General features: G+C 54.1%; 2 protein-coding genes across 2 annotated transcripts; both read right to left on the bottom strand.

The window, feature by feature from the left end:
• Positions 1-55,060: 55,060 nt before the first annotated feature.
• On the bottom strand, positions 55,061-84,679 carry LOC140741525 (uncharacterized). Its single transcript, XM_073071819.1, has 10 exons — positions 84,200-84,679; positions 82,690-82,776; positions 80,810-80,935; positions 80,013-80,105; positions 76,890-76,967; positions 75,131-75,197; positions 71,467-71,635; positions 66,168-66,236; positions 59,734-59,760; positions 55,061-58,505 (listed from the first exon to the last, which is right to left on the bottom strand). The coding sequence occupies exons 3-10, from the start codon at positions 80,925-80,927 to the stop codon at positions 58,020-58,022; spliced, it is 1,107 nt and encodes a 368-aa protein (XP_072927920.1). The 5' UTR covers positions 80,928-80,935; positions 82,690-82,776; positions 84,200-84,679; the 3' UTR covers positions 55,061-58,019.
• On the bottom strand, positions 84,646-115,924 carry LOC140741408 (uncharacterized). Its single transcript, XM_073071574.1, has 6 exons — positions 115,854-115,924; positions 99,427-100,067; positions 96,849-96,973; positions 95,311-95,410; positions 88,129-88,452; positions 84,646-84,662 (listed from the first exon to the last, which is right to left on the bottom strand). Exons 2-6 carry the CDS (start codon positions 99,929-99,931, stop codon positions 84,646-84,648), a joined length of 1,071 nt encoding a protein of 356 aa, XP_072927675.1. The 5' UTR covers positions 99,932-100,067; positions 115,854-115,924.
• Positions 115,925-144,179: the final 28,255 nt, after the last annotated feature.

Genomic DNA, 144,179 nt, shown 5'->3' with positions numbered 1-144,179 from the left:
AATGTCACTGTGTGTGGATGGACAAGGTCACTGTATGTGGATGGACAAGGTCACTGTGTGTGGATGGACAAGGTCACTGTGTGCGGATGGACAAGGTCACTGTGTGTGGGAATGGACAAGGTCACTGTGTGTGGATGAACAAGGTCACTGTGTGTGGATGACCGAGGTCACTGTGTGTGGATGGACAAGGTCACTGTGTGCGGATGGACAAGGTCACTGTGTGTGGATGACCGAGGTCACTGTGTGTGGATGGACAATGTCACTGTGTGTGGATGGACAAGGTCACTGTGTGTGGATGGAGAAGGTCACTGTGTGAGGATGGACAAGGTCACTGTGTGTGGATGACCGAGGTCACTGTGTGTGGATGGACAAGGTCACTGTGTGTGGATGACCGAGGTCACTGTGTGTGGATGGACAAGGTCACTGTGTGTGGATGACCGAGGTCACTGTGTGTGGATGGACGAGGTCACTGTGTGTGGATGGACAAGGTCACTGTGTGTGGATGGACAAGGTCACTGTGTGTGGACGGAGAAGGTCACTGTGTGTGGATGAACAAGGTCACTGTGTGTGGATGGACAATGTCACTGTGTGTGGATGGACAAGGTCACTGTGTGTGGACGGAGAAGGTCACTGTGTGTGGATGAACAAGGTCACTGTGTGTGGATGGACAATGTCACTGTGTGTGGATGGACAAGGTCACTGTGTGTGGACGGAGAAGGTCACTGTGTGTGGATGGACAAAGTCACTGTGTGTGGATGGACAAGGTCACTGTGTGTGGATGACCGAGGTCACTGTGTGTGGATGACCGAGGTCACTGTGTGTGGACGGAGAAGGTCACTGTGTGTGGATGAACAAGGTCACTGTGTGTGGATGGACAATGTCACTGTGTGTGGATGGACAAGGTCACTGTGTGTGGACGGAGAAGGTCACTGTGTGTGGATGAACAAGGTCACTGTGTGTGGATGGACAATGTCACTGTGTGTGGATGGACAAGGTCACTGTGTGTGGACGGAGAAGGTCACTGTGTGTGGATGGACAAAGTCACTGTGTGTGGATGGACAAGGTCACTGTGTGTGGATGACCGAGGTCACTGTGTGTGGATGGACAAGGTCACTGTGTGTGGATGAACAAGGTCACTGTGTGCGGATGGACAAGGTCACTGTGTGCAGATGGACAATATCACTGTGTGTGGATGGACGAGGTCACTGTGTGTGGATGGACAAGGTCACTGTGTGTGGATGGACAATGTCACTGTGTGTGGATGAACGAGGTCACTGTGTGTGGATGGACAAGGTCACTGTGTGTGGATGGACCAGGTCACTGTGTGTGGATGGACAAGGTCACTGTGTGCAGATGGACAATATCACTGTGTGTGGATGGACGAGGTCACTGTGTGTGGATGGACAAGGTCACTGTGTGTGGATGGACAATGTCACTGTGTGTGGATGAACGAGGTCACTGTGTGTGGATGGACAAGGTCACTGTGTGCAGATGGACAATATCACTGTGTGTGGATGGACGAGGTCACTGTGTGTGGATGGACAAGGTCACTGTGTGTGGATGGACAATGTCACTGTGTGTGGATGAACGAGGTCACTGTGTGTGGATGGACAAGGTCACTGTGTGTGGATGGACAAGGTCACTGTGTGTGGATGACCGAGGTCACTGTGTGTGGATGGACAAGGTCACTGTGTGTGGATGAACAAGGTCACTGTGTGCGGATGGACAAGGTCACTGTGTGCAGATGGACAATATCACTGTGTGTGGATGGACGAGGTCACTGTGTGTGGATGGACAAGGTCACTGTGTGTGGATGGACAATGTCACTGTGTGTGGATGAACGAGGTCACTGTGTGTGGATGGACAAGGTCACTGTGTGTGGATGAACGAGGTCACTGTGTGTGGATGAACAAGGTCACTGTGTGCGGATGGACAAGGTCACTGTGTGCAGATGGACAATATCACTGTGTGTGGATGGACGAGGTCACTGTGTGTGGATGGACAAGGTCACTGTGTGTGGATGGACAATGTCACTGTGTGTGGATGAACGAGGTCACTGTGTGTGGATGGACAAGGTCACTGTGTGTGGATGGAGAAGGTCACTGTGTGTGGATGGACAAGGTCACTGTGTGTGGATGGACAATGTCACTGTGTGTGGATGGACAATATCACTGTGTGTGGATGGACAAGGTCACTGTGTGTGGATGACCGAGGTCACTGTGTGTGGATGGACAAGGTCACTGTGTGTGGATGACCGAGGTCACTGTGTGTGGATGGACAAGGTCACTGTGTGCAGATGGACAAGGTCACTGTGTGTGGATGACCGAGGTCACTGTGTGTGGATGACCGAGGTCACTGTGTTGGATGGAGAAGGTCACTGTATGTGGATGGACAAGGTCACTGTGTGTGGATGACCGAGGTCACTGTGCGTGGATGGACAATGTCACTGTGTGTGGATGAACAAGGTCACTGTGTGTGGATGACCGAGGTCACTGTGCGTGGATGGACAATGTCACTGTGTGTGGATGAACAAGGTCACTGTGTGTGGATGACCGAGGTCACTGTGTGTGGATGGACAAGGTCACTGTGTGTTGATTGACAAGGTCACTGTGTGTGGATGGACAAGGTCACTGTGTGTTGATTGACAAGGTCACTGTGTGCGGATGGACAAGGTCACTGTGTGTGGATGGACGAGGTCAGTGTGTGTGGATGGACAATGTCACTGTGTGTGGATGGACGAGGTCAGTGTGTGTGGATGGACAAGGTCACTGTGTGTGGATGACCGAGGTCACTGTGTGTGGATGGACAAGGTCACTGTGTGTGGATGACCGAGGTCACTGTGTGTGGATGGACAGGGTCACTGTGTGTGGATGGACGAGGTCAGTGTGTGTGGATGGACAAGGTCTCTGTGTGTGGATGGACAAGGTCACTGTGTGTGGATGGACAAGGTCACTGTGTGTGGATGGACAATATCACTGTGTGTGGATGACCGAGGTCACTGTGTGTGGATGACCGAGGTCACTGTGTGTGGATGGACAAGGTCACTGTGTGTGGATGACCGAGGTCACTGTGTGTGGATGGACAAGGTCACTGTGTGTGGATGGACAAGGTCACTGTGTGTGGATGACCGAGGTCACTGTGTGTGGATGACCGAGGTCACTGTGTGTGGATGGACAAGGTCACTCTGTGTGGATGACCGAGGTCACTGTGTGTGGATGGACAAGGTCACTCTGTGTGGATGACCGAGGTCACTGTGTGTGGATGGACAATATCACTGTGTGTAGATGAACAAGGTCACTCTGTGTGGATGACCGAGGTCACTGAGTGTGGATGGACAAGGTCACTGTGTGTGGATGGACAGGGTCACTGTATGTGGATGGACAATGTCACTGTGTGTGGATGGACGAGGTCACTGTGTGTGGATGACCGAGGTCACTGTGTGTGGATGGACAAGGTCACTGTGTGTGGATGGACAAGGTCACTGTGTGTGGATGGACAAGGTCACTGTATGTGGATGACCGAGGTCACTGTGTGTGGATGGACAAGGTCACTGTGTGTGGATGACTGAGGTCACTGTGTGTGGATGGACAAGGTCACTGTGTGTGGATGACCGAGGTCACAGTGTTTGGATGGACAAGGTCACTGTGTGTGGATGACCGAGGTCACTGTATGTGGATGGACAAGGTCACTGTGCGTGGATGACCGAGGTCACTGTGTGTGGATGGACAAGGTCACTGTGTGTGGATGGACAAGTTCACTGTGTGTGGATGACGGAGGTCACTGTGTGTGGATGGACAATGTCACTGTGTGTGGATGGACAATGTCACTGTGTGTGGATGACGGAGGTCACTGTGTGTGGATGAACAAGGTCACTGTGTGTGGATGGACAATGTCACTGTGTGTGGATGGACAAGGTCACTGTGTGTGGATGGACAAGGTCACTGTGTGTGGATGGACAATATCACTGTGTGTGGATGGACAAGGTCACTGTGTGTGGATGGACAAGGTCACTGTGTGTGGATGGACAATGTCACTGTGTGTGGATGACCGAGGTCACTGTGTGTGGATGAACAAGGTCACTGTGTGTGGATGGACAATATCACTGTGTGTGGATGGACAATGTCACTGTGTGTGGATGACCGAGGTCACTGTGTGTGGATGGACAAGGTCACTGTGTGTGGATGGTCAAGGTCACTGTGTGTGGATGGACAATGTCACTGTGTGTGGATGGACAAGGTCACTGTGTGTGGATGGACAAGGTCACTGTGTGTGGATGGACAATGTCACTGTGTGCGGATGGACAAGGTCACTGTGTGTGGATGACCGAGGTCACTGTGTGTGGATGGACAAGGTCACTGTGTGTGGATGGACAAGGTCACTGTGTGTGGATGAACAAGGTCACTGTGTGTGGATGACCGAGGTCACTGTGTGTGGATGAACAAGGTCACTGTGTGTGGATGACCGAGGTCACTGTGTGTGGATGACCGAGGTCACTGTGTGTGGATGGACAAGGTCACTGTGTGTGGATGGACAAGGTCACTGTGTGTGGATGACCGAGGTCACTGTGTGTGGATGGACAATGTCACTGTGTGTGGATGACCGAGGTCACTGTGTGTGGATGGACAAGGTCACTGTGTGTGGATGGACAAGGTCACTGTGTGTGGATGGACAAGGTCACAGTGTGTGGATGACCGAGGTCACTGTGTGTGGATGGACAAGGTCACTGTGTGTGGATGACCGAGGTCACTGTGTGTGGATGGACAATATCACTGTGTGTGGATGAACAAGGTCACTGTGTGTGGATGACCGAGGTCACTGTGTGTGGATGACCGAGGTCACTGTGTGTGGATGGACAAGGTCATTGTGTGTGGATGAACAAGGTCACTGTGTGTGGATGAACAAGGTCACTGTGTGTGGATGACCGAGGTCACTGTGTGTGGATGACCGAGGTCAGTGTGTGTGGATGGACAAGGTCACTGTGTGTGGATGGACAAGGTCACTGTGTGTGGATGACCGAGGTCACTGTGTGTGGATGGACAATGTCACTGTGTGTGGATGACCGAGGTCACTGTGTGTGGATGGACAAGGTCACTGTGTGTGGATGGACAAGGTCACTGTGTGTGGATGACCGAGGTCACTGTGTGTGGATGGACAAGGTCACTGTGTGTGGATGAACAAGGTCACTGTGTGTGGATGAACAAGGTCACTGTGTGTGGATGACCGAGGTCACTGTGTGTGGATGACCGAGGTCACTGTGTGTGGATGACCGAGGTCACTGTGTGTGGATGGACAAGGTCACTGTGTGTGGATGGACAAGGTCACTGTGTGTGGATGACCGAGGTCACTGTGTGTGGATGGACAAGGTCACTGTGTGTGGATGAACAAGGTCACTGTGTGTGGATGACCGAGGTCACTGTGTGTGGATGGACAATGTCACTGTGTGTGGATGGACAAGGTCACTGTGTGTGGATGACCGAGGTCACTGTGTGTGGATGGACAAGGTCACTGTGTGTGGATGAACAAGGTCACTGTGTATGGATGACCGAGGTCACTGTGTGTGGATGGACAAGGTCACTGTGTGTGGATGAACAAGGTCACTGTGTGTGGATGGACAAGGTCACTGTGTGTGGATGGACAAGGTCACTGTGTGTGGATGACCGAGGTCACTGTGTATGGATGACCGAGGTCACTGTGTGTGGATGGACAAGGTCACTGTGTGTGGATGAACAAGGTCACTGTGTGTGGATGAACGAGGTCACTGTGTGTGGATGAACAAGGTCACTGTGTGTGGATGACCGAGGTCACTGTGTGTGGATGGACAAGGTCACTGTTTGTGGATGGACAAGGTCACTGTGTGTGGATGACCGAGGTCACTGTGTGTGGATGGACAATATCACTGTGTGTGGATGGACAAGGTCACTGTGTGTGGATGGACAATGTCACTGTGTGTGGATGGACAAGGTCACTGTGTGTGGATGGACAATGTCACTGTGTGTGGATGACCGAGGTCACTGTGTGTGGATGACCGAGGTCACTGTGTGTGGATGGACAAGGTCATTGTGTGTGGATGAACAAGGTCACTGTGTGTGGATGAACAAGGTCACTGTGTGTGGATGACCGAGGTCACTGTGTGTGGATGACCGAGGTCAGTGTGTGTGGATGGACAAGGTCACTGTGTGTGGATGGACAAGGTCACTGTGTGTGGATGACCGAGGTCACTGTGTGCGGATGGACAATGTCACTGTGTGTGGATGACCGAGGTCACTGTGTGTGGATGGACAAGGTCACTGTGTGTGGATGGACAAGGTCACTGTGTGTGGATGACCGAGGTCACTGTGTGTGGATGGACAAGGTCACTGTGTGTGGATGAACAAGGTCACTGTGTGTGGATGAACAAGGTCACTGTGTGTGGATGACCGAGGTCACTGTGTGTGGATGGACAATGTCACTGTGTGTGGATGGACAAGGTTACTGTGTGTGGATGACCGAGGTCACTGTGTGTGGATGACCGAGGTCACTGTGTGTGGATGGACAAGGTCACTGTGTGTGGATGACCGAGGTCACTGTGTGTGGATGGACAAGGTCACTGTGTGTGGATGACCGAGGTCACTGTGTGTGGATGGACAAGGTCAGTGTGTGTGGATGACCGAGGTCACTGTGTGTGGATGACCGAGTTCACTGTGTGTGGATGAACAAGGTCACTGTGTGTGGATGGACAAGGTCACTGTGTGTGGATGACCGAGGTCACTGTGTGTGGATGGACAAGGTCACTGTGTGTGGATGGACAAGGTCACTGTGTGTGGATGAACAAGGTCACTGTGTGTGGATGACCGAGGTCACTGTGTGTGGATGGACAAGGTCACTGTGTGTGGATGGACAAGGTCACTGTGTGTGGATGAACAAGGTCACTGTGTGTGGATGACCGAGGTCACTGTGTGTGGATGACCGAGGTCACTGTGTGTGGATGGACAAGGTCACTGTGTGTGGATGAACAAGGTCACTGTGTGTGGATGACCGAGGTCAGTGTGTATGGATGACCGAGGTCACTGTGTGTGGATGGACAAGGTCACTGTGTGTGGATGGACAAGGTCACTGTGTGTGGATGACCGAGGTCACTGTGTGTGGATGAACAAGGTCACTGTGTGTGGATGACCGAGGTCACAGTGTGTGGATGACCGAGGTCACTGTGTGTGGATGGACAAGGTCACTGTGTGTGGATGGACAAGGTCACTGTGTGTGGATGACCGAGGTCACTGTGTGTGGATGACCGAGGTCACTGTGTGTGGATGGACAAGGTCACTGTGTGTGGATGGACAAGGTCACTCTGTGTGGATGGACAAGGTCACTGTGTGTGGATGACCGAGGTCACTGTGTGTGGATGACCGAGGTCACAGTGTGTGGATGACCGAGGTCACTGTGTGTGGATGGACAAGGTCACTGTGTGTGGATGGACAAGGTCACTGTGTGTGGATGGACAATATCACTGTGTGTGGATGGACAAGGTCACTGTGTGTGGATGACCGAGGTCACTGTGTGTGGATGGACAAGGTCACTGTGTGTGGATGGACAAGGCCAATGTGTGTGGATGGACAAGGTCACTCTATGTGGATGACCGAGGTCACTGTGTGTGGATGAACAAGGTCACTGTGTGTGGATGGACAATATCACTGTGTGTGGATGGACAAGGTCACTGTGTGTGGATGACCGAGGTCACTGTGTGTGGATGACCGAGGTCACTGTGTGTGGATGGACAATGTCACTGTGTGTGGATGACCGAGGTCACTGTGTGTGGATGACCGAGGTCACTGTGTGTGGATGGACAATGTCACTGTGTGTGGATCGACAAGGTCACTGTGTGTGGATGAACAAGGTCACTGTGTGTGGATGGACAAGGTCACTGTGTGTGGATGAACAATGTCACTGTGTGTGGATGACCGAGGTCACTGTGTGTGGATGGACAATGTTACTGCGTGTGGATGGACAAGGTCACTGTGTGTGGATGAACAAGGTCACTGTGTGTGGATGACCGAGGTCAGTGTGTGGGTGGACAATGTCACTGTGTGTGGATGGACAGGGTCACTGTGTGTGGATGGACAATGTCACTGTGTGTGGATGGACAAGGTCACTGTGTGTGGATGACCGAGGTCACTGTGTGTGGATGGACAAGGTCACTGTGTGTGGATGACCGAGGTCACTGTGTGTGGATGGACAGGGTCACTGTGTGTGGATGGACAAGGTCACTGTGTGTGGATGGACAAGGTCACTCTGTGTGGATGGACAAGGTCACTGTGTGTGGATGACCGAGGTCACTGTGTGTGGATGACCGAGGTCACAGTGTGTGGATGACCGAGGTCACTGTGTGTGGATGGACAAGGTCACTGTGTGTGGATGGACAAGGTCACTGTGTGTGGATGACCGAGGTCACTGTGTGTGGATGGACAAGGTCACTGTGTGTGGATGGACAAGGTCACTGTGTGTGGATGACCGAGGTCACTGTGTGTGGATGGAGAAGTTCACTGTGTGTGGATGACCGAGGTCACTGTGTGTGGATGGACAATGTCACTGTGTGTGGATGGACAAGGTCACTGTATGTGGATGGACAATGTCACAGTGTGTGGATGAACAAGGTCACTGTGTGTGGATGGACAAGGTCACTGTGTGTGGATGGACAAGGTCACTGTGTGTGGATGAACAGGGTCACTGTGTGTGGATGACCGAGGTCACTGTGTGTGGATGGACAAGGTCACTGTGTGTGGATGAACAATGTCACTGTGTGTGGATGACCGAGGTCACTGTGTGTGGATGGACAATGTCACTGTGTGTGGATGGACAAGGTCACTGTGTGTGGATGACCGAGGTCACTGTGTGTGGATGGACAAGGTCACTGTGTGTGGATGAACAGGGTCACTGTGTGTGGATGACCGAGGTCACTGTGTGTGGATGGACAAGGTCACTGTGTGTGGATGAACAATGTCACTGTGTGTGGATGGACAATGTCACTGTGTGTGGATGGACAAGGTCACTGTGTGTGGATGGAGAAGGTCACTGTGTGTGGATGGACAAGGTCACTGTGTGTGGATGACCGAGGTCACTGTGTGTGGATGGACAAGGTCACTGTGTGTGGATGGACAAGGTCACTGTGTGTGGATGACCGAGGTCACTGTGTGTGGATGGACAAGGTCACTGTGTGTGGATGGACAAGGTCACTGTGTGTGGATGACCGAGGTCACTGTGTGTGGATGGACAAGGTCACTGTGTGTGGATGGACAATGTCACTGTGTGTGGATGGACATGGTCACTGTGTGTGGATGAACAATGTCACTGTGTGTGGATGAACAAGGTCACTGTGTGTGGATGGACAAGGTCACTGTGTGTGGATGGACAATGTCACTGTGTGTGGATGACCGAGGTCACTGTGTGTGGATGGACAAGGTCACTGTGCGTGGATGGACGAGGTCACTGTGTGTGGATGACCGAGGTCACTGTGTGTGGATGGACAAGGTCACTGTGTGTGGATGGACAAGGTCACTGTGTGTGGATGAACAAGGTCACTGTGTGTGGATGACCGAGGTCACTGTGTGTGGATGACCGAGGTCACTGTGTGTGGATGGACAAGGTCACTGTGTGTGGATGGACAATGTCACTGTGTGTGGATGGACAATATCACTGTGTGTGGATGGACAAGGTCACTGTGTGTGGATGACCGAGGTCACTGTGTGTGGATGGACAAGGTCACTGTGTGTGGATGACCGAGGTCACTGTGTGTGGATGGACAAGGTCACTGTGTGCAGATGGACAAGGTCACTGTGTGTGGATGACCGAGGTCACTGTGTGTGGATGACCGAGGTCACTGTGTTGGATGGAGAAGGTCACTGTATGTGGATGGACAAGGTCACTGTGTGTGGATGACCGAGGTCACTGTGCGTGGATGGACAATGTCACTGTGTGTGGATGAACAAGGTCACTGTGTGTGGATGACCGAGGTCACTGTGCGTGGATGGACAATGTCACTGTGTGTGGATGAACAAGGTCACTGTGTGTGGATGACCGAGGTCACTGTGTGTGGATGGACAAGGTCACTGTGTGTTGATTGACAAGGTCACTGTGTGTGGATGGACAAGGTCACTGTGTGTTGATTGACAAGGTCACTGTGTGCGGATGGACAAGGTCACTGTGTGTGGATGGACGAGGTCAGTGTGTGTGGATGGACAATGTCACTGTGTGTGGATGGACGAGGTCAGTGTGTGTGGATGGACAAGGTCACTGTGTGTGGATGACCGAGGTCACTGTGTGTGGATGGACAAGGTCACTGTGTGTGGATGACCGAGGTCACTGTGTGTGGATGGACAGGGTCACTGTGTGTGGATGGACGAGGTCAGTGTGTGTGGATGGACAAGGTCTCTGTGTGTGGATGGACAAGGTCACTGTGTGTGGATGGACAAGGTCACTGTGTGTGGATGGACAATATCACTGTGTGTGGATGACCGAGGTCACTGTGTGTGGATGACCGAGGTCACTGTGTGTGGATGGACAAGGTCACTGTGTGTGGATGACCGAGGTCACTGTGTGTGGATGGACAAGGTCACTGTGTGTGGATGGACAAGGTCACTGTGTGTGGATGACCGAGGTCACTGTGTGTGGATGACCGAGGTCACTGTGTGTGGATGGACAAGGTCACTCTGTGTGGATGACCGAGGTCACTGTGTGTGGATGGACAAGGTCACTCTGTGTGGATGACCGAGGTCACTGTGTGTGGATGGACAATATCACTGTGTGTAGATGAACAAGGTCACTCTGTGTGGATGACCGAGGTCACTGAGTGTGGATGGACAAGGTCACTGTGTGTGGATGGACAGGGTCACTGTATGTGGATGGACAATGTCACTGTGTGTGGATGGACGAGGTCACTGTGTGTGGATGACCGAGGTCACTGTGTGTGGATGGACAAGGTCACTGTGTGTGGATGGACAAGGTCACTGTGTGTGGATGGACAAGGTCACTGTATGTGGATGACCGAGGTCACTGTGTGTGGATGGACAAGGTCACTGTGTGTGGATGACTGAGGTCACTGTGTGTGGATGGACAAGGTCACTGTGTGTGGATGACCGAGGTCACAGTGTTTGGATGGACAAGGTCACTGTGTGTGGATGACCGAGGTCACTGTATGTGGATGGACAAGGTCACTGTGCGTGGATGACCGAGGTCACTGTGTGTGGATGGACAAGGTCACTGTGTGTGGATGGACAAGTTCACTGTGTGTGGATGACGGAGGTCACTGTGTGTGGATGGACAATGTCACTGTGTGTGGATGGACAATGTCACTGTGTGTGGATGACGGAGGTCACTGTGTGTGGATGAACAAGGTCACTGTGTGTGGATGGACAATGTCACTGTGTGTGGATGGACAAGGTCACTGTGTGTGGATGGACAAGGTCACTGTGTGTGGATGGACAATATCACTGTGTGTGGATGGACAAGGTCACTGTGTGTGGATGGACAAGGTCACTGTGTGTGGATGGACAATGTCACTGTGTGTGGATGACCGAGGTCACTGTGTGTGGATGAACAAGGTCACTGTGTGTGGATGGACAATATCACTGTGTGTGGATGGACAATGTCACTGTGTGTGGATGACCGAGGTCACTGTGTGTGGATGGACAAGGTCACTGTGTGTGGATGGTCAAGGTCACTGTGTGTGGATGGACAATGTCACTGTGTGTGGATGGACAAGGTCACTGTGTGTGGATGGACAAGGTCACTGTGTGTGGATGGACAATGTCACTGTGTGCGGATGGACAAGGTCACTGTGTGTGGATGACCGAGGTCACTGTGTGTGGATGGACAAGGTCACTGTGTGTGGATGGACAAGGTCACTGTGTGTGGATGAACAAGGTCACTGTGTGTGGATGACCGAGGTCACTGTGTGTGGATGAACAAGGTCACTGTGTGTGGATGACCGAGGTCACTGTGTGTGGATGACCGAGGTCACTGTGTGTGGATGGACAAGGTCACTGTGTGTGGATGGACAAGGTCACTGTGTGTGGATGACCGAGGTCACTGTGTGTGGATGGACAATGTCACTGTGTGTGGATGACCGAGGTCACTGTGTGTGGATGGACAAGGTCACTGTGTGTGGATGGACAAGGTCACTGTGTGTGGATGGACAAGGTCACAGTGTGTGGATGACCGAGGTCACTGTGTGTGGATGGACAAGGTCACTGTGTGTGGATGACCGAGGTCACTGTGTGTGGATGGACAATATCACTGTGTGTGGATGAACAAGGTCACTGTGTGTGGATGACCGAGGTCACTGTGTGTGGATGACCGAGGTCACTGTGTGTGGATGGACAAGGTCATTGTGTGTGGATGAACAAGGTCACTGTGTGTGGATGAACAAGGTCACTGTGTGTGGATGACCGAGGTCACTGTGTGTGGATGACCGAGGTCAGTGTGTGTGGATGGACAAGGTCACTGTGTGTGGATGGACAAGGTCACTGTGTGTGGATGACCGAGGTCACTGTGTGTGGATGGACAATGTCACTGTGTGTGGATGACCGAGGTCACTGTGTGTGGATGGACAAGGTCACTGTGTGTGGATGGACAAGGTCACTGTGTGTGGATGACCGAGGTCACTGTGTGTGGATGGACAAGGTCACTGTGTGTGGATGAACAAGGTCACTGTGTGTGGATGAACAAGGTCACTGTGTGTGGATGACCGAGGTCACTGTGTGTGGATGACCGAGGTCACTGTGTGTGGATGACCGAGGTCACTGTGTGTGGATGGACAAGGTCACTGTGTGTGGATGGACAAGGTCACTGTGTGTGGATGACCGAGGTCACTGTGTGTGGATGGACAAGGTCACTGTGTGTGGATGAACAAGGTCACTGTGTGTGGATGACCGAGGTCACTGTGTGTGGATGGACAATGTCACTGTGTGTGGATGGACAAGGTCACTGTGTGTGGATGACCGAGGTCACTGTGTGTGGATGGACAAGGTCACTGTGTGTGGATGAACAAGGTCACTGTGTATGGATGACCGAGGTCACTGTGTGTGGATGGACAAGGTCACTGTGTGTGGATGAACAAGGTCACTGTGTGTGGATGGACAAGGTCACTGTGTGTGGATGGACAAGGTCACTGTGTGTGGATGACCGAGGTCACTGTGTATGGATGACCGAGGTCACTGTGTGTGGATGGACAAGGTCACTGTGTGTGGATGAACAAGGTCACTGTGTGTGGATGAACGAGGTCACTGTGTGTGGATGAACAAGGTCACTGTGTGTGGATGACCGAGGTCACTGTGTGTGGATGGACAAGGTCACTGTTTGTGGATGGACAAGGTCACTGTGTGTGGATGACCGAGGTCACTGTGTGTGGATGGACAATATCACTGTGTGTGGATGGACAAGGTCACTGTGTGTGGATGGACAATGTCACTGTGTGTGGATGGACAAGGTCACTGTGTGTGGATGGACAATGTCACTGTGTGTGGATGACCGAGGTCACTGTGTGTGGATGACCGAGGTCACTGTGTGTGGATGGACAAGGTCATTGTGTGTGGATGAACAAGGTCACTGTGTGTGGATGAACAAGGTCACTGTGTGTGGATGACCGAGGTCACTGTGTGTGGATGACCGAGGTCAGTGTGTGTGGATGGACAAGGTCACTGTGTGTGGATGGACAAGGTCACTGTGTGTGGATGACCGAGGTCACTGTGTGCGGATGGACAATGTCACTGTGTGTGGATGACCGAGGTCACTGTGTGTGGATGGACAAGGTCACTGTGTGTGGATGGACAAGGTCACTGTGTGTGGATGACCGAGGTCACTGTGTGTGGATGGACAAGGTCACTGTGTGTGGATGAACAAGGTCACTGTGTGTGGATGAACAAGGTCACTGTGTGTGGATGACCGAGGTCACTGTGTGTGGATGGACAATGTCACTGTGTGTGGATGGACAAGGTTACTGTGTGTGGATGACCGAGGTCACTGTGTGTGGATGACCGAGGTCACTGTGTGTGGATGGACAAGGTCACTGTGTGTGGATGACCGAGGTCACTGTGTGTGGATGGACAAGGTCACTGTGTGTGGATGACCGAGGTCACTGTGTGTGGATGGACAAGGTCAGTGTGTGTGGATGACCGAGGTCACTGTGTGTGGATGACCGAGTTCACTGTGTGTGGATGAACAAGGTCACTGTGTGTGGATGGACAAGGTCACTGTGTGTGGATGACCGAGGTCACTGTGTGTGGATGGACAAGGTCACTGTGTGTGGATGGACAAGGTCACTGTGTGTGGATGAACAAGGTCACTGTGTGTGGATGACCGAGGTCACTGTGTGTGGATGGACAAGGTCACTGTGTGTGGATGGACAAGGTCACTGTGTGTGGATGAACAAGGTCACTGTGTGTGGATGACCGAGGTCACTGTGTGTGGATGACCGAGGTCACTGTGTGTGGATGGACAAGGTCACTGTGTGTGGATGAACAAGGTCACTGTGTGTGGATGACCGAGGTCAGTGTGTATGGATGACCGAGGTCACTGTGTGTGGATGGACAAGGTCACTGTGTGTGGATGGACAAGGTCACTGTGTGTGGATGACCGAGGTCACTGTGTGTGGATGAACAAGGTCACTGTGTGTGGATGACCGAGGTCACAGTGTGTGGATGACCGAGGTCACTGTGTGTGGATGGACAAGGTCACTGTGTGTGGATGGACAAGGTCACTGTGTGTGGATGACCGAGGTCACTGTGTGTGGATGACCGAGGTCACTGTGTGTGGATGGACAAGGTCACTGTGTGTGGATGGACAAGGTCACTCTGTGTGGATGGACAAGGTCACTGTGTGTGGATGACCGAGGTCACTGTGTGTGGATGACCGAGGTCACAGTGTGTGGATGACCGAGGTCACTGTGTGTGGATGGACAAGGTCACTGTGTGTGGATGGACAAGGTCACTGTGTGTGGATGGACAATATCACTGTGTGTGGATGGACAAGGTCACTGTGTGTGGATGACCGAGGTCACTGTGTGTGGATGGACAAGGTCACTGTGTGTGGATGGACAAGGCCAATGTGTGTGGATGGACAAGGTCACTCTATGTGGATGACCGAGGTCACTGTGTGTGGATGAACAAGGTCACTGTGTGTGGATGGACAATATCACTGTGTGTGGATGGACAAGGTCACTGTGTGTGGATGACCGAGGTCACTGTGTGTGGATGACCGAGGTCACTGTGTGTGGATGGACAATGTCACTGTGTGTGGATGACCGAGGTCACTGTGTGTGGATGACCGAGGTCACTGTGTGTGGATGGACAATGTCACTGTGTGTGGATCGACAAGGTCACTGTGTGTGGATGAACAAGGTCACTGTGTGTGGATGGACAAGGTCACTGTGTGTGGATGAACAATGTCACTGTGTGTGGATGACCGAGGTCACTGTGTGTGGATGGACAATGTTACTGCGTGTGGATGGACAAGGTCACTGTGTGTGGATGAACAAGGTCACTGTGTGTGGATGACCGAGGTCAGTGTGTGGGTGGACAATGTCACTGTGTGTGGATGGACAGGGTCACTGTGTGTGGATGGACAATGTCACTGTGTGTGGATGGACAAGGTCACTGTGTGTGGATGACCGAGGTCACTGTGTGTGGATGGACAAGGTCACTGTGTGTGGATGACCGAGGTCACTGTGTGTGGATGGACAGGGTCACTGTGTGTGGATGGACAAGGTCACTGTGTGTGGATGGACAAGGTCACTCTGTGTGGATGGACAAGGTCACTGTGTGTGGATGACCGAGGTCACTGTGTGTGGATGACCGAGGTCACAGTGTGTGGATGACCGAGGTCACTGTGTGTGGATGGACAAGGTCACTGTGTGTGGATGGACAAGGTCACTGTGTGTGGATGACCGAGGTCACTGTGTGTGGATGGACAAGGTCACTGTGTGTGGATGGACAAGGTCACTGTGTGTGGATGACCGAGGTCACTGTGTGTGGATGGAGAAGTTCACTGTGTGTGGATGACCGAGGTCACTGTGTGTGGATGGACAATGTCACTGTGTGTGGATGGACAAGGTCACTGTATGTGGATGGACAATGTCACAGTGTGTGGATGAACAAGGTCACTGTGTGTGGATGGACAAGGTCACTGTGTGTGGATGGACAAGGTCACTGTGTGTGGATGAACAGGGTCACTGTGTGTGGATGACCGAGGTCACTGTGTGTGGATGGACAAGGTCACTGTGTGTGGATGAACAATGTCACTGTGTGTGGATGACCGAGGTCACTGTGTGTGGATGGACAATGTCACTGTGTGTGGATGGACAAGGTCACTGTGTGTGGATGACCGAGGTCACTGTGTGTGGATGGACAAGGTCACTGTGTGTGGATGAACAGGGTCACTGTGTGTGGATGACCGAGGTCACTGTGTGTGGATGGACAAGGTCACTGTGTGTGGATGAACAATGTCACTGTGTGTGGATGGACAATGTCACTGTGTGTGGATGGACAAGGTCACTGTGTGTGGATGGAGAAGGTCACTGTGTGTGGATGGACAAGGTCACTGTGTGTGGATGACCGAGGTCACTGTGTGTGGATGGACAAGGTCACTGTGTGTGGATGGACAAGGTCACTGTGTGTGGATGACCGAGGTCACTGTGTGTGGATGGACAAGGTCACTGTGTGTGGATGGACAAGGTCACTGTGTGTGGATGACCGAGGTCACTGTGTGTGGATGGACAAGGTCACTGTGTGTGGATGGACAATGTCACTGTGTGTGGATGGACATGGTCACTGTGTGTGGATGAACAATGTCACTGTGTGTGGATGAACAAGGTCACTGTGTGTGGATGGACAAGGTCACTGTGTGTGGATGGACAATGTCACTGTGTGTGGATGACCGAGGTCACTGTGTGTGGATGGACAAGGTCACTGTGCGTGGATGGACGAGGTCACTGTGTGTGGATGACCGAGGTCACTGTGTGTGGATGGACAAGGTCACTGTGTGTGGATGGACAAGGTCACTGTGTGTGGATGAACAAGGTCACTGTGTGTGGATGACCGAGGTCACTGTGTGTGGATGACCGAGGTCACTGTGTGTGGATGGACAAGGTCACTGTGTGTGGATGGACAAGGTCACTGTGTGTGGATGACCGAGGTCACTGTGTGTGGATGGACAAGGTCACTGTGTGTGGATGGACAATGTCACTGTGTGTGGATGGACATGGTCACTGTGTGTGGATGAACAATGTCACTGTGTGTGGATGAACAAGGTCACTGTGTGTGGATGGACAAGGTCACTGTGTGTGGATGGACAATGTCACTGTGTGTGGATGACCGAGGTCACTGTGTGTGGATGGACAAGGTCACTGTGCGTGGATGGACGAGGTCACTGTGCGTGGATGGACGAGGTCACTGTATGTGGATGGACAGGTTCACTGTGTGTGGATGACCGAGGTCACTGTGTGTGGATGAACAAGGTCACTGTGTGTGGATGAACAAGGTCACTGTGTATGGATGACCGAGGTCACAGTGTGTGGATGGACAATGTCACTGTGTGTGGATGGACAAGGTCACTGTGTGTGGATGGACCAGGTCACTGTGTGCGGATGAACAAGGTCACTGTGTGCGGATGGACAAGGTCACAGTGTGTGGATGACCGAGGTCACTGTGTGTGGATGGACAAGGTCACTGTGTGTGGATGACCGAGGTCACTGTGTGTGGATGGACAAGGTCACTGTGTGTGGATGGACAAGGTCACTCTGTGTGGATGGACAAGGTCACTGTGTGTGGATGACCGAGGTCACTGTGTGTGGATGACCGAGGTCACAGTGTGTGGATGACCGAGGTCACTGTGTGTGGATGGACAAGGTCACTGTGTGTGGATGACCGAGGTCACTGTGTGTGGATGGACAAGGTCACTGTGTGTGGATGGACAATGTCACTGTGTGTGGATGGACAACGTCACAGTGTGTGGATGACCGAGGTCACTGTGTGTGGATGACCGAGGTCACTGTGTGTGGATGGAGAAGGTCACTGTGTGTGGATGACCGACGTCACTGTGTGTGGATGTACAAGGTCACTGTGTGTGGATGGACAATGTCACTGTGTGTGGATGGACAACGTCACTGTGTGTGGATGACCGAGGTCACTGTGTGTGGATGACCGAGGTCACTGTGTGTGGATGACCGAGGTCACTGTGTGTGGATGGACAAGGTCACTGTGTGTGGATGGACAAGGTCACTGTGTGTGGATGACCGAGGTCACTGTGTGTGGATGACCGAGGTCACTGTGTGTGGATGACCGAGGTCACTGTGTGTGGATGGACAAGGTCAATGTGTGTGGATGGACAATGTCACTGTGTGTGGATGGACAAGGTCACTGTGTGTGGATGGACAATGTCACTGTGTGTGGATGGAGAAGGTCACTGTGTGTGGATGGACAAGGTCACTGTGTGTGGATGGACAAGGTCACTGTGTGTGGATGACCGAGGTCACTGTGTGTGGATGACCGAGGTCACTGTGTGTGGATGGACAAGGTCACTGTGTGTGGATGGACAAGGTCACTCTGTGTGGATGGACAAGGTCACTGTGTGTGGATGGACAAGGTCACTGTGTGTGGATGACCGAGGTCACAGTGTGTGGATGACCGAGGTCACTGTGTGTGGATGGACAAGGTCACTGTGTGTGGATGGACAAGGTCACTGTGTGTGGATGGACAATATCACTGTGTGTGGATGGACAAGGTCACTGTGTGTGGATGACCGAGGTCACTGTGTGTGGATGGACAAGGTCACTGTGTGTGGATGGACAAGGCCAATGTGTGTGGATGGACAAGGTCACTCTATGTGGATGACCGAGGTCACTGTGTGTGGATGAACAAGGTCACTGTGTGTGGATGGACAATATCACTGTGTGTGGATGGACAAGGTCACTGTGTGTGGATGACCGAGGTCACTGTGTGTGGATGACCGAGGTCACTGTGTGTGGATGGACAATGTCACTGTGTGTGGATCGACAAGGTCACTGTGTGTGGATGAACAAGGTCACTGTGTGTGGATGGACAAGGTCACTGTGTGTGGATGAACAATGTCACTGTGTGTGGATGACCGAGGTCACTGCGTGTGGATGGACAATGTTACTGCGTGTGGATGGACAAGGTAACTGTGTGTGGATGAACAAGGTCACTGTGTGTGGATGACCGAGGTCAGTGTGTGGGTGGACAATGTCACTGTGTGTGGATGGACAGGGTCACTGTGTGTGGATGGACAATGTCACTGTGTGTGGATGGACAAGGTCACTGTGTGTGGATGACCGAGGTCACTGTGTGTGGATGGACAAGGTCACTGTGTGTGGATGGACAGGGTCACTGTGTGTGGATGGACAATGTCACTGTGTGTGGATGACCGAGGTCACTGTGTGTGGATGGACAGGGTCACTGTGTGTGGATGGACAAGGTCACTGTGTGTGGATGGACAAGGTCACTCTGTGTGGATGGACAAGGTCACTGTGTGTGGATGACCGAGGTCACTGTGTGTGGATGACCGAGGTCACAGTGTGTGGATGACCGAGGTCACTGTGTGTGGATGGACAAGGTCACTGTGTGTGGATGGACAAGGTCACTGTGTGTGGATGACCGAGGTCACTGTGTGTGGATGGACAAGGTCACTGTGTGTGGATGGACAAGGTCACTGTGTGTGGATGACCGAGGTCACTGTGTGTGGATGGAGAAGGTCACTGTGTGTGGATGACCGAGGTCACTGTGTGTGGATGGACAATGTCACTGTGTGTGGATGGACAAGGTCACTGTATGTGGATGGACAATGTCACAGTGTGTGGATGAACAAGGTCACTGTGTGTGGATGGACAAGGTCACTGTGTGTGGATGGACAAGGTCACTGTGTGTGGATGAACAGGGTCACTGTGTGTGGATGACCGAGGTCACTGTGTGTGGATGGACAAGGTCACTGTGTGTGGATGAACAATGTCACTGTGTGTGGATGACCGAGGTCACTGTGTGTGGATGGACAATGTCACTGTGTGTGGATGGACAAGGTCACTGTGTGTGGATGACCGAGGTCACTGTGTGTGGATGGACAAGGTCACTGTGTGTGGATGAACAGGGTCACTGTGTGTGGATGACCGAGGTCACTGTGTGTGGATGGACAATGTCACTGTGAGTGGATGAACAATGTCACTGTGTGTGGATGGACAATGTCACTGTGTGTGGATGGACAAGGTCACTGTGTGTGGATGGAGAAGGTCACTGTGTGTGGATGGACAAGGTCACTGTGTGTGGATGACCGAGGTCACTGTGTGTGGATGGACAAGGTCACTGTGTGTGGATGGACAAGGTCACTGTGTGTGGATGACCGAGGTCACTGTGTGTGGATGGACAAGGTCACTGTGTGTGGATGGACAAGGTCACTGTGTGTGGATGGACAAGGTCACTGTGTGTGGATGACCGAGGTCACTGTGTGTGGATGGACAAGGTCACTGTGTGTGGATGGACAATGTCACTGTGTGTGGATGGACATGGTCACTGTGTGTGGAAGAACAATGTCACTGTGTGTGGATGAACAAGGTCACTGTGTGTGGATGGACAAGGTCACTGTGTGTGGATGGACAATGTCACTGTGTGTGGATGACCGAGGTCACTGTGTGTGGATGGACAAGGTCACTGTGCGTGGATGGACGAGGTCACTGTGCGTGGATGGACGAGGTCACTGTATGTGGATGGACAGGTTCACTGTGTGTGGATGACCGAGGTCACTGTGTGTGGATGAACAAGGTCACTGTGTGTGGATGAACAAGGTCACTGTGTATGGATGACCGAGGTCACAGTGTGTGGATGGACAATGTCACTGTGTGTGGATGGACAAGGTCACTGTGTGTGGATGGACCAGGTCACTGTGTGCGGATGAACAAGGTCACTGTGTGCGGATGGACAAGGTCACAGTGTGTGGATGACCGAGGTCACTGTGTGTGGATGGACAAGGTCACTGTGTGTGGATGACCGAGGTCACTGTGTGTGGATGGACAAGGTCACTGTGTGTGGATGGACAAGGTCACTCTGTGTGGATGGACAAGGTCACTGTGTGTGGATGACCGAGGTCACTGTGTGTGGATGACCGAGGTCACAGTGTGTGGATGACCGAGGTCACTGTGTGTGGATGGACAAGGTCACTGTGTGTGGATGGACAATGTCACTGTGTGTGGATGGACAACGTCACAGTGTGTGGATGACCGAGGTCACTGTGTGTGGATGGAGAAGGTCACTGTGTGTGGATGACCGACGTCACTGTGTGTGGATGTACAAGGTCACTGTGTGTGGATGGACAATGTCACTGTGTGTGGATGGACAACGTCACTGTGTGTGGATGACCGAGGTCACTGTGTGTGGATGACCGAGGTCACTGTGTGTGGATGGACAAGGTCACTGTGTGTGGATGGACAAGGTCACTGTGTGTGGATGACCGAGGTCACTGTGTGTGGATGACCGAGGTCACTGTGTGTGGATGACCGAGGTCACTGTGTGTGGATGGACAAGGTCACTGTGTGTGGATGACCGAGGTCACTGTGTGTGGATGGACAAGGTCACTGTGTGTGGATGGACAAGGTCACTGTGTGTGGATGACCGAGGTCACTGTGTGTGGATGGACAATGTCACTGTGTGTGGATGGACAAGGTCACTGTGTGTGGATGGACAATGTCACTGTGTGTGGATGGAGAAGGTCACTGTGTGTGGATGGACAAGCTCACTGTGTGTGGATGGACAAGGTCACTGTGTGTGGATGACCGAGGTCACAGTGTGTGGATGACCGAGGTCACTGTGTGTGGATGGAGAAGGTCACTGTGTGTGGATGGACAAGGTCACTGTGTGTGGATGGACAAGGTCATTGTGCGTGGATGGACAAGGTCACTGTGTGTGGATGGACAAGGTCACTGTGTGTGGATGGACAAGGTCACTGTGTGTGGATGACCGAGGTCACTGTGTGTGGATGGAGAAGGTCACTGTGTGTGGATGGACAAGGTCACTGTGTGTGGATGGACAAGGTCACTGTGTGTGGATGACCGAGGTCACAGTGTGTGGATGACCGAGGTCACTGTGTGTGGATGGACAAGGTCACTGTGTGTGGATGGACAAGGTCACTGTGTGTGGATAGACAATGTCACTGTGTGTGGATGGACAAGGTCACTGTGTGTGGATGACCGAGGTCACTGTGTGTGGATGACCGAGGTCACTGTGTGTGGATGGACAATGTCACTGTGTGTGGATGGACAAGGTCACTGTGTGTGGATGACCGAGGTCACTGTTTGTGGATGACCGAGGTCACTGTGTGTGGATGAACAAGGTCACTGTGTGTGGATGACCGAGGTCACTGTGTGTGGATGGACAAGGTCACTGTGTGTGGATGAACGAGGTCACTGTGTGTGGATGACCGAGGTCACTGTGTGTGGATGGACAAGGTCACTGTGTGTGGATGAACGAGGTCACTGTGTGTGGATGACCGAGGTCACTGTGTGTGGATGGACAATGTCACTGTGTGTGGATGGACAAGGTCACTGTGTGTGGATGACCGAGGTCACTGTGTGTGGATGTACAAGGTCACTGTGTGTGGATGGACAAGGTCACTGTGTGTGGATGGACAAGGTCACTGTGTGTGGATGGACGAGGTCACTGTGCGTGGATGGACCAGGTCACTGTGTGTGGATGGACAAGGTCACTGTGTGTGGATGGACAAGGTCACTGTGCGTGGATGGACGAGGTCACTGTGCGTGGATGGACGAGGTCACTGTGCGTGGATGGACCAGGTCACTGTGTGTGGATGGACGAGGTCACTGTGCGTGGAAGGACGAGGTCACTGTGCGTGGAAGGACGAGGTCACTGTGTGTGGATGGACAAGGTCACTGTGTGTGGATGGACCAGGTCACTGTGTGTGGATGGACCAGGTCACTGTGTGTGGATGGACCAGGTCACTGTGTGTGTATGGACGAGGTCACTGTGCGTGGATGGACCAGGTCACTGTGCGTGGATGGACCAGGTCACTGTGTGTGGATGTACAAGGTCACTGTGTGTGGATGGACCAGGTCACAGTGTGTGGATGTACAATGTCACTGTGTGCGGATGGACAACGTCACTGAGTGTGGATGGACCAGGTCACTGTATGTGGATGGACAAGGTCACTGTATGTGGATGGACAAGGTCACTGTGTGTGGATGACCGAGGTCACTGTGTGTGGATGTACAATGTCACTGTGTGTGGATGTACAATGTCACTGTGTGTGGATGACCGAGGTCACTGTGTGTGGATGGACAAGGTCACTGTGTGTGGATGACCGAGGTCACTGTGTGTGGATGCAGAAGGTCACTGTGTGTGGATGTACAATGTCACTGTGTGTGGATGTACAATGTCACTGTGTGTGGATGGACAAGGTCACTGTGTGTGGATGGACAAGGTGACTGTGTGTGGATGTACAAGGTCACTGTATGTGGATGGACAAGGTCACTGTATGTGGATGGACAAGGTCACTGTGTGTGGATGGACAATGTCACAGTGTGTGGATGGACAATGTCACTGTATGTGGATGGACAAGGTCATTGTGTGTGGATGGACAAGGTCACTGTATGTGGATGGACAAGGTCACTGTGTGTGGATGGACAAGGTCACTGTGTGTGGATGAACAAGGTCACTGTGTGTGGATGGACAAAGTCACTGTGTGTGGATGGACCAGGTCACTGTGTGTGGATGTACAATGTCACTGTGTGTGGATGACCGAGGTCACTGTGTGTGGATGGACAAGGTCACTGTGTGTGGATGACCGAGGTCACTGTGTGTGGATGCAGAAGGTCACTGTGTGTGGATGGACAAGGTCACTGTGTGTGGATGTACAATGTCACTGTGTGTGGATGGACAAGGTCACTGTGTGTGGATGGACAAGGTGACTGTGTGTGGATGTACAAGGTCACTGTGTGTGGATGGACAAGGTCACTGTATGTGGATGGACAAGGTCACTGTGTGTGGATGGACAATGTCACAGTGTGTGGATGGACAATGTCACTGTATGTGGATGGACAAGGTCACTGTGTGTGGATGGACAAGGCCACTGTATGTGGATGGACAAGGTCACTGTGTGTGGATGGACAAGGTCACTGTGTGTGGATGAACAAGGTCACTGTGTGTGGATGGACAAGGTCACTGTGTGTGGATGGACAAGGTCACTGTGTGCGGATGACCGAGGTCACTGTGTGTGGATGGACAAGGTCACTGTGTGTTGATGACCGAGGTCACTGTGTGTGGATGAACAAGGTCACTGTGTGTGGATGAACAAGGTCACTGTGTGTGGATGGACAAGGTCACTGTGTGTGGATGGACAAGGTCACTGTGTGTGGATGACCGAGGTCACTGTGTGTGGATGGACAAGGTCACTGTGTGTGGATGGACAAGGTCACTGTGTGTGGATGACCGAGGTCACTGTGTGTGGAAGGACAAGGTCACTGTGTGTGGATGGACAAGGTCACTGTGTGTGGATGGACAATGTCACTGTGTGTGGATGGACAAGGTCACTGTGTGTGGATGGACAAGGTCACTGTGTGTGGATGGACAATGTCACTGTGTGTGGATGGACAAGGTCACTGTGTGTGGATGGACAATGTCACTGTATGGGGATGGACATGGTCACTGTGTGTGGATGGACAAGGTCACTGTGTGTGGATGGACAAGGTAACTGTGTGTGTATGGACAAGGTCACTGTGTGTGGATGAACAATGTCACTGTGTGTGGATGACCGATGTCACTGTGTGTGGATGGACAATGTTACTGCGTGTGGATGGACAATGTCACTGTGTGTGGATGGACAAGGTCACTGTGTGTGGATGAACAAGGTCACTCTGTGTGGATGGACAAGGTCACTGTGTGTGGATGGACAATGTCACTGTGTGTGGATGACCGAGGTCACTGTGTGTGGATGGACAAGGTCACTGTGTGTGGATGGACGAGGTCACTGTGCGTGGATGGACGAGGTCACTGTATGTGGATGGACAGGTTCACTGTGTATGGATGACCGAGGTCACTGTGTGTGGATGAACAAGGTCACTGTGTGTGGATGAACAAGGTCACTGTGTATGGATGACCGAGGTCACAGTGTGTGGATGGACAATGTCACTGTGTGTGGATGGACAAGGTCACTGTGTGTGGATGACCGAGGTCACTGTGTGTGGATGGACAAGGTCACTGTGTGTGGATGACCGAGGTCACTGTGTGTGGATGGACAAGGTCACTGTGTGTGGATGGACAAGGTCACTGTGTGTGGATGGACAAGGTCACTCTGTGTGGATGGACATGGTCACTGTGTGTGGATGACCGAGGTCACTGTGTGTGGATGACCGAGGTCACAGTGTGTGGATGACCGAGGTCACTGTGTGTGGATGGACAAGGTCACTGTGTGTGGATGGAGAAGGTCACTGTGTGTGGATGGACAATGTCACTGTGTGTGGATGAACAAGGTCACTGTGTGTGGATGACCGAGGTCACTGTGTGTGGATGACCGAGGTCACTGTGTGTGGATGGACAAGGTCACTGTGTGTGGATGGACAATGTCACTGTGAGTGGATGGACAAGGTCACTGTGTGTGGATGGAGAAGGTCACTGTGTGTGGATGACCGAGGTCACTGTGTGTGGATGTACAAGGTCACTGTGTGTGGATGGAGAAGGTCACTGTGTGTGGATGACCGAGGTCAATGTGTGTGGATGTACAAGGTCACTGTGTGTGGATGGACAATGTCACTGTGTGTGGATGGACAAGGTCACTGTGTGTGGATGGACAATGTCACTGTGTGTGGATGGACAAGGTCACTCTGTGTGGATGGACAAGGTCACTGTGTGTGGATGACCGAGGTCACTGTGTGTGGATGACCGAGGTCACAGTGTGTGGATGACCGAGGTCACTGTGTGTGGATGGACAAGGTCACTGTGTGTGGATGGAGAAGGTCACTGTGTGTGGATGGACAATGTCACTGTGTGTGGATGAACAAGGTCACTGTGTGTGGATGACCGAGGTCACAGTGTGTGGATGACCGAGGTCACTGTGTGTGGATGGACAAGGTCACTGTGTGTGGATGGACAATGTCACTGTGTGTGGATGGACAAGGTCACTGTGTGTGGATGGAGAAGGTCACTGTGTGTGGATGACCGAGGTCACTGTGTGTGGATGTACAAGGTCACTGTGTGTGGATGGAGAAGGTCACTGTGTGTGGATGACCGAGGTCACTGTGTGTGGATGTACAAGGTCACTGTGTGTGGATGGACAATGTCACTGTGTGTGGATGACCGAGGTCACTGTGTGTGGATGACCGAGGTCACTGTGTGTGGATGGACAATGTCACTGTGTGTGGATGGACAAGGTCACTGTGTGTGGATGGACAATGTCACTGTGTGTGGATGGAGAAGGTCACTGTGTGTGGATGGACAAGATCACTGTGTGTGGATGACCGAGGTCACAGTGTGTGGATGACCGAGGTCACTGTGTGTGGATGGAGAAGGTCACTGTGTGTGGATGGACAAGGTCACTGTGCGTGGATGGACAAGGTCACTGTGTGTGGATGGACAAGGTCACTGTGCGTGGATGGACAAGGTCACTGTGTGTGGATGACCGAGGTCACTGTGTGTGGATGGAGAAGGTCACTGTGTGTGGATGGACAAGGTCACTGTGTGTGGATGGACAAGGTCACTGTGTGTGGATGACCGAGGTCACAGTGTGTGGATGACCGAGGTCACTGTGTGTGGATGGACAAGGTCACTGTGTGTGGATGGACAATGTCACTGTGTGTGGATGGACAAGGTCACTGTGTGTGGATGACCGAGGTCACTGTGTGTGGATGACCGAGGTCACTGTGTGTGGATGGACAATGTCACTGTGTGTGGATGGACAAGGTCACTGTGTGTGGATGACCGAGGTCACTGTGTGTGGATGAACAAGGTCACTGTGTGTGGATGACCGAGGTCACTGTGTGTGGATGAACAAGGTCACTGTGTGTGGATGACCGAGGTCACTGTGTGTGGATGGACAATGTCACTGTGTGTGGATGGACAAGGTCACTGTGTGTGGATGACCGAGGTCACTGTGTGTGGATGTACAAGGTCACTGTGTGTGGATGGACGAGGTCACTGTGCGTGGATGGACCAGGTCACTGTGTGTGGATGGACCAGGTCACTGTGTGTGGATGGACAAGGTCACTGTGTGTGGATGGACGAGGTCACTGTGCGTGGATGGACGAGGTCACTGTGCGTGGATGGAACAGGTCACTGTGTGTGGATGGACAAGGTCACTGTGTGTGGATGGACGAGGTCACTGTGCGTGGATGGACGAGGTCACTGTGCGTGGATGGACCAGGTCACTGTGTGTGGATGGACGAGGTCACTGTGCGTGGATGGACCAGGTCACTGTGTGTGGATGTACAAGGTCACTGTGTGTGGATGGACCAGGTCACTGTGTGTGGATGGACAATGTCACTGTGTGTGGATGTACAATGTCACTGTGTGCGGATGGACAACGTCACTGTGTGTGGATGGACCAGGTCACTGTGTGTGGATGGACAGGGTCACTGTATGTGGATGGACAAGGTCACTGTGTGTGGATGACCGAGGTCACTGTGTGTGGATGGACCAGGTCACTGTGTGTGGATGTACAATGTCACTGTGTGTGGATGGACAAGGTCACTGTGTGTGGATGGACCAGGTCACTGTGTGTGGATGTACAATGTCACTGTGTGTGGATGACCGAGGTCACTGTGTGTGGATGGACAAGGTCACTGTGTGTGGATGTACAATGTCACTGTGTGTGGATGGACAAGGTCACTGTGTGTGGATGGACAAGGTGACTGTGTGTGGATGTACAAGGTGACTGTGTGTGGATGGACAAGGTCACTGTGTGTGGATGGACAAGGTCACTGTGTGTGGATGGACAAGGTCACTGTGTGTGGATGGACAAGGTCACTGTATATGGATGGACAAGGTCACTGTGTGTGGATGGACAATGTCACAGTGTGTGGATGGACAATGTCACTGTATGGGGATGGACAAGGTCACTGTGTGTGGATGGACAAGGTCACTGTGTGTGGATGGACAAGGTCACTGTGTGTGGATGGACAATGTCACTGTATGGGGATGGACAAGGTCACTGTGGGTGGATGGACCAGGTCACTGTGTGTGGATGGACAAGGTCACTGTATGTGGATGGACAAGGTCACTGTGTGTGGATGGACAAGGTCACTGTGTGTGGATGAACAAGGTCACTGTGTGTGGATGGACAAGGTCACTGTGTGTGGATGACCGAGGTCACTGTGTGTGGAGGAACAAGGTCACTGTGTGTGGATGAACAAGGTCACTGTGTGTGGGTGGAGAATGTCACTGTGTGTGGATGACCGAGGTCACTGTGTGTGGATGGACAAGGTCACTGTGTGTGGATGACCGAGGTCACTGTGTGTGGATGGACAATGTCACTGTGTGTGGATGGACAACGTCACTGTGTGTGGATGACCGAGGCCACTGTGTGTGGATGGACAAGGTCACTGTGTGTGGCTGGACAAGGTCACTGTGTGTGGATGGACAACGTCACTGTGTGTGGATGACCGAGGTCACTGTGTGTGGATGGACAAGGTCACTGTGTGTGGATGACCGAGGTCACTGTGTGTGGATGGACAAGGTCACTGTGTGTGGATGGACAATGTCACTGTGTGTGGATGGACAAGGTCACTGTGTGTGGTTGGACAATATCACTGTGTGTGGATGGACAATATCACTGTGTGTGGATGGACAATGTCACTGTGTGTGGATGGACAAGGTCACTGTGTGTGGATGGACGAGGTCACTGTGCGTGGATGGACGAGGTCACTGTGCGTGGATGGAACAGGTCACTGTGTGTGGATGGACAAGGTCACTGTGTGTGGATGGACGAGGTCACTGTGCGTGGATGGACGAGGTCACTGTGCGTGGATGGACCAGGTCACTGTGTGTGGATGGACGAGGTCACTGTGCGTGGATGGACCAGGTCACTGTGTGTGGATGTACAAGGTCACTGTGTGTGGATGGACCAGGTCACTGTGTGTGGATGGACAATGTCACTGTGTGTGGATGTACAATGTCACTGTGTGCGGATGGACAACGTCACTGTGTGTGGATGGACCAGGTCACTGTGTGTGGATGGACAGGGTCACTGTATGTGGATGGACAAGGTCACTGTGTGTGGATGACCGAGGTCACTGTGTGTGGATGGACCAGGTCACTGTGTGTGGATGTACAATGTCACTGTGTGTGGATGGACAAGGTCACTGTGTGTGGATGGACCAGGTCACTGTGTGTGGATGTACAATGTCACTGTGTGTGGATGACCGAGGTCACTGTGTGTGGATGGACAAGGTCACTGTGTGTGGATGTACAATGTCACTGTGTGTGGATGGACAAGGTCACTATGTGTGGATGGACAAGGTGACTGTGTGTGGATGTACAAGGTGACTGTGTGTGGATGGACAAGGTCACTGTGTGTGGATGGACAAGGTCACTGTGTGTGGATGGACAAGGTCACTGTGTGTGGATGGACAATGTCACTGTATGTGGATGGACAAGGTCACTGTGTGTGGATGGACAAGGTCACTGTGTGTGGATGGACAAGGTCACTGTATATGGATGGACAAGGTCACTGTGTGTGGATGGACAATGTCACAGTGTGTGGATGGACAATGTCACTGTATGGGGATGGACAAGGTCACTGTGTGTGGATGGACAAGGTCACTGTATGTGGATGGACAAGGTCACTGTGTGTGGATGGACAAGGTCACTGTGTGTGGATGAACAAGGTCACTGTGTGTGGATGGACAAGGTCACTGTGTGTGGATGACCGAGGTCACTGTGTGTGGAGGAACAAGGTCACTGTGTGTGGATGAACAAGGTCACTGTGTGTGGGTGGAGAATGTCACTGTGTGTGGATGACCGAGGTCACTGTGTGTGGATGGACAAGGTCACTGTGTGTGGATGACCGAGGTCACTGTGTGTGGATGGACAATGTCACTGTGTGTGGATGGACAACGTCACTGTGTGTGGATGACCGAGGTCACTGTGTGTGGATGGACAAGGTCACTGTGTGTGGCTGGACAAGGTCACTGTGTGTGGATGGACAACGTCACTGTGTGTGGATGACCGAGGTCACTGTGTGTGGATGGACAAGGTCACTGTGTGTGGATGACCGAGGTCACTGTGTGTGGATGGACAAGGTCACTGTGTGTGGATGGACAATGTCACTGTGTGTGGATGGACAAGGTCACTGTGTGTGGTTGGACAATATCACTGTGTGTGGATGGACAATATCACTGTGTGTGGATGGACAATGTCACTGTGTGTGTATGGACAAGGTCACTGTGTGTGGATGGACAATGTCACTGTGTGTGGATGGACATGGTCACTGTGTGTGGATGGACAAGGTCACTGTGTGTGGATGGACAAGGTCACTGTGTGTGGATGGACAATGTCACTGTGTGTGGATGAACAAGGTCACTGTGTGTGGATGGACAAGGTCACTGTGTGTGGATGGACAAGGACACTGTGTGTGGATGGACAATATCACTGTGTGTGGATGGACAAGGTCACTGTGTGTGGATGACCAAGGTCACTGTATGTGGATGGACAAGGTCACTGTGTGTGGATGGAGAAGGTCACTGTGTGTGGATGACCGAGGTCACTGTGTGTGGATGGACAAGGTCACTGTGTGTGGATGGACAATATCACTGTGTGTGGATGGACAAGGTCACTGTGTGTGGATGGACAAGGTCACTGTGTGTGGATGGACAATATCACTGTGTGTGGATGGACAAGGTCACTGTGTGTGGATGACCAAGGTCACTGTGTGTGGATGGACAAGGTCACTGTGTGTGGATGGACAATGTCACTGTGTGTGGATGGACAAGGTCACTGTTTTTGGATGGACAATATCACTGTGTGTGGATGACCGAGGTCACTGTGTGTGGATGGACAATATCACTGTGTGTGGATGACCGAGGTCACTGTGTGTGGATGGACAAGGTCACTGTGTGTGGATGAACAAGGTCACTGTGTATGGATGACCGAGGTCACTGTGTGTGGATGGACAAGGTCACTGTGTGTGGATGAACAAGGTCACTGTGTGTGGATGACCGAGGTCACTGTGTATGGATGACCGAGGTCACTGTGTGTGGATGGACAAGGTCACTGTGTGTGGATGGACAAGGTCACTGTGTGTGGATGACCGAGGTCACTGTGTGTGGATGGACAAGGTCACTGTGTGTGGATGAACAAGGTCACTGTGTATGGATGACCGAGGTCACTGTGTGTGGATGGACAAGGTCACTGTGTGTGGATGAACAAGGTCACTGTGTGTGGATGACCGAGGTCACTGTGTATGGATGACCGAGGTCACTGTGTGTGGATGGACAAGGTCACTGTGTGTGGATGGACAAGGTCACTGTGTGTGGATGAACAAGGTCACTGTGTGTGGATGACCGAGGTCACTGTGTGTGGATGAACAAGGTCACTGTGTGTGGATGACCGAGGTCACTGTGTGTGGATGACCGAGGTCACTGTGTGTGGATGGACAAGGTCACTGTGTGTGGATGGACAATGTCACTGTGTGTGGATGACCGAGGTCACTGTGTGTGGATGGACAAGGTCACTGTGTGTGGATGACCGAGGTCACTGTGTGTGGATGGACAAGGTCACTGTGTGTGGATGGACAAGGTCACTGTGTGTGGATGACCGAGGTCACTGTGTGTGGATGGACAAGGTCACTGTGTGTGGATGACCGAGGTCACTGTGTGTGGATGGACAATATCACTGTGTGTGGATGAACAAGGTCACTGTGTGTGGATGACCGAGGTCACTGTGTGTGGATGATCGAGGTCACTGTGTGTGGATGGACAAGGTCATTGTGTGTAGATGAACAAGGTCACTGTGTGTGGATGAACAAGGTCACTGTGTGTGGATGACCGAGGTCACTGTGTGTGGATGACCGAGGTCAGTGTGTGTGGATGGACAAGGTCACTGTGTGTGGATGGACAAGGTCACTGTGTGTGGATGACCGAGGTCACTGTGTGTGGATGGACAATGTCACTGTGTGTGGATGACCGAGGTCACTGTGTGTGGATGGACAAGGTCACTGTGTGTGGATGGACAAGGTCACTGTGTGTGGATGACCGAGGTCACTGTGTGTGGATGGACAAGGTCACTGTGTGTGGATGAACAAGGTCACTGTGTGTGGATGAACAAGGTCACTGTGTGTGGATGACCGAGGTCACTGTGTGTGGATGACCGAGGTCACTGTGTGTGGATGGACAAGGTCACTGTGTGTGGATGACCGAGGTCACTGTGTGTGGATGGACAATGTCACTGTGTGTGGATGGACAAGGTCACTGTGTGTGGATGGACAAGGTCACTGTGTGTGGATGACCGAGGTCACTGTGTGTGGATGGACAAGGTCACTGTGTGTGGATGAACAAGGTCACTGTTTATGGATGACCGAGGTCACTGTGTGTGGATGGACAAGGTCACTGTGTGTGGATGAACAAGGTCACTGTGTGTGGATGACCGAGGTCACTGTGTATGGATGACCGAGGTCACTGTGTGTGGATGGACAAGGTCACTGTGTGTGGATGGACAAGGTCACTGTGTGTGGATGGACAAGGTCACTGTGTGTGGATGACCGAGGTCACTGTGTGTGGATGAACAAGGTCACTGTGTGTGGATGACCGAGGTCACAGTGTGTGGATGACCGAGGTCACTGTGTGTGGATGGACAAGGTCACTGTGTGTGGATGGACAAGGTCACTGTGTGTGGATGACCGAGGTCACTGTGTGTGGATGAACGAGGTCACTGTGTGTGGATGGACAAGGTCACTGTGTGTGGATGGACAAGGTCACTCTGTGTGGATGGACAAGGTCACTGTGTGTGGATGACCGAGGTCACTGTGTGTGGATGACCGAGGTCACAGTGTGTGGATGACCGAGGTCACTGTGTGTGGATGGACAAGGTCACTGTGTGTGGATGGACAAGGTCACTGTGTGTGGATGGACAATATCACTGTGTGTGGATGGACAAGGTCACTGTGTGTGGATGACCGAGGTCACTGTGTGTGGATGGACCAGGTCACTGTGTGTGGATGGACAAGGCCAATGTGTGTGGATGGACAAGGTCACTCTATGTGGATGACCGAGGTCACTGTGTGTGGATGAACAAGGTCACTGTGTGTGGATGGACAATATCACTGTGTGTGGATGGACAAGGTCACTGTGTGTGGATGACCGAGGTCACTGTGTGTGGATGACCGAGGTCACTGTGTGTGGATGAACAATGTCACTGTGTGTGGATGACCGAGGTCACTGTGTGTGGATGGACAATGTTACTGCGTATGGATGGACAAGGTCACTGTGTGTGGATGAACAAGGTCACTGTGTGTGGATGACCGAGTTCAGTGTGTGGGTGGACAATGTCACTGTGTGTGGATGGACAGGGTCACTGTGTGTGGATGGACAATGTCACTGTGTGTGGATGGACAAGGTCACTGTGTGTGGATGACCGAGGTCACTGTGTGTGGATGGACAAGGTCACTGTGTGTGGATGACCGAGGTCACTGTGTGTGGATGGACAGGGTCACTGTGTGTGGATGGACAAGGTCACTGTGTGTGGATGGACAAGGTCACTCTGTGTGGATGGACAAGGTCACTGTGTGTGGATGACCGAGGTCACTGTGTGTGGATGACCGAGGTCACAGTGTGTGGATGACCGAGGTCACTGTGTGTGGATGGACAAGGTCACTGTGTGTGGATGGACAAGGTCACTGTGTGTGGATGACCGAGGTCACTGTGTGTGGATGGACAAGGTCACTGTGTGTGGATGGACAAGGTCACTGTGTGTGGATGACCGAGGTCACTGTGTGTGGATGGAGAAGGTCACTGTGTGTGGATGACCGAGGTCACTGTGTGTGGATGGACAATGTCACTGTGTGTGGATGGACAAGGTCACTGTATGTGGATGGACAATGTCACAGTGTGTGGATGAACAAGGTCACTGTGTGTGGATGGACAAGGTCACTGTGTGTGGATGGACAAGGTCACTGTGTGTGGATGAACAGGGTCACTGTGTGTGGATGACCGAGGTCACTGTGTGTGGATGGACAAGGTCACTGTGTGTGGATGAACAATGTCACTGTGTGTGGATGACCGAGGTCACTGTGTGTGGATGGACAATGTCACTGTGTGTGGATGGACAAGGTCACTGTGTGTGGATGACCGAGGTCACTGTGTGTGGATGGACAAGGTCACTGTGTGTGGATGAACAGGGTCACTGTGTGTGGATGACCGAGGTCACTGTGTGTGGATGGACAAGGTCACTGTGTGTGGATGAAGAATGTCACTGTGTGTGGATGGACAATGTCACTGTGTGTGGATGGACAAGGTCACTGTGTGTGGATGGAGAAGGTCACTGTGTGTGGATGGACAAGGTCACTGTGTGTGGATGACCGAGGTCACTGTGTGTGGATGGACAAGGTCACTGTGTGTGGATGGACAAGGTCACTGTGTGTGGATGGACAAGGTCACTGTGTGTGGATGACCGAGGTCACTGTGTGTGGATGGACAAGGTCACTGTGTGTGGATGGACAAGGTCACTGTGTGTGGATGACCGAGGTCACTGTGTGTGGATGGACAAGGTCACTGTGTGTGGATGGACAATGTCACTGTGTGTGGATGGACATGGTCACTGTGTGTGGATGAACAATGTCACTGTGTGTGGATGAACAAGGTCACTGTGTGTGGATGGACAAGGTCACTGTGTGTGGATGGACAATGTCACTGTGTGTGGATGACCGAGGTCACTGTGTGTGGATGGACAACGTCACTGTGTGTGGATGGACGAGGTCACAGTGCGTGGATGGACGAGGTCACTGTATGTGGATGGACAGGTTCACTGTGTGTGGATGACCGAGGTCACTGTGTGTGGATGAACAAGGTCACTGTGTGTGGATGAACAAGGTCACTGTGTATGGATGACCGAGGTCACAGTGTGTGGATGGACAATGTCACTGTGTGTGGATGGACAAGGTCACTGTGTGTGGATGGACCAGGTCACTGTGTGTGGATGAACAAGGTCACTGTGTGTGGATGGACAAGGTCACTGTGTGTGGATGGACAAGGTCACTGTGTGTGGATGAACAAGGTCACTGTGTGTGGATGGACAAGGTCACTGTGTGTGGATGGACAAGGTCACTGTGTGTGGATGGACAAGGTCACTGTGTGCGGATGGACAAGGTCACAGTGTGTGGATGACCGAGGTCACTGTGTGTGGATGGACAAGGTCACTGTGTGTGGATGACCGAGGTCACTGTGTGTGGATGGACAAGGTCACTGTGTGTGGATGGACAAGGTCACTCTGTGTGGATGGACAAGGTCACTGTGTGTGGATGACCGAGGTCACTGTGTGTGGATGACCGAGGTCACAGTGTGTGGATGACCGAGGTCACTGTGTGTGGATGGACAAGGTCACTGTGTGTGGATGACCGAGGTCACTGTGTGTGGATGGACAAGGTCACTGTGTGTGGATTGACAATGTCACTGTGTGTGGATGGACAACGTCACAGTGTGTGGATGACCGAGGTCACTGTGTGTGGATGACCGAGGTCACTGTGTGTGGATGGAGAAGGTCACTGTGTGTGGATGACCGACGTCACTGTGTGTGGATGTACAAGGTCACAGTGTGTGGATGGACAATGTCACTGTGTGTGGATGGACAACGTCACTGTGTGTGGATGACCGAGGTCACTGTGTGTGGATGACCGAGGTCACTGTGTGTGGATGACCGAGGTCACTGTGTGTGGATGGACAAGGTCACTGTGTGTGGATGACCGAGGTCACTGTGTGTGGATGACCGAGGTCACTGTGTGTGGATGGACAAGGTCACTGTGTGTGGATGACCGAGGTCACTGTGTGTGGATGGACAAGGTCACTGTGTGTGGATGACCGAGGTCACTGTGTGTGGATGACCGAGGTCACTGTGTGTGGATGGACAATGTCACTGTGTGTGGATGGACAAGGTCACTGTGTGTGGATGGACAATGTCACTGTGTGTGGATGGAGAAGGTCACTGTGTGTGGATGGACAAGGTCACTGTGTGTGGATGGACAAGGTCACTGTGTGTGGATGACCGAGGTCACAGTGTGTGGATGACCGAGGTCACTGTGTGTGGATGGAGAAGGTCACTGTGTGTGGATGGACAAGGTCACTGTGTGTGGATGGACCAGGTCACTGTGTGTGGATGGACAAGGTCACTGTGCGTGGATGGACAAGGTCACTGTGTGTGGATGACCGAGGTCACTGTGTGTGGATGGAGAAGGTCACTGTGTGTGGATGGACAAGGTCACTGTGTGTGGATGGACAAGGTCACTGTGTGTGGATGACCGAGGTCACACTGTGTGGATGACCGAGGTCACTGTGTGTGGATGGACAAGGTCACTGTGTGTGGATGGACAAGGTCACTGTGTGTGGATAGACAATGTCACTGTGTGTGGATGGACAAGGTCACTGTGTGTGGATGACCGAGGTCACTGTGTGTGGATGACCGAGGTCACTGTGTGTGGATGACCGAGGTCACTGTGTGTGGATGGACAATGTCACTGTGTGTGGATGGACAAGGTCACTGTGTGTGGATGACCGAGGTCACTGTTTGTGGATGACCGAAGTCACTGTGTGTGGATGAACAAGGTCACTGTGTGTGGATGACCGAGGTCACTGTGTGTGGATGGACAATGTCACTGTGTGTGGATGGACAAGGTCACTGTGTGTGGATGACCGAGGTCACTGTGTGTGGATGTACAAGGTCACTGTGTGTGGATGGACAAGGTCACTGTGTGTGGATGGACAAGGTCACTGTGTGTGGATGGACGAGGTCACTGTGCGTGGATGGACCAGGTCACTGTGTGTGGATGGACCAGGTCACTGTGTGTGGATGGACAAGGTCACTGTGTGTGGATGGACGAGGTCACTGTGCGTGGATGGACGAGGTCACTGTGCGTGGATGGACCAGGTCACTGTGTGTGGATGGACAAGGTCACTGTGTGTGGATGGACGAGGTCACTGTGCGTGGAAGGACGAGGTCACTGTGCGTGGATGGACCAGGTCACTGTGTGTGGATGGACAAGGTCACTGTGTGTGGATGGACGAGGTCACTGTGCGTGGATGGACCAGGTCACTGTGTGTGGATGGACCAGGTCACTGTGTGTGGATGGACAAGGTCACTGTGTGTGGATGGACGAGGTCACTGTGCGTGGATGGACCAGGTCACTGTGTGTGGATGTACAAGGTCACTGTGTGTGGATGGACCAGGTCACAGTGTGTGGATGTACAATGTCACTGTGTGCGGATGGACAACGTCACTGAGTGTGGATGGACCAGGTCACTGTGTGTGGATGGACAAGGTCACTGTATGTGGATGGACAAGGTCACTGTGTGTGGATGACCGAGGTCACTGTGTGTGGATGGACCAGGTCACTGTGTGTGGATGTACAATGTCACTGTGTGTGGATGACCGAGGTCACTGTGTGTGGATGGACAAGGTCACTGTGTGTGGATGACCGAGGTCACTGTGTGTGGATGCAGAAGGTCACTGTGTGTGGATGGACAAGGTCACTGTGTGTGGATGTACAATGTCACTGTGTGTGGATGGACAAGGTCACTGTGTGTGGATGGACAAGGTGACTGTGTGTGGATGTACAAGGTCACTGTGTGTGGATGGACAAGGTCACTGTATGTGGATGGACAAGGTCACTGTGTGTGGATGGACAATGTCACAGTGTGTGGATGGACAATGTCACTGTATGTGGATGGACAAGGTCACTGTGTGTGGATGGACAAGGTCACTGTATGTGGATGGACAAGGTCACTGTGTGTGGATGGACAAGGTCACTGTGTGTGGATGAACAAGGTCACTGTGTGTGGATGGACAAGGTCACTGTGTGTGGATGGACCAGGTCACTGTGTGTGGATGTACAATGTCACTGTGTGTGGATGACCGAGGTCACTGTGTGTGGATGGACAAGGTCACTGTGTGTGGATGACCGAGGTCACTGTGTGTGGATGCAGAAGGTCACTGTGTGTGGATGGACAAGGTCACTGTGTGTGGATGTACAATGTCACTGTGTGTGGATGAACAATGTCACTGTGTGTGGATGACCGAGGTCACTGTGTGTGGATGGACAAGGTGACTGTGTGTGGATGTACAAGGTCACTGTGTGTGGATGGACAAGGTCACTGTATGTGGATGTACAATGTCACTGTGTGTGGATGACCGAGGTCACTGTGTGTGGATGACCGAGGTCACTGTGTGTGGATGGACAAGGTGACTGTGTGTGGATGTACAAGGTCACTGTGTGTGGATGAACAAGGTCACTGTGTGTGGATGGACAAGGTCACTGTGTGTGGATGGACCAGGTCACTGTGTGTGGATGTACAATGTCACTGTGTGTGGATGACCGAGGTCACTGTGTGTGGATGGACAAGGTCACTGTGTGTGGATGACCGAGGTCACTGTGTGTGGATGCAGAAGGTCACTGTGTGTGGATGGACAAGGTCACTGTGTGTGGATGTACAATGTCACTCTGTGTGGATGAACAATGTCACTGTGTGTGGATGACCGAGGTCACTGTGTGTGGATGGACAAGGTGACTGTGTGTGGATGTACAAGGTCACTGTGTGTGGATGGACAAGGTCACTGTATGTGGATGGACAAGGTCACTGTGTGTGGATGGACAATGTCACAGTGTGTGGATGGACAATGTCACTGTATGTGGATGGACAAGGTCACTGTGTGTGGATGGACAAGGTCACTGTGTGTGGATGGACAAGGTCACTGTGTGTGGATGGACAAGGTCACTGTGTGTGGATGACCGAGGTCACTGTGTGTGGAAGGACAAGGTCACTGTGTGTGGATGGACAAGGTCACTGTGTGTGGATGGACAATGTCACTGTGTGTGGATGGACAAGGTCACTGTGTGTGGATGGACAAGGTCACTGTGTGTGGATGGACAATGTCACTGTGTGTGGATGGACAAGGTCACTGTGTGTGGATGGACAATGTCACTGTGTGTGGATGGACAAGGTCACTGTGTGTGTATGGACAAGGTTACTGTGTGTGGATGAACAATGTCACTGTGTGTGGATGACCGAGGTCACTGTGTGTGGATGGACAATGTTACTGCGTGTGGATGGACAATGTCACTGTGTGTGGATGGACAAGGTCACTGTGTGTGGATGAACAAGGTCACTCTGTGTGGATGGACAAGGTCACTGTGTGTGGATGGACAATGTCACTGTGTGTGGATGACCGAGGTCACTGTGTGTGGATGGACAAGGTCACTGTGTGTGGATGGACGAGGTCACTGTGCGTGGATGGACGAGGTCACTGTATGTGGATGGACAGGTTCACTGTGTATGGATGACCGAGGTCACTGTGTGTGGATGAACAAGGTCACTGTGTGTGGATGAACAAGGTCACTGTGTATGGATGACCGAGGTCACAGTGTGTGGATGGACAATGTCACTGTGTGTGGATGGACAAGGTCACTGTGTGTGGATGACCGAGGTCACTGTGTGTGGATGGACAAGGTCACTGTGTGTGGATGACCGAGGTCACTGTGTGTGGATGGACAAGGTCACTGTGTGTGGATGGACAAGGTCACTGTGTGTGGATGGACAAGGTCACACTGTGTGGATGGACAAGGTCACTGTGTGTGGATGACCGAGGTCACTGTGTGTGGATGACCGAGGTCACAGTGTGTGGATGACCGAGGTCACTGTGTGTGGATGGACAAGGTCACTGTGTGTGGATGGAGAAGGTCACTGTGTGTGGATGGACAATGTCACTGTGTGTGGATGAACAAGGTCACTGTGTGTGGATGACCGAGGTCACTGTGTGTGGATGACCGAGGTCACTGTGTGTGGATGGACAAGGTCACTGTGTGTGGATGGACAATGTCACTGTTTGTGGATGGACAAGGTCACTGTGTGTGGATGGAGAAGGTCACTGTGTGTGGATGACCGAGGTCACTGTGTGTGGATGTACAAGGTCACTGTGTGTGGATGGAGAAGGTCACTGTGTGTGGATGACCGAGGTCACTGTGTGTGGATGTACAAGGTCACTGTGTGTGGATGACCGAGGTCACTGTGTGTGGATGACCGAGGTCACTGTGTGTGGATGGACAATGTCACTGTGTGTGGATGGACAAGGTCACTGTGTGTGGATGGACAATGTCACTGTGTGTGGATGGACAAGGTCACTCTGTGTGGATGGACAAGGTCACTGTGTGTGGATGACCGAGGTCACTGTGTGTGGATGACCGAGGTCACAGTGTGTGGATGACCGAGGTCACTGTGTGTGGATGGACAAGGTCACTGTGTGTGGATGGAGAAGGTCACTGTGTGTGGAAGGACAATGTCACTGTGTGTGGATGAACAAGGTCACTGTGTGTGGATGACCGAGGTCACTGTGTGTGGATGACCGAGGTCACTGTGTGTGGATGGACAAGGTCACTGTGTGTGGATGGACAATGTCACTGTGTGTGGATGGACAAGGTCACTGTGTGTGGATGGAGAAGGTCACTGTGTGTGGATGACCGAGGTCACTGTGTGTGGATGTACAAGGTCACTGTGTGTGGATGGAGAAGGTCACTGTGTGTGGATGACCGAGGTCACTGTGTGTGGATGTACAAGGTCACTGTGTGTGGATGGACAATGTCACTGTGTGTGGATGACCGAGGTCACTGTGTGTGGATGACCGAGGTCACTGTGTGTGGATGGACAATGTCACTGTGTGTGGATGGACAAGGTCACTGTGTGTGGATGGACAATGTCACTGTGTGTGGATGGAGAAGGTCACTGTGTGTGGATGGACAAGGTCACTGTGTGTGGATGACCGAGGTCACAGTGTGTGGATGACCGAGGTCACTGTGTGTGGATGGAGAAGGTCACTGTGTGTGGATGGACAAGGTCACTGTGCGTGGATGGACAAGGTCACTGTGTGTGGATGGACAAGGTCACTGTGCGTGGATGGACAAGGTCACTGTGTGTGGATGACCGAGGTCACTGTGTGTGGATGGAGAAGGTCACTGTGTGTGGATGGACAAGGTCACTGTGTGTGGATGGACAAGGTCACTGTGTGTGGATGACCGAGGTCACAGTGTGTGGATGACCGAGGTCACTGTGTGTGGATGGACAAGGTCACTGTGTGTGGATGGACAATGTCACTGTGTGTGGATGGACAAGGTCACTGTGTGTGGATGACCGAGGTCACTGTGTGTGGATGACCGAGGTCACTGTGTGTGGATGGACAATGTCACTGTGTGTGGATGGACAAGGTCACTGTGTGTGGATGACCGAGGTCACTGTGTGTGGATGACCGAGGTCACTGTGTGTGGATGACCGAGGTCACTGTGTGTGGATGAACAAGGTCACTGTGTGTGGATGACCGAGGTCACTGTGTGTGGATGACCGAGGTCACTGTGTGTGGATGGACAAGGTGACTGTGTGTGGATGGACAAGGTCACTGTGTGCGGATGGACAAGGTCACTGTGTGTGGATGGACAAGGTCACTGTGTGTGGATGGACAATGTCACTGTGTGTGGATGGACAAGGTCACTGTGTGTGGATGACCGAGGTCACTGTGTGTGGATGTACAAGGTCACTGTGTGTGGATGGACGAGGTCACTGTGCGTGGATGGACCAGGTCACTGTGTGTGGATGGACCAGGTCACTGTGTGTGGATGGACAAGGTCACTGTGTGTGGATGGACGAGGTCACTGTGCGTGGATGGACGAGGTCACTGTGCGTGGATGGACCAGGTCACTGTGTGTGGATGGACAAGGTCACTGTGTGTGGATGGACGAGGTCACTGTGCGTGGATGGACGAGGTCACTGTGCGTGGATGGACCAGGTCACTGTGTGTGGATGGACGAGGTCACTGTGCGTGGATGGACCAGGTCACTGTGTGTGGATGTACAAGGTCACTGTGTGTGGATGGACCAGGTCACTGTGTGTGGATGGACAATGTCACTGTGTGTGGATGTACAATGTCACTGTGTGCGGATGGACAACGTCACTGTGTGTGGATGGACCAGGTCACTGTGTGTGGATGGACAGGGTCACTGTATGTGGATGGACAAGGTCACTGTGTGTGGATGACCGAGGTCACTGTGTGTGGATGGACCAGGTCACTGTGTGTGGATGTACAATGTCACTGTGTGTGGATGGACAAGGTCACTGTGTGTGGATGGACCAGGTCACTGTGTGTGGATGTACAATGTCACTGTGTGTGGATGACCGAGGTCACTGTGTGTGGATGGACAAGGTCACTGTGTGTGGATGTACAATGTCACTGTGTGTGGATGGACAAGGTCACTGTGTGTGGATGGACAAGGTGACTGTGTGTGGATGTACAAGGTGACTGTGTGTGGATGGACAAGGTCACTGTGTGTGGATGGACAAGGTCACTGTGTGTGGATGGACAATGTCACTGTATGTGGATGGACAAGGTCACTGTGTGTGGATGGACAAGGTCACTGTGTGTGGATGGACAAGGTCACTGTATGTGGATGGACAAGGTCACTGTGTGTGGATGGACAATGTCACAGTGTGTGGATGGACAATGTCACTGTATGGGGATGGACAAGGTCACTGTGTGTGGATGGACAAGGTCACTGTATGTGGATGGACAAGGTCACTGTGTGTGGATGGACAAGGTCACTGTGTGTGGATGAACAAGGTCACTGTGTGTGGATGGACAAGGTCACTGTGTGTGGATGACCGAGGTCACTGTGTGTGGAGGAACAAGGTCACTGTGTGTGGATGAACAAGGTCACTGTGTGTGGGTGGAGAATGTCACTGTGTGTGGATGACCGAGGTCACTGTGTGTGGATGGACAAGGTCACTGTGTGTGGATGACCGAGGTCACTGTGTGTGGATGGACAATGTCACTGTGTGTGGATGGACAACGTCACTGTGTGTGGATGACCGAGGTCACTGTGTGTGGATGGACAAGGTCACTGTGTGTGGCTGGACAAGGTCACTGTGTGTGGATGACCGAGGTCACTGTGTGTGGATGGACAAGGTCACTGTGTGTGGATGGACAATGTCACTGTGTGTGGATGGACAAGGTCACTGTGTGTGGTTGGACAATATCACTGTGTGTGGATGGACAATATCACTGTGTGTGGATGGACAATGTCACTGTGTGTGTATGGACAAGGTCACTGTGTGTGGATGGACAATGTCACTGTGTGTGGATGGACATGGTCACTGTGTGTGGATGGACAAGGTCACTGTGTGTGGATGGACAAGGTCACTGTGTGTGGATGGACAATGTCACTGTGTGTGGATGAACAAGGTCACTGTGTGTGGATGGACAAGGTCACTGTGTGTGGATGGACAAGGTCACTGTGTGTGGATGGACAATATCACTGTGTGTGGATGGACAAGGTCACTGTGTGTGGATGACCAAGGTCACTGTATGTGGATGGACAAGGTCACTGTGTGTGGATGGAGAAGGTCACTGTGTGTGGATGACCGAGGTCACTGTGTGTGGATGGACAAGGTCACTGTGTGTGGATGGACAATATCACTGTGTGTGGATGGACAAGGTCACTGTGTGTGGATGGACAATATCACTGTGTGTGGATGGACAAGGTCACTGTGTGTGGATGACCAAGGTCACTGTGTGTGGATGGACAAGGTCACTGTGTGTGGATGGACAATGTCACTGTGTGTGGATGGACAAGGTCACTGTTTTTGGATGGACAATATCACTGTGTGTGGATGACCGAGGTCACTGTGTGTGGATGGACAATATCACTGTGTGTGGATGACCGAGGTCACTGTGTGTGGATGAACAAGGTCACTGTGCGTGGCTGGACAAGGTCACTGTGTGTGGATGACCGAGGTCACTGTGTGTGGATGACCGAGGTCACTGTGTGTGGATGACCGAGGTCACTGTGTGTGGATGGACAAGGTCACTGTGTGTGGATGGACAAGGTCAGTGTGTGTGGATGACCGAGGTCACTGTGTGTGGATGGACAATGTCACTGTGTGTGGATGGACAATGTCACTGTGTGTGGATGGACAATGTCACTGTGTGTGGATGGACGAGGTCACTGTGTGTGGATGGACAATGTCACTGTGTGTCGATGGACAAGGTCTCTGTGTGTGGATGGACAAGGTCACTGTGTGTGGATGGACAATGTCACTGTGTGTGGATGGACAAGGTCACTGTGTGTGGATGGACAAGGTCACTGTGTGTGGATGACCGTGGTCACTATGTGTGGATGAACAAGGTCACTGTGTGTGGATGGACAAGGTCACTGTGTGTGGATGGACAATGTCACTGTGTGTGGATGGACAAGGTCTCTGTGTGTGGATGGACAAGGTCACTGTGTGTGGATGGACAATGTCACTGTGTGTGGATGGACAAGGTCACTGTGTGTGGATGTACAAGGACACTGTGTGTGGATGGACAAGGTCACTGTGTGTGGATGAACAATGTCACTGTGTGTGGATGGACAATGTCACTGTGTGTGGATGGACAAGGTCTCTGTGTGTGGATGGACAATGTCACTGTGTGTGGATGGACAAGGTCACTGTGTGTGGATGGACAAGGTCACTGTGTGTGGATGACCGAGGTCACTATGTGTGGATGAACAAGGTCACTGTGTGTGGATGGACAATGTCACTGTGTGTGGATAGACAAGGTCACTGTGTGTGGATGGACAATGTCACTGTGTGTGGATGACCGAGGTCACTGTGTGTGGATGGACAAGGTCAGTGTGTGTGGATGGACAAGGTCACTGTGTGTTGATGGACAATGTCACTGTGTGTGGATGACCGAGGTCACTGTGTGTGGATGGACAAGGTCACTGTGTGTGGATGGACAAGGTCACTGTGTGTGGATGACCGAGGTCACTGTGTGTGGATGACCGAGGTCACTGTGTGTGGATGGACAAGGTCACTGTGTGTGGATGGACAAGGTCACTGTGTGTGGATGACCGAGGTCACTGTGTGTGGATGGACAAGGTCACTGTGTGTGGATGACCGAGGTCACTGTGTGTGGATGGACAAGGTCACTGTGTGTGGATGACCGAGGTCACTGTGTGTGGATGGACAAGGTCAGTGTGTGTGGATGACCGAGGTCACTGTGTGTGGATGACCGAGTTCACTGTGTGTGGATGAACAAGGTCACTGTGTGTGGATGACCGAGGTCACTGTGTGTGGATGACCGAGGTCACTGTGTGTGGATGAACAAGGTCACTGTGTGTGGATGGACAAGGTCACTGTGTGTGGATGGACAAGGTCAGTGTGTGTGGATGACCGAGGTCACTGTGTGTGGATGGACAAGGTCACTGTGTGTGGATGGACAATGTCACTGTGTGTGGATGACCGAGGTCACTGTGTGTGGATGGACAAGGTCACTGTGTGTGGATGACCGAGGTCACTGTGTGTGGATGGACAAGGTCACTGTGTGTGGATGACCGAGGTCACTGTGAGTGGATGGACAAGGTCACTGTGTGTGGATGGACAAGGTCACTGTGTGTGGATGACCGAGGTCACTGTGTGTGGATGGCCGAGGTCACTGTGTTTGGATGGACAAGGTCACTGTGTGTGGATGGACAAGGTCACTGTGTGTGGATGGACAATATCACTGCGTGTGGATGGACAAGTTCACTGTGTGTGGATGGACAAGGTCACTGTGTGTGGATGGACAATATCACTGTGTGTGGATGGACAAGGTCACTGTGTGTGGATGGACAATGTCACTGTGTGTGGATGGACAAGGTCACTGTGTGTGGATGGACAAGGTCACTGTGTGTGGATGACCGAGGTCACTGTGTGTGGATGGACGAGGTCACTGTGTGTGGATGGACAAGGTCACTGTGTGTGGATGGACAAGGTCACTGTGTGTGGATGGACAATATCACTGTGTGTGGATGGACAAGGTCACTGTGTGTGGATGAACAAGGTCACTGTGTGTGGATGACCGAGGTCACTGTGTGTGGGTGGACCAGGTCACTGTGTGTGGATGGACAAGTTCACTGTGTCTGGATGGACAATATCACTGTGTGTGGATGGACAAGTTCACTGTGTGTGGATGACCGAAGTCACTGTGTGTGGATGGACAAGGTCACTGTGTGTGGATGACCAAGGTCACTGTGTGTGGATGGACAATATCACTGTGTGTGGATGACCGAGGTCACTGTGTGTGGATGACCGAGGTCACTGTGTGTGGATGGACAAGGTCACTGTGTGTGGATGGACAATATCACTGTGTGTGGATGACCGAGGTCACTGTGTGTGGATGGACATGGTCACTGTGTGTGGATGACCGAGGTCACTGTGTGTGGATGGACAATATCACTGTGTGTGGATGGACAAGGTCACTGTGTGTGGATGGACATGGTCACTGTGTGTGGATGACCGAGGTCACTGTGTGTGGATGGACAAGGTCACTGTGTGTGGATGACCGAGGTCACTGTGTGTGGATGGACAAGGTCACTGTGTGTGGATGGACAAGGTCACTGTGTGTGGATGGACGAGGTCACTGTGTGTGGATGACCGAGGTCACTGTGTGTGAATGGACAATGTCACTGTGTGTGGATGACCGAGGTCACTGTGTGTGGATGGACAAGGTCACTGTGTGTGGATGGACAAGGTCACTGTGTGTGGATGACCGAGGTCACTGTGTGTGGATGACCGAGGTCACTGTGTGTGGATGGACAAGGTCACTGTGTGTGGATGACCGAGGTCACTGTGTGTGGATGGACAAGGTCACTGTGTGTGGATGGACAATGTCACTGTGTGTGGATGGACAAGGTCACTGTGTGTGGATGACCGAGGTCACTGTGTGTGGATGAACAAGGTCACTGTGTGTGGATGGAGAAGGTCACTGTGTGTGGATGGACAATGTCACTGTGTGTGGATGGACAAGGTCACGATGTGTGGATGGACAAGGTCACTGTGCGTGGATGGACAAGGTCACTGTGTGTGGATGAACAAGGTCACTGTGTGTGGATGGAGAAGGTCACTGTGTGTGGATGGACAAGGTCACTGTGTGTGGATGAACAAGGTCACTGTGTGTGGATGGACAAGGTCACTGTGTGTGGATGGACAAGGTCACGATGTGTGGATGGACAAGGTCACTGTGCGTGGATGGACAAGGTCACTGTGTGTGGATGGACAAGGTCACGATGTGTGGATGGACAAGGTCACTGTGTGTGGATGGACAAGGTCACGATGTGTGGATGGACAAGGTCACTGTGCGTGGATGGACAATGTCACTGTGTGTGGATGACCAAGGTCACTGTGTGTGGATGACCGAGGTCACTGTGTGTGGATGAACAAGGTCACTGTGTGTGGATGGACAAGGTCACTGTGTGTGGATGGACAAGGTCACGATGTGTGGATGGACAAGGTCACTGTGCGTGGATGGACAAGGTCACTGTGTGTGGATGGACAAGGTCACGATGTGTGGATGGACAAGGTCACTGTGTGTGGATGGACAAGGTCACGATGTGTGGATGGACAAGGTCACTGTGTTTGGATGGACAAGGTCACTGTGTGTGGATGGACAATGTCACTGTGTGTGGATGACCGAGGTCACTGTGTGTGGATGGACAAGGTCACTGTGTGTGGATGACCAAGGTCACTGTGTGTGGATGGACAAGGTCACTGTGTGCGGATGAACAAGGTCACTGTGTGTGGATGGACAAGGTCACTGTGTGTGGATGTCCTATGTCACTGTGTGTGGATGGACAAGGTCACTGTGTGTGGATGGACAAGGTCACTGTGTGTGGATGACCGAGGTCACTGTGTGTGGATGGACAAGGTCACTGTGTGTGTATGGACAATATCACTGTGTGTGGATGACCGAGGTCACTGTGTGTGGATGACCGAGGTCACTGTGTGTGGATGGACATGGTCACTGTGTGTGGATGACCGAGGTCACTGTGTGTGGATGGACAAGGTCACTGTGTGTGAATGGACATGGTCACTGTGTGTGGATGACCGAGGTCACTGTGTGTGGATGGACAAGGTCACTGTGTGTGGATGACCGAGGTCACTGTGTGTGGATGGACAAGGTCACTGTGTGTGGATGGACAAGGTCACTGTGTGTGGATGGACGAGGTCACTGTGTGTGGATGACCGAGGTCACTGTGTGTGAATGGACAATGTCACTGTGTGTGGATGACCGAGGTCACTGTGTGTGGATGGACAAGGTCACTGTGTGTGGATGGACAAGGTCACTGTGTGTGGATGGACAAGTTCACTGTGTGTGGATGGACAATATCACTGTGTGTGGATGGACAAGTTCAGTGTGTGTGGATGACCGAGGTCACTGTGTGTGGATGGACAAGGTCACTGTGTGTGGATGACCAAGGTCACTGTGTGTGGATGGACAATATCACTGTGTGTGGATGACCGAGGTCACTGTGTGTGGATGACCGAGGTCACTGTGTGTGGATGGACAAGGTCACTGTGTGTGGATGGACAAGGTCACTGTGTGTGGATGACCGAGGTCACTGTGTGTGGATGGACATGGTCACTGTGTGTGGATGGACAAGGTCACTGTGTGTGGATGGACAATATCACTGTGTGTGGATGACCGAGGTCACTGTGTGTGGATGGACATGGTCACTGTGTGTGGATGACCGAGGTCACTGTGTGTGGATGGACAATATCACTGTGTGTGGATGGACAAGGTCACTTTGTGTGGATGGACATGGTCACTGTGTGTGGATGACCGAGGTCACTGTGTGTGGATGGACAAGGTCACTGTGTGTGGATGGACGAGGTCACTGTGTGTGGATGACCGAGGTCACTGTGTGTGAATGGACAATGTCACTGTGTGTGGATGACCGAGGTCACTGTGTGTGGATGGACAAGGTCACTGTGTGTGGATGGACAAGGTCACTGTGTGTGGATGACCGAGGTCACTGTGTGTGAATGGACAATGTCACTGTGTGTGGATGACCGAGGTCACTGTGTGTGGATGGACAAGGTCACTGTGTGTGGATGACCGAGGTCACTGTGTGTGGATGACCGAGGTCACTGTGTGTGGATGGACAAGGTCACTGTGTGTGGATGACCGAGGTCACTGTGTGTGGATGGACAAGGTCACTGTGTGTGGATGGACAATGTCACTGTGTGTGGATGGACAAGGTCACTGTGTGTGGATGACCGAGGTCACTGTGTGTGGATGAACAAGGTCACTGTGTGTGGATGGAGAAGGTCACTGTGTGTGGATGGACAATGTCACTGTGTGTGGATGGACAAGGTCACGATGTGTGGATGGACAAGGTCACTGTGCGTGGATGGACAAGGTCACTGTGTGTGGATGAACAAGGTCACTGTGTGTGGATGGAGAAGGTCACTGTGTGTGGATGGACAAGGTCACTGTGTGTGGATGAACAAGGTCACTGTGTGTGGATGGACAAGGTCACTGTGTGTGGATGGACAAGGTCACGATGTGTGGATGGACAAGGTCACTGTGCGTGGATGGACAAGGTCACTGTGTGTGGATGGACAAGGTCACGATGTGTGGATGGACAAGGTCACTGTGTGTGGATGGACAAGGTCACGATGTGTGGATGGACAAGGTCACTGTGTGTGGATGGACAAGGTCACTGTGTGTGGATGGACAAGGTCACGATGTGTGGATGGACAAGGTCACTGTGCGTGGATGGACAAGGTCACTGTGTGTGGATGGACAAGGTCACGATGTGTGGATGGACAAGGTCACTGTGTGTGGATGGACAAGGTCACGATGTGTGGATGGACAAGGTCACTGTGTTTGGATGGACAAGGTCACTGTGTGTGGATGAACAAGGTCACTGTGTGCGGATGGACAAGGTCACTGTGTGTGGATGACCGAGGTCACTGTGTGTGGATGACTGAGGTCACTGTGTGTGGATGGACAAGGTCACTGTGTGTGGATGACCAAGGTCACTGTGTGTGGATGGACAAGGTCACTGTGTGCGGATGAACAAGGTCACTGTGTGCGGATGAACAAGGTCACTGTGTGTGGATGGACAAGGTCACTGTGTGTGGATGTCCAAGGTCACTGTGTGTGGATGGACAAGGTCACTGTGTGTGGATGGACAAGGTCACTGTGTGTGGATGACCGAGGTCACTGTGTGTGGATGACCGAGGTCACTGTGTGTGGATGGACAAGGTCACTGTGCGTGTATGGACAATATCACTGTGTGTGGATGACCGAGGTCACTGTGTGTGGATGACCGAGGTCACTGTGTGTGGATGGACATGGTCACTGTGTGTGGATGACCGAGGTCACTGTGTGTGGATGGACAATATCACTGTGTGTGGATGACCGAGCTCACTGTGTGTGGATGGACAAGGTCACTGTGTGTGGATGGACATGGTCACTGTGTGTGGATGACCGAGGTCACTGTGTGTGGATGGACAAGGTCACTGTGTGTGGATGACCGAGGTCACTGTGTGTGGATGGACAAGGTCACTGTGTGTGGATGGACAAGGTCACTGTGTGTGGATGGACGAGGTCACTGTGTGTGGATGGACAAGGTCACTGTGTGTGGATGGACAAGGTCACTGTGTGTGGATGACCGAGGTCACTGTGTGTGGATGACCGAGGTCACTGTGTGTGGATGGACAAGGTCACTGTGTGTGGATGGACAAGGTCACGATGTGTGGATGGACAAGGTCACTGTGCGTGGATGGACAAGGTCACTGTGTGTGGATGGACAAGGTCACGATGTGTGGATGGACAAGGTCACTGTGTGTGGATGGACAAGGTCACTGTGTGTGGATGGACAAGGTCACGATGTGTGGATGGACAAGGTCACTGTGCGTGGATGGACAAGGTCACTGTGTGTGGATGGACAAGGTCACGATGTGTGGATGGACAAGGTCACTGTGTTTGGATGGACAATGTCACTGTGTGTGGATGACCGAGGTCACTGTGTGTGGATGGACAAGGTCACTGTGTGTGGATGACCAAGGTCACTGTGTGTGGATGGACAAGGTCACTGTGTGCGGATGAACAAGGTCACTGTGTGTGGATGGACAAGGTCACTGTGTGTGGATGGACATGGTCACTGTGTGTGGATGACCGAGGTCACTGTGTGTGGATGGACAAGGTCACTGTGTGTGGATGACCGAGGTCACTGTGTGTGGATGGACAAGGTCACTGTGTGTGGATGGACAAGGTCACTGTGTGTGGATGGACGAGGTCACTGTGTGTGGATGGACAAGGTCACTGTGTGTGGATGGACAAGGTCACTGTGTGTGGATGACCGAGGTCACTGTGTGTGGATGACCGAGGTCACTGTGTGTGGATGGACAAGGTCACTGTGTGTGGATGGACAAGGTCACGATGTGTGGATGGACAAGGTCACTGTGCGTGGATGGACAAGGTCACTGTGTGTGGATGGACAAGGTCACGATGTGTGGATGGACAAGGTCACTGTGTGTGGATGGACAAGGTCACTGTGTGTGGATGGACAAGGTCACGATGTGTGGATGGACAAGGTCACTGTGCGTGGATGGACAAGGTCACTGTGTGTGGATGGACAAGGTCACGATGTGTGGATGGACAAGGTCACTGTGTTTGGATGGACAATGTCACTGTGTGTGGATGACCGAGGTCACTGTGTGTGGATGGACAAGGTCACTGTGTGTGGATGACCAAGGTCACTGTGTGTGGATGGACAAGGTCACTGTGTGCGGATGAACAAGGTCACTGTGTGTGGATGGACAAGGTCACTGTGTGTGGTTGGACAATATCACTGTGTGTGGATGACCGAGGTCACTGTGTGTGGATGGACAAGGTCACTGTGTGTGGATGACCGAGGTCACTGTGTGTGGATGGACAAGGTCAGTGTGTGTGGATGACTGAGGTCACTGTGTGTGGATGGACAAGGTCACTGTGTGTGGATGGACAAAGTCACTGTGTGTGGATGAACAAGGTCATTTTGCGGATGGACAAGGTCACCGTGTACGGTCTCCACTGTGGAATACACTGTTAGTATGCTGGGAGTTTGACTCTGTCATAGAGCAGAAGTATATGCAGTTGCTCTTACCAAGGAGAAGGTTCTAGGGAAACTGAAAGGTCTGAAGTTAGATAAGTCACCTGGACCAGATGGTTTACACCCCAGGGTTTCTGAAAGGGGTGTCTGAAGAGATTGCGGAGGTGTTAGCGATGATCTTTGAAGAATGACTAGTTCCTGGCGTGGATCCGGAGGAGTGGAAAACTGCAAATGTCACTCCACTCCTCGAGAAGGGAGGGAGGCAGAAGAAGGGAATTTGTAGGCCAGTTAGTCTGACCTCACAGTGGTTGGGAAGATGTTGGATTCAATGGTTCAGGATGAGGTTTTGGGATTACTTGGCAACACCTGACAAAATAGGCCAAAGTCAGTACGGTTTCCTCAAGGGAAAATCTTGCTCAACAAGTCTGTGAAATTCTTTGAAGAAATAACAAGCATTGTTATTTTGGATGAGTGGGTCACTGGGGTAGGAGGGGTTACTGAATTGCTGGGCATTGCTTGGTGTGTTGGCGTGTGGCCTAGTGGGGCAAGGACTAGTAAGACTAGTAAGTGTCAGACTAGTGATCTGAAGGTCGCTGGTTTGAGCCTCGGCTGAGGCAGTGTGTTTGTGTCCTTGAGCGAGGCACTTAACAACACATTGCTCTGCGACGACACCGGTGCCAAGCTGCTTGGGTCCTAGTGCCCTTCCCTTGGACAACATCGGTGGCGTGGAGAGGGGGAAGGCTTGCAGCTTGGGGCAACTGCCGGTCTCCCATACAACCCTGCCCAGGCCTGCGCCCTGGAAAAACTTTCCAAGGTGCAAAACCGTGGTCTCTCGAGACCGACGGATGCCACCACCAGCACCACTTGGTGTGAGGAGCTGTCTGGAGGGGGGGGGGGGGTAACTGGGGAGAGGGGCATTGGTGGAGGGAGGGTGTTGTTAGAGGAGGCGGGGGAGGGTGGTAGATTTACCGGATAGAGGACTCCTGGCAGAGCAGATGCCGACTGCAGACTAGACCACCCACGGTGTTTAAGGAGAGCTAATCTTCCCCACAGATAGCTGGGCAACTTTTCTCCACGTGCGACGGAGACCATACTGACACACGGAACGACGGTGTGTTACTCTCCCTGGGCAGCAAGGCCGATCACAAAAACCCTCCGACGGGTGATCGGGACGGCTCAGCACATCACTGGGACTCAACGACCGGACCTGGAGACAATCTCCGGCTCTCGACGCTGGCAACGTCATTAAAGACCCATCCCATCCCGGACATGATCGGGAAGAAGATCATCTGGGTCTCTCTTCCCGCCATCACGGACATTTACACCACACGCTGCATCCACAAAGGAAACAGCATTGTGAAGGACCCCACGCACCCCTCACACAAACTCTTCTCCCTCCTGCCGTCTGGGAAAAGGCTCCGAAGCATTCGGGCTCTCACGACCAGACTGTGTAACAGTTTCTTCCCCCAAGCTATCAGACTCCTCAATACCCAGAGCCTGGACTGACACCTTACTGCTCTATCGTCCTGTTTATTATTTATTGTAATGCCTGCACTGTTTTGTGCACTTTATGCAGTCCTGGGTAGGTCTGTAGTCTAGTGTAGCTTTTTCTGTGTTGTTTTTTACGTAGTTCAGTCTAGTTTTTGTACTGTGTCATGTAACACCATGGTCCTGAGAAACGTTGTCTCATTTTTACTGTGTACTGTACCGGCAGTTATGGTCGAAATGACAATAAAAGTGACTTGACTTGACACTGTCTGTTCAATCCCCTGCCATCTGGTCTGAGACGCAGAAACCTCTCTGTGCGAGTGAGAAACAGCTTCTTCCCGGGGGGGGCTGCTGTGCAGCTGAATAATACCACACCCCGGCTTGCCGATGGCCTCGGAGTGTTACGGACTGTCAAAGTCACTCGTTGCGTGTCAGTGTGGGGATGGTTTATTTTAGTGAAGCCGGACCGCGTGCGTCGCAAATATCTGTTCTGCATGGAGCAGCTCCACAATCTTCGACGAAACGACAATTCAAAGGGTCGGAGGTCGCGCTCTCCGCGGATGGACCCAGTTCGAGCGGTCGGTCGCTCTCCTCGATGCCGACGGGAGGATGATTTCCAAATTCTGGGATTTATGTGATTGTTGGTGCGGACTGTAGTTTATATCGCCCTCCATCAGCTTACCGTGTTTTTCCTTCTTGCTGGTTGGGGTCTTGTCTTTGCGGGCGATATTTTAGTTTTTGTGTGAGGGGGGTGGAGGTCGAGGTTTGCGAGTTTTGGGGTTTCTTCTTTTTCGTGAGGCGAGGGCGGGCGTTGGGTTTATTTTTTTTCAATGACCTCTGTGGTTTCCCTGTAGTTCATGACTATCCGGACAAGACGAATCTGAGAGCTGTACTCTGCGTACGGACGTTCTTAATGAAATGACCCTTTGAACCTTTATTCTGTTTTTGAATGAGGCTGTGAGTTAAATATCTTTGTTTCATTTCAAGTTGAACATTTTTATTAAATCTTCATGACTATCCGGAGAAGACGAATCTGAGAGTTGTACTCTGCGTACGTACGTTCTTAATGAAATGACTCTTTGAACCTTTATTCTGTTTTGAATGAGGCTGTGAGTTAAATATCTTGGTTTCATTTCAAGTTGAACATTTTTATTAAATCTTCATGACTATCCGGAGAAGACGAATCTGAGAGTTATATTCTGCATACGTACGTTCTTAATGAAATGACCCTTTGAACCTTTATTCTGTTTTGAATGAGGCTGTGAGTTAAATATCTTTGTTTCATTTCAAGTTGAACATTTTTATTAAATCTTCATGACTATCCAGAGAAGACGAATCTGAGAGTTATATTCTGCGTACGTACGTTCTTAATGAAATGACCCTTTGAACCTTTATTCTGTTTTGAATGAGGCTGTGAGTTAAATATCTTTGTTTCATTTCAAGTTGAACATTTTTATTAGATCTTCGAAATACAGTCTATAAAGTGACGTAGAACCAGTATTAATCATCTGGATACATTCATTAATCTTTTTAAAACAAAGTAGTTCTGTCTGAAGTATTCACAACAATATAGAAATATCAGATAATTATTTATCATAACTTGCAATGAAGGGAGTATTTTTTTAAAAAATGGGTTGAGGGCAAATTTAAACCAGACTGAAAGTCAGTTAATAAATAGTGGTGAACGCGAGCTGGATTTTAACTTTTGAGAGAAGTTTGGATCGGTAGATGGATGGGAGGGGTGTGGTCCCAGTGCAGGTTGATGGGAGCAGGCTGTTTCAATGGATTCGGCATGGACTAGATGGGCCGAAGGGCCTGTTTCTAGGCCGAGCTTCTCTGTGTGAGATGTGTCAAAGACCTGGACCTCTGGGACTTTCCAAAGTTCACAAATGATTCTCCGTTCGCTTCCCACCCACATCCCTGACACTTTTGACTATGAGACAGAGAGCAGAGATACACCATTCAGCCCATCGAGCCTGCTCCGCCATTCCCCCTCTGGCTAAGAAACTTCTCCTCATCCCTGTTCTCAGGCTCCATCTGTGTCCTCTGGTCCTAGACTCCACCACTATAGGAAACATCCTCTCCACATCCACTCTATCTGTGTCCTCTGGTCCTAGACTCCCCCACTACAGTAAACATCCTCTCCACATCCACTCTATCTGTGCCCTCTGGTCCTAGACTCCTCCACTATAGGAAACATCCTCTCCACACCCACTCTATCTGTGCCCTCTGGTCCTAGACTCCCCCACTATAGGAAACATCCTCTCCACATCCACTCTATCTGTGTCCTCTGGTCCTAGACTCCCCCACTATAGGAAACATACTCTCCACATCCACTCTATCTGTGTCCTCTGGTCCTAGACTCCCCCACTATAGGAAACATCCTCTCCACATCCACTCTATCTGTGTCCTCTGGTCCTAGACTTCCCCACTATAGGAAACATCCTCTCCACATCCACTCTATCTGTGTCCTCTGGTCCTAGACTCTCCCACTATAGGAAACATCCTCTCCACATCCACTCTATCTAGGCTTTTAATTATTAGATCGGTCTCAATGAGATTCCCCCTCCCATTCTTCTAAACTCCAGCGAGTACAGGCCCCGAGTCATCAAATGCTCCCCCACGCATTAACCCTTTCATTCCCAGGACCATCCACATGCCCTCCCTCCCCCACCTCTGGGCCCCTCTCCAATGCCAGCGCATCATCCTTTACACGCTTCACGCGCTCTCAATCTCTTCATCCACTTTCACTTCCCTGGTCCTGACCGCTTCACTATCACCAGGGATGTCCAGTTCCCGGACACTTCCGTTCCCCGTCAGGAAGGCTTCTTTCTGGATGAAAAGACCCGACCAGTTCCCCTCCACCGCCCCCTAATCCTCCCCCTCCCATCTGGCGGAACTGATCCTCACCCTCAACAATTTCCCCTTCGTCTCCTCCCACTTCCTCCGACCTCCAAGTTGCAGCCAATGTAACACAGTGCTGCGCGTTCTAACCCTCACCGGTAACGCTCCCCAACTTCCTTCGCTACACCGACGGCCGGACTGGTGGGGCATCCTGCCGCCACACCGAGCTCGTCGACTTGGTCAACTTTGCCTCCAACTTCTACCCTGCCCTCAAGTTCACTCGCCCCACTCCCCTCACCACGCTCTCCCCCCTTTCCCAATCTCTCAGTCTCCACCTCTGTCGACCAACGTCTCCTAATAACCTACCGACCCTCACAGCTAACCGTATAATGATTACAGCACGGAAACAGGCCGTTTCGGCCCCTCTAGTCCGTACCGAATGCTTACTCTCACCTAGTCCCACCGACCTGCACTCAGCCCATAACCCTCCATTCCTTTCCTGTCCGTATACCTATCCAATTTTACTTTAAATGACAATACCGAACCTGCCTCTACCACTTCTACTGGAAGCTCGTTCCACACAGCCACCACTCTCTGAGTAAAGAAGTTCCCCCTCGTGTTACCCCTAAACTTTTGCCCCTGAACTCTCAACTCATGTCCTCGTTTGAATCTCCCCTATTCTCAATGGAAAAAGCCTATCCACGTCAACCCTATCTATCCCCCTCATAATTTTAAATACCTCTATCAAGTCCCCCCTCAATCTTCTACGCTCCAAAGAATAAAGACCTAACTTGTTCAACCTTTCTCTGTAACTTAGCTGCTGAAACCCAGGTAACATTCTAGTAAATCTCCTCTGTACTCTCTCTATTTTGTTGACATTTTTCCTATAATTCGGTGACCAGAACTGTACACAACACTCCAAATTCAGCCTCACCGATGCCTTGTACAATTTTAAGATCACATCCCAACTCCTATACTCAATGCTCTGATTTATAAAGGCCAGCGTACCACAAGCTTTCTTCACCACCCCATCCACATGAGATTCCACCTTCAGGGAACTATGCACCATTATTCCCAGATCACTCTGTTCTACTGCATTCCTCAATATCCTACTATTTAACTCGGTCTATAGACTTCTTCCCGCCCTGTTTCCGGTAAAAATTCCTTCCTCTCTGCCACATCTGTTCTGCAGACGAGGCGTCCCATCCTCAGACGTCTGCCCAGCACAGGGGAGTCTGACGAGCTGCCGTTGGTAGCCGCCTACGCTCCAGTAGGGCTGGCGGGCCTGACGAGAAGAAGAAATGGAAGAACCCTCCGCCCTGGGAGAAGTACCGCACCCTTGCCCGCTACACCTCCTCCCTCAGCACCGTTCAGGGGCTTGTCATGACCACGGGAGGAGAGGGGTCCTGACGGAAGGTCCCGGCTCAGGGACGACCGACTGCTCATCCCCCTCCTTGGAAGCCGCCCGACCCGCCGAGTCCTTCCGGCGTTCCGTCGCCCCGGTTCCGAACGGAAACCGCTCCGGGCACTGCGCACGTCCCCTGGGGCGGGAACGAAGACGTCCCACCCCCCACCGCTGATCCTCAGACACACCTTTTCCTCGGCACCAAGTCCGTCCGAGACGCTGAACAGGTGAAATTCGGGGTGGGAATTGAATCGTCGCCTCCCTGGGCCAGACCCACAGGTAACATTCCCGCTGATTTTATTTCCCCTCCTCCCCCCCGGAACGAACATCTGCACTCTAGGCAGGAGGGTTTCCTTCTTTCAAAAAAAATACAACGCAGCCCGAAATCTGCGCGGCTCTCGGATAAGATATTATATACAGGAAAGTTCCAGCGGCGCGGCAACGGAAGCTGCGTGCGCAGGGGCGTTTCGGTCAGGGCGCGGCGGCGAGGCTCGGAGGGAGCTGGCGCTGCCCGTCGGCCCCGTCGCCTCCTCGGGGCCTCAGGAGGGTCTCGTTCACCAGATTGATGATGGGCTGGGCCGTGTTCTCGTGCTCCGACTCCGCAAACACGTGACACACGTTCTCCGACGCGCTGCCCTGCTTTTGGGCCACGAACGCGAAGATCCTGAGAGTTAAAAAAAAACAAAACGATCTCATTTCCGCCCGAGGTGCCAACGTGGGCGACGGAGAAATACGCGTGGGGAGGGAGGTGGCGGTGGCCTGCTGGTGGGGGGGAGGGGGTGTGGCAGTAGGGAGATGGAGTCGAGATGGGGGAAGCAGAAGGAAAGGTGGAAGGGCGGGCAGAAGAGAGATAGACGGGGAAGATGGAGGAGGTGGAGGAGGGAGGAGATGGAAGGGAGATGGGGTGGAGGGGACAGATGGGGGTAGAAAGGGACAGGGGAGAGAGAGGGGGAGAGGGGAGAGAGAGGGGGAGAGGGGAGAGAGTGGGGACTGGGGAGAGGGGGGGGACGGGGAGAGAGAGGGGGAGAGAGAGACGGGGAGAGAGGGGGAACTGGGAGAGAGGGTGAGGGGGAAGTGGGGAGAGAGAGATGGGGGAGAGAGACGGGGAGAGAGGGGGAACTGGGAGAGAGGGTGAGGGGGGGGACGGGGAGAGCAAGGACGGGGGAGAGAGACGGGGAGAGAGAGAGACTGGGAGAGAGACGGGGAGGGAGAGACAGGAAGGGAGAGACGGGGAGAGAGAGACGACGAGAGAGGGGGAACTGGGAGAGAGAGACGGGGAGAGACAGAGACAGGGAGAGAGGGGGATCTGGGAGAGAATTTGAGGGGGGGACGGGGTGAGGGGGAACGGAGAAGCAGGGGGGACAGGGAAGCAGTGGGAGACTGGGGCGAGAGATGGGGGGGACAGGGAGAGAATGAGACAGGGAGAGAGAGACGGGGAGAGAGAGACGGGGAGAGAGAGATGGGGAGAGAGAGACGGGGAGAGAGAGAGATGGGGAGAGAGAGAAGGGGGAGAGAGACGGGGGAGAGAGAGATGGGGAGAGAGAGACGGGGAGAGAGAGAAGGGGAGAGAGAGACGGGGAGAGAGAGACGGGGAGAGAGAGAGAGAGACGGGGAGAGGGGGGAACTGGGAGAGAGGGTGAGGGGACGGGGAGAGAGACGGGGATAGGGAGAGAGAATGTGTGAATGTGGGAGTTGAGGCGAGACGATGGGTATACAGGGGTTTGGGAGAGATGAAGTTGAGGTGAAGTGATGGGTCCAGGGGAATTGGAATTGGGGGATAGTTGAAGTGGGAGTTCGGGGGAGGCGACGGGAACAGGTGAGTTGGGGGGGGGGGCGTGGATACTGCGGGGGAATTACGGGAACATCCGCTCCCACTACGAACAGGTCCTCACCTTGACGGCTCGTTGTCCTTCCGCCACCTGGAACAAGAAGGAAGGAGTCACATTGACATCGCCTGCACCCCACACCCCCGCTCAGCTCTCCCCCCCGCAGCCTCGATGAGACGGCCAGGTCCCCCGTCACAGGGCAGAGCGCGGCCGCACACGGAGCTGGGGCTGGGTCTAATCACTCTCCGTCTGGACCTGACCAGGCTGCAGTGGCCTGACTAGTAAATCAGTCCCACTACTGGGGAAGTCCAGGACATAGCAAATATTGAAAGGCCTGGATAGAGTGGATGTGGAGAGGATGTTTCCTATCGTGGGGGAGTCTAGGACCAGAGGACACAGATAGAGTGGATGTGGAGAGGATGTTTCCTATCGTGGGGGAGTCTAGGACGAGAGGACACAGATAGAGTGGATGTGGAGAGGATGTTTCCTATCGTGGGGGAGTCTAGGACCAGAGGTCACAGATAGAGTGGATGTGGAGAGGATGTTTCCTATCGTGGGGGAGTCTAGGACCAGAGGACACAGATAGAGTGGATGTGGAGAGGATGTTTCCTATAGTGGGGGAGTCTAGGACCAGAGGACACAGATAGACTGGATGTGGAGAGGATGTTTCCTATAGTGGGGGAGTCTCGGACCAGAGGACACAGATAGAGTGGATGTGGAGAGGATGTTTCCTATAGTGGGGGAGTCTAAAACCAGAGGACACAGATAGAGTGGATGTGGAGAGGATGTTTCCTATAGTGGGGGAGTCTAGGACCAGAGGACACAGATAGAGTGGATGTGGAGAGGATGTTTCCTATAGTGGGGGAGTCTAGGACCAGAGGACACAGACAGAGTGGGTGTGGAGAGGATGTTTCCTATAGTGGGGGAGTCTAGGACCAGAGGACACAGATAGAGTGGATGTGGAGAGGATGTTTCCTATAGTCGGGGAGTCTAGGACCAGAGGACACAGATAGAGTGGATGTGGAGAGGATGTTTCCTATAGTCGGGGAGTCTAGGACCAGAGGACACAGATAGAGTGGATGTGGAGAGGATGTTTCCTATAGTGGGGGAGTCTAGGACCAGAGGACACAGATAGAGTGGATGTGGAGAGGATGTTTCCTATAGTGGGGGAGTCTAGGACCAGAGGACACAGATAGAGTGGATGTGGAGAGGATGTTTCCTATAGTGGGAGAGTCTAGGACCAGAGGACACAGATAGAGTGGATGTGGAGAGGATGTTTCCTATAGTCGGGGAGTCTAGGACCAGAGGACACAGATAGAGTGGATGTGGAGAGGATGTTTCCTATAGTGGGGGAGTCTAAAACCAGAGGACACAGACAGAGTGGATGTGGAGAGGATGTTTCCTATAGTGGGGGAGTCTAGGACCAGAGGACACAGATAGAGTGGATGTGGAGAGGATGTTTCCTATAGTGGGGGAGTCTAGGACCAGAGGACACAGACAGAGTGGGTGTGGAGAGGATGTTTCCTATAGTGGGGGAGTCTAGGACCAGAGGACACAGATAGAGTGGATGCGGAGAGGATGTTTCCTATCGTGGGGGAGTCTAGGACCAGAGGACACATATAGAGTGGATGTTGAGAGGATGGTTCCTATAGTGGGGGAGTCTAAGACCAGAGGACACAGATAGAGTGGATGTGGAGAGGATGTTTCCTATAGTGGGGGAGTCTAGGACCAGAGGACACAGACAGAGTGGGTGTGGAGAGGATGTTTCCTATAGTGGGGGAGTCTAGGACCAGAGGACACAGATAGAGTGGATGTGGAAAGGATGTTTCCTATAGTGGGGGAGTCCAGGACCAGAGGACACAGATAGACTGGATGTGGAGAGGATATTTCCTATAGTGGGGGAGTCTAGGACCAGAGGACACAGATAGAGTGGATGTGGAGAGGATGTTTCCTATAGTGGGGGAGTCTCGGACCAGAGGACACATATAGAGTGGATGTTGAGAGGATGGTTCCTATAGTGGGGGAGTCTAAGACCAGAGGACACAGATAGAGTGGATGTGGAGAGGATGTTTCCTATAGTGGGGGAGTCTAAAACCAGAGGACACAGATAGAGTGGATGTGGAGAGGATGTTTCCTATAGTGGGGGAGTCTAGGACCAGAGGACACAGATAGAGTGGATGTGGAGAGGATGTTTCCTATAGTGGGGGAGTCTAGGACCAGAGGACACAGATAGAGTGGATGTGGAGAGGATGTTTCCTATAGTGGGGGAGTCTAGGACCAGAGGACACAGATAGAGTGGATGTGGAGAGGATGTTTCCTATAGTGGGGGAGTCTAGGACCAGAGGACACAGATAGAGTGGATGTGGAGAGGATGTTTCCTATAGTGGGGGAGTCTAGGACCAGAGGGACACAGATAGAGTGGATGTGGAGAGGATGTTTCCTATAGTGGGGGAGTCCAGGACCAGAGGACACAGATAGAGTGGATGTGGAGAGGATGTTTCCCATAGTGGGGGAGTCCAGGACCAGAGGACACAGATAGAGTGGATGTGGAGAGGATGTTTCCTATAGTCGGGGAGTCTAGGACCAGAGGACACAGATAGAGTGGATGTCGAGAGGATGTTTCCTATAGTCGGGGAGTCTAGGACCAGAGGACACAGATAGAGTGGATGTGGAGAGGATGTTTCCTATAGTGGGGGAGTCTAGGACCAGAGGACACAGATAGAGTGGATGTGGAGAGGATGTTTCCTATAGTGGGGGAGTCTAGGACCAGAGGACACAGATAGAGTGGATGTGGAGAGGATGTTTCCTATAGTGGGAGAGTCTAGGACCAGAGGACACAGATAGAGTGGATGTGGAGAGGATGTTTCCTATAGTCGGGAGTCTAGGACCAGAGGACACAGATAGAGTGGATGTGGAGAGGATGTTTCCTATAGTGGGGGAGTCTAAAACCAGAGGACACAGACAGAGTGGATGTGGAGAGGATGTTTCCTATAGTGGGGGAGTCTAGGACCAGAGGACACAGATAGAGTGGATGTGGAGAGGATGTTTCCTATAGTGGGGGAGTCTAGGACCAGAGGACACAGACAGAGTGGGTGTGGAGAGGATGTTTCCTATAGTGGGGGAGTCTAGGACCAGAGGACACAGATAGAGTGGATGCGGAGAGGATGTTTCCTATCGTGGGGGAGTCTAGGACCAGAGGACACATATAGAGTGGATGTTGAGAGGATGGTTCCTATAGTGGGGGAGTCTAAGACCAGAGGACACAGATAGAGTGGATGTGGAGAGGATGTTTCCTATAGTGGGGGAGTCTAGGACCAGAGGACACAGACAGAGTGGGTGTGGAGAGGATGTTTCCTATAGTGGGGGAGTCTAGGACCAGAGGACACAGATAGAGTGGATGTGGAGAGGATGTTTCCTATAGTGGGGGAGTCTAGGACCAGAGGACACAGATAGAGTGGATGTGGAGAGGATGTTTCCTATAGTGGGAGAGTCTAGGACCAGAGGACACAGATAGAGTGGATGTGGAGAGGATGTTTCCTATAGTCGGGGAGTCTAGGACCAGAGGACACAGATAGAGTGGATGTGGAGAGGATGTTTCCTATAGTGGGGGAGTCTAAAACCAGAGGACACAGACAGAGTGGATGTGGAGAGGATGTTTCCTATAGTGGGGGAGTCTAGGACCAGAGGACACAGATAGAGTGGATGTGGAGAGGATGTTTCCTATAGTGGGGGAGTCTAGGACCAGAGGACACAGACAGAGTGGGTGTGGAGAGGATGTTTCCTATAGTGGGGGAGTCTAGGACCAGAGGACACAGATAGAGTGGATGCGGAGAGGATGTTTCCTATCGTGGGGGAGTCTAGGACCAGAGGACACATATAGAGTGGATGTTGAGAGGATGGTTCCTATAGTGGGGGAGTCTAAGACCAGAGGGCACAGATAGAGTGGATGTGGAGAGGATGTTTCCTATAGTGGGGGAGTCTAGGACCAGAGGACACAGACAGAGTGGGTGTGGAGAGGATGTTTCCTATAGTGGGGGAGTCTAGGACCAGAGGACACAGATAGAGTGGATGTGGAAAGGATGTTTCCTATAGTGGGGGAGTCCAGGACCAGAGGACACAGATAGACTGGATGTGGAGAGGATATTTCCTATAGTGGGGGAGTCTAGGACCAGAGGACACAGATAGAGTGGATGTGGAGAGGATGTTTCCTATAGTGGGGGAGTCTCGGACCAGAGGACACATATAGAGTGGATGTTGAGAGGATGGTTCCTATAGTGGGGGAGTCTAAGACCAGAGGACACAGATAGAGTGGATGTGGAGAGGATGTTTCCTATAGTGGGGGAGTCTAAAACCAGAGGACACAGATAGAGTGGATGTGGAGAGGATGTTTCCTATAGGGGGAGTCTAGGCCCAGGACCAGATAGAGTGGATGTGGAGAGGATGTTTCCTACTCGTGGGGGAGGTCTAGGACCAGAGGACACAGTAGAGTGGATGTGGAGAGGATGTTTCCTATAGTGGGGGAGTCTAGGGACCAGAGGGACACAGATAGAGTGGATGTGGAGAGGATGTTTCCTATAGTGGGGGGAGTCTAGGACCAGAGGACACAGATAGAGTGGATGTGGAGAGGATGTTTCCTAGTGGGGGAGTGCTAGGACCAGAGGACACAGATAGAGTGGATGTGGGAGAGGGCTGTTCCTATAGTGGGGGAGTCTAGGACCAGAGAGCACAGATAGAGTGGCAGTGGGAGAGGGATGTTTCCTAGTGGGGGAGTCTAGGACCAGAGAGCACAGATGAGTGGATGGGAGAGGATGTTTCCTATAGTGGGGGGAGTCTAGGACCAGAGGACACAGATAGAGTGGATGTGGAGAGGATGTTTCCTATAGTGGGGGAGTCTAGGACCAGAGGACACAGATAGAGTGGATGTGGAGAGGATGTTTCCTATAGTGGGGGAGTCTCGGACCAGAGGACCACAGATAGAGTGGATGTGGAGAGGATGTTTCCTATAGTGGGGGGAGTCTAGGACCAGAGGACACAGATAGAGTGGATGTGGAGAGGATGATTCCTATAGTGGGGAGTCCAGGACCAGAGGACACAGATAGAGTGGATGTGGAGAGGATGTTTCCTATGTGGGGGAGTCTAGGACCAGAGGACACAGATTAGAGTGGAGGTGGAGAGGATGTTTCCTAAGTGGGGAGTCCAGGACCAGAGGACACAGATAGAGTGGATGTGGAGAGGATGTTTCCCATAGTGGGGGGAGTCCAGGACCAGAGGACACAGATAGAGTGGATGTGGAGAGGATGTTTCCCATAGTGGGGGAGTCCAGGACCAGAGGAGCACAGATAGAGTGGATGTGGAGAGGATGTTTCCCATGAGGGGGAGTCCAGGACCAGAGGACACAGATAGAGTGGATGTGGAGAGGATGTTTCCCATAGTGTGGGGGAGTCCAGGACCAGAGGGCACAGATAGAGTGGATGTGGAGAGGATGTTTCCCATAGTGGGGGAGTCCAGGACCAGAGGGCACAGATAGAGTGGGATGTGGAGAGGATGTTTCCCATAGTGGAGGGAGTCCAGGACCAGAGGGCACAGATAGAGTGGATGTGGAGAGGATGTGTTCCCATAGTGGGGAGTCCAGGACCGAGGACACAGATAGAGTGGATGTGGAGAGGATGATTTCCCATAGTGGGGGAGTCAGGACCAGAGGGCACAGATAGAGTGGATGTGGAGGAGGATGTTTCCCATAGTGGGGGAGTCTAGGACCAGAGGACCCAGATAGAGTGGATGTGGAGAGGAGGTTTCCCATAGTGGGGGAGTCTAGGACCAGAGGACACAGATAGAGTGGATGTGGAGAGGAGGTTTTCCCATAGTGGGGGAGTCTAGGACCAGAGGACACAGATAGAGTGGATGTGGAGAGGAGGTTTCCTATAGTGGGGGAGTCTAGGACGGAGGACCAGAGTAGGGGTGGAGTGGGAGGAGGGTGTCCTATAGTGGGGAGTCTAGGACAGAGGCACAGATAGAGTGGATGTTGGAGAGGATGTTTCCTATAGTGGGGGAGTCTAGGACCAGAGAGCACAGATAGAGTGATGTGGAGAGGATGTTTCCTATAGTGGGGGAGCCTAGGACCAGAGGACACAGATAGAGTGGATGCTCGCCAAGGATCTCTGTCCCGGGGCCGTTAGAAGTGGCCAGACCCAAACCCTCCCCATCGCCTCCTTTCGCAGCCGAGCTGCGGGTGGGATCGCCCATGGCAGAGTTATACTGATGGGATGGGAGGCAGGTTTCTTCCAATGTACCCCAGCACCCGTGACAGTATTAAACCCATTTCCCAATCAGGGCTCCGCGGACCACCTTGCTTAATGGCCTTGGGGTCCATTAGAGGCTGGAGAAAGGGGCCGGGAGCCCCTGCTGCCAGTTTGGAAGGCGGGGGTGGCTCCTGAGGGGACCCTCCGTCCGGCCCCCACCCCGCCGCGCGTCGCTGCAGTATCTCATAGACCGCCCGTTACCGCCGCTGCAGAGGGTCCAGGCCGCAGTGTTTGATGGAGCTGGCTTGATAGTGGCGTCTGAAGAACAGCCTGCGGAGGAAGAGGAGGGGAAGGCTCAGTCTCCACGCGTGGGAACGCAGGCCGCTGGGGCGCGGCGCAGGCCCTTCGGCCCTTGCATCCTGCTGGCCCCCTTTAACCTTGCTCCGAGGTCAACCAAAGCGGGTGGAGGGGCAGGGATAGGTCTCCACCGAAGGAGGTGAGGGGCGCCCCTTTCCCTCCACCGGCCTGCAGGTCACCCTTGGGTCACCTGCGTACGCGTCCCCCCCACCCCCTCCCCCCCGATCAGGGACACGTGAAGAGCGGCCGTTGCAAGTTCTGCGACCAGCAACGGAGGACAGACCATCTCTGCCGAGTGTTGATAATGACTGGGGGGTGGGGGGGTGGGGGGTCACCCGTCTTGTAGACACTGCCCCAGAAGAAGGCGATGGCAAACCGCTCCTACAGAAAAATGGCCAAGAACAATCACAGTCAAGGGAAGACCCGTGATCGTCGACGCCATACGACAAGGCGTATAACCTTCTGATCCTCACTGACCCCCCAGATCCCTCTGATCCTCACTCAGACCCCCCAGATCCCTCCGATCCTCACTCAAACCCCCAGATCCCTCTGATCCTCACTGACCCCCAGATCCCTCTGATCCTCACTCAGACCCCCAGCTCCTCTGATCCTCACTCGGACCCCCAGATCCCTCTGATCCTCACTCGACCCCCATATCCCTCTGATCCTCACTGACCCCCAGATCCCTCTGATCCTCACTGTCCCGGATCCTCTGATCCTCACTCGGACCCCCGGATCCCTCTGATCCTCACTCGGACCCCCGGATCCCTCTGATCCTCACTCGGACCCCCCAGATCCCTCTGATCCTCACTCGGACCCCCAGATCCCTCTGATCCTCACTCGGACCCCGGATCCCTCTGATCCTCACTGACCCCCGGATCCTCTGATCCTCACTCAGACCCCCGGATCCCTCTGATCCTCACTCGGACCCCCGGATCCCTCTGATCCTCACTGACCCCCAGATCCCTCTGATCCTCACTCAGACCCCCAGATCCCTCTGATTCCTCACTCAGACCCCCAGATCCCTCTGATCCTCACTGACCCCCAGATCTCTCTGATCCTCACTGACCCCCAGATCTCTCTGATCCTCACTCAGACCCCCAGATCCCTCTGATCCTCACTCAGACCCCCCAGATCCCTCTGATCCCTCACTCGGACCCCCAGATCCCTCTGATCCTCACTCGGACCCCCGGATCCCTCTGATCCTCACTCGGACCCCCGGATCCCTCTGATCCTCACTCGGACCCCCGGATCCCTCTGATCCTCACTGACCCCCGGATCCCTCTGATCCTCACTCCAGACCCCCAGATCCCTCTGATCCTCACTCAGACCCCCAGATCCCTCTGATCCTCACTCAGACCCCCAGATCCCTCTGATCCTCACTGACCCCCGGATCCCTCTGATCCTCACTCGGACCCCCGGATCCCTCTGATCCTCACAGACCCCCAGATCCCTCTGATCCTCACTCAGACCCCCGATCCCTCTGATCCTCACTCAGACCCCCGGATCCCTCTGATCCTCACTCGGACCCCCAGATCCCTCTGATCCTCACTCGACCCCCAGATCCCTCTGATCCTCATCAGACCCCCAGATCCCTCTGATCCTCACTGACCCCCAGATCCCTCTGATCCTCACTGACCCCCCGATCCCTCTGATCCTCCTGACCCCGGATCCCTCTGATCCTCACTGACCCCCGGATCCCTCTGATCCTCACTGACCCCCAGATCCCTCTGATCCTCACTCAGACCCCCAGATCCCTCTGATCCTCACTCAGACCCCCGGATCCCTCTGATCCTCACTCAGCCCCCCAGATCCCTCTGATCCTCACTCAGACCCCAGATCCCTCTGATCCTCACTCAGACCCCCGGATCCCTCTGATCCTCACTCAGACCCCCGGATCCCTCTGATCCTCACTCAGACCCCCAGATCCCTCTGATCCTCACTGACCCCCAGATCCCTCTGATCCTCACTCGGACCCCCGGATCCCTCTGATCCTCACTCGGACCCCCGGATCCCTCTGATCATCACTCGGACCCCCGGATCCCTCTGATCCTCACTCGGACACCCGGATCCCTCTGATCCTCACTCGGACCCCCGGATCCCTCTGATCCTCACTCGGACCCCCAGATCCCTCTGATCCTCACTGACCCCCGGATCCCTCTGATCCTCACTCAGACCCCCAGATCCCTCTGATCCTCACTCAGACCCCCCAGCTCCCTCTGATCCTCACTGACCCCCAGATCCCTCTGATCCTCACTCGGACCCCCCGGATCCCTCTGATCCTCACTGACCCCCGGATCCCTCTGATCCTCACTGACCCCCGGATCCCTCTGATCCTCACTCGGACCCCCGGATCCCTCTGATCCTCACTGACCCCCAGATCCCTCTGATCCTCACTCAGACCCCCCAGATCCCTGTGATCCTCACTCAGACCCCAGATCCCTCTGATCCTCACTCGGACCCCCAGATCCCTCTGATCCTCACTCGGACACCCAGATCCCTCTGATCCTCACTCAGACCCCCCAGATCCCTCTGATCCTCACTGACCCCCAGATCCCTCTGATCCTCACTCAGACCCCCGGATCACTCTGATCCTCACTCAGACCCCCGGATCCCTCTGATCCTCACTGACCCCCAGATCCCTCTGATCCCTCACTGACCCCCAGATCCCTCTGATCCTCACTCAGACCCCCAGATCCCTCTGATCCTCACTCAGACCCCCGGATCCCTCTGATCCTCACTCAGACCCCCAGATCCCTCTGATCCTCACTCAGACCCCCAGATCCCTCTGATCCTCACTCAGACCCCCAGATCCCTCTGATCCTCACTGACCCCCAGATCCCTCTGATCCTCACTGACCCCCAGATCCCTCTGATCCTCACTCAGACCCCCAGATCCCTCTGATCCTCACTCAGACCCCCGGATCCCTCTGATCCTCACTCAGACCCCCCGATCCCTCTGATCCTCACTCAGACCCCCAGATCCCTCTGATCCTCACTCAGACCCCCAGATCCCTCTGATCCTCACTGACCCCCAGATCCCTCTGATCCTCACTGACCCCCAGATCCCTCTGATCCTCACTCAGACCCCCAGATCCCTCTGATCCTCACTGACCCCCGGATCCCTCTGATCCTCACTCAGACCCCCAGATCCCTCTGATCCTCCACTCAGACCCCCAGATCCCTCTGATCCTCACTCAGACCCCCAGATCCCTCTGATCCTCACTGACCCCCCAGATCCCTCTGATCCTCACTCGGACCCCCGGATCCCTCTGATCCTCACTGACCCCCCGGATCCCTCTGATCCTCACTGACCCCCGGATCCCTCTGATCCTCACTCGGACCCCCGGATCCCTCTGATCCTCACTGACCCCCAGATCCCTCTGATCCTCACTCAGACCCCCAGATCCCTCTGATCCTCACTCAGACCCCCGGATCCCTCTGATCCTCACTCGGACCCCCCAGATCCCTCTGATCCTCACTCGGACACCCAGATCCCTCTGATCCTCACTCAGACCCCCAGATCCGTCTGATCCTCACTGACCCCCAGATCCCTCTGATCCTCACTCAGACCCCCGGATCACTCTGATCCTCACTCAGACCCCCGGATCCCTCTGATCCTCACTGACCCCCAGATCCCTCTGATCCTCACTGACCCCCAGATCCCTCTGATCCTCACTCAGACCCCCCAGATCCCTCTGATCCTCACTCAGACCCCCGGATCCCTCTGATCCTCACTCAGACCCCCAGATCCCTCTGATCCTCACTCAGACCCCCAGATCCCTCTGATCCTCACTGACCCCCAGATCCCTCTGATCCTCACTGACCCCCAGATCCCTCTGATCCTCACTGACCCCCAGATCCCTCTGATCCTCACTCAGACCCCCAGATCCCTCTGATCCTCACTCAGACCCCCGGATCCCTCTGATCCTCACTCAGACCCCCAGATCCCTCTGATCCTCACTCAGACCCCCAGATCCCTCTGATCCTCACTCAGACCCCCAGATCCCTCTGATCCTCACTGACCCCCAGATCCCTCTGATCCTCACTGACCCCCAGATCCCTCTGATCCTCACTCAGACCCCCAGATCCCTCTGATCCTCACTCAGACCCCCGGATCCCTCTGATCCTCACTCAGACCCCCAGATCCCTCTGATCCTCACTCAGACCCCCAGATCCCTCTGATCCTCACAGACCCCCAGATCCCTCTGATCCTCAACAACGATGTTGTTTATGGGGGTCAGATACTCAATTTGATGGTAAGTTTACTTCGAACTTTGAACCATATTCCAGCAGCTGTTCCGTCTGCACAAGGTGTGTGTGACTCAGCCTCTTCACTGATTTCTTATCTAATCTGGTTCAGAGCTGTTTTATATTTTAAAGAAAAACAATGCGCTGAAATTCCTTCACTGGTCCTTTAACCCCCCCACTTCCTGGTAGAAGCTGACCCCTGTCTGACCTGAACAGTCACAACACAGGCCCTACAGTGACAGATATGCGCCCAAGACTATTTCGCAGCCCTACGAGTCGTGAAATTTGTTTTGTTATCCGGCAGCAGGAGATTACTGTGCTGAAGTCCTTTGGCGCTTGCGTATAGCGAGGGTGTCACAGACCTTTCCACAGTACTGTGTTTTATCAACGTGGAGCCTGTCGATCCGGCGGGGAGCAGAGGACGCTGGGAGGGGCGAAGGGTGGGGCGCCGCGGGAGGGGCGTGTGGGACAGGTGGCAGAGCCGGGGGCGGTGCTGATGCAGTCACGCCCAGCCCCGAGACGCCGGGCAACGGGAATTTGACCCCAAACAATCGGTTCACCGATCATCACAGAATGTCTCTCCGGTGCTTCCCGCCTCCTTCCCCCTTTTCCCGACCGTGATTCCCCCCCCCCCCCTCTCTCTCCCTGCCCCCTCTTCCCCACTCTCAGTCCACAGTGGAGACCCAGATTAGAATCAGGTTTACCATCACTCACACAGCAGCAGTACAGAGCGACACACAGAATTACCGCAATACTGTGCTAAAGTCTTAGGCACCCCAGCTATAGATGTACCCTAAGTTTTTGCACAGTAGTCTGTACTGAGAAATACTTATTTACATGAGATTTGTGACTTCCTAACAGCCTTCTGATAGAATGGCCGAACGGGCTGAATGGCCCACTTCAACCTCTACCTCAACTTGCGATCTTAAAACAAGCCGAGCCCAGCTGCTTACTTCCGCTTGCTGTCCGTGAGGGTGATGCCCTGTTCCGACACTTTGAACTGGACGGTGGTGGCCTCGGGCAGGGGCCCCCGCTCCAGCACGTAGGAGGCCGCTTTCAGGACAGCCTGGGGGCCCGACAGAGACTCCATGGTGACGGACTTCAGGTACAAAACACAGGGATCTGGAAGAAGGATTCGAGACTTAAGATAGTTTGACGTCACTCCATATGCTCAGAGGTGTAAAGGAGAGCGAAATAATTGTTACTCCGGATCCCACAACAACAAAAACACACGATTAGATAAAGAACACAATAAAAAACGCACAATAAATATAAACACATGCGATAGCTGATACACAGGGATTGATTGTGTGTCCATAAAGTGACGCTGGGCACAGGAGTGTCTGTACACAAGGTGACTCTGACAGGAAATGATAAAGTAGTGGTGGTTGGGGGTGTGGAGGGGTGGGTCAGTTGGTGATTGGGGGTGTGGGAGGGGTGGGTCAGTGGGTGGTTGGGTGTGTGGAGGGGCGGGTCAGTGGGTGGTTGGGGGTGTGGAGGGGTGGGTCAGTGGGTCATCGGGGGTGGTGTGGAGGGGTGGGTCAGTGGGTGGTTGGGGGAGTGGAGGGGTGGGTCAGTGGGTTGGTTGGGGGGTGTGGAGGGGTGGGTCAGTGGGTGATTGGGAGTGTGGAGGGGTGGGTCAGTGGGTGATTGGGGTGTGTGGAGGGGTGGGTCAGTGGGTGGTTGGGGGTGTGGAGGGGTGGGTCAGTGGGTGGTTGGGGGTGTGGAGGGGTGGGTCAGTGGGTGATTGGGGGGTGTGGAGGGGTGGGTCAGTGGGTGGTTGGGGGTGTGGAGGGGTGGGTCAGTGGGTGATTGGGGGGGTGTGGAGGGGTGGGTCAGTGGGTGGTTGGGGGGTGTGGAGGGGTGGGTCAGTGGGTGATTGGGGGTGTGGAGGGGTGGGTCAGTGGGTGACTGGGGGTGTGGGGGGGGGGTCAGTGGGTGATGGGGGGGGTGGAGGGGTGGGTCAGTGGATGATTGGGGTGTGGAGGGGTAGGTCAGTGGGTGATTGGGGGTGTGAAGGGGGTGGGTCAGTGGGTGATTGGGGGGGTGGAGGGGTGGGTCAGTGGGTGGTTGGGGGTGTGGAGAGGTGGGTCAGTGGGTGATTGGGGGTGTGGAGGGGTGGGTCAGAGAGTGATTGGGGTTGTGGAGGGGTGGGTCAGTAGGTGGTTGGGGGTGTGGAGAGGTGGGTCAGTGGGTGGTTGGGGGTGTGGAGGGGTGGGTCAGTGGGTGATTGGGGGTGTGGAGGGGGAGGGTCAGTGGGTGATTGGGGTGTGTGGAGGGGTGGGTCAGTGGGTGATTGGGGGTGTGGAGGGGTGGGTCAGTGGTTGATTGGGGGTGTGGAGGGGTGGGTCAGTGGGTCATTGGGGTGGTGTGGAGGGGTGGGTCAGTGGGTGGTTGGGGGTGTGGAGGGGTGGGTCAGTGGGTGGTTGGGGGTGTGGAGGGGTGGGTCAGTGGGTGATTGGGTGTGTGGAGGGGTGGGTCAGTGGGTGGTTGGGGGTGTGGAGGGGTGGGTCAGTGGGTGGTTGGGGGGGGTGGAGGGGTGGGTCAGTGGGTGGTTGGGGGTGTGGAGGGGTGGGTCAGTGGATGGTTGGGGGTGTAGAGGGGTGGGTCAGTGGGTGGTTGGGGGGTGGAGGGGTGGGTCAGTGGGTGGTTGGGGGGTGTGGAGGGGTGGGTCAGTGGGTGATTGGGTGTGTGGAGGGGTGGGTCAGTGGGTGATTGGGGTGTGTGGAGGGGTAGGTCAGTGGGTGATTGGGGGTGTGGAGGAGTGGGTCAGTGGGTGATTGGGGGGGGTGGAGGGGTGGGTCAGTGGGTGATTGGGTGTGTGGAGGGGTAGGTCAGTGGGTGATTGAGGGTGTGGAGGAGTGGGTCAGTGGGTGATTGGGGGGGTGGAGGGGTGGGTCAGTGGGTGTGTGGAGGGGTGGGTCGGTGGGTGATTGGGTGTGTGGAGGGGTGGGTCAGTGGGTGGTTGGGGGTGTGGAGGGGTGGGTCAGTGGGTGGTTGGGGGTGTGGAGGGGTGGGTCAGTGGGTGATTGGGTGTGTGGAGGGGTGGGTCAGTAGGTGGTTGGGGGTGTCGAGGGGTGGGTCAGTGGGTGATTGGGGTGTGGAGGGGTGGATTAGTGAGTGATTGGGGGTGTGGGGGGGGGGTCAGTTGGGGATTGGGGGTGTGGAGGGGTGGGTCAGTGGGTGATTGGGGGTGTGGAGGGGTGGGTCAGTGGGTGGTTGGGGGTGTGGAGGGGTGGGTCAGTGGGTGATTGGGGGTGTGGAGGGGTGGGTCAGTGGGTGGTTGGGGGTGTGGAGAGGTGGGTCAGTGGGTGGTTGGGGGCGTGGAGGGGTGGGTCAGTGGGTGATTGGGGGTGTGGAGGGGTGGGTCAGTGGGTGACTGGGGGTGTGGGGGGGGTCAGTGGGTGATTGGGGGGGTGGAGGGGTGGGTCAGTGGGTGGTTGGGGGTGTGGAGAGGTGGGTCAGTGGGTGGTTGGGGGTGTGGAGGGGTGGGTCAGTGGGTGATTGGGGGTGTGGAGGGGTGGGTCAGTGGGTGGTTGGGGGTGTGGAGAGGTGGGTCAGTGGGTGGTTGGGGTGTGGAGGGGTGGGTCAGTGAGTGGTTGGGGGTGTGGAGGAGTGGGTCAGTGGGTGATGAGGGGTGGGTCAGAGAGTGGTTGGAGATGTGGAGGGGTGGGTCAGTGGGTGATTGGGGGTGTGGAGGGGTGGGTCAGTGGGTGATTGGGGGTGTGGAGGGGTGGGTCAGTGGGTGGTTGGGGGTGTGGAGAGGTGGGTCAGTGTGTGGTTGGGGTGTGGAGGGGTGGGTCAGTGAGTGGTTGGGGGTGTGGAGGAGTGGGTCAGTGGGTGATTGGGGTGTGGAGGGGGTGGGTCAGAGAGTGGTTGGAGATGTGGAGGGGTGGGTCAGTGGGTGATTGGGGGTGTGGAGGGGTGGGTCAGTGGGTGATTGGGGGTGTGGAGGGGTGGGTCAGTGGGTGATTGGGGGTGTGGAGGGGTGGGTCAGTGGGTGGAGGTGTTGATAGTGGGGGAGTCTAGGACCAGAGGACACAGATAGAGTGGATGTGGAGAGGATGTTTCCTATAGTGGGGGGAGTCTAGGACCAGAGGACACAGATAGAGTGGATGTGGAGAGGATGTTTCCTATAGTGGGGGAGTCTAGGACCAGAGGACACAGCCTCAGAATAGAGGGACGTCCCTTTAGAACAGAGATGAGGAGGAATTTCTTTAGCCAGAGGGTGGTGAATCTGTGGAATTCATTGCCACAGACGGCTGTGGAGGCCAAGCGGAGGGTGATAGGTTCTTGATTATTCAGGGTGTCAAAGTTACGGGGAGAAAACAGGAGAATGGGGTTGTGAAGGATAGCAAGGCGGGGGGGGGTGCAGACTCGATGGGCCGAATGGCCCCGTTCTGCTCCTACGTCAATGGTCCCCAGGCGGTGGGGAGGGCTGTCCTGTTTCTGGGTGACAGGGGGTGGGCCGCCCAGTGCGGACCGAGGCGTCTGTGTTTTTGACGTCGGGCCGTGAGGGAGGGGCGGGACCAGCCATCTCCTCGGCCGGCGTGAAAGGGCCACTGCCCCAGCAGGGTCGCTCACCCCCCGGCCGCCCCCGCCCTGTTGCCTACTGACCTGCTTGCTGGTTCCTCGGGGGGGGACACGGCAGACCCGGAGCCTTCGGCGGTGTTCCGCAGACAGTCTGGACAGCAGAGAAAGCAGAGAGTCAATGGGGGAGGGGCCGACCTCACCCTCACCGCCCCCACCCCCCCCCCCGTCCCTTCCTCCCGTCCCACCGCCTCCACTCAACCCCCCTCCGGACGGCCAAGAAACGGGGAGTGAACGAGAGGGGCCAAAAGCTGAACCCCGGAGGCCATCTCTCCTGTCCAAAACTTTTGCAAACTTCTGTGACTTGTGGGGAGGGGAGTATACCGACCCGGCGGAAATCGCGGTCCGGCGTGTGTGGGGAACACCACTGCCCTTGAACGGAAAGCCCTTCGAAGAGTAGTGGATCCGGCCCAGCCCCTCACCACTGGGCACTTCCACACGAAAATACTGTCACAGCCCTCCCACCCCTCGGCTCTCCCCGCTGGAACGTTTCCTCCTCCGGGTCTCCTGCGGCCCAGGACAAGACCAGAAGACGCAGACGGCCGCTCGGCCAGGCTGACCAGGCCGCCATCCTGGTAGCCGGATCCGATCCGAACGGTGGGGTTAAATTCACTGACGCACCTCGTGAAATGTGTACCTTTGCGGCAATAATTTAAAAAAAAAAATACTATGAATTGCGAGAAATGTATCTTGAAAATAACTGTAAATGGTGCGGTAGTGTTCATGGGCTCAGTGTCCATTCAGAAATCGGATGGCAGAGGGGAAGAAGCTGTTCCTGAATCGTTGAGTGTGTGTCTTCAGGCTCCTGTACCCCCTCCTCGATGGCAGAGGGGAAGAAGCTGTTTCTGAATCGTTGAGTGTGTGTCTTCAGGCTCCTGTACCCCCTCCCTGATGGCAGAGGGGAAGAAGCTGTTCCTGAATCGTTGAGTGTGTGTGTCTTCAGGCTCCTGTACCCCCTCCCTGATGGCAGAGGGGAAGAAGCTGTTCCTGAATTGTTGAGTGTGTGTGTCTTCAGGCTCCTGTACCTCCTCCCTGATGGCAGAGGGGAAGAAGCTGTTCCTGAATCGTTGATGAGTGTGTGTCTTCAGGCTCCTGTACCCCCTCCCCGATGGCAGAGGGGAAGAAGCTGTTCCTGAATTGTTGAGTGTGTGTCTTCAGGCTCCTGTACCTCCTCCCTGATGGCAGAGGGGAAGAAGCTGTTCCTGAATCATTGAGTGTGTGTTCTTCAGGCTCCTGTACCTCCTCCCTGATGGCAGAGGGGAAGAAGCTGTTCCTGAATCATTGAGTGTGTGTCTTCAGGCTCCTGTACCCCCCTCCCTGATGGCAGAGGGGAAGATGCTGTTCCTGAATCGTTGAGTGTGGGCCTTCAGGCTCCTGTACCCCCTCCCTGATGGCAGAGGGGGAAGAAGCTGTTCCTGAATCGCTGAGTGTGTGTCTTCAGGCTCCTGTACCTCCTCCCTGATGGCAGAGGGGAAGAAGCTGTCCTGAATCGTTGAGTGTGTGTCTTCAGGCTCCTGTACCCCCTCCCTGATGGCGGAGGGGAAGAAGCTGTTCCTGAACCGTTGAGTGTGTGTCTTCAGGCTCCTGTACCCCCTCCCTGATGGCGGAGGGGAAGAAGCTGTTCCTGAACCGTTGAGTGTGTGTGTCTTCATGCTAACGTACCTCCCCAACCACGACGGTGGCAACGAGAAGAGGTTCCAGTGCAGACCCTACCCGACCCGCTGACCACCACGGCCCAGCCCTGACCTGACCCCCGCCCTACGCGAAAGCCACGCCGGTGACTTACCCGTCCTCGGCAGGCGAAGCTTGTTCGGCAGGCTGATGGGGGTGATGCAATGCTGGTAGACAAAAGCTGAGAGGCTTCCTGTGGGGCGGGGGTGGGGGGGTGGGGGGGGGAGAGAGAGAGGCCTGTGGTTAGGGGTGGGTTCACAGCTCACCATCCCGCCCCCCCCCCCACCCCACAACCCATCCCCCCGCAAGCCCAGTGTCCAGGCACTGTCACCTGGGGGGTTAACCGAGCAACGTAATTAAAATAGTACCCAGGAATCTCTGTTAGCAAATACACGGTCACTCGGAGAGCAAGGCTGCTGTATCGGCAGGGGAACGAGGCATTGCTACGTTCTGCGTTTCACGGAGAAGGGCCGAATGGCCTACTCCTGCACCTGTTGTCTATTGAGACATGGCTCGCTCCGGACTCACCGGATACCTTGGGTGAGACCCCCGGGGGGGGAGGAGGGGTGCTTCTCGATACATGAATGGACCCAGCCGCTGATTCGGAGAAGGCGAGAGGTGTGGGGGGGGTTGCGTTTTTAATGATAAACTCTCAGGGGCGCTCGGACCTTATCGCACTCCTGTTGCCCCCCCCAGACCTGGACCATCTCGTGACTGAGAGCCAACCGTGCTGTTTACCAGCAGGATCTCTCTTTATGACTTTTACTGCATCGTCGCCGAACCATCGATATCAGAGCGTGCAGATTACATCCCATATAACCATATAATAATCACAGCCCCAGTCCGTGCTGGACTCTTAATCTCACCTAGTCCCACCTACCCGCCCTCAGCCCGTTACCCTCCACTGATCACACCCCCCAATCACCCACTGACCCACCCTTCCACACCCCTAATCACCCACTGACCCGCCCCAACACACCCCTAATCACCCACTGACCCACCCCTCCACACCCCCAATCACCCACTGACCCACCCCTCCCACACCCCCCGATCACCCACTGACCCATCCCCTCCGCACCCCCCGATCACCCACTGACCCACCCCTCCACACACCCAATCACCCACTGACCCACCCCTCCACACAGCCCAATCACACACTGACCCACCCCTCCACTCACCCGATCACCCACTGACCCACCCCTCCACACCCCCAACCGCCCCCACTGACCCACCCCTCCACACCCCCCAATCATCCACTGACCCACCCCTCCACACCCCTTTATCACCCACTGACCCACCCCTCCACACCCCCAATCACCGACTGACCCACCCCTCCACACCTCCAATCACCCAGTGACCCATCCCCTCCACACCCCCCAACCACCCACTGACTCACCCCTCCACACCCCTTTATCACCCACTGACCCACCCCTCCACACACACAATCACCCACTGACCCACCCCTCCACACCCCCAACCACCCACTGACCCACCACCTCCACTCCCCCCAATCACCCACTGACCCACCCATCCACACACACAATCACCCACTGACCCACCCCTCCACACCCCCCAATCACCCTCCACTCCCTCACACACTGTCCCGCCCGCAGTTCACACCCCGCCGAAGGCCGGTCCCTAAGCAGGATCCTCGAGGTATTGATGAGCAAAACCAGGAAGAGTCCTAGCGCAAGGCCTTTCAAATCCGTGCCGGGCGACTTCAACCGGGGTTCGCTCGACGCTCAATTATCACCGGCAGGGGCCAGGGGGGTCCCGATATACTCGACCGCAAGGGAGTGGAAGCTCAGGGTCCGATTCCCCTCTAGATAGGGTAAATGCAAAGCAGGGTTCCCCCACCCCCCCCCCCCCACCCCCCCCCACACACACACACACTCAGGTCGGGTGACACTACAACTAGAGGCATTAGGCTGAGGGTGAGAGGAGGTGAGATTTTAAGGGGGATCGATGCCAGAGTCCGCGTTCCTTGGCTGTCTGTGGCGGGGACGAATCGCGGGGTCGCACACCGATCGGAAACGGGCTTTTGAACCCTTTCCGACTCTGCCGCTGAGATTGCGGTGAGGGGGGGCGGGGGGCGAGTCCGAGACCCAAGACCGGCTTCGCCGACTCTCTCACAGGCGTGAAGGAAGCCTGCAGGCCGGCCGGACATCCGAGCGACAGAGGCGCGCACGGAACCCCGGAGGGACTCGGCCGGCCTGGCCCGCGTCTGCGGCCGGGAGTGAACGGTCCGGTGTTCCAGGCCCGGGACCCCCGTCCCTCATGTGGAGGCTCTCGGCCCGAACCTTTCGACTCCCGCACTCTTTTCTACGGCCGCTGCCCGGCATGCTGAGTTCCTCCGGCGTTCTGCGTGTGGCGCTGACCATTCGGACCAGCTGGGAAAACGGCAGGTGGACTTTAATGCGGACAAGTGTGAGGTATCGCGCTTCGGAAGGACAAACCAAAGTAGAACATACAAGGTAAATGGGTAGGGCACTGAGGAGTGCAGTATGAACAGAGGGATCTGGGAATACAGACACAAAATTCCCTAAAAGTGGCGTCACAGGTAGACAGGGTCGTAAAGAGAGCTTTTGGTACATTGGCCTTTATGAATCAAAGTATTGAGTATAAGAGTTGGAATGTTATGGTGAGGTTGTATAAGGCATTGGTGAGGCCGAATTTGGAGTATTGCGTGCAGTTTTGGTCACCAAATTACAGGAAGGATATTAATAAGGTTGAGAGAGTGCAGAGAAGGTTTACAAGGATGTTGCTGGGACTTGAGAAGGATGTTGCTGGGACTTGAGAATCTGAGTTCCAGAGAAAGGTTAGGACTTTATTCCCTGGAGCGTAGGAGAATGAGGGGAGATTTGATAGAGGTGTATAAAATTATGATGGGTACAGATAGAGTGAATGCAAGCAGGCTTTTTCCACTGAGGCCAGGGGAGAAAACAACACAACCAGAGGACATGGGTTAAGGGTGAAGGGGAGGAAGTTTAAAGGGAACATTGGGGGGGGGGGGCTTCTTCACGCAGAGAGTGGGAGTGTGGAATGAGCTGCCAGATGAAGTGGTGAATGCGGGCTCACTTTTCACTTTTAAGAGAAACCTGGACAGGTGCATGGATGAGAGGGGAATGGAGGGATATGACCCAGGTGCAGGTCAGTGGGACCAGGCAGAGAAATGGTCCGGCACAGCCAAGAAGGGCCGAAGGGCCTGTTTCTGTGCTGTGATGTTCTACAAGCTTACCAAAGTACGGCTCCTGGGCTCCTCCTTTCAGACACACTCCTTTCCGGGAGAATTCGATGAGGAAATGCCGGACCGACACGGCTGGGGAGTCTCCTATAAAGAGGGAGCAACTGGGTGAGGGACCAGAACTGAAAGGGTCACCAATGTCCCGCACCCTCCCCGAAGACCACCCCCCAAGCTCGGCTGCGAGAGGAAGAGGGGGTGGGGGTCGCTCGTGGGGGCTAGCAACCCCATAACCGTAAAAGCCCGCTGCCGATGAAACACCAGCGGAAGCTCTGAAGAGCTCGTCCCCGGGGGGGAGGAGAAGATGCGAAGGTCTGCCCAGGACGGAGGGCTCTGGCGAGCCGCGGTGGGCGGCCTGTGCCCCAGCAGGGAGTATGTTTGAGGCAGGAAATATGTTCCAGATGCTGGGAGAGTCCAGTACCAGAGGGCATGGTTTGAGAATAAGGGGTAGGTCATTTAGGACAGAGTTAAGGAAAAACTTCTTCTCCCAGAGAGTTGCGGGGGTCTGGGACGCACTGCCTCGGAAGGTAGTGGAGGCCAATTCTCTGGATGCTTTCAAGAAGGAGCTAGACAGGTATCTTATGGATAGGGGAATCAAGGGATATGGGGACAAGGCAGGAACCGGGTATTGATAGTAGATGATCAGCCATGATCTCAAAATGGCGGTGCAGGCTCGAAGGGCCGAACGGTCTACTTCTGCACCTATTGTCCATTGTCAGCAGGGAGGGTGGGCTCAGGGCAGTGCGCGGCGACCTGGGCCCCGGCTCGGAGTGAGGCGACACGCGGAGGCGTACCCATCTTCCTCTCCGGGCTGTCGGGACCAGACGAGACCTTCACGGCCAGGCCAAAGGACCCGACGTAGGTGGAGCTCTCCCGGATGACGAAAGAACCGACCTCCTTGTCCTTCAGCATCTCGATGGCTGCAAGAGATATAACATCCGACCTCAGCAGCTGGAAAACCTCCGGACTCTCAGCAATAACAAACTGCTCTGCACAAGAGCCAAATGCCCAGGAGCCTAGTCTTCATCGAGAACCACCCAGCAGAGACCACAAGTAATAACTGGCTCACGGTCCCCACCATCGGAATCAGAATCCAGTTTATCTGCTCTCTCCCACTCCTTTCCTCACTCCCTACCCCTCCCTCTCCCCCTCCCTCCACATCACACCTCTGTTCCCACTCTCTACCACTCTCCTCTCTCTCTCCCCTATCCCCCTCCCTCCCTCACCCCATCTCTCTCCCCCTCAAATCATCTCTCCCCTCACCCCCTCAAATCATCTCTCCCCTCCCTCACCCCATCTCTCTCCCCCCTCCCTCATCCAATCTCTCTCCCCTCTCTCACCCCATCTCTCCCCTATCACCCTCCCTCCCTCACCCCATCTCTCTCTCCCCCTCCCTCAACTCAACATGTCCTTCCCCCTCTCCCTATCCCCCTCCCTCCCTCCCTCACCCCATCTCTCTCTCCCCCTCTCCTCTTCCCCCAATCACCCACTGACCCACCCCTCCACACCCCCCAATCACCCACTAACCCACCCCTCCACACCCCAATCACCCACTGACCCACCCCTCCACACACCCCCAATCACCCACTGACCCACCCCTCCATACCACCAACCACCCACTGACCCACCCCTCCACACCTCAATCACCCACTGACGCATCCCTCCACGCCCCTAATCACCCACTGACCCACCCCTCCACACCCCCAATCACACACTGACCCACCCCTCCACACCCCCAACCACCCTCTGACCCACCCCTCCACATCCCAATCACCCACTGACCCACCCCTCCACACCCCCAAACACCCACCGACCACCCCTCCACACCCCCAACCACCCACTGACCCACCCCTCCACACCCCCAATCACCCACTGACCCACCCCTCCACACCCCCAATCACCCACTGACCCACCCCTCCACACCCCCCAATCACCCACTGACCCACCCCTCCACACCCCCAATCACCCACTGACCCACCCCTCCACACACCCAATCACCCACTGACCCACCCCTCCACACCCCCCAATCACCCCACTGACCCACCCCTCCACACCCCCAATCACCCACTGACCCACCCCTCCCCAATCACCCACTGACCCACCCCTCCACACACCCAATCACCCACTGACCCACCCCTCCACACCCCCAATCACCCACTGACCCACCCCTCCACACTCCCAATCACCCACTGACCCACCCCTCCACACCCCCAATCACCACTGACCCACCCCTCCACACCCCCAATCACCCACTGACCCACCCCTCCACACTCCCAATCACCCACTGACCCAACCCTCCACACCCCCCAATCACCCACTGACCCCACCCCCTCCACACCCCCAATCACCCACTGACCCACCCCTCCACACCCCCAACCGCCCACTACTTTATCATTTCCTGTCAAGTTTTGAGATTGTGTACAGACACTCCTGTGCCCAGCGTCACTTTATGGACACACAATCAATCCGTGTCTCTAAGCTATCGCTGTATTTATATTTATTGTGTGTTTTTTATTGTGTTTTTTTAATCTAATCGTGTTTTTTGTTGTTGTCGGATCTAGAGTAACAATATTTCATTCTCCTTTACATTTGAGAACTGGAAATGACATCAAACAATCTCGAATCTTGACAGAGAATTACATCAGATCAGCCAGTTCACCCCGAGGGAACTTACCCTGCTCCCGGCTGATGTTTGGCTTGTACCAATATTTGGATGTACCTTGTACAAATTTAACAGTAGGTTCTGCGCTGCATGGGAGATCTACAGAGGAGACGAAAGCAGACAAGAGATAGCACACTACAGCACAGATCAGGCCCTTCAACCCATCTAGTCCATGCCGGACATCATTGAAACCTAGTCCCATCGACCTGTGCCTGGACCATCGCCCTCCATACAGCTCCCATCCATATACCTCCCCAAACTTCCCTTCAGTGTTGAGATCAAACCTATGGCCCAATTCATCACAGGTAAAGCCCTCCCCGCTGTTGAGTGCATCTACGTGGAGCGCTGTCGCAGGAAAGCAGAGTCCATCGTCAGGGGCTCCCACCACCCAGGGACATGCTCTCTTCTCACTGCTGCCATCAAGGAAGGAGGTACAGGAGCCTCAGGACCCACACCAACAGGTTCCAGGGACAGTTATTACCCCCTCAACCATCAGGAAGGAGGGACAGGAGCCTCAGGACCCACACCAACAGGTTCAGGGACAGTTATTACTACCCCCTCAACCATCAGGAAGGAGGGACAGGAGCCTCAGGGCCCACACCACCAGGTTCAGGGACAGTTACTACCCCTCAAACATCAGGAAGGAGGGACAGGAGCCCTCAGGGCCCACACCAACAGGTTCAGGGACAGTTATTACCCCTCAACCATCAGGAAGGAGGTACAGGAGCCTCAGGGCCCACACCACCAGGTTCAGGGACAGTTATTACCCCCTCAATCATCAGGAAGGAGGTACAGGAGCCTCAGGGCCCACACCACCAGGTTCAGGAACAGTTATTACCCCCTCAACCATCAGGGTCTTCAACCATAGGAGCCTGAACTGTCACTGAACTGTTCGCACAATCTTTCTCCGCACTCCTTCAACCTTCTTGATATCTCTCTGGCAGGGAGGTGACCAGAACTGTACAGGATACTCTGAATTGGGCCTGGAAGGTTTATACAACTTCAGCATGACATGCTAGCTCAAGACTTAGGAAGGCCAGTGTGCCCAAAGCTCCCTTTTCGACCCTCTACCTACTCTGGTGACATCAGGTTCGGACAGACAGCTGAGTGAATTATGGACCCGTGTTCCCAGATCCCTCCGCCCTGCCGGCGCTCCCCAGTGCCCTGCCGTTCCCCGTGTAGGACCTTCCCCCGGCCGGCCCTCCCGAGGTGGAGCAACTCACACTCGTCCGCGCTGAATTCCATCCGGCGTTTGCCCAGCTGGCCCAGAACCCGCTGCCAACCTCAGGAGCCCCTAGCCCCGCCCGCTCCACCCCCTACCCCCCCCCAATCTCGGTGTCACCCGGCAAGACCGGCCGGACGACTGCGCCCGGCATCTCCCGCCTGGAGAGATCCTTCGTCCTCAGCAGCAGAATTCACGAGAGGTCTCTTTTATCAGGTGGGGGTGAATCAGGGTGGAAGGAAGGAAAGGGTGTTCAGAGCCGGCTCGCGGGAATATTCCGTGAAGGGAGGCGAGGCTTACCCGTGAGGGAGGTCGCACTGGAAGACTTGGCGGATCCCCTGTTGGGAGAAGCCGAGCGGGGCAGGCTGGCGGTGCTGAACGAGCCGGACGCCTGCCGCCGGCTCTCCCGCTCCGGCTCGGGGCCCAGCGCGCTGCCGTTGACCAGGAGCAGCGGGATATCGGTGCAGGAGCTGGCGGCGACGCCGGGCAGCTGCTCGACTCCCTCTGGACCCCCCCCGCCGGGGCGGCTGCGTCGGCGCCGGCCCCGGGTCGGCCGCCCCCTGCGGGTGGGGGGCCTGCGCCGGCCTGCGGGGGCAGCGGCAGCGTCCGGCAGTCGGAGGGCCCGGTAGGGCTTGCTGGTCGCTGTGCGAGCTCTTGCACGGGCTCTTCTGGTTGACGAAGGAGCCGGACGAGCCGTAGGTGCTCCCGGCTGACCGGTACATCGTCCCCGGCTCTCCCTCGTCGTCTCAGCAGCGAGTGAGAACTAGAAGGCAAAAGGGTGCGGGGGGAGGAATTAAAAACCTCAACTTGTCAGTGATCCAACAGACAGTAGGTGCAGGAGTAGGCCATTCGGCCCCTCGAGCCAGCACCGACATTCACCGTGATCATGGCTGATCATCCACAATCAGTTACCCGTTCCTGCCCTCTCCCCGTATCCCTTGACCCCACTATCTATAAGAGCTCTATCTAACTCTCTCTTGAAAGCACCCAGAGACTTGGCCTCCACTGCCTTCTGGGGCAGAGCATTCCACAGATCCACCACTCTCTGGGTGAAAAAGTTTTTCCTCAACTCCGTTCTAAACGGCCTACCCCTCATTCTTAAACTGTGGCCTCTGGTTCTGGACTCCCCCCAACATCGGGAACATGTTTCCTGCCTCTAGCGTGTCCAATCCTTAATTATCTTCTACGTTTCAATCAGATCCCCTCTCATCCTTCTAAATTCCAGTGTATACAAGCCCAGTCGCTCCAATCTTTCAACATATGACAGTCCCGCCATCCCGGGGAATCAACCTCGTGAACCTACGCTGCCCTCCCTCAATAGTAAGAATGTCCTTCCTCAAATTGGAGACCAAAACTGCACACAATACTCCAGGTGTGGTCTCACCAGGGCCCTGTACAGCTGCAGAAGGACCTCTTTACTCCCGTACTCAACTCCCCTTGTTTATAAAGGCCAACGCGCCATTAGCTTTCTGTTTTTTTAAAGTGAGTAACAAATTATGTATTTAAATGAGATACAGAATAAATTACAACACTACTGCAACTAATAGGAACTAACGCAGTTCTATCGACGGAGAAATTCATCCAGTGTACACTGAGCAGGAGGTGTTGAAGAAACGGAAAGGTTGCAGACACTCGGTCAGTTTAGGGGAGCGGGCAAAGAAATGGCAGATGGGATAGAATGTTGAGAAATGGGCGGTTGTACATTTTGGAAGGAGAAACAATCGGGCAGATTATTATTTAGATGGGGAGAAAATTCAGAAATCGGAAGTGCAAAGGGACTCGGGGGTCCTGGTGCAGGATACCCTAAAGTTTAACCACCAGGTTGGATCGGCAGTGAGGAAAGCGAATGCTACGTTGGCATTCATTTCAGGAGGAATGGTGTACAAGAGTAAGGAGGTGTTGATGAGGCTCTAATGGGCACTGGTGAGACCCCATTTGGAATACTGTGTGCAGTTTTGGGCCCTCTATTTTAGAAAGGATGTGCTGATGTTGGAGAGAGTTCGGAGAAGATTCACGAGGATGATTCCTGGAATGCGGGGGCTAACATATGAGGAGCGTTTGTCAGCTCTTGGACTGTATTCATTCCAGTATAAAAGAATGAGCGGGGTTCTCATAGAAACATTACGAATGTTGAAAGGGTTGGACAGAGTAGATGTGGAAAGGCTGTTTCCCTTGGTGGGTGAGTCCAGGACAAGAGGTCACAGTCTTAGAATTAGAGGGTACCCATTTAAAACAGAGGTGAGGAGAGATTTTTTTTTAGCCCCAGAGGGTCGTGGGATTTAGGGAATTCGTTGCCACATACAGCTGTGGAGGCCCGATCACTGAGGGTGTTTAAGGAGGAGATTGACAGGTGTCTGATTAGTCAGGGTATCAAGGGATATGGGGGAAAAAAGCCGGAAATTGGAACTAGCCGGGAGAATAGCTCATGGTGGAGTGGCGGAGCAGACTCGATGGGCTGAATGGCCTACTTCCGTTCCTTTGTCTTGTGATCTTGTGATGCATTCTTTTGATTGACTGTAAATGAACGAAATCAGCCCAGACGCCTAGACAATGGAATGCCTTCAAACAATGTTTTCGATGGATGCATCCTCCGATCTTCATCTTAATTATAGTACACAAGGTGTTTGTCAACGTCTTCAAATTCTGACTAGTTTCTAACTTGAAGGAGGGAGATCGTTTTATTTTCACTCCCAGCTGTTCCCTCCGTTCCGCCCGATAATCTCTTTGATCACCCTCCCTCCCCACTAGCATCAGGGAGAAGGACTGTCAGGATGGGAACTGCTTCTTCCCCTGCCCCAGGCCGTGAGTCGACTGGACCCCCGACATCACCCATCACAGATGAAATGCCAGTGGCGTTTCATTGCTAGCCTTCTGACCTCGTGCCAGAAATGCACCTTGTTATTTATCACAAACTAGAGAGAATCTGCAGATGCTGGAAATCCGAGCAACACACACACACACACACACACACACACACACACACACACACACACACACACACACACACACACACACACACACACACACACACACACACACACACACACACACACACACACACACACACACACACACACACCTGGAGGAACTCAGCAGGCCAGGCGGCATTGATGGAAAAGAGTTCTGGGCCAAAACCCATCATGTCCTGTTTGTGTGTGAGTTATATGTACTGTGTTGTGCACCTTGGTCCAGAGGAACGTTGTTTCGTTTGACGGTATACTCTATGTGTGTGTGTGAGTTATATGTACTGTGTTGTGCACCTTGGTCCGGAGGAATGTTGTTTCGTTTGACGGTATACTTTATGTGTTGTGTGTGTGAGTTATATGTACTGTGTTGTGCACCTTGGTCCAGAGGAACGTTGTTTCGTTTGACGGTATACTCTATGTGTGTGTGTGAGTTATATGTACTGTGTTATGCACCTTGGTCCGGAGGAACGTTGTTTCGTTTGACGGTATACTTTATATGTTGTGTGTGTGTGAGTTATATGTACTGTGTTGTGCACCTTGGTCCGGAGGAACGTTGTTTCGTTTGACGGTATACTTTATGTGTGTGTGTGTGAGTTATATGTACTGTGTTGTGCACCTTGGTCCGGAGGAACATTGTTTCGTTTGACGGTATACTTTATGTGTGTGTGTGTGAGTTATATGTACTGTGTTGTGCACCTTGGTCCGGAGGAATGTTGTTTCGTTTGACGGTATACTTTATGTGTTGTTTGTGTGTGAGTTATATGTACTGTGTTGTGCACCTTGGTCCGGAGGAACGTTGTTTCGTTTGACGGTATACTTTATGTGTGTGTGTGTGAGTTATATGTACTGTGTTGTGCACCTTGGTCCGGAGGAACGTTGTTTCGTTTGACGGTATACTTTATGTGTTGTGTGTGTGTGAGTTATATGTACTGTGTTGTGCACCTTGGTCCGGAGGAACGTTGTTTCGTTTGACGGTATACTTTATGTGTTGTGTGTGTGTGAGTTATATGTACTGTGTTGTGCACCTTGGTCCGGAGGAACGTTGTTTCGTTTGACGGTATACTTTATGTGTTGTGTGTGTGTGAGTTATATGTACTGTGTTGTGCACCTTGGTCTGGAGGAACGTTGTTTCGTTTGACGGTATACTTTATGTGTTGTGTGTGTGTGAGTTATATGTACTGTGTTGTGCACCTTGGTCCGGAGGAACGTTGTTTCGTTTGACGGTATACGTGTGTACGGTTGAATAACAAGGAGTTACTCTACCTTCCCAGGTGTCCCATCCCCCGGAAGAGGTGGAGAGCAAAGAGCTGGCGCTGTCGCCCAGCCTGCGTCGATGGCCCTGATAGGAGTTAAGTTGATTGTCGGAGCCCGCGGATGTCGACAGGTAGGACACAGGGGCTTCCGTCGTCAGGGCCAGGTTGCCGTGCTGGTGAGGCGGGGACCCGCTGTAGCTGCTGGAGTATGGAGCTGCAATGGGCTGGTAGATCTGCCGGGATGAGCTGGAGTCCAGGGCCAACCACGGGGCCCCCTGCGACTGCTGGGAAATTGGCACTGCCACCGCTGACGACGAATCTACGATCCACGAGTCTGCGGAACAGGGCGAAGAGGGGAATTGGTGAAACGGTTCATTCAGTCCCGTAAGACCAGAAGACAAAGGAGCGGGTTTAGACGGAACCCCATTATCCTGCCTTCTCCCCGTAACCTTCAACACCCTGACTAATCAAGAACTGATCAACCTCCATTTTAAATATGCCCAATGATTGGGCCTCCAGAGCCATCTGTGGCAACGAATTCCACAGATTCCCCACCCACTGGCTAAAGAAAATCCTCCTCATTTCTGTACAAAATGGACGTCCCTCTATTCTGAGGCTGTGTCCCCTGGTCCTAGACTCCCCCATACAGAAAACATCTTCTCCACATCCACTCTATCTGTGTCCTCTTGTCCTAGACTCCCCCCACTATAGGAAACATCCTCTCCACATCCACTCTATCTGTGTCCTCTGTTCCTAGACTCCCCCACTATAGGAAACATCCTCTCCACATCCACTCTATCTGTATCCTCTGGTCCTAGACTCCCCCACTATAGGAAACATCCTCTCCACATCCACTCTATCTGTGTCCTCTGGTCCTAGACTCCCCCACTATAGGAAACATCCTCTCCACATCCACTCTATCTGTGTCCTCTGGTCCTAGACTCCCCCACTATAGGAAACATCCTCTCCACATCCACTCTATCTGTGTCCTCTTGTCCTAGACTCCCCCACTATAGGAAACATCCTCTCCACATCCACTCTATCTGTGTCCTCTGTTCCTAGACTCTCCCACTATAGGAAACATCCTCTCCACATCCACTCTATCTGTGTCCTCTGGTCCTAGACTCTCCCACTATAGGAAACATCCTCTCCACATCCACTCTATCTGTGTCCTCTGGTCCTAGACTCCCCCACTATAGGAAACATCCTCTCCACATCCACTCTATCTGTGTCCTCTGGTCCTAGACTCTCCCACTATAGGAAACATCCTATCCACATCCACTCTAAGTCGTCAAGTCAAGTCAAGTCACTTTTATTGTCATCTCGACCATAACTGTTGGTACGGTACACAGTAAAAACGAGACAACGTTTTTCAGGACCATGGTGTTACATGACACAGTACAAAAACTAGACTGAACTACGTAAAAAAACAACACAGAGAAAGCTACACCAGACTACAGACCTACCCAGGACTGCATAAAGTGCACAAAACAGTGCAGGCATTACAATAAATAATAAACAGGACAATGGGGCAGTAAGGTGTCAGTCTAGACTCTGGGTATCGAGGAGTCTGATAGCTTGGGGGAAGAAACTGTTACACAGTCTGGCCGTGAGAGCCCGAATGCTTTGGTGCCTTTTCCCAGACGGCAGGAGGGAGAAGAGTTTGTATGAGGGGTGTGTGGGGTCCTTCATAAAGCTGTTTGCTTTGCGGATGCAGCGTGCGGCGTAAATGTCCGTGATGGCGGGGAGAGAGACCCCGATGATCTTCTCGGCCGACCTCACTATCCGCCCGCAGGGTCTTGCGACCCGAGATGGTGCAACCTATCTATATTTGGTAAGTTTCAACGCGATTCCCCACCTCCCCCCCCCATTCTCCTAATCCCCAGCGAGTACAGCCATCAGCACATTAATCCTTCCATTCCCGGGATGATTCTTGCCTGGACCGTCTCCAACACCAGCACATCTTTTCTTTAGATAACGGGGCCCGAAACAGCTCACAACCCTCCCAAGTGTGGACTGATAAAGCCTTATAAAGCCTCAGCATCACGTCCTTCTTCTTATAAGTCCTCCTCTCGAAAAGAATGTCAACATTGCATTTGCCCTTCCTCACCCACTGACTCAACGTGGAAGTTAATCTTTAGGGAACTCACAAATCCTCCCGCAAGGCTGCTCTCTGAATTTCCCCCCACGTTTAGGAAATACTCTCCTGCCTTTCTTCCTCCTACTGGGTGCCACGGCTCGACGGACCAGCACGGGCTGTTCCCCTCTCTCTCCAATTAGACAGGAAGCGAGCTTGGAGAATGCAGCGGGTTGGCAGCATCCTGGGGATCGGCGTGACGCTTCACAGCGGCGACAGTCAGGGTTCGATTCCCGCCGCTGCCTGTCAGGAGTTTGCAGATGCCGGTGGGACGCAGCAGAGGCCAGGCGGCGTCTATAGGGAGAAGCGCTGTCGGCGTTTCGGGCCGAGACCCTTCGTCAGGACTCAAAACAGGAAATCTGCAGATGTTGGAAATGCTGGAAATCTCTCTGCCCGTCACTCTGCCTGTTCTCCATCTCCCCCTGGTGCTCCCCCTCCCCCTTTCTTTCTCCCTAGGCCTCCCGTCCCATGTTCATCTCTTCAATAAATAGATGTCCCCCTGTCCTGAGGCGGTGTCCTCTCAGACTCCCCCACTACAGGAAACATCCTCTCCACATCCACTCTATCTGTGTCCTCTGGTCCTAGACTCCCCCACTATAGGAAACATCCTCTCCACATCCACTCTATCTGTGTCCTCTGGTCCTAGACTCCCCCACTATAGGAAACATCCTCTCCACATCCACTCTATCTGTGTCCTCTGGTCCTAGACTCCCCCACTATAGGAAACATCCTCTCCACATCCACTCTATCTGTGTCCTCTGGTCCTAGTCTCCCCCACTATAGGAAACATCCTCTCCACATCCACTCTATCTGTGTCCTCTGGTCCTAGACTCCCCCACTATAGGAAACATCCACTCCACATCCACTCTATCTGTGTCCTCTGGTCCTAGACTCCCCCACTATAGGAAACATCCACTCCACATCCACTCTATCTGTGTCCTCTGGTCCTAGACTCCCCCACTATAGGAAACATCCCCTCCACATCCACTCTATCTGTGTCCTCTGGTCCTAGACTCCCCCACTATAGGAAACATCCTCTCCACATCCACTCTATCTGTGTCCTCTGCTCCTAGACTCCCCCACTATAGGAAACATCCTCTCCACACCCACTCTATCTGTGTCCTCTGGTCCTAGACTCCCCCACTATAGGAAACATCCTCTCCACATCCACTCTATCTGTGTCCTCTGGTCCTAGACTCCCCCCACTATAGGAAACATCCTCTCCACATCCACTCTGTCTGTGTCCTCTGGTCCTAGACTCCCCCACTATAGGAAACATCCTCTCCACATCCACTCTATCTGTGTCCTCTGGTCCTCGACTCCCCCACTATAGGAAACAGCCACTCTGTTCTTCCCCCCCACCCCCTCCAGCGAGTACAGGTCCAGAGCCATCAACCACTTCTCAAACATTAACCTTTTCATTCCCGGAACCATTCTTGCGAACTGCCAATCGACCCTGTCCAACAGTGAACCCGCCCCTCTCAACCATCAGGATCTTGAACGAAAGGGGATAACTACACTCCTGATGAAGGGTTTCGGCCCGAAACGTCGTCGCCACCTCCTCCCGTAGATGCTGTCCGGCCTGCTGAGCTCTGCCGGCATTTTGTGTTTTTAGGGATAACTAGACTCATCTGTTGAGATGCTCCCACAACCCATGATCTCAGTTCAAGGGCTCTTTCGTTAGTTATCGCTGTTTATTTATGTTTTTATTCACCCAGTAGGAACAATAATCCCAGGGCTGCATGCTGCGCGCGGTGATAATTAATTTTAGTTCCAACCTTTTTTTTTGTTTCTTCTTCTTCACTCGGGTGCGGGGCCCAGACCCGCTCACAACACTCCCCGTGTGGTCTGAGGATTGCTCAGCATCACGCCCCGGGAGGAGCTTTCGCCGGCTGCCTCGCGTCCTCACCTTCCCCGAGTGTATTCACTCGACCTCGGGGGGAACCAGCCCTACACCTGCCCGGGGCAGGGCTGCCTGTCTAGGAGGTTCGGTACGCTTCAATCTCTCTCCCCCCCACCCCCCTTCCCCTCCAGCCAGGATAAGGGCGGGTCTGTTTGAACACGCAGCTGCCCCGAGCCGCGTTGTCTGTGGGAGCGCTGCGCTCAGAGGCCAGGGCATCTGGCGGTGACGGAGCTCTCGGTAGCACAGGGCAGGGCGCTCGTCAAATTCAAGCTGATTGTTATCTGACCGCCTGCGTGTCCAACTCAGACGAAACAACGTCCCTCCGGAGCACCGTGCACCCACGCCCAGCGCATCAACCAAAATATTAATAATTTAAAAAAGTTAACAACAGGATAATTCAGAATGCATGCGGAGCGCAGCTCAGGGAAACAGCCGAAGCGATTGAGTTTTAAATGCAGGAGATGCTCTAGGCCCATAAAACCCTGGTTAGACTGACTAGAATATAAAGAGCAAGGATGTATAGCTGAGGCCTCCCCTAGAGTATTGGGAGCAGTTTTGGGGCCCCTTATCCAAGAAAGGACCAGTTGACATTGGACAGGGTTCAGAGCAGGTTCAGTCCGGGATTGAAAGGCGTGTCCTGTGAGGAGAGTTTGGTGGCTCTGGGAATGTACTCAATGGAGTTCAGAAGAATGAGGGGGGGGGGGGGAGGGAATCTCATTGAAACCTATCGACTGTTGAGAGGTCTTGATAGAGTGGATGTGGAGAGGATGTTTCCTACAGTGGAGGGAGTCTAGGACCAGAGGACACAGGTAGAGTGGATGTGGAGAGGATGTTTCCTATAGTGGGGGAGTCTAGGACCAGAGGACACAGGTAGAGTGGATGTGGAGAGGATGTTTCCTATAGTGGAGGGAGTCTAGGACCAGAGGACACAGGTAGAGTGGATGTGGAGAGGATGTTTCCTATAGTGGAGGGAGTCTAGGACCAGAGGACACAGGTAGAGTGGATGTGGAGAGGATGTTTCCTATAGTGGGGGAGTCTAGGACCAGAGGACACAGATAGAGTGGATGTGGAGAGGATGATTCCTATAGTGGGGGAATCTAGGACCAGAGGACACAGACAGAGTGGATGTTGAGAGGATGTTTCCTGTAGTGGGGGAGTCTAGGACCAGAGGACACAGATAGAGTGGATGTGGAGAGGATGTTTCCTATAGTGGGGGAGTCTAGGACCAGAGGACACAGATAGAGTGGATGTGGAGAGGATGTTTCCTATAGTGGGGGAGTCTAGGACCAGAGGGCTCAGATAGAGTGGATGTGGAGAGGATGCTTCCTATAGTGGGGGAGTCTAGGACCAGAGGGCACAGATAGAGTGGATGTGGAGAGGATGTTTCCTATAGTGGGGGAGTCTAGGACCAGAGGGCTCAGATAGAGTGGATGTGGAGAGGATGCTTCCTATAGTGGGGGAGTCTAGGACCAGAGGGCACAGATAGAGTGGATGTGGAGAGGATGTTTCCTATAGTGGGGGAGTCTAGGACCAGAGGACACAGATAGAGTGGATGTGGAGAGGATGTTTCCCGTAGTGGGGGAGTCTAGGACCAGAGGACACAGGTAGAGTGGATGTGGAGAGGATGTTTCCTGTAGTGGGGGAGTCTAGGACCAGAGGACACAGGTAGAGTGGATGTGGAGAGGATGTTTCCTATAGTGGGGGAGTCTAGGACCAGAGGACACAGATAGAGTGGATGTGGAGAGGATGTTTCCTATAGTGGGGGAGTCTAGGACCAGAGGGCTCAGATAGAGTGGATGTGGAGAGGATGCTTCCTATAGTGGGGGAATCTAGGACCAGAGGACACAGACAGAGTGGATGTTGAGAGGATGTTTCCTGTAGTGGGGGAGTCTAGGACCAGAGGACACAGATAGAGTGGATGTGGAGAGGATGTTTCCTATAGTGGGGGAGTCTAGGACCAGAGGACACAGATAGAGTGGATGTGGAGAGGATGTTTCCTATAGTGGGGGAGTCTAGGACCAGAGGGCTCAGATAGAGTGGATGTGGAGAGGATGCTTCCTATAGTGGGGGAGTCTAGGACCAGAGGGCACAGATAGAGTGGATGTGGAGAGGATGTTTCCTATAGTGGGGGAGTCTAGGACCAGAGGGCTCAGATAGAGTGGATGTGGAGAGGATGCTTCCTATAGTGGGGGAGTCTAGGACCAGAGGGCACAGATAGAGTGGATGTGGAGAGGATGTTTCCTATAGTGGGGGAGTCTAGGACCAGAGGACACAGATAGAGTGGATGTGGAGAGGATGATTCCTATAGTGGGGGAATCTAGGACCAGAGGACACAGACAGAGTGGATGTTGAGAGGATGTTTCCTGTAGTGGGGGAGTCTAGGACCAGAGGACACAGATAGAGTGGATGTGGAGAGGATGTTTCCTATAGTGGGGGAGTCTAGGACCAGAGGACACAGATAGAGTGGATGTGGAGAGGATGTTTCCTATAGTGGGGGAGTCTAGGACCAGAGGGCTCAGATAGAGTGGATGTGGAGAGGATGCTTCCTATAGTGGGGGAGTCTAGGACCAGAGGGCACAGATAGAGTGGATGTGGAGAGGATGTTTCCTATAGTGGGGGAGTCTAGGACCAGAGGGCTCAGATAGAGTGGATGTGGAGAGGATGCTTCCTATAGTGGGGGAGTCTAGGACCAGAGGGCACAGATAGAGTGGATGTGGAGAGGATGTTTCCTATAGTGGGGGATTCTGGGACCAGAGGACACAGATAGAGTGGATGTGGAGAGGATGTTTCCCGTAGTGGGGGAGTCTAGGACCAGAGGACACAGATAGAGTGGATGTGGAGAGGATGTTTCCCGTAGTGGGGGAGTCTAGGACCAGAGGACACAGATAGAGTGGATGTGGAGAGGATGTTTCCTGTAGTGGGGGAGTCTAGGACCAGAGGACACAGATAGAGTGGATGTGGAGAGGATGTTTCCTGTAGTGGGGGAGTCTAGGACCAGAGGACACAGCCTCTGAACAGAGGATATCAGATATCTGAATGGACACTGAAACAATGAGCACATTTTTTTGCTCTCTTTCTGCATCACTTATTTAATTGCCTGTTTATATATCTCACTGTAATCCATAGTAATTATATCTGCATCAGTATCTTACCGGGAGACACGGCTCTGAACAGCGGAGCGGAGGAGCTGGAGGGACCGTACGCCAGGGAAGTGGAGTCCGTCTGCCCGACCTGGAGCCTGCCGCACTCGGGCTGCAGAGAGAACAGGGTTCACTGTGAACGCCGACGGCGGACCGGCGCTTTCACAACGCGGAGACCTCGGCGGGTCAGGGGAGCAACGCTTCGGGGGCCCAGACCCTTCAACAGGACTGGAAAGGAGAGGGGGGGGGCAGAGGGGGAGGAGGGCAAGCTGGCAGGTGAGACCAGGTGAGGGGGAAGGTGGGTGGGTGGGGGAGGGGGAGTAGGACAAGCTGACAGGTGAGACCAGGTGAGGGGGAAGGTGGGTGGGTGGGGGAGGGGGAGGAGGGCAAGCTGGCAGGTGAGACCAGGTGAGGGGGAAGGTGGGTGGGTGGGGGAGGGGGGAGGAGGACAAGCTGACAGGTGAGACCAGGTGAGGGGGAAGGTGGGTGGGTGGGGGAGGGGGAGGAGGACAAGCTGACAGGTGAGACCAGGTGAGGGGGAAGGTGGGTGGGTGGGGGAGGGGGAGGAGGACAAGCTGACAGGTGAGACCAGGTGAGGGGGAAGGTGGGTGGGTGGGTGAGGGGGAGGAGGACAAGCTGACAGGTGAGACCAGGTGAGGGGGAAGGCGGGGTGGGTGGGGGAGGAAGTACGGAGTCTTTCGCACCTCAGCTGTTTGTAAAATCCTTCACTGTTTCTATCGTACTTCCCCGTTCTAGTGTGTGAAAGCCCGCAAGGCGATGATAAATTTACCTCGAAGTTTGATGAAAGAGCACGGGAGGAAGAGATTAACTTTATTCCCTGGAACATAGAGGGATGAGGGGAGATTTGATAGAGGTGGACAAAATTATGAGGGGGTATAGATAGGGTTAGATGCAAACAGGCTTCTTCCACTGCGATTGGGTGGGACTACAACTAGAGGTCATGGGTGAAGGGTTGGAGGTGTAAAGTTTGAGGGGAAACTTCTTCACTCGGAGGGTGGTGGGAGTGTGGAGCGAGCTGCCGGCGTGGGCGGTGCACGCGAGCTCGATTTCCACGCTTGAGAGGAGTTTCAATCGCTACAGGGGTGGGGAGGGGTGTGGTCCCGGTAACAGGTCGATGGGAGTAGTCCGCCTAAATGGTTTGGCACGGACTAGATGGGCTGAAGGGCCTCTTTCTGTTGCTGTACCTTCCTGTCTGATTTTTATGAAAGAGGCGAAGGGGCTGGAGAAGGAGGGATCTGATAGGAGAGGGGAGAGGAAAGGGAATGAGGAGGGTCACCGGGGGAAGCTGGTATATGGGTGGGAGAGGGAAGGAAGGTGGGTGGGGGGTGGGGTGGGGGGGGGGGAGGGTGAGATGTCCAGAAGTTAGAGAAATCGGTGTTTATGCCATCAGGTAGAAGGCTGATTGTGGCAGTAGGGGAGACTGCGTCAGGATGGGAATGGGTGGCCTCGGGGAGACCGTGTGATCGGAGGACGGGCGTGAGAGACAGCCGGGCGGCGACGCGGGGGTGGGGAGGGGGTGAGGCACCCACCGTCCTGTAGAAGGGGGCGGTGCTGTGGAGTTCCAGCTCCGGCCAGCCCGCCTCCCGCTTGCGGTCCAGCGAGGCGCCTCCGTGGTCCGCGCCCCTCGAGTCCCACTCGTCGTAGAGGAGGATCCCTGCGGCCAAGAGGGGGGAAAGCGCACATTCAGAGTTGTGGGGAGGGGGGGGGGGGGGCCGCCCCAGAATTAGGCCATTCAGCCCATCGAGTCGGCCCTGCTATCCCATCTTCAGCTGATTTACTATCCCTCTCAACCCCCATTCTCCTGCCTTCTCCCCCGTAAACCTTTGACGCCCTGACCAATCAGACACTTTAACTACACCCAGTGACTTGCCCCCCCCACAGCCCTCTGCGGCAATGAATTCCCACGGGTTCTCCACCCCACCCCCCCGGCTGAAGAAATTCCTCCTTGTCTCTGTCCTAAACTGGACGTCCCTCTAATTCTGAGAAGCACAGCGCGGAAACCAGGCCTTCGGCCCATCTAGTCCGTGCCGAAACCCCGTTCAAGCTGCCTGCCCCCGGGAGACCACGACCCTCCGCACCCCTCCCACCCCATCCATGCGCCTATCCAAACTTCTCCCACGCCTTGAAACCGAGCATGCGCGCTGGCGGCTCGTTCCACCCTCCCCCCCACCCTCTGATCCCCCCTTAAGCTTCTTGTCTTTCACCCTTGACCCGTGACCTCACCGAACCTCAGCGGGAAAAGCCTGCTGGCGTTTACCCCACCCACACCCCTCAGAATTTTGTATCTCTCTCTCAAATCTCCCCTCAATCTTCTACATTCCCGGGAATAAACCTCTTTGATCTTTTCTTATAACTCACAGGGAAACTCATCCCAGGATCATATATGGGGGGCACATACATACTTTGATAATATATTTACATTGAACTTTAAACAGAGGGGATAACTCTATTCACCCCAACACTGAACTGTTCCCAGAGCTCATGGCCTAACTTTGAGAGACTCTTCGACACAAACACCGACGTCAGGAAGCTGTTCTCTCCAGTCCAGCATCTGTCGCCATCATTCCTACAGTCCTGACTGAAAGGGCTACAGAACCTGGGCCTCTGTACCTCCCTCTGCAACCGGACCCTCAGCTTCCTCACCGGAAGAGCACAGTCTACGCGGATTGGCGATAGCATCTCCTCCTCGCTGACGGTCAACACCGGCGCACCTCAGGGGCGTGTGCTTAGCCCACTGCTCTACTCCCTCTGTACCCATGACTGTGTGGCCAGGCACAGCTCCAGTAAAGTTTGCTGCCATTGTTGGTGGAGTCTCAGGTGGTGACGAGAGGGCGTACAGGGGCGAGATATGCCAACTAGTGGAGTGGTGTCGCAGCAACGACCTGGCACTCAACGTCAGTGAGACGGGAAGAGCTGACCGTGGACTTCAGGAAGGGTAAGACGAAGGAACACATACCAATCCTCATAGAGGGATCAGAAATGGAGAGAGTGAGCAGCTTCAAGTTCCTGGGTGTCAGGATCTCTGAGGATCTAACCCGGTCCCAACGTGTCGACGCAGCGTCTACACTTCACTAGGAGTTTGTGCTTGAGAACACTCGAAAACTTCCACAAATACAGCCTGGGAAACATTCCGGCCAGCTGCGTCGCGGGCTGGTCTGGTGGGGCGGGAGAGCTGCCGGAGAGGCTCGAAGCGCATTTAGCCGGCTCCATCACGGGTACTAGCCTCCGCGTGTTGGCGGGCGGCCGGGTGGCTAAGGCGTCGGTCTGGCGATCGGAAGGTCGCCGGTTCGAGCCTTGGCTGAGGCTGCGTGTTGTTGGCAGGCTCTGCGACAACAAGCTGTATGGGCCCTGAAATGGCCTTCCCCTCGGACAACATCGGGTGGCGTGGAGAGGGGGGAGACTTGCAGCAGGGAAACTAGGGCACTAGGGCCTCCGTAGCATCCAGGACATATCCCATCCGGAAGGGGGCCCGCTCTCAGGAATAGCCTCTTCCCCTTTGAATGGGCATTTAAAAAAACCCGTTATTTTTGCGCTACTCATCTTAAGTATTTAACTTACTCAATGTAACTTATTTTTCCCCATGTCTGTTTATCACGTATTGATCACTGCACGGCTGTCGTAAAGTTAACACATTTCACGACTTAACGCCGGTGATATTAAACCCGATTCTGACGCATGTCCTCGATATTATTATTAATAATCCTAGAACCATAGAACACCACAGCACAGCACAGCACAGGCCCTTCGGCCCTCCATGTTGTGCCGACCCTGATCATCCTTTTTAAAATAAAGTACTAAACCCACCCTGCCCCATAACCCTCAATTTTCCTTTCATCCCTCTGCCTGTCCAAGGTGCTCTTAAATACCCCTACTGTTTCAGCCTCCACCACCGTCCCGGGCAATTCACTCCAGGCACTCACGACCCTCCGTGTAAAAAAAAGGAACTTACCCCTGATGTCTCCCCATACACTTCCCTCTCTTACACGTGCCCTTTGTAATATTAAATGGTTTCTTTGCACTTTCCGTGTGAATCTCCGGGTCATAGTTGGTGACGTATATGTACCTTGTTAATGAAGTTACCTGGAACCTGCGAGTTTGAGGACCTACCTGGGCCGTACGCGTCCAGCACCCGATCGTCCTCGGCTGCGTCCTGCCGCCGCTGGCTGCCCCTCGACAGGTAGCTGGGCTTGGGGCAGCTACCGACGGGCTGGAAGGTGGGGTCCAGTTCCAGGATCAGGTTGTTGAGGTTCTCGATCGTCTCGTCCAGGCTGGGAGACCGGGGCTCGCCTTCGGCGCCGGTCGCGGGCGCCCCCGGGGGCGGGGTGTCGCCGCCCCAGCCTTGCTCGCAGGGTCTCCCCCTGTCCCGGGCGGCCGCTGCCCGGGCGCTGCTGGCCCGCCGGACCCCGTCGTGGAGGGGCGGCTTCCCCAGGACGGTCTGCGACCTGCTGACTCCGGCGTGAGACCCCTCCTGGGTCCGGCAGCCGGGGTCGATCTCCCGGCAGACCCACTGGCCGGACTGGCCGAAGGAGTCCACCCGGCTCTCCGACACGCGCCCCGGGCACACGGCCTGACCGTGACCGACGGACATGCCGTTCAGTAAAATGGTCCTCATGTAGGGGGGGGAACAGGTAGCGAACGCGTGGATCTCGTCGGGCTGTGAGCCGCCGCGCTTTCGGGTGTCCTCTTCTGTGTCGCTGAATTCCTGGTGAACCTCAGGCTTTCCGTTTGAAAAGGATGTGAACGCTGGCCTGGAAAATTACCCAAACATGTTTGCGGATTAGTCATCGCGGACACACCGAGGTTAATCACACAGACAAGTTGTAAATCCGTAGGGCAGAACAACTCCTGCAGCCCACGACGTGGTGCCGAGCCAGTTAAATTAGCAAACAGATGGCCGGCGAGACTCGCCTCGCCTGCCTACACGGTTTTAACCCCTCGTGTGCCCGCGTATTTGCCTCGACCGCCACCCGGCACCCGGCAAACTTTGTGCGGGGAAAAAAAAACCCCAACTTGTTCGTGTCCTAAATGCGCTCTATCATTTGTTAATTTACTTCTGGTTACGTCCGTGAGTTACGCTGCTCCCCCCCCCCCCCTATAAACTGGGCACCGCCACACAGTAAACAAAATGCTCCCGCCCATTTAGACTTTGTTGCCGCACAGCTAGAATTTTTTTTTTAAAAATTAATATAATTTTGAAATTATGCCGATATATTGAGATTGCGCTAATATCGACATTATGCCACATAGAATTAGATCTATGTTGATATCATTGTGAAGTACCCTACAATTACATGTTAATGAATATAATCCGTAATTTTTCTAAATAATAGACAGTAGGTGCAGGAGTTGGCCATTCGGCCCCTCGAGCCAGCACCGCCATTCACTGTGATCCTGGCTGATCATCCACAATCAGTGCCCCGTTCCTGCCCTCTCCCCATATCCCTTGACTCCGCTGTCTATAAGAGCTCTATCTAACTCTTTCTTGAATGCATCCAGAGACTTGGCCTCCACTGCCTTCTGAGGCAGAGCATTCCACAGATCCACCACTCTCTGGGTGAAAAAGTTTTTCCTCAACTCCGTTCTAAATGGCCTACCCCTTATTCTTAAACTGTGGCCTCTGGTTCTGGACTCACCCCCAACATCGGGAACATGTTTCCTGCCTCTAGCGTGTCCAATCCCTTAATAATCTTATATGTTTCAATCAGATCACCTCTCATCCTTCTAATTTACAGTGTATACAAGCCCAGCCGCTCCAATCTTTCAACATACGACAGTCCCCGCCATCCCAGGAATTAACCTTGTGAACCTACGCTGCCCTCCCTCAATAACAAGAATGTCCTTCCTCAAATTTGGAGACCAAAGCTGCACACAATACTCCAGGTGTGGTCTCACCAGGGCCCTGTACAGCTGCAGAAGGACCTCTTTACTCCTGTACTCAACTCCCCTTGTTATGAAGGCCAACGTGCCATTAGCTTTCTTCACTGCCTGCTGTACCTGCGTACTTACTTTCAGTGACTGATGAACAAGGACACCTGGATCTCGTTGTGCTTCCCCTTTTCCTAACTTGACACCATTAAACGTACCACGACCTTTACTTTGAAACATTCTAGAGCTTCAATGTATTTATATTGTCAGTGTTTCAAGTTACAGCACTGTTACAAATTGCAACAATAGACACAGAATGGAAGTCGGTATCCGAACGCCAACGCCATCTGGTCAAAACATTTTACTTTTGCCATTGTTTCTGTCAGACAGGCAGACAGACAAACTTTATTGATCCCGAGGGAAATTGGGTTTCATTACAGTCGCACCAACCAAGAATAGTGAAGAAATATAGCAATATAAAACTATAAATAATTAAATAATAATAAGTTAATCATGCCAAGTGGAAATAAGTCCAGGACCAGCCTATTGGCTCAGGGTGTCTGACATTCCGAGGGAGGAGTTGTAAAGTTTGATGGCCACAGGCAGGAATGACTTCCTATGACGCTCAGTGTTACATCTCGGTGGAATGAGTCTCTGGCTGAATGTACTCCTGTGCCTAACCAGTACATTATGGAGTGGATGGGAGACATTGCCCAAGATGGCATGCAACTTGGACAGCATCCTCTTTTCAGACACCACCGTCAGAGAGTCCAGTTCCACCCCCACAACATCACTGGCCTTACGAACGAGTTTGTTGATTCTGTTGGTGTCTGCTACCCTCAGCCTGCTGCCCCAGCACACAACAGCAAACATGACAGCACTGGCCACCACAGACTCGTAGAACATCCTCAGCATCGTCCGGCAGATGTTAAAGGACCTCAGTCTCCTCAGGAAATGGAGTCGGCTCTGACCCTTCTTGTAGAGAGCCTCAGTGTTCTTTGACCAGTCCAGTTTATTGTCCATTCGTATCCCCAGGTACTTGTAATCCTCCACCATGTCCACACTGACCCCTTGGATGGAAACAGGGGTGTCCAGTGCCTTAGCCCTCCTCAGGTCCAGCACCAGCCCCTTAGTCAGTTGCTTTGACTGCCTGACGTCATTTATTGGTGACGTGTGTGAGGCTTGTGCTTGTTTGATGTACGTATTACACACAAAAAAAAATTGTATAACTGCTGCGCAGTTTTCAGACCATATAAAAAATTTCCACCCTCGGAGCATTGGTTGGCCCGCATAGCTGTAGAAAAATTAGAGGGAACTGTGTTGTTTAGCTCGGTCCGGAGGAACATTGTTTCAACATCTTTACAGTTGGATGACAATAAATTTCTTGAACTTGTCCTTCCATCTCCCCTGTTTGGGTGGGATTCAGACCCCCTCCGCCTAGCACTGCCAGAGAACTGACTGTCAGGATCACCTCAGTTAAAGGCAGCTGCCGGTCGACCCCACCATCACTAAATGTGCACAACAAGCACGGTCGGGCCGGTGCACGTTTCTTTAAGTGGAAAATTCCGATCAATCGTAAAGAGGACTTTTGGCACGTCGCCCTTCATGAAATCCGAGCATCGAGTACGGGAGCCGGGATGGTATTCTGAAGACGTCGGCAAGGCCTAGTTTGATGGAACATGGAAGAGCAGGCCCCCTTCGGCCCACAATGTGCTGCCGAGCTGAGGGAAATGGTGATCAAACGGCCAACCGATCTACTTTCTGCAGCCGACCTAACGTCCTCACGGCACCACCGGCCTTCACAGCCGTGGAAGTCCTCGGTGAGACCACACCAGGTGTACCGTGCGCAGTTCTGGTCCACCGGGGTAGTCATAGGAACATAGAAACATGGGTGCAGGAGTAGGCCGTTCGGCCCTTCGAGCCTGCACCGCCATTCAAGTATGATCATGGCTGATCGTCCAACTCAGAACCCTGTACCTGCTTACTCTCCATACCCCCTGATCCCTTTAGCCACAAGGGCCATATCTAAATTCCTCAATCCCTTTAGCCACAAGGGCCATATCTAACTTCCTCCATCCCTTAGCCACAAGGGCCATATCTAACTTCCTCCATCCCTTAGCCACAAGGGCCATATCTAACTCCCTCCATCCACAAGGGCCATATCTAACTTCCTCCATTCCTTTAGCCACAAGGGCCATATCTAACTTCCTCCATCCCTTAGCCACAAGGGCCATATCTAACTTCCTCCATCCCTTTAGCCACAAGGGCCATATCCAACTTCCTCAACCCCTTTAGTCACAAGGGCCATATCTAACTTCCTCCATCCCTTTAGCCACAAGGGCCATATTTAACTTCCTCCATCCCTTTAGCCACAAGGGCCATATCTAACTTCCTCCATCCCTTTAGCCACAAGGGCCATATCTAACTTCCTCCATCCCTTTAGCCGCAAGGGCCATATCTAACTTCCTCGATCCCTTTAGCCACAAGGGCCATATCTAACTTCCTCCATCCCTTTAGCCACAAGGGCCATATCTAACTTCCTCCATCCCTTTAGCCACAAGGACCATATCTAACTTCCTCCATCCCTTTAGCCACAAGGGCCATATCTAACTTCCTCCATCCCTTTAGCCACAAGGGCCATATCTAACTTCCTCGATCCCTTTAGCCGCAAGGGCCATATCTAACTTCCTCGACCCCTTTAGTCACAAGGGCCATATCTAACTTCCTCCATCCCTTTAGCCACAAGGGCCATATCTAACTTCCTCCATCCCTTTAGCCACAATGATCATATCTAACTTCCTCCATCCCTTTAACCACAAGGGCCATATCTAACTTCCTCGATCCCTTTAGTCACAAGGGCCATATCTAACTTCCTCCATCCCTTTAGCCACAAGGATCATATCTAACTTCCTCCATCCCTTTAACCACAAGGGCCATATCTAACTTCCTCCATCCCTTTAGCCACAAGGGCCATATCTAACTTCCTCCATCCCTTTAGCCACAAGGGCCATATCTAACTCCCTCTAGTCGTGCCTATCCCCGGAGGCCGAGGATGGGGGTCTTCGTTCCGTTGATCTATCACAGAGCGGAGACGCCTGTGCGCGTATTTGTTCAACGTGTGCTTGACGCTGCGCTCCGAGAATCACGTGACACTTCACAAGTCAACCAGCTGACTCCAATGGCACCGAAACCACGGCGAGGGGGGCTGACAGACTTGTCGCAGCCGTCACAGCCGCTGAGTTCCATGTAGCTTCGTCCGCCCTGCTCCGCCGCTGTGCTCTTGGTTGGGCTGTTCCTTGTCGGGGACCTCACCCTCGACCTCACCGCCGTGGGTGACCCTACCAGGGGGCATAGCTCCGGGCGGCATCGCCCTCGGGATCTCAGGACCACACGACTCTCCACCGCGACGCGGTGACAATCCGCGGAGGTCCAGGGGTAGTAAAGATGCCATTCAGCGGACAAGAGAGAAGATGCACCAAGGGGTGTGACTGATCTTGACGTACAAGGGGGAGACGGGGCAGGCTGAGACTGGTTCCATCAACCCCCCCCCCCCACCCCTGAGCTGGGGTTTGACCTCCCAGAGGCTTATAAGACCACGAGGGACGTGAGAAGGCAGAAGACGGACTGAATGACATCATTCTTGGCCTGCAGAACAGCACAAGCCAGAAACGGCCCTGAGTTCCGCTTCCTTCCGGGAAAGATCAGCAGCCCCGGGGGGGAGGGGGGCGCAACGGAATTCATGAACGACCGCCCCCCACCGGGGTGGACAAACAGCCAGTGTGGGGGCAGGCCACCAACTCTGCAAAGTACAGGAGGGAAAATGAATGATAAATGGGCAAATGGAGAGCCCGTCATACAGTGCAGGGGTTCCCGGTCTGGGGTCCACGGGACCCTTTGCTCAATTGGACCGGGTCCGTGGCATAGAAAAGGGCTTTGATCCAGTGTCCGGGTCTTCTGTCTGGTTAGCGATACGGCTGGCCGGGGACGGTACGTCTTTCCGAACCGGGAACGGGATCCATCCACCCGCACCGAAGGAAGAGCCTTTGGTCGAAGGGCTAGTTGACACCGAGGCGACAGTGATCGCCTCTCCCCCGCGCCCTCTCTCTCCCCTTTCCTCTCAGTCTCCCTTACTCTCCCTCTCTTTCTCCCCTTATCTCTCTGTCTGCCCTCCTCTGTCTCTCACACACTCTCTCCCTCCCCTCTTTCTCTCTCTCTCCCCTTTCCTCAGTCTCCCTTACTCTCTCTCCCTCTCTTTCTCCCCTTATCTCTCTGTCTGCCCTCCTCTGTCTCTCACACACTCTCTCCCTCCCCTCTTTCTCTCTCTCTCTCCCCTTTTCCTCAGTCTCCCTTACTCTCCCTCTCTTTCTCCCCTTATCTCTGTCTCCCCTCCTCTCTCACACTCTCTCTCTTTCCCTCCCCTCTTTCTCTCTCCCTCTCTCTCCTCTCTCCCTCTTCCCCCCCCCCCCCTCAGAGAGGCCAGTCTACTTTCCCCTGACTTCCTGTTTCCTTGTTTATTTCTATGGAAACAGGTGAATCATGCCTCGAGTCAGCCAAGCGGTTGGTGTTGCCTAATCCCCTGGGAGGGGAGAGGCCAGCTGACATACCGCCCGGCGGCTGTTAATTCCTGGCCGACACCGCGGACCGGGCGCCTGCCTGTGTTTACCCGCCTACGGGAGCTGGATCCCGCCTCGGACAGTGAGATCACACCATCTGCCCGCTGTCTTCCGCCCAATTCTCCCCCCCTGGGCCACTCCGCTCCATCTGCAAACCTCCCCGCGGGACCGCAGTACCATTACAGCTCGGGGCGTGGGAGTCCCCGAGTTCAACGCCGGCGCCCTCCGGGAAGAGTTTCCCCGTGAACGCGCGGGTTTCCCTCCCGAAGTCCAACCACGTACATCGGTGTTTGGTCACCGTAAATTCTCCCGTGATTACCGGGGAGATCACCGAATTACAGGAAGGATATTAATAAGGTGGAAAGAGTGCAGAGAAGGTTTACAAGGATGTTGCCGGGACTTGAGAAACTGAGTTACAGAGGAAGGTTGAATAGGTTAGGACTTTATTCCCTGGAGTGTAGGAGAATGAGGGGAGATCTGATAGAGGTGTATAAAATTATGATGGGTATAGATAGAGTGAATGCAAGCAGGCTTTTTCCACTGAGGCCAGGGGAGAAAAAAACCAGAGGACATGGGTTAAGGGTGAAGGGGGAAAAGTTTAAAGGGAGGGGGGGCTTCTTCACACAGAGAGTGGTGGGAGTGTGGAATGAGCTGCCAGATGAAGTGGTGAATGCGGGATCACTTTTAACATTCAAGAAAACCTTGGACAGGTGCATGGATGAGAGGGTTAGGGAGGGATATGGGCTGGGTGCAGGTCAGTGGGACTGGGCAGAAAAATGGTTCGGCACAGCCAAGAAGGGCCGAAAGGCCTGTTTCTGTGCTGTAATGTTCTATGGTTCTATTAGACGAGGGTTAAATCAGTAGGCTCCAAGGGCGTTGTATTTCTAAATCAGCAACCGAGAAGTTTCGCTCTAACACTTTAATTCAGTGAGATTTATAATTTTAGCGAATACTGCATTGGCACAGATAGAGTGGATGAGGAGAGGATGTTTCCTATAGTGGGGGAGTCTAGGACCAGAGGGCACAGATAGAGTGGATGTGGAGAGGATGTTTCCTATAGTGGGGGAGTCTAGGACCAGAGGACACAGATAGAGTGGATGTGGAGAGGATGTTTCCTATAGTGGGGGAGTCTAGGACCAGAGGGCACAGATAGAGTGGATGTGGAGAGGATGTTTCCTATAGTGGGGGAGTCTAGGACCAGGGGACACAGATAGAGTGGATGTGGAGAGGATGTTTCCTATAGTGGGGGAGTCTAGGACCAGGGGACACAGATAGAGTGGATGTGGAGAGGGTGTTTCCTATAGTGGGTGAGTCTAGGACCAGAGGACACAGATAGAGTGGATGTGGAGAGGATGTTTCCTATAGTGGGTGAGTCTAGGACCAGGGGACACAGATAGAGTGGATGTGGAGAGGATGTTTCCTATAGTGGGGGAGTCTAGGACCAGAGGGCACAGATAGAGTGGATGTGGAGAGGGTGTTTCCTATAGTGGGTGAGTCTAGGACCAGAGGACGGATAGAGTGGATGTGGAGAGGGTGGTTCCTATAGTGGGTGAGTCTAGGACCAGAGGGCACAGATAGAGTGGATGTGGAGAGGGTGTTTCCTATAGTGGGTGAGTCTAGGACCAGAGGACGGATAGAGTGGATGTGGAGAGGGTGGTTCCTATAGTGGGTGAGTCTAGGACCAGAGGGCACAGATAGAGTGGATGTGGAGAGGGTGTTTCCTATAGTGGGTGAGTCTAGGACCAGAGGACGGATAGAGTGGATGTGGAGAGGGTGGTTCCTATAGTGGGTGAGTCTAGGACCAGAGGGCACAGATAGAGTGGATGTGGAGAGGGTGTTTCCTATAGTGGGTGAGTCTAGGACCAGAGGACACAGATAGAGTGGATGTGGAGAGGGTGTTTCCTATAGTGGGGGAGTCTAGGACCAGAGGGCACAGATAGAGTGGATGTGGAGAGGGTGTTTCCTATAGTGGGTGAGTCTAGGACCAGAGGACACAGATAGAGTAGATGTGGAGAGGGTGTTTCCTATAGTGGGGGAGTCTAGGACCAGAGGACACAGATAGAGTGGATGTGGAGAGGATGTTTCCTATATTGGGGGAGTCTAGGACCAGAGGACAGATAGAGTGGATGTGGAGAGGATGTTTCCTATAGTGGGTGAGTCTAGGACCAGAGGACACAGATAGAGTGGATGTGGAGAGGGTGTTTCCTATAGTGGGGGAGTCTAGGGCCAGAGGACACAGCCTCAGAATAGAGGGACATCCACTCAGAACAGAGATGAGGAGGAATTTCTTCAGCCAGAGGGTGGAGAATCTGTGGAATTCATCGCTGTGGAGGCCGAGTCATCGGGTGTATTGAAAGCGGAGGTGGAAGGTTCTTGATTAGTCAGGGTGTCAAAGGTCACGGGAAGAAAGCAGGAGAACGGGGTTGAGAGGGATAGTCAATCAGCCGTGAGGGAATAGGGGAACAGACTCGACGGGCCGGATGGCCTGATTTTGCTCCTGTGGTCTTACGGCTGGAAAAAACCAATCCTCTCCAGCTCGTCTGTTAGCTCTGGTCCCCGAAGGTCGAGAGACCGCTTTCTCCGGGTGGGGACACGCCGTGCCTCCCCCCGAGCGCTCACGGCGCTGCGGGTGGTCCCCCCCGGACCCGTGCGGTTCCAAACCCGCCCTGTTTGCGCATTCCTGCGAGCTGACAACGCGGCGGGGAGCGGACTTCTTGCAGGTTGGGGTGAGCCGTGGGTGAGTCACCGGCGGGGCGGGGCGGCGGGATATCAGTGAAGTTTTTCTTTTGGGTTAAAAATTAGCTCATCGGGTAGGTGAGCTAATGAAAGATCATCACTTTGATCTGTTAACCCTTGCTTCTCCCGTCGCCGCTCCTGATAGGTTTCCGGTAGTCTCTGAGGTCGTTTCGGGCTTCCAGCATGATTATACCCCACGGAGACCAGCCTCCCCTCAGAGAAGCGTCTCTGCTCTTCTCCCGGCCTGTCCCCACACATCCGGATTTCTCGCCTCGACCCCCCCCCCGCCCCAAACGCCTGAAAGCACCTCCCCACCAGACTCTAGGGCAGCTTCTGTCAGAATCAGCTTCAGGTTTATGTAATGTTAAAATTGTACAAGGCATTGGTGAGGCCGAATTTGGAGTATTGTGTACAGTTCTGGCCACCGAATTACAGGAAAGATGTCAACAAAATAGAGAGAGTGCAGAGGAGGTTTACTAGAATGTTACCTGGGTTTCAGCAGCTAAGTTACAGAGAAAGGTTGAACAAGTTAGGTCTCTATTCATTGGAGCGTAGAAGGTTGAGGGGGGATTTGATCGAGGTATTTAAAATTTTGAGAGGGATAGATAGAGTTAACGTGAATAGGCTGTTTCCATTGAGGGTAGGGGAGATTCAAACGAGAGGACATGATTTGAGAGTTAGGGGGCAAAAGTTTAAGGGAAACACGAGGGGGTATTTCTTTACTCAGAGAGTGATAGCTGTGTGGAATGAGCTTCCTGTAGAAGTGGTAGAGGCCAGTTCAGTTGTGTCATTTAAAGTAAAATTGGATAGGTATACGGACAGGAAAGGAATGGAGGGTTATGGGCTGAGTGCGGGTCGGTGGGACTAGGTGAGAGTAAGCGTTCGGCACGGACTAGAAGGGCCGAGATGGCCTGTTTCCCTGCTGTGATTGTTATATGGTTATTATCACTGGCATGTGTGGTGAAATTTGTTAACTTAGCAGCAGCAGTTCAATGCAATACATAATATAGAAGAAAGAAAAAAATAATAGATAAATAAACAAATAATTTACAGTATAGGTATATTGAATAGATTAAAATTGTGCAAAAAGACAGAAATTGTATATTTAAAAAGTGATGTAGTGTTCAAGGGTTTAACGTCCATTTGGGAATCGGATGGCAGAGGGGAAGAAGCTGTTCCTGAATCGTTGAGTGTGTGTCTTCAGGCTCCTGTACCTCCTCCCTGATGGCAGAGGGGAAGAAGCTGTTTCTGAATCGTTGAGTGTGTGTCTTCAGGCTCCTGTACCTCCTTCCTGATGGCAGAGGGGAAGAAGCTGTTCCTGAATCGTTGAGTGTGGGCCTTCAGGCTCCTGTACCTCCTCCCTGATGGCAGAGGGGAAGAAGCTGTTCCTGAATTGTTGAGTTTGAGCCTTCAGGCTCCTGTACCTCCTCCCTGATGGCAGAGGGGAAGAAGCTGTTCCTGAATCGCTGAGTATGTGTCCTCAGGCTCCTGTACCCCCTCCCTGATGGCAGAGGGGAAGAAGCTGTTCCTGAATCGTTGAGTGTGGGTCTTCAGGCTCCTGTACCTCCTCCCTGATGGCAGAGGGGAAGAAGCTGTTCCTGGATCGTTGAGTGTGTGTCTTCAGGCTCCTGTACCCCCTCCCTGATGGCAGAGGGGAAGAAGCTGTTCCTGAATCGTTGAGTGTGTGTCTTCAGGCTCCTGTACCCTCTCCCTGATGGCAGAGGGGAAGAAGCTGTTCCTGAATCGTTGAGTGTGTGTCTTCAAGCTCCTGTACCTCCTCCCTGATGGTAACAGTGAGAAAAGGGCACGCCCTGGGTGCTGGAGGTCTTTAATAATGGACGCTGCCTTTCTGAGACACCGCTCCCTGAAGATGTCCTGGGTACCTTGTAGGCTAATGCCCAAGATGGAGCTGACTAGATTTACAACCCTCTGCAGCTTCTTTCGGTCCTGTGTAGTAGCCCCTCCCCCCCCCATACCAGACAGTGATGCAGCCTGTCAGAATGCTCTCCACGGTACATCTATAGAAGTTTTTGAGTGTATTTGCTGACATACCAAATCTTATCAAACTCCTAATGAAGTATAGTCGCTGTCTTGCCTTCTCAAGTCAAGTCACTTCTTATTGTCATTTCGACCATAACTGCTGGTCCAGTACACAGTGAAAACGAGACAACGTTTTTCAGGACCATGGTGCTACATGAAACAGTGCAAAAGCTACATCGATTTATGTTGGGACCAGGTCAGATCCACAGAGATCCTGACACCCAGGAACCTGAAGCTGCTCACCCTCTCCACTTCCTGATCCTCTACCCCGCTGTTCTAAGACCACCCTGCAGTAAGATGGCCTCTCGACCTCACGACCTCCCTCGCTGGAACCTTGTACCATGACTTGTACCTTGTGCCTGTGTCTTCCGCCGCACTCTCTCCGTCGCTGTTGCGTTGTCGTTTTACTTTGTCCTACCTCAATCTGCTCCTTGAAAGTAGTTATAGCCGGGGGGAGGGGGGGGGGTGAGGGTGTGGTATTGCGGACAAGCTCCCACTATTTATTAAACTCTCCCAGTGACGTGCGCCTGAAACCGCCCCTGACGACCGAGTCCAGCTCCCGGCCTTCACGTGTGGTTTAGCTACTAGGCCCAGCGGCCTTCACCTGTGGTTTAGCTACTAGGCCCGGCGGGGCCGTGGCTACTGACAGGAGAGGGGGGCAAAGGTGGGTCACTGGCGCCTTAAAACCGGTCGCTCCCGGCAGACGGGGCTCGTCAGCTCAGCTGGGAGAAGGAAAACTCTGATCTCAGACCTCCCGCTGTACCCGCTCACGGGGGGGAGGCTTCGGGGGGCGGACTGAGTTTACCGCTTTCTGCAGCTCTTTCCGATCCTGCGCCCACACGTACAAACCAGACGGTGATGCAGCCGGTTAGAATGCTCCCCGCGGTACACTGCCAGTCTAACTGAACAGTACTGCTGTTGTATGTATAGCTGCATGTTGTACGTACATTTTATGTCTACTTGTACCTCTAGAGAATAGTTTTTATCTGTTAATATCATTGGGTTATTATTATTTATCTGTTGTGTGTGTGATATATCTGCTGTGTTCTATTTATTATTATTATTTATCTGTTGTGTGTGTGATATATCTGCTGTGATATATCTGAAAGTGGGACCCTGAAGGTAGGACCCGGTTGAGCGGGCGGTGAGGGCGGCCAGTGCGGTGCCGGACCGGCGAAAGAGAACTTCACCATCCCATATAAATCCTACATGTGACAGATGTCATTCTGAGACATCATGCTGATATTAATAAAAAAAAAAGACTGAAAAAGAAAGAAAGTGAGGACCGGCATAGGAAAAGCGAGGAGGTAAGGGCCGAGGCTTCATCAGGCCCTGCTCAGGCCGCGCTTGGAGTACTGCGAGCAGCTTAGGGCCCCTGATCTGGGAATTGGCATTGGAGGGGGTTCACGAGAATGGTTCTGGGAGTGAAGGGGTTAATGTACGAGGAGCGTTCAGTGTCTCTGTGCCTGTACTTGCTGGATTCAGGGTGGATCTATCGAGTATTGAAAGGCAAATAGACAGAGAGGGCGTGAAGAGGAGATTAAAGTGTCTGGGCCCAAAACATCGGCTGTTTATTCCCCTCCACAGATGCTGCCTGACCTGTTGAGTCCTGCCAGCATTCTTGTACATCGCTTTGGGTGGGGGAAGTCTCGGACCAGAGGACACAGATAGAGTGGATGTGGAGAGGATGTTTCCTATAGTGGGGGAGTCTAGGACCAGAGGACACAGATAGAGTGGATGTGGAGAGGATGTTTCCTATAGTGGGGGAGTCTAGGACCAGAGGACACAGATAGAGTGGATGTGGAGAGGATGTTTCCTATAGTGGGGGAGTCTAGGACCAGAGGGCACAGATAGAGTGGATGTGGAGAGGATGTTTCCTATAGTGGAGGAGTCTAGGGCCAGACGACACAGATAGAGTGGATGTGGAGAGGATGTTTCCTATACTGGGGGAGTCTAGGACCAGAGGGCACAGATAGAGTGGATGTTTCCTATAGTGGAGGAGTATAGGGCCAGAGGACACAGATAGAGTGGATGTGGAGAGGATGTTTCCTATAGTGGGGGAGTCTAGGGCCAGAGGACACAGATAGAGTGGATGTGGAGAGGATGTTTCCTATAGTGGGGGAGTCTAGGACCAGAGGACACAGATAGAGTGGATGTTTCCTATAGTGGGGGAGTCTAGGACCAGAGGACACAGATAGAGTGGATGTGGAGAGGATGTTTCCTATAGTGGGGGAGTCTAGGGCCAGAGGACACAGATAGAGTGGATGTGGAGAGGATGTTTCCTATAGTGGGGGAGTCTAGGACCAGAGGACACAGATAGAGTGGATGTTTCCTATAGTGGGGGAGTCTAGGGCCAGAGGACACAGATAGAGTGGATGTGGAGAGGATGTTTCCTATAGTGGGGGAGTCTAGGACCAGAGGACACAGATAGAGTGGATGTGGAGAGGATGTTTCCTATAGTGGGGGAGTCTAGGACCAGAGGACACAGATAGAGTGGATGTGGAGAGGATGTTTCCTATAGTGGGGGAGTCTAGGACCAGAGGACACAGATAGAGTGGATGTGGAGAGGATGTTTCCTATAGTGGGGGAGTCTAGGACCAGAGGGGCACAGCCTCAGAATTGAGGGATGTCCATCTAGAACGGAGATGAGGAGGAATTTCTTCAGCCTGAGGGTGGTAAATCTGTGGAATTCATTACCACAGGGCTGTGGAGGCTAAGAGATTGGGTATATTTAAAGCAGAGACTGATAAGTTCTTGATTAGTCAGTGTGCAAAGGTTACGGGGAGAAGGCCTGGAGAATGGGGTTGAGAGGGATAGTAAATCAGCCACGATGGAATGGGGGAACAGACTCGACGGACAGAATGGCCTAATTCTCCTCCTAAGCCTTATGGCTATAATCGGTTCTCCGGGGGTGTCCTGATTGTGGGTGGGCCCTGTGTACGTGCCTGGTCTCTTTCCCACTGTCCCGGGTCCAGGACTCAGACGGGACTGCACAGTCGGGTGGGTGGAGATCCCGTATTAGCAACCCACCCCCCCAAAAACCAGCGGAGTCCGCCCCGCGTCTGCGAGGCCACTGCGTCGAACAACCTCTGATTCAACCAGCCAGGTGGCGTAGAGCAGCTCGCGTTTCACACGGCCAATCTGCCCGTCATCTCGGAGTCTATCCCCCCCCCCCACACATCCGGTGCCCTCCTCAGAGCTGGGCAACTCCTTATTCGGACCGTTAAGGCATTCTGCGACCGCCGGCGATGGCGGGCGAGGGGGGGGGGTTGATTCGCCCCCCCCCACCCCAGCGGGCAGCATCTGACCGGGGGCTCGCCCTGCCCTCACCTTCCCCGCGCTCCCTGCATCTGATCTGCCGATGTGCATCCTAACCTCACTGCCCGGTTCGGAGACCCTGCCGGCCGGCAGGAATCCTCCACGCCGGGGAGTCAAAACTGCCCCGCGCGTCACCCGCACCAGCCCACCCACCATCAGGGACACAGGCACAGAAAGGGGGCATCGTGAAGGATCCCACCCACCCACCCCTGCTCGCACCTGCTACACCAGGACTGCCAGACTCACAAACAGTTGCTTTCCCCAACCAGGAAGGCTGATCAACAGCTCCACTCACAAACCCAGCCGACTCGAAAACAGCAACTCTCCCCAAGCTGTGAGGCTGATCGACACCTCCACCCACTGACCCACCCCTCCACACCACCCCCAAACACCCACTGACCCTCCCCTCCACACCCCCAATCACCCACTGACCCACCCCTCCACACTCCCAATCACCCACTGACCCACCGCTCCACATCCCCAATCACCCACTGACCCACCCCTCCACACCCCCAATCACCCACTGACCCACCTCTCCACCCCCCCCAATCACCCACTGACCCACCCCTCCACACTCCCAATCACCCACTGACCCACCGCTCCACATCCCCAATCACCCACTGACCCACCCCTCCACACCCCCAATCACCCACTGACCCACCTCTCCACCCCCCCCAATCACCCACTGACCCACCCCTCCACACCACCCCCAAACACCCACTGACCCTCCCCTCCACACCCCCAATCACCCACTGACCCACCCCTCCACACTCCTAATCACCCACTGACCCACCCCTCCACACTCCTAATCACCCACTGACCCACCGCTCCACACCCGCAATCACCCACTGACCAACCCCTCCACACCCCCAATCACCCACTGACCCACCCCTCCACACCCCCAATCACCCACTGACCCACCCCTCCACACCCCCAATCACCCACTGACCCACCTCTCCACCCCCCCAATCACCCACTGACCCACCCCTCCACACCCCTAATCACCCACTAACCCACCCCTCCACACCCCCCACCACCACTACTTTCTCATTTCCTGTCAGAGTCACCTTGTGTACAGACACTCCTGAGCCCAGCGTCTCTTTATGGACACACAATCAATATGTGTGTATCAGCTATCTTACAAAAAAAAAAATATATATATATATAGATATCGCAAGACCCTGCAGCGGATAGTGAGGTCAGCTGAGAAGATCATCGGGGTCTCTCTTCCCACCATTACAGACATTTACACCGCACGCTGCACCCGCAAAGCAAACAGCATTATGAAGGACCCCACGCACCCCTCATACAAACTCTTCTCCCTCCTGCTGTCTGGGGAAAGGCTCCGAAGCATTCGGGCTCTCACGACCAGACTGTGTAACAGTTTCTTCCCCCAAGCTATCAGACTCCTCAATACCCAGAGCCTGGACTGACACCTTACTGCCCTATTGTCCTGTTTATTATTTATTGTAATGCCTGCACTGTTTTGTGCACTTTATGCAGTCCTGGGTAGGTCTGTAGTCTGGTGTAGTTTTTCTCTGTGTTGTTTTTTTATGTAGTTCAGTCTAGTTTTTGTACTGTGTCATGTAACACCGTGGTCCTGAAAAACGTTGTCTCGTTTTTACCGTGAACTGCACCAGCAGTTATGGTCGAAACGACAATAAAAAGTGACTTGACTTGACTTGCTAAGTATATCTATCTACATATCTATCTATTATCGTGTTATTTCTGATCCGGAGTAACAATTATTTTGTTCCTCTTTCCAGTTTTCCACTGGGAATGACATTAAACAGTCTTCAATCTTGGCTCTGTAGTTCCCAGACCCTGGACATCAACAGGTTACACCCGCAAGCTCTTTTAACCCTGCAGAACGGATTTCCCAAACCGGGGAAGTAACAGGAAAAGTGCCTCCCCGGTCCCCACTATCACCGTTTTACAAAAATAAACCAGGGCGGTACTCACTGCTGGCTCTTGTCTGGACTGTCCTCTCTCTGCTGTTGGCGCTGGCCCGCCGGTCGCTGCTCTCTGCTCTTGGGCTGCGCTGCCGGTCCCTATAAAGCCTCCTTCCTCCTCCCACGGCAGCCAGCAGGGAGTTCCCGGTCGGGTGGGGGAGGGCTGAGGTCGGACGGGGCGCCTCGCCCTCTGAGAGAGCTGTTGCACAAGCCCTGTTGCTTTGTCTCACCGTCTGCAGGGCCAAGCCCCAACCGCACATCTTCCTCTCCATGGCAACCAGCACTCTTCCCCAGCCCGAGTTCCCCGCAGCGCTTTTCTCCTCCAGCGTCCCTCCTGCCCGGAGCCAAGGTGAGCTGGAGGGGCACAAGATGATTAGGGGCATAGATCGAGTGGAATTCTCCCCCCCAGGGTGGGGAACGGCTAAGAGGGAGAATAATCTTGAGGTGATTGGAAGGGGGTGACTTTGAGGTATGGGGGAGGGGGGGGTGTGGATGTCAGAGGTACGTTTTTTTACTCAGAGAGTGGTGGAATGCTCTGCTAAGAGTCTCCCAGGTGTTTCCCTACCACCAGCTTAGATGGAAAAACCTTGTACACCCCCACATCCTCCTTTGCTCCCAAGGAAAAAGCCCCAGCTCACTCAGGCTGCCCCCCCCCCCCACCCTAATGCAGGTCAACCACCCCCCCCCCCCCCCCCTCAAGACTTCCTCGTCCTTCCCATAATGAGGCGACCCGGACCGGACATGACCCCTCAAGTGTGGTCTAACCGGGGTCTTACGTTACCTCGTGAACTCAGCCCCCCCGACTGGTGAAGGCCAGCACAACATCGGCCTTCTCAACCACCCCATCAACTCGCGCGGCAACCTTGAGACGTGGACCTCAAAGTACGTTTCTGGGATTTTCTCTCCGTCCCGGACAACGATTGCCCCAGGCAGTGAAACCTTAAGAGTGTAATATTGTCCTCCAACCCTCAAGCCCTTGTAGATCCACCCAGCCACCACCCCCCCTGCTCCCCCCCGTTCCAAATGGTCTCCGGCGGTCGAAGATGATTGGGTTTAATAAAGATCAAATCGCAAAGGTTCATTTATTATCAACGTATGCACGCAACTCTGAGGTTCGTCTTCTCCCGATAGCCAGGGAACAAAGAAAGGAAGTCAGTCCAGAGAGAAACAGCAAACCCGCCCCCGCACAAAGAAGAACGGCAATATGATCATCAAACCCCCTCCTCCCTCCACAAAGAAACATTAGCCCCCCCCCAATCCCCCCAATCGTAAAAAACTTACCCCTGACATCTCCTCTGTACTGTCTCCCCAGCACCTTAAACCTGTGTCCTCTTGTGGCGACCATTTCAGCCCCGGGGAAAAAGCCTCTGACTCTCCACACGATCGATCGCCTAACACTGGTTGCTTCCGGCCCATCGCAGGAAGAGACCTCCCCATCAGTTACCACATTCTGGGTGGCGGCGGGCGGGGGGGGGGGAATATGTCTCCGTCAAGGGAGGTGCTCCTTCCCTTCCCTCGCCTGCACCCTTGGGCGAGGTGTGGCACCTGCTTAGCCCCCGATCAGAGTCACGGGAAAACGTGGGGAGCAGGAGGTGGGTGGTCGTACGAGCAGCCGGTGCAGATCACAAGTCCCGGTGATGCGACCGCTGACGCCAGGCGGACAATCTCTGAAGAGTATTGATAATAGCCGGGGGTCACCCGACTTGTAAAGACACACTGCCCCAGAGGAAGGCGATGACAAACCACTTCTGTAGAAAAATTTACCAAGAGCAGTCATGGTCGTGGAAAGACTGAGATCGCCCACGTCACATGACATGGAAGATCATGATGATGATGAGAGTGGATGTGGAGATGATGTCATATGACACTGCACATAGTGATGATGTCATATGGCACAGAACCTAATGATGATGATGGTGGAATGGAAACTGTCACATCAGCGTCCGTCATCAGGGACCCCCACCACCCAGGCCGTGCTCTCTTCTCACTACTGCCATCAGGAAGGAGGTACAGGAGCCTCAGGACCCACACCACCCGGTTCAGGAACAGTTATTACCCCCTCAACCATCAGGAAGGAGGTACAGGAACCTCAGGACCCACACCACCAGTTTCTGGAACAGTTATTACCCCTCAACCATCAGGAAGGAGGTACAGGAGCCTCAGGACCCACATCACCAGGTTCAGGAACAGTTATTACCCCTCAGCCATCAGGAAGGAGGTAGAGGAGCCTCAGGACCCACACCACCCGGTTCAGGAACAGTTATTACCCCCTCAACCATCAGGAAGGAGGTACAGGAGCCTCAGGACCCACACCACCAGGTTCAGGAACAGTTATTACCCCCTCAACCATCAGGAAGGAGGTACAGGAGCCTCAGGACCCACACCACCAGGTTCAGGAACAGTTATTACCCCTCAACCATCAGGAAGGAGGTACGGGAGCCTCAGGACACACACCACCAGGTTCAGGAACAGTTATTACCCCCTCAACCATCAGGAAGGAGGTACGGGAGCCTCAGGCCCACACCACCAGGTACAGGAACACTGAATACCCCCTCAACCATCAGGAAGGAGGTACAGGAGCCTCAGGCCCACACTACCAGGTTCAGGAACACTTAATACCCCCTCAACCATCAGGAAGGAGGTACAGGAGCCTCAGGACCCACACCACCCGGTTCAGGAACAGTTATTACCCCCTCAACCATCAGGAAGGAGGTACAGGAGCCTCAGGACCCACACCACCCGGTTCAGGAACAGTTATTACCCCCCTCAACCATCAGGAAGGAGGTACAGGAGCCTCAGGTCCCACACCACCAGGTTCAGGAACAGTTATTACCCCCTCAACCATCAGGAAGGAGGTACAGGAACCTCAGGACCCACACCACCATGTGCAGGAACAGATATCACCCCTCAACCATCAGGAAGGAGGTACAGGAGCCTCAGGACCCACACCACCAGGTTCAGGAACAGTTATTACCCCCTCAACCATCAGGAAGGAGGTACGGGAGCCTCAGGACCCACACCACCAGGTTCAGGAACAGTTATTACCCCCTCAACCATCAGGAAGGAGGTACAGGAGCCTCAGGACCCACACCACCAGGTTCAGGAACAGTTATTACCCCCCTCAACCATCAGGAAGGAGGTACAGGAGCCTCAGGACCCACACCACCAGGTTCAGGAACAGTTATTACCCCTCAACCATCAGGAAGGAGGTACCGGAGCCTCAGGACACACACCACCAGGTTCAGGAACAGTTATTACCCCCCTCAACCATCAGGAAGGAGGTACAGGAGCCTCAGGACCCACACCAGCAGGTTCAGGAACAGTTATTACCCCCCTCAACCATCAGGAAGGAGGTACGGGAGCCTCAGGACCCACACCACCAGGTTCAGGAACAGTTATTACCCCTCAACCATCAGGAAGGAGGTACCGGAGCCTCAGGACACACACCACCAGGTTCAGGAACAGTTATTACCCCCTCAACCATCAGGAAGGAGGTACGGGAGCCTCAGGACCCACACCACCAGGTTCAGGAACAGTTATTACCCCCTCAACCATCAGGAAGGAGATACAGGAACCTCAGGACCCACACCACCCAGTTCAGGAACAGTTATCACCCCCTCAACCATCAGGGAGGAGTTACAGGAGCCTCAGGACCCACACCACCAGGTTCAGGAACAGTTATTACCCCTCAACATCAGGAAGGAGGTACAGGAGCCTCAGGACCCACACCACCAGGTTCAGGACCAGTTATTGTTCAAGATAAGGAACTGTTCTTACCCTCAACCATCAGGCTGCTAAACCAGCGTGGAGAACTTCACTCACCTCAGCTCTGAACTGATTCCACAACCTATGGATTCCCTACAACTGACGTGCTCAGCCACATTATACTTCTTTTGCAGAATTTCTCTCTGTGTGGTGGTTGTTTGTGCTTCACCGGGGACAGGTGAGAGGTCACACTGGGGAACCGAGGGAGAGTTGGGGAGGATGGAAGGAGAAATCGACATTCGTGCCAACCGATGGAGTATTGGCTGTGTCCGCTCTGCCCTCTGGGTTCCCTGACGTGTCAGAACGGGAATGGGATTGGGAATCAGAACGTCGGACCATCGGTAGGTTCAGCTTCCGGCAGAGGGAGCGCAGGTGATCGATGAAGCGGCCCCCGCAATTTCTGACGGGTCTCGCCGGCGTAGAGGAGGCCACAACGGGAACGCTGGAGGCCATCGACGCTTCCGGCCGAGAACCCTAGATGAAGGGTCTTGGACTGAGGCGACAACCGTTTATTTCAGTTCCGTAGACGCTGCCTGACCTGCTGAGTTCCTCCAGCATTTTAGAAACTTAGAAACACAGAAAACCCTACAGCACAATACAGGCCCTTCGGCCCACAAATCTGTGCCGAACATGTCCCTACCTTGGAAGTACCTAGGCTTACTCACAGCCCTCTATTTTCCCTAAGCTCCATGTATCCATCTTGGAGTCTGTCTAAAGACCCTATCGTATCCGCCTCCACCACCGTCGACGGCAGCCCATTCCACGCACTCACCACTCTCTGCATAAAAAACTTACCCCTGACATCTCCTCTGTACCTACTCCCCAGCACCTTAAACCTGTGTCCTCTTGTGACAACCATTTCAGCCCTGGGAAAAAGCCTCTGACTATCCACACAATCAATGCCTCTCATCATCTTGTACACCTCTATCAGGTCACCTCTCATCCTCCGTCGCTCCAAGGAGAAAAGGCCGAGTTCACTCAACCTATTCTCATAAGGCACGCTCCCCAATCCAGGCAACATCCTTGTAAATCTCCTCTGCACCCTTTCTATGGCTTCCACATCCTTCCTGCAGTGAGGCGACCAGAACTGAGCACAGTACTCCAAGTGGGGTCTGACCAGGGTCCTATATAGCTGCAACATTACCTCTCGGCTCCTAAACTCAATCCCACGATTGATGAAGGCCAATACACCGTACGCCTTCTCAACCACAGAGTCAACCTGTGTAGCAGCTTTGTTACACACTTTTTATGTGTGTTGTTCTGGATTTCCAGCATCTGTAGAATCTGCCGTATATAGGGTGACGTGTATATATATATATATATATATATATATATATATATATATATATATATATCAAAGTCAAAAAAAATTTATTCTTTAAGTACATATATGAGTGGTGATTGATAAGTTCGTGGCCTAAGGTAGAAGGAGTCAATTTTAGAAAACATTATCTGAAACAGAAATACCACAAAAGCTATTAATGACAAACTTTCTGCATAATCACTCAAAGAGTTGAACTGCACGTGCATGGAACGAGAGCTGTGTAACTCATCTCCTTCTACCGTAGACCACGAACTTATCATTCACCCCTGATGAGTTATCAACTTCAAACTTTCTGCCTAATCACTCAAAGAGTTGAACTGCACGTGCATGGAACGAGAGCTGTGTAACTCATCTCCTTCTACCGTAGACCACGAACTTATCAATCACCCCTGCTGTGGACACTTTCTGGAGGTCCAAGATCCGTATGCTCCACGACCGCTGGACTAAGTGGAAAAATAAATGTGCTAGGCTTTCTAAAACTGACTCCTTCTAGTGTGTGTGTGTGTGTGTGTGTGTGTGTGTGTGTGTGTGTGTGTGTGTGTGTGTGTGTGTGTGTGTGTGTGTGTGTGTGTGTGTGTGTGTGTGTGTGTGTGTGTGTGTGAGTGTGTGTGTGTGTGTGTGTGTGTGTGTGTGTGTGTGTGTGTGTGTGTGTGTCTAGCTGACAGGAATTGGCTTGTTTGGGATTAACACCCTCCCCCCCACGCACACACACCAGACCACCTCCACACCCACCATAATAGGATCCTTGAGGTATTGGTTCCAGGAGTAAATCCGGGTCAGAACGCTCCGTGGTGAAATGTCGATGATCCCCGAGGTTGTGGCCGTAGGTACTGAGGACACCAGCGATCCTCGGGTTGGCGACTGATCCTCGGGGTCACAAGGGCCGAAGGTCAAACCATGATCGTCAAGTCCTGAGTCGATTCCCAGAGGTCAACAAAGCATGTTCTAGCATCGGAGAGAGTCCAGGGGAGGCTCACGGGAATGATTCCAGGAATGAAAGGGTTAATGTACGAGGAGCTTTCGATGGCACTGGGCCTGTACAGGCTGGAATGAGGAACAATGTGGGGGGGATCTCATTGAAACCTATCAAATATTGAAACGCCAAGATAATATTAATGTGGTTTCCTATAGTGGGGGAGTCTAGGACCAGAGGGCACAGATAGAGTGGATATGGAGAGGATGTTTCCTATACTGGGGGAGTCTAGGACCAGAGGGCACAGATAGAGTGGATGTGGAGAGGATGTTTCCTATACTGGGGGAGTCTAGGACCAGAGGACACAGATAGAGTGGATGTGGAGAGGATGTTTCCTATACTGGGGGAGTCTAGGACCAGAGGACACAGATAGAGTGGATGTGGAGAGGATGTTTCCGATAGTGGGGGAGTCTAGGACCGGAGGACACAGATAGAGTGGGTGTGGAGAGGATGTTTCCTATAGTGGGGGAGTCTAGGACCAGAGGACACAGATAGAGTGGATGTGGAGAGGATGTTTCCTATAGTGGGGGGGTCTAGGACCAGAGGACACAGATAGAGTGGATGTGGAGAGGATGTTTCCTGTAGTGGGGGGAGTCTAGGACCAGAGGGCACAGATAGAGTGGATGTGGAGAGGATGTTTCCTATCGTGGGGGAGTCTGGGACCAGAGGATACAGATAGAGTGGATGTGGAGAGGATGTTTCCTATAGTGGTGGAGTCTAGGACCAGAGGACACAGATAGAGTGGATGTGGAGAGGATGTTTCCGATAGTGGGGGAGTCTAGGACCAGAGGGCACAGATAGAGTGGATGTGGAGAGGATGTTTCCTATAGTGAGGGAGTCTAGGACCAGAGGGCACAGATAGAATGGACGTGGAGAGGATGTTGCCCATAGTGGGAGAGTCTAGGACCAGAGGGCACAGCCTCGGAATAGAAGGACATCCATTTAGCACAGAGGTGAGGAGGAATTTCTTTAGAGAAAAGGTGGTGAATCTATGGAATTCATTGCCACAGACGGCTGTGGAGGGAATGTCATTGGGTAGGTTTTATCAATGTTGTCACTGAACCCTCATGAAGAAATTTCCCCTTCAAATTCCCCTTAAACATTTCACCTTTCACCCTTAACCCGTGACCTCTAGTTGTTGTCCCACCCAACCTCGGGGGGGGGGAGAACGGGGGGGGGCGGTGGGAGAAAACCTGCTTGCATTTACCCTGTCTATACCCCTGATAATTTTGTATACCTCTGTCAAATCTCCCCTCAATCTCCTACACTCCAGGGACTAAAATCCTGACCTATTCAATCTTTCCCTGTCACTCAGGTCCTCATTCCCTTCAACATCCTAAATATTCTCTGTACTCTTTCAATCTTATTGACATCTTTCCTGTCGGTAGGTCACCAGAACGGCAGACGACATTCCAAATTCAGGCCTCACCAGCATCTTACACAACCTCGAACGTAACCTCCCAACTCCTGTACTCAATGCTCTGATTTACAAGGCCTTAAGACATAGGAGTATTGAGCCAATCCGCCATTCCATCATGGCTGACTTATTGGGCCAATCCGCCAATCCATCATGGCTGACTTATCGAGCCAATCCGCCATTCCATCATGGCTGACTTATCGGGCCAATCCGCCAATCCATCATGGCTGACTTATCGGGCCAATCCGCCAATCCATCATGGCTGACTTATAGGGCCAATCCGCCAATCCATCGTGGCTGACTTATCGGGCCAATCCGCCAATTCATCGTGGCTGACTTATTGGGCCAATCCGCCAATCCATTGTGGATGACTTATCTACCCTTTCAACCCCCGTTCTCCCCGTAACCTTTGATGATCTGATTAATCAAGCAACGTTCAACCTCCATCGTAAACCTACCCCATGACCTGTCCTGGGCATACGTGAGGCTAACTGGCCCGTAACTTCCTTTCTTCTGTCTCCTTCCCTTCTCAAAGAGTGGAGCGTCATTTTGCGATTTTCCCATCCTCTGGAACATTTTCCCGGATCTAGTGATTTCCGAAAGATCATTACTAATACCTCCGCAGTCTTTTCGGCTACCTCGTCCGGAACCCTGAGGGGTAGTCCCATCTGACCTGGCTGACTTATTCACCTTCAGAGTTTCCAGCTTCCCAAGCCCCTTCTCCCTAGTAATAGCAACTACATCACTTCTGCCCCCCACCCCCCCCCGGCACTCTCGAACCTCTGGCACACTGCCTGTTTCCTTCCGCAGTGGTGCAGAGAACTTATTAAGTTCATCTGCCCTTTCCTTAGGTCCCCCATTACGACCTCTCCAGCATCATTTCCCACTGGTCCAATACCTACTCTCGTCTCCCTTTTACTCTCTATATATCTGAAAAAAAAATTATTCCATCCTCTTTTATACTATTGGCAAGCTTGGTTTCATATTAACTGTTAATATTAGCCGGTTAACTGTCGGCTAACTATTACTTGGATTGCACTACCTGTATGTATAATCTATATTTTCATTTATATTTATCATTGTTATTGTTATGAGCAGAGAGACGGCATCTGCCGGAAGTAAATTCCTTGTATGTGCATAGGTACTTGGCGATTAAAGTCTGATTCTGATTCCGATATTTCACCTTTTCTCTCTTTATATCTTTTTAGTTGCCTTCTGTTGGGCTTCGAAAGCTTCTCCATTCTCTTCCTTCCCACTAATTTTGCTCTATCATATTCCCTCTCTTCGTGATTTCAAATTTTCTTTGACCTCCCTTGTCCTCCCTCAAGTGTGCCATCCTCCCTTCAGAATATTTCTTCACCTTTGTACCTTTCCAGCGTTTTCTGAATTTCCCCAGGAACGCGAGCCAATTGCTGTTCTGCCATCACCCCTGCTAGTGTCCCCTTCCAATCAACTTCGGCCAGCTCCCCCTCTCACGCCTCCGTAACCCCCTTCACTCCACTGTAATCCTGATGCCTCCAACTTTAAGTTCTCCTTCTCAAACAGCAGCATGGATTCTATCATTTTATGATCACTGTTCCCTAAGGGTTCCTTAACCTTAAGCTCCCTAATCGAGTCAGTGTTATTGCACAACGCCCAATCCAGAATTTCCATTCCCTTAGTGGGCTCAACCGCAAGTTGCTCTAAAAAGCCATCACGTAGGCATTCTACAAATTATCTCCCTTGGGATCTCGTGCCATTTGGATTTTCCCAATATTGACATCACCCACGGCTAACGTGACATTGCCTTTTCTATCTCCCTTAGTAACATGTGTCCTACATCCTGGCGACTGTTCGGAGGCCTGTATTTGACTCCCATCAGGGTCTTTTTACTCTTGCAGTTTCTTAACTCAACCCGGCAAGGAATGTACACCTTCTAAGGATATGTCACCCCAGTCTAAGGATCTGATTTCAGTATCCTCGGCTGTTAAGCTGTGTTCTTTCAGCCACGACTCAGCGATGCCCGCAGCGTGATTCCTGCCAATCTCCAACAGTGCTGCAAGATCATCGTCCTTATTCCGTGTACTGAGCGCATTCGGATGTAACACCTTAAGTCCTGTCTTCATCTCCCTTTTTTGATTTTGTCCCCCCCCCCCCTTTTTGTCACGCTTCAGCACTGACTGCAATTTTGCCCCATCATCTGCCCGTCCTCCCTGACAGTCTCACAACACAATGCCTCTGCTCGTACGTCAACTGCCCCATCCTCACTCTGGTTCTCACCGTCCCCACTGCCGATTTAGTTTAAACCCACCCCCACACAGCTCTAGCACACCTGCCCGCAAGGATATCCGTTCCCCCCCCCCCCCTTGGGTTCAGGGGGGGGGGGGAACACGCACAAAATGCCGGGGGGGGCAACACGCACAAAATGCCGGTGGAGCGCAGCAGGCCAGGCAGCGTCTACAGGGAGAAGAGCTGTCGATGTTTCGGGCCGAGACCCTTCGTCAGGACTCAAAACAGGTTCAATACCGCCCCCTGCTGACCGGGAGGATTCAGGAGAGTGGTCCCAACATCTAAAACAGGTTCAATACCGCCCCCTGCTGACCGGGAGGATTCAGGAGAGTGGTCCCAACATCTAAAACAGGTTCAATACCGCCCCCTGCTGATCGGGAGTGTGAGGGGGATTCAGGAGAGTGGTCCCAACATCTAAAACAGGTTCAATACCGCCCCCTGCTGACTGGGAGGATTCAGGAGAGTGGTCCCAACATCTAAAACAGGTTCAATACCACCCCCTGCTGACCCGGAGTGTGAGGAGGATTCAGGAGAGTGGTCCCAACATCTAAAACAGGTTCAATACCGCCCCCTGCTGACCGGGAGTGTGAGGAGGATTCAGGAGAGTGGTCCCAACATCTAAAACAGGTTCAATACCGCCCCCTGCTGACCGGGAGGATTCAGGAGAGTGGTCCCAACATCTAAAACAGGTTCAATACCGCCCCCTGCTGACCGGGAGGATTCAGGAGAGTGGTCCCAACATCTAAAACAGGTTCAATACTGCCCCCTCCTGGTCAGCAGGGGGCGGTATTGAACCTGTTTTGAGTCCTGACAAAGGGTCTCGGCCCGAAACGTCGACAGTGCTTCTCCCTATAGATGCTGCCTGGCCTGCTGCGTCCCACCAGCATTTTGTGTGTGCTGTCGTTTGAATTTCCAGCATCTGCAGATTTCCTCGTGTTTGCCTTTTGTACCGGTCGCACCTTCTCCCGGAAGAGATCCCAATGATCCAGAAACCTGAACCCCTGCCCCCCCCCGCACCAGTTCCTCAGCCACACATTCATCAGCCAAGTCCTCCTGTTCTTACCCTCACTGGCACAGACAGCAATCCAGACACTACCCCGCAGGTCCTTTACTCCTTTCAGCTCCCTAAAATCTCTCTTTAGAACCTCCTCTCCTTTCCTCCCTTCGTCATTGGCGGCAACGTGGACCGAGACTTCCCCCTCCCCCTCGAGAATGCCCGTGTACCCGGTCCCAGACATCTTGGAGGCCAGTGTGCTAGGAGCTCCCTCTACGACCCCCCCCCCCCCATCTATTCCGTGACTCCGCTTTCAAGGAACCGCGGACCTGTGTTCCCAGATCACCCTCCGTTCTACCACACCCCTCAGTTCCCTACCCTCCCCTACGCAAGCACTACCGTCCTGCCCTCTCCAGGGGCGCACACCCCGCGCTTCCCGGCATCGCCGCAGTCGGCCGTGGGCATCAAGTCATCGAGGAAGAGGAGGAGCAGGCTCGATGGGCCAAATGGCCTAATTCTGCTCCTGTACCTTATGGTCTTATACTTAAAAGCGGAGTCTGACCGTGCCTTGAGTGAAATGGTGTCAAAAGCTTTGGGGAGATAGGCAGGAGAGCGGGGTCGAGAGGGAAAATAAATCAGCCATGGTGGAATGGTGCAGCAGAATCGATGGGCCGAATGGCCTAATTCTGCTCCTGTGTCTTACACAGGATGGATTGAGATGGATAAGTCAGCCATGGTGGAATGGGGGGCTAGACTGGATGGGCCAAATGGTCCGATTCTGCTCCTATGTCTTGTGGTCTTGGGCTCCTGTACAGCTGTGCCCTGAGGTCTGGGTGTTACCGGATAAGGTGTACTGTTGCTATGTCAAATACCGGAGATAAAATGTAAACAGTGCGTCCGAGATCTCAGTTGAAAGGTTTCGTGTGTGAACAGGCCGGCCTTTTGCCCGCGCCCGTTCGCTCCCACACAGGCAGTCCTGGCTTGCTCAGCCAGAGCTCAGCGGTGCCGAAGTTACCCGAGGGAACTCTGAGGGACGGAGTCTGGCTCGGAGGAGTCATCTCGGCTTTGTGCGTGGAAAGTCATTCTTAACTGTAATTCACGCCGTTGAGTCATCCGAAAACCAGCTGAAATGTGGACTCATCGGACCACAGCACATGGTTCCACAGTCTTTCGGTCCATCTGAGATGAGCTCGGGCCCAGAGAACTCGCCGGCGTTTCTGCATAGAGTTGATGTATGGCTTCCTCCTTGCGTAATACAGTTTCAAGTTGCATTTCTGGATGCAGCGACGGACAGTGTTAAGTGACAATGGTTTTCAGAAGTACTCCCGAGCCCAGGTGGCTATAATTGTCACAGTAGCATGATCGTTTCTTAGGCAGTGCCGCCTGAGGGCTCGAAGATCACGCGCATTCAACAGTGGTTTCCGACCTTGCCCTTTACGCACTGAGATGTCTCTGAATTCTCTGAATCTTTTCACAATATTATGTACTGTAGATGTTGAAAGACCTAAATTCTCTGCAATCTTGCGTTGGGAAACGTTCCTTTTGAACTGACTAACAATTCTCTCACGAATTTTGGCACAAAGGGGTGAGCCACGACCCATCCTTGCTTGCAAAGACTGAGCCTTTGATGGACGCTACTTTTATACCCAGTCATGATACCTCACCTGCGACCAATTAGCCTGCTTAATGTGGAGTCTTCCAAACCAGTGTTACTTGAATATTCTGCGCACTTTTCAATCTTATTTCAACTCTGTCCCAACTTTTGTTGAGGTGTGTTGCAGCCATCAAATTCTAAATTTGTGTACATTGACAAAATACAATTAAGTTGGTCAGTAAAACTATTGAAAATCTTTTCTTTGTACTTTCGTCAGTCAAATAAAGGTTCACGTGAATCAGCATATCACAGATTTTTGTTTTTGTTGCATTTTGGAAAATATCCCAACTTTTCTGGAAATGGGGCTTGTAGATAAATGACAACAAGCTTGACTTGACTCTCAGGGGTTTTTGGAAGAGGTGTCCGAAAGGGTAGATGGAGGTCGGGCAGTGGACGCTGTCTACTTGGATGTTAACAAAGCCTTTGACAAGGTCCCTCGTTGTAGGCTGGTCCAATAACTCCCACGGAGGTGATTTCCTGAAGGCTGGAAGGCCGATCCGTTGTTTGAGCGAGGGACAAGCCAAGGCCGGTCATTGTCAGCTAGTTACCGGAGGGAATCCTGAGGGTCAGTACCTGCCAACGTCTGGCCGGAGGGAGTCTGGTCAGGAGGGGCCAGCGTGAAGTCCGCTTGACGGACCACGTTAGGGTCGTTTTTGTTTTTTTTCGGAAGAGTTGACCGAAAGAGGCTAGATGAGGGAAGACGAGTCGAAGTTGGTCTCCGATCTGGACTTCTGACGGAATCCGGTGCGAGCGAGCGCAGAGGCTTCACAGCGGCCTCGAGGGGGGTAGGAAGCAGAGGGTGGAGGTTGCAGATCGCCTCTCGGGAGTGGAGGCCGGTGACGAGCGGCTTCCTGCAGGGGGTCAGAGATACAACCCTTGCTATGGGTTATTTATATGTGACCTGGATGTGAACTTATTAAGCTTGTCCAGCGAGTTTGCGGACAACACAAACATCACGAGGGGTGATTGTGGCCAAAGGTAGAAGGAGTCAGTTTTAGAAAACCCAGCACATTTATTTTTCATCATCGTCCCCTCCTACATTTACACACTTAGTCCAGCGGTCGTGGAGCATACGGATCTTGGACCTCCAGAAAGTGTCCACAGCAGGGGTGATTGATAAGATTGTGGTCTACGGTAGAAGGAGAGAGTTATACAACTCTCGTTACAGGCACGTGCAGTTCAACTCTTTGAGTGATGATGCAGAAAGTTTGAAGTTAATAACTCATCAGGGGTGATTGATAAGTTCGTGTCCTCAGGTAGAAGGAGACGAGTTATTAACTTCAAACTTTCTGCATAATCACTCAAAGAGTTGAACTGCATGTGCCTGTAACGAGAGCTGTATAACTCATCTCCTTCTACCGTAGACCACGAACTTATCAATCACCCCTGCTGTGGACACTTTCTGGAGGTCCAAGATCCGTATGCTCCACGACCGCTGGACTAAGTGTGTAAATGTAGGAGGGGACTATGTTGAAAAATAAATGCGCTAGGTTTTCTAAAACTGACTCCTTCTACCTTAGGCCACAAACTTATCGATCACCCCTCGTTGTTGATAGCGATGGCCCACAGCAGAAGCCATCCCATTGGCTCCTCGCCCAACCCTGGAACATCCGGCCAACAGAGGTGCCCACATCGGGGTGCTCTTCGACCACAGTTCAGCATTCAGTACCGTCACCCCCTCAGAACTAATCAATAAACTACAAGACCTTGTCTCCAATACCTCCTTGTTGAAAATGGGATCCTCGATTTGCTCACTTTCAGATCCGAGTAGGCAACGTCTCCTCCACAAACTCCGTCGGCACAGGCCGTGCGCTCAGACCCCTGCTCCGCTCGCTTCACACTGTCGACTGCGAGGCCGAGCACAGCTCCCACGCCACATTCCAGTCTGCCGACCACACCACTGTCGTAGGTCGAATGAGAGGCTGGCGATGAATCAGCATATTGGAGGGAGACTGAAAATCTGGCCGAGCGGTGCCACAGCAACGACCTCTCACTCAACGTCAGCAAGAACGAGGAGCCGCGATTGATCCATCATCAGGGGTCCCCACCGCACAGGTCACGCTCTCCTCTCACTCCAACCATTGGGAAGGAGGTACAGGAGCCTCAGGACCCACACCACCAGGTTCAGGAACAGATATTACCCCCTCAACCATCAGGAAGGAGGTACAGGAGCCTCAGGACACACACCACCAGGTTCAGGAACAGTTATTACCCCTCAACCATCAGGAAGGAGGTACAGGAGCCTCAGGACACACACCACCAGGTTCAGGAACAGTTATTACCCCTCAACCATCAGGAAGGAGGTACAGGAGCCTCAGGACCCACACCACCAGGTTCAGGAACAGTTATTACCCCTCAACCATCAGGAAGGAGGTACAGGAGCCTCAGGACACACACCACCAGGTTCAGGAACAGTTATTACCCCTCAACCATCAGGAAGGAGGTACAGGAGCCTCAGGACCCACACCACCAGGTTCAGGAATGGTTATTACCCCTCAACCATCAGGCTCTTGAACCAAAGGGGATAACTTCACTCAGCCCAACACTGATCTGTTCCCACAACCCAGCTCTTTGCTCGTTTATCCATTACTATCATTTCTTTCTTTTTCTATCTGCTCGGGTTGTTGTCTCCTGCAGATTGGTTGAACTGGCTTGCCCACAGAGGGCAAAGAGTGGTTGTAGACGGGTCACATTCTGCATGGAAGTCGGTGACCAGTGGTGTGCCTCAGGGGTCTGTTCTGGTACCCTTACTTTTTGTGATTTTTATAAATGACCTGGATGAGGAAGTGGAGGATGGTTTAGTAAATTAGCTGATGACACAAAGGTTGGGGGTGCTGTGGATAGTGTAAAGAGCTGTCAGAGGTTACAGTGGGACATTGATAGGATGCAAAACTGGGCTGAGAAGTGGCAGATGGAGTTCAACCCAGATAAGTGTGAGGTGATTCATTTTGGTCGGTCAAATATGATGGCAGAATATAGTATTAATGGTAAGACTCTTGGCAGTGTGGAGGATCAGAGGGATCTTGGGGTCCGAGTCCACAGGACGCTCAAAGCAGCTGCGCAGGTCGACTCTGTGGTTAAGAAGGTGTACGGTGTATTGGCCTTCATCAATCGTGGGATTGAGTTTAGGAGCCGGGAGGTGATGTTGCAGCTATATAGGACCCTGGTCAGACCCCACTTGGAGTACTGTGCTCAGTTCTGGTTGCCTCACTACAGGAAGGACGTGGAAACCATAGAAAGGGTGCAGAGGAGATTTACAAGGATGTTGCCTGGATTGGGGAGCATGCCTTATGAGAATAGGTTGAGTGAACTCGGCCTTTTCTCCTTGGAGCGACGGAGGATGAGAGGTGACCTGATAGAGGTGTACAAGATGATGAGAAGCATTGATCGTGTGGATAGTCAGAGGCTTTTTCCCAGGGCTGAAATGGCTAACACGATGTTCTCACTGACATCTTCAACATCTCCCTGAGCAGCGCCACCGTTCCAACGTGCTTCAAGGCCGCCACCATCGTCCCCGTTCCGAAGAAGTCTTCAGTGTCCTGCCTAAATGACTACCGTCCCATTGCACTCACATCCATCATCATGAAGTGTTTCGAGAGGCTCGTCATGAGGCAGAATTAAGACCCTGCTGCCCCCTTCACTGGATCCACTGCAGTTTGCGTACCGTCCCAACCGCTCAACAGATGACACCATTGCCACCACCCTCCACCTGGCCCTAACCCACCTGGACAAAAAAGACACGTGCGTTCAGATGCTGTTCATAGACTTTAGTTCAGCATTCAACACAATCATCCCTCAGAAACTGATTGGAAAGCTGAGCCTATTGGGCCTGAACACCTCCCTCTGCAACTGGATCCTAGACTTCCTGACTGGGAGACCTCAGTCAGTCCGGATCGGAGGCAGCATCTCCAACACCATCACACTGAGCACGGGGCTCCCCAGGGCTGCGTGCTCGATCCACTGCTGTTCACTCTGCTGACTCACGACTGTGCTGCAACACACAGCTCGAACCATATCATCAAGTTCACTGATGACACGACCGTGGTGGGTCTCAGCAAGAACGATGAGTCAGCTTACAGAGAGGAGGTGCAGTGGCTAACAGACTGGTGCAGAGCCAACAACCTGGCTCTGAATGAGAACAAAACAAAAGAGATGGTTGTTAACTTCAGGAGGGCACGGAGCGACCACTCCCCGCTGAACATCGACGGCTCCTCGGTGGAGATCGTTAAGAGCACCAAATTTCTTGGTGTTCACCTGACGGAGAATCTCACCTGGTCCCTCAACACCAGCTGCGTAGCAAAGAAAGCTCAGCAGCGTCTCTACTTTCTGCGAAGGCTGAGGAAAGTCCATCTCCCACCCCCATCCTCACCACATTCTACAGGGGTTGTATCGAGAGCACCTTGAGCAGCTGCATCACTGCCCGTTTCGGAAATTGCACCGTCTCGGATCGCAAGACCCTGCAGCGGATAGTGAGGTCAGCTGAGAAGATCATCGGGGTCTCTCTTCCCGCCATCACGGACATTTATACTACACGCTGCATCCGCAAAGCAAACAGCATTATGAAGGACCCCACGCACCCCTCATACAAACTCTTCTCCCTCCTGCCGTCTGGGAAAAGGCTCCGAAGCATTCAGGCTCTCACGACCAGACTATGTAACAGTTTCTTCCCCCGAGCTATCAGACTCCTCAATACCCAGAGCCTGGACTGACACCTTACTGCCCTATTGTCCTGTTTATTATTTATTGTAATGCCTGCACTGTTTTGTGCACTTTATGCAGTCCTGGGTAGGTCTGTAGTCTAGTGTAGTTTTTGCATTGTTTCATGTAGCACCATGGTCCTGAAAAACGTCGTCTCGTTTTTACTGTGTACTGTACCAGCAGTTATGGTTGAAATGACAATAAAAAGTGATTTGACTTGACGAGAGGGCACAGTTTTAAGGTGCTGGGGAGTAGGTACAGAGGAGATGTCAGGGGTAAGTTTTTTACTCAGAGAGTGGTGAGTGTGTGGAATGGGCTGCCGGCAACAGTGGTGGAGGCGGATACGATAGGGTCTTTTAAGAGACTTTTAGATAGGTACATGGAGCTTAGAAAAATAGAGGGCTATGGGTAAGCCTAGTAATTTCTAAGGTAGGGACATGTTCAGCACAGCCTTGTGGGCCGAAGGGCCTGTATTGTGCTGAAGGGGTTCTATACAAAGAAACACTATGTTTGGAGGAAAACGGACATCACAACAACACTAAAACCTCATCTCTACTGTGAAGAACGGTGGGAGGAGCATTATGGTTTGAGGCTGGCTTGCTGCTTGCAATTGGTGAGGGAACGACAAATTCAAAGTTGTATCAAGACATTTTGCAGGAGAAGGTCAAGGTAGACGTCCATCATCTGAAGCTTAATAGAAGTTGGAGGATGCGAGAAGACGAGGATCTGAAACGCGAGAGCAATTCAACAAGAGAATGGGTTAAAGAGAAGAACATTTGTGTTTTGGACTGGCCAAGACCTTTACCCAATTGAGATGTCGTGGCAACACCTGAAGAGGGCTGTTCATGCACGGCATCCCAGAAATACTGATGAACTGAAGGAGTTTTATCTGGAGAAAAGATCTTCAAGCCGATGTGCAGGACTGATCAGCAGTTACTGGAAATGCTTGGTTGCTGTACAAGGAGGGCGGGGGGTGGGGGGATGATTCACACCAGTTAATGAAAACAAAGGTACACAAACTTCTTTCAACAACTACATGTAATATTGGATCATTTTTCTTGATAAATGAGTGAACATGTATGATGTATTTTTGGAGTTATTTATTTACCGTAATTGGGTTCTCTATATCCAGTCACAGGGCTTGTGTGAAGATCCGATCACATTTTAAATCATATTTATCCAGAAATAGAGAAAAATTCTACAGGGTTCACAAGCTTTCCAGCACCACTGTAGGTGATTTTCTTTAAAAAATGGGCACGATAGGGAAATTCCATGGTGATTTTCATGATCAGCAAACCCAAAATTCATACGATACATCCAAAAGTACTCGGAAAGCAAAACATTTGTTGTCCAGTGTCTAGTGTAGTATGTATGTGAAATTTGTACAAAGCAAAGATATAAAATTATCATAAATTCTAAAATAAATGATTGGTGCAAGGAAGGTGAATATTAAGGTAGTATTCAGAAAGCTGATGACGGAGGGGAGGAAGCTATTCCTGAATCGTTGAGTGTGTGTCTTCAGACTCCTGTACCTCCTCCCTGATGGCCGAGGGGAAGAAGCTGTTCCTGAATCGTTGAGTGTGGGCCTTTAGGCTCCTGTACCTCCTCCCTGATGCCAGAGGGGAAGAAGCTGTTCCTGAATCGTTGAGTGTGGGCCTTTAGGCTCCTGTACCTCCTCACTGATGGCAGAGGGGAAGAAGCTGTTCCTGAATCGTTGAGTGTGTGTCTTCAGGCTTCTGTACCCCCTCCCTGAAGGTAGAGGGGAAGAAGCTGTTCCTGAATCGTTGAGTGTGTGTGTCTTCAGGCTCCTGTACCTCCTCCCTGATGGCAGAGGGGAAGAAGCTGTTTCTGAATCGTCGAGTGTGTGTCTTCAGGCTCCTGTACCCCCTCCCTGATGGCAGAGGGGAAGAAGCTGTTCCTGAATCACTGAGGGAGTGTCTTCAGGCTCCTGAACCCACTCCCTGATGGTGGCAATGAGACGGGGGTAAAGCCTGCAAAAAAATGAACCCCGAGGTTGTATACGGTGACATGCCAGGGGAGGTGGGGTGAGGTGAGAGGGGAACGGTGTGGCACGGTGTCCAGGATGGAATTGGAGGGGGTGGGGTGAGGGGGGGAACGGTGTGGCACGGGGTCCAGGATGGAATCGGTGGGGTGGGGAGAGGGGGGGAACGGTGTGGCACGGTGTCCAGGATGGAATCGGTGGGGTGGGGTGAGGGGGGAACGGTGTGGCACGGTGTCCAGGATGGAATCGGTGGGGTGGGGTGAGGGGGGAACGGTGTGGCACGGTGTCCAGGCTGGGATCGGTGGGATGGGGTGAGGGGGGGAACGGTGTGGCACGGTGTCCAGGGTGGAATCGGTGGGGTGGGGTGAGGGGGGAACGGTGTGGCACGGTGTCCAGGGTGGAATCGGTGGGGTGGGGTGAGGGGGGGAACGGTGTGGCACGGTGTCCAGGTTGGAATCGGTGGGGTTGGGTGAGGGGGGGAACGGTGTGGCACGGTGTCCAGGATGGAATGGGTAGGGTGGGGTGAGGGGGGAACGGTGTGGCACGGTGTCCAGGGTGGAATCGGTGGTGTGGGGTGAGGAGGGAACGGTGTGGCACGGTGTCCAGGGTGGAATCGGTGGGGTGGGGTGAGGGGGGAACGGTGTGGCACGGTGTCCAGGATGGAATCGGTGGGGTGGGGTGAGGGGGGAACGGTGTGGCACGGTGTCCAGGATGGAATGGGTAGGGTGGGGTGAGGGGGGAACGGTGTGGCACGGTGTCCAGGGTGGAATCGGTGGGGTGGGGTGAGGGGGGGAACGGTGTGGCACGGTGTCCAGGGTGGAATCGGTGGGGTGGGGTGAGGGGGGAACGGTGTGGCACGGTGTCCAGGTTGGAATCGGTGGGGTGGGGTGAGGGGGGAACGGTGTGGCACGGTGTCCAGGATGGAATGGGTAGGGTGGGGTGAGGGGGGGAACGGTGTGGCACGGTGTCCAGGGTGGAATCGGTGGTGTGGGGTGAGGAGGGAACGGTGTGGCACGGTGTCCAGGATGGAATCGGTGGGGTGGGGTGAGGGGGGAACGGTGTGGCACGGTGTCCAGGTTGGAATCGGTGGGGTTGGGTGAGGGGGGAACGGTGTGGCACGGTGTCCAGGATGGAATGGGTAGGGTGGGGTGAGGGGGAAACGGTGTGGCACGGTGTCCAGGATGGAATGGGTAGGGTGGGGTGAGGGGGGAACGGTGTGGCACGGTGTCCAGGATGGAATCGGTGGGGTGGGGTGAGGGGGGGAACGGTGTGGCACGGTGTCCAGGATGGAATCGGTGGGGTGGGGTGAGGGGGGAACGGTGTGGCACGGTGTCCAGGGTGGAATCGGTGGTGTGGGGTGAGGAGGGAACGGTGTGGCACGGTGTCCAGGATGGAATCGGTGGGGTGGGGTGAGGGGGGGAACGGTGTGGCACGGTGTACAGGATGGAATCGGTGGGGTGGGGTGAGGGGGGAACGGTGTGGCACGGTGTCCAGGCTGGGATCGGTGGGATGGGGTGAGGGGGGGAACGGTGTGGCACGGTGTCCAGGGTGGAATCGGTGGGGTGGGGTGAGGGGGGGAACGGTGTGGCACGGTGTCCAGGGTGGAATCGGTGGGGTGGGGTGAGGGGGGGAACGGTGTGGCACGGTGTCCAGGTTGGAATCGGTGGGGTTGGGTGAGGGGGGAACGGTGTGGCACGGTGTCCAGGATGGAATGGGTAGGGTGGGGTGAGGGGGGAACGGTGTGGCACGGTGTCCAGGGTGGAATCGGTGGTGTGGGGTGAGGAGGGAACGGTGTGGCACGGTGTCCAGGATGGAATCGGTGGGGTGGGGTGAGGGGGGAACGGTGTGGCACGGTGTCCAGGATGGAATGGGTAGGGTGGGGTGAGGGGGGGAACGGTGTGGCACGGTGTCCAGGGTGGAATCGGTGGGGTGGGGTGAGGGGGGAACGGTGTGGCACGGTGTCCAGGGTGGAATCGGTGGGGTGGGGTGAGGGGGGGAACGGTGTGGCACGGTGTCCAGGATGGAATCGGTGGGGTGGGGTGAGGGGGGGAACGGTGTGGCACGGTGTCCAGGATGGAATGGGTAGGGTGGGGTGAGGGGGGGAACGGTGTGGCACGGTGTCCAGGGTGGAATCGGTGGTGTGGGGTGAGGAGGGAACGGTGTGGCACGGTGTCCAGGATGGAATCGGTGGGGTGGGGTGAGGGGGTAACGGTGTGGCACGGTGTCCAGGATGGAATCAGTGGGGTGGGGTGAGGGGGGGAACAGTGTGACACGGTGTCCAGGGTGGAATCAGTGGGGTGGGGTGTGGGGGGGAACGGTGTGGCACGGTGTCCAGGGTGGAATCGGTGGGGTGGGGTGTGGGGGGAACGGTGTGGCACGGTGTCCAGGATGGAATGGGTGGGGTGGGGTGAAGGGGGAACGGTGTGGCACGGTGTCCAGGATGGAATCGGTGGGGTGGGGTGAGGGGGGAACGGTGTGGCACGGTGTCCAGGGTGGAATCGGTGGGGTGGGGTGTGGGGGGAACGGTGTGGCACGGTGTCCAGGATGGAATGGGTGGGGTGGGGTGAAGGGGGAACGGTGTGGCACGGTGTCCAGGATGGAATGGGTGGGGTGGGGTGAGGGGGGAACGGTGTGGCACGGTGTCCAGGATGGAATCGGTGGGGTGGGGTGAGGGGGGAACGGTGTGGCACGGTGTCCAGGATGGAATGGGTGGGGTGGGGTGAGGGGGGGAACGGTGTGGCACGGTGTCCAGGATGGAATCGGTGGGGTGGGGTGAGGGGGGAACGGTGTGGCACGGTGTCCAGGATGGAATGGGTGGGGTGGAGTGAGGGGGGAACGGTGTGGCACGGTGTCCAGGATGGGATCGGTGGGGTGGGGTGAGGGGGGAACGGTGTGGCATGGTGTCCAGGATGGAATCGGTGGGGTGGGGTGAGGGGGGGAACAGTGTGGCACGGTGTCCAGGATGGAATGGGTGGGGTGGGGTGAGGGGGGAACGGTGTGGCACGGTGTCCAGGATGGAATCGGTGGGGTTGGGTCAGGGGGGAACGGTGTGGCACGGTGTCCAGGGTGGAATCGGTGGGGTGGGGTGAGGGGGGGAACGATGTGGCACGGTGTCCAGGATGGAATGGGTGGGGTGGGGTGAGGGGGGAACTGTGTGGCACGGTGTCTAGGATGGAATGGGTGGGGTGGGGTGAGGGGGGGAACGGTGTGGCACGGTGTCCAGGATGGAATGGGTGGGGTGGGGAGAGGGGGGGAACGATGTGGCACGGTGTCCAGGGTGGAATCGGTGGGGTTGGGTCAGGGGGGAACAGTGTGGCACGGTGTCCAGGGTGGAATCGGTGGGGTGGGGTGAGGGGGGAACGGTGTGGCACGGTGTCCAGGGTGGAATCGGTGGGGTGGGGTGAGGGGGGAACGGTGTGGCACGGTGTCCAGGATGGAATCGGTGGGGTGGGGTGAGGGGGGGGAACGGTGTGGCACGGTGTCCAGGGTGGAATCGGTGGGGTGGGGTGAGGGGGGGAACGATGTGGCACGGTGTCCAGGGTGGAATCGGTGGGGTTGGGTCAGGGGGGAACAGTGTGGCACGGTGTCCAGGGTGGAATCGGTGGGGTGGGGTGAGGGGGGGAACGGTGTGGCACGGTGTCCAGGATGGAACGGGTGGGGTGGGGTGAGGGGGGGAACGGTGTGGCACGGTGTCCAGGATGGAATGGGTGGGGTGGGGTGAGGGGGGAACGGTGTGGCACGGTGTCCAGGATGGAATCGGTGGTGTGGGGTGAGGGGGGGAACGGTGTGGCACGGTGTCCAGGATGGAATCGGTGGTGTGGGGTGAGGGGGGAACGGTGTGGCACGGTGTCCAGGGTGGAATCGGTGGGTTGGGGTGAGGGGGGGAACGGTGTGGCACGGTGTCCAGGATGGAATGGGTGGGGAGGGGTGAGGGGGGGAACGGTGTGGCACGGTGTCCAGGATGGAATGGGTGGGGTGGGGTGACGGGGGAACGGTGTGGCACGGTGTCCAGGATGGAATCGGTGGGGTGGGGTGAGGGGGGGAACGGTGTGGCACGGTGTCCAGGATGGAATGGGTGTGGTGGGGTGAGGGGGGAACGGTTTGGCACGGTGTCCAGGTTGGAATCGGTGGGGTGGGGTGAGGGGGGGAACGATGTGGCACGGTGTACAGGTTGGAATCGGTGGGTTGGGGTGAGGGGGGGAACGGTGTGGCACGGTGTCCAGGATGGAATGGGTGGGGAGGGGTGAGGGGGGGAACGGTGTGGCACGGTGTCCAGGGTGGAATGGGTGGGGTGGGGTGAGGGGGGAACGGTGTGGCACGGTGTCCAGGTTGGAATCGGTGGGGTGGAGTGAGGGGGGAACGGTGTGACACGGTGTCCAGGATGGAATCGGTGAGGTGGGGTGAGGGGGGGAACGGTGTGGCACGGTGTCCAGGATGGGATCGGTGGGGTGGGGTGAGGGGGGAACGGTGTGGCTCGGTGTCCAGGGTGGAATCGGTGGGGTGGGGAGAGGGGGGAACGGTGTGGCACGGTGTCCAGGATGGGATCGGTGGGGTGGGGTGAGGGGGGGAACGGTGTGGCACGGTGTCCAGGGTGGAATCGGTGGGGTGGGGTGAGGGGGGGAACGGTGTGGCACGGTGTCCAGGATGGAATCGGTGGGGTGGGGTGAGGGGGGAACGGTGTAGCACGGTGTCCAGGATGGAATCGGTGAGGTGGGGTGAGGGGGGAACGGTGTGGCACGGTGTCCAGGGTGGAATCGGTGGGGTGGGGTGAGGGGGGAACGGTGTGGCACGGTGTCCAGGATGGGATCGGTGGGGTGGGGTGAGGGGGGGAACGGTGTGGCACGGTGTCCAGGGTGGAATCGGTGGGGTGGGGTGAGGGGGGGAACGGTGTGGCACGGTGTCCAGGATGGGATCGGTGGGGTGGGGTGAGGGGGGGAACGGTGTGGCACGGTGTCCAGGTTGGAATCGGTGGGGTGGGGTGAGGGGGGGAACGGTGTGGCACGGTTTCCAGGATGGAATCAGTGGGGTGAGGGGGGGAACGGTGTGGCACGGTGTCCAGGATGGAATCGGTGGGGTGGGGTGAGGGGGGGGAACGGTGTGGCACGGTGTCCAGGGTGGAATGGGTGGGGTGGGGTGAGGGGGGAACGGTGTGGCACGGTGTCCAGGATGGAATCGGTGGGGTGGGGTGAGGGGGGAACGGTGTGGCACGGTGTCCAGGGTGGAATCGGTGGGGTGGGGTGAGGGGGGGAACGGTGTGGCACGGTGTCCAGGATGGAATGGGTGGGGTGGGGTGAGGGGGGAACGATGTGGCACGGTGTCCAGGATGGAATCGGTGGTGTGGGGTGAGGGGGGGAACGGTGTGGCACGGTGTCCAGGATGGAATCGGTGGGGAGGAGTGAGGGGGGGAACGGTGTGGCACGGTGTCCAGGGTGGAATGGGTGGGGTGGGGTGAGGGGGGGAACGATGTGGCACGGTGTCCAGGATGGAATCGGTGGGGTGGGGTGAGGGGGGGAACGGTGTGGCACGGTGTCCAGGGTGGAATCGGTGGGGTGGGGTGAGGGGGGGAACGGTGTGGCACGGTGTCCAGGATGGAATGGGTGGGGTGGGGTGAGGGGGGGAACGATGTGGCACGGTGTCCAGGATGGAATCGGTGGGGTGGGGTGAGGGGGGGAACGGTGTGGCACGGTGTCCAGGATGGAATCGGTGGGGAGGAGTGAGGGGGGAACGGTGTGGCACGGTGTCCAGGATGGAACGGGTGGGGTGGGGTGAGGGGGGAACGGTGTGGCACGGTGTCCAGGGTGGAATCGGTGGGGTTGGGTCAGGGGGGGAACAGTGTGGCACGGTGTCCAGGGTGGAATCGGTGGGGTGGGGTGAGGGGGGGAGCGGTGTGGCACGGTGTCCAGGGTGGAATCGGTGGGGTGGGGTGAGGGGGGAACGGTGTGGCACGGTGTCCAGGGTGGAATCGGTGGGGTGGGGTGAGGGGGGAACGATGTGGCACGGTGTCCAGGGTGGAATCGGTGGGGTTGGGTCAGGGGGGAACAGTGTGGCACGGTGTCCAGGGTGGAATCGGTGGGGTGGGGTGAGGGGGGGAACGGTGTGGCACGGTGTCCAGGGTGGAATCGGTGGGGTGGGGTGAGGGGGGAACGGTGTGGCACGGTGTCCAGGATGGAATGGGTGGGGTGGGGTGAGGGGGGAATGATGTGGCACGGTGTCCAGGGTGGAATCGGTGGGGTTGGGTGAGGGGGGGAACGGTTTGGCACGGTGTCCAGGATGGAATCGGTGGGGTGGAGTGAGGGGGGAACGGTGTGGCACGGTGTCCAGGGTGGAATCGGTGGGGTGGGGTGTGGGGGGAACGGTGTGGCACGGTGTCCAGGGTGGAATCGGTGGGGTGGGGTGAGGGGGGAACGGAGTGGCACGGTGTCCAGGATGGAATGGGTGGGGTGGGGTGAGGGGGGGAATGATGTGGCACGGTGTCCAGGATGGAATCGGTGGTGTGGGGTGAGGGGGGAACGGTGTGGCACGGTGTCCAGGATGGAATCGGTGGTGTGGGGGTGAGGGGGGAACGGTGTGGCACGGTGTCCAGGGTGGAATCGGTGGGTTGGGGTGAGGGGGGGAACGGTGTGGCACGGTGTCCAGGATGGAATGGGTGGGGAGGGGTGAGGGGGGGAACGGTGTGGCACGGTGTCCAGGATGGGATCGGTGGGGTGGGGTGAGGGGGGGAACGGGTGTGGCACGGTGTCCAGGGTGGAATCGGTGGGGGTGGGGGTGAGGGGGGGAACGGTGTGGCACGGTGTACAGGTTGGAATCGGTCAGGTGGGGGTGAGGGGGGAACGGTGTGGCACGGTGTCGAGGATGGAATCGGTGGGGTGGGGTGAGGGGGGAAATGGTGTGGCACGGTGTCCAGGATGGAATCGGTGGGGTGGGGTGAGGGGGGGAAACGGTGTGGCACGGTGTCCAGGGTGTAATCGGTGGGGTGGGGGTGAGGGGGGGAACGGGTGTGGCACGGTGTCCAGGGTGGAATCGGTGGGGTGGGGTGAGGGGTGAATGGTGTGGCACGGTGTCCAGGGTGGAATCTGTGGGGTTGGGTGAGGGGGGAACGGTGTGGCACGGTGTCCAGGATGGAATGGGTGGGGGTGGGGTGAGGGGGGAACGGTGTGGCACGGTGTCGAGGATGGAATCGGTGGGGTGGGGTGAGGGGGGGAACGGTGTGGCACGGTGTCCAGGATGGAATCAGTGGGGTGAGGGGGGGGGAACGGTGTGGCACGGTGTCCAGGATGGAATCGGTGGGGGTGGGGGTGAGGGGGGAACGGTGTGGCACGGTGTCCAGGGTGGAATGGGTGGGGTGGGGTGAGGTGGGAACGGTGTGGCACGGTGTCGAGGATGGAATCGGTGGGGTGGGGTGAGGGGGGAACGGTGTGGCACGGTGTCCAGGATGGAATCGGTGGGGGTGGGGTGAGGGGGGGAACGGAGTGGCACGGTGTCCAGGATGGAATCGGTGGGGTTGGGTGAGGGGGGGAACGGTGTGGCACGGTGTCCAGGATGGGATCGGTGGGGTAGGGTGAGGGGGGGGAACGGTGTGGCACGGTGTCCAGGATGGGATCGGTGGGGGTGGGGTGAGGGGGGAACGGTGTGGCACGGTGTCCAGGATGGAATGGGTGGGGGTGGAGTGAGGGGGGGGAACGGAGTGGCACGGTGTCCAGGATGGAATCGGTGGGGTGGGGTGAGGGGGGAACGGTGTGGCACGGTGTCCAGGATGGAATGGGTCGGGTGGGGTGTGGGGGGAACGGTGTGGCACGGTGTCCAGGATGGAATCGGTGGGGTGGGAAGAGGGGGGAACGGTGTGGCACGGTGTCCAGGATGGAATCAGTGGGGTGAGGGGGGGAACGGAGTGGCACGGTGTCCAGGATGGAATGGGTGGGGTGGAGTGAGGGGGGAACGGAGTGGCACGGTGTCCAGGATGGAATGGGTGGGGTGGAGTGAGGGGGGAACGGAGTGGCACGGTGTCCAGGATGGAATGGGTGGGGTGGGGGTGAGGGGGGGAACGATGTGGCACGGGTGTCCAGGGTGGAATCGGTGGGGTTGGGTCAGGGGGGAACAGTGTGGCACGGTGTCCAGGGTGGAATCGGTGGGGTGGGTTTGAGGGGGGAACGGTGTGGCACGGTGTCCAGGGTGGAATGGGTGGGGTGGGGTGAGGGGGGAACGGGTGTGGCACGGTGTCCTGGATGGAATCGGTGGGGTGGGGTGAGGGGGGGAACGGTGTGGCACGGTGTCCAGGGTGGAATCGGTGGGGTAGGGTGAGGGGGGGGAACGGTGTGGCACGTGGTCCAGGATGGAATGGGTGGGGGGGGGTGAGGGGGGAACGGAGTGGCACGGTGTCCAGGATGGAATGGGTGGGGTGGGGTGAGGGGGGAACGTTGTGGCACGGTGTCCAGGATGGAATGGGTAGGGTGGGGTGAGGGGGGGGGAACGATGTGGCACGGTGTCCAGGGTGGAATCGGTGGGGTTGGGTCAGGGGGGGGAACAGTGTGGCACGGTGTCCAGGGTGGAATCGGTGGGGTGGGGGTGAGGGGGGGAACGGTGTGGCACAGTGTCCAGGATGGAATGGGTGGGGTGGTGTGAGAGGGGAACGGTGTGGCACAGTGTCCAGGGTGGAATCGGTGGGGTGGGGTGAGGGGGGGAACGGTGTGGCACGGTGTCCAGGATGGAATCGGTGGGGTGGGGGGGGGTGAGGGGGGAACGGTGTGGCACGGTGTCCAGGGTGGAATCGGTGGGGTGGGGTGAGGGGGGGAACGGTGTGGCACGGTGTCCAGGATGGAATCGGTGGGGTGGGGTGAGGGGGGGGAACGGTGTGGGCACAGTGGTCCCAGGATGGAATGGGGTGGGGTGGTGTGAGAGGGGAACGGTGTGGCACAGTGTCCAGGATGGAATCGGTGGGGTGGGGTGAGGGGGGGGAACGGTGTGGCACGGTGTCCAGGATGGAATCGGTGGGGTGGGGTGAGGGGGGGAACGGTGTGGCACGGTGTCCAGGATGGAATGGGTGGGGTGGAGTGAGGGGGGAACGGAGTGGGCACGGTGTCCAGGGTGGAATCGGTGGGGTGGGGTGAGGGGGGGAACGGTGTGGCACGGTGTCCAGGATGGAATGGGTGGGGGGTGGGGGTGAGGGGGAACGGTGTGGCACGGTGTCCTGGGTGGAATAGGTGGGGTGGGGTGAGGGGGGAACGGTGTGGCACGGTGTCCAGGA

The sequence above is a fragment of the Hemitrygon akajei genome, chromosome 18, assembly GCF_048418815.1.
Source record: "Hemitrygon akajei chromosome 18, sHemAka1.3, whole genome shotgun sequence".
NCBI lineage: Eukaryota > Metazoa > Chordata > Chondrichthyes > Myliobatiformes > Dasyatidae > Hemitrygon > Hemitrygon akajei.
The sequence above is the reverse complement of the archived record's forward strand: the minus strand, read 5'-3'. Positions and strand labels throughout refer to the sequence as shown.

What these genes read in the sequence shown, in the direction of transcription:
- LOC140741525 (XM_073071819.1), bottom strand. Translation starts at nt 80,927, where the DNA reads ATGCTGAAGGACAAGGAGGTCGGTTCTTTCGTCATCCGGGAGAGCTCC. An exon ending in CTCACGGACAGCAAGCGGAA is followed by an intron (nt 66,237 to 71,466) that starts GTAAGCAGCTGG and finishes CTTCCTCCGCAG; the next exon opens with GCTGTTCTTCAGACGCCACT. An exon ending in CTGGACCCTCTGCAGCGGCG is followed by an intron (nt 59,761 to 66,167) that starts GTAACGGGCGGT and finishes TTCTTGTTCCAG; the next exon opens with GTGGCGGAAGGACAACGAGC.
- LOC140741408 (XM_073071574.1), bottom strand. Translation starts at nt 99,931, where the DNA reads ATGAGGACCATTTTACTGAACGGCATGTCCGTCGGTCACGGTCAGGCC. An exon ending in GCTGGACGCGTACGGCCCAG is followed by an intron (nt 96,974 to 99,426) that starts GTAGGTCCTCAA and finishes TCTTGGCCGCAG; the next exon opens with GGATCCTCCTCTACGACGAG. An exon ending in CCGCCCCCTTCTACAGGACG is followed by an intron (nt 95,411 to 96,848) that starts GTGGGTGCCTCA and finishes TTCTCTCTGCAG; the next exon opens with CCCGAGTGCGGCAGGCTCCA.